Consider the following 139,578-nt stretch of genomic DNA (forward strand, 5'->3'; position numbering starts at 1 on the left):
TATGACATAGCACAGTGATGTTCAGCCTGGTTCTATAGATATCTACTCAGAAGTAATTTCAGCTAAGTAAGTGGAGTAATTTCATTACTCAGAAGTAATCTCAGATAAGAGACCGGATGTGGTGTAGTAATCAAGAAGTTAGACATACGACTTGGGAGCTCCAGGTTTAAATCTACCTTCAGTGATGGAAACTTACTGAAAGACTTCGAGACAGGCAGTATCTCACAGCCAGACCTACCTCACAAGAGAAAAAATGGGAGTATGGAGTGCTGCCATACAGAACAGACTTCCACATACTCCATAACCTTTGGGATGGCTCTAGATCTAAAGATACTCTGTATCTAAAGATGCTCAGAGGGGCATCTACAAGTAGTCTTCATTTACTGACCACAAGTGGGACTGGCAACTCAGTCATTAAGCAAAGTGGTTGTTAAGTGAAACTGCAACTGTGCTTATGATCTTACTTCAGCTTTCCTTTGCTTTACAGACCTGCGAAGGTTGTAAATGTGAGGATTGGTCGTAAAGTTACTTTTTCATCACCACTGTAACTGCAAAGTTGCTAAATGAAGCAGTTGTTAAATGAGGACTTCCTGTATATTCCTCCTGTCCTATTCCTAGCTAAGGTTTTGAACTTGAATGAGGAAGATGCAGGTTCAAATTTACCTTCAGCCATGGAAGCTCAGGATAACTTGGGGCCAGTCACTGTTAGTTCAACTTGTTGTGGGAGATAGAATATATGCTCCCTTGAACTGCTGGAGGGAAGGCAGGCTATAAATCTTGTTGTTTATTCATTTAGTCGCTTCCGACTCTTCGTGACTTCATGGACCAGCCCACGCCAGAGCTTCCTGTCAGTCGTCAACACCCCCAGCTCCCCCAGGGACAAGTCTGTCACCTCTAGAATATCATCCATACATCTTGCCCTTGGTTGGCCCCTCTTCCTTTTGCCCTCCACTCTCCCTAGCATCAGCATCTTCTCCAAGGTGTCCTGTCTTCTCATTGTGTGGCCAAAGTATTTCAGTTTTGCCTTTAATAACATTCTCTCAAGTGAGCAGTCTGGCTTTATTTCCTGGAGGATGGACTGGTTTGATCTTCTTGCAATCCAAGGCACTCTCAGAATTTTCCTCCAACACCACTAATACATAAAAAACAATCCTTATTATCAACCTTTTGAGGAATGTTGGGATGAAAAATAATAACAAGTGACAGATCTTATAGTGAGATGCAAGACTTAGTGAAGACTGAAATGTGGAACTCTCCAATCCTAGTTGAGATTCAGCATTCATTATTCCAGAAGTCCAGAATGCCATTTATGTAGGTTGGGTGATATACAGTAGGCTGGCTGGGAAGGCAGTGTAGCATCTCTCCCATTGTAATACCACTAGAGCAGAGCATGCAATGATGTCATGGGTCACCATGTTTCCACATTATAACTAGTAATACAACAGATACCTTATGATAAAATATGCAACAATCAGCTAGCGAAGAGATACAAGCTTCTGGCCAAAAGCATTAAGATTAAAGGTTACTCTGAATCAGTGACCAATTTGGAAATATTAGACTAAGACCATATCCTATTAATCTCTTCCCTCTCCTTCTTCTTTTCTCTCCCCCCCCCCCCTCCTTCCTGGACTACTTTTGCAAGAGAAAGGATGATGGACTCTATTTTACTGGCCTCTGGCAACTTTGCTATACCAGGCCTTGAGTTAAAAAGTGCCTGACAGTGGAAGATTAAAAACAATCCCAGGAATTTGTTGCAAACTTCCTGGATGATTCCCCACATGCAGTGGCGTTTTCTTGGCTGCCTGGCTTATAATCAGCAGAGTGGAATGTTGTAAATTAAATATTTTTAAACAACTTTGCTCTCTCCCTGGTTAAACATTGCAAAGATTGCTCTTTCTTGTCTGTTTCATGCTGGGTGGTCTTCCCCCCCCACATTTGCCCGTACGTCTTCCTCAAATACAATTAACCATTTAGATGTTGCACAAAGGATTAGCTTATGCATACAAGGCTAGCCACTAGTCCTTTTCGTTGGGGGGCTGAAAGAAGGGATGAGGGGCAAAGAACTGGGGGCAGATCTTTTACTTTCCACTAAAAAACAAAAGCCAGGAAAATCCACTAAATTCTTCAGTTTTCCTTGAATGATAAAGGCCCAACTGTAGGCTTCCCACATGCTTTCAAGTCTGAGCTTCACAAGCTGACCGCGTTCTTACCTTTCTGGTTAAAATGTACCACTTCTTATGACATTCCAGAAATTTTAATATCTTTTGAACCTGAGATTTATTTAAACAGTTTACAGTATTTTGCAAGATTCCCTGTCATGATTGCAGCTATTCACAACTCTATTCATTCATTGTATGGCTACCTTCTATTGCAGTATCTGTCTCAAGTAGCTAAGGTATTAGGGAAGAGGGAAATATGACATTTCCCAAGATATACTGCCCAAATGAATATCATATCATTCCCAAGATATACTGCCCAAATGAATGTTTACACATGTATATATTCTCCCTTAAATGGGAACAACAGCTCAAGCTTGGGAGTTCAGGCTAATCGTGAAGCTCTGCTTCATTCTCAACCTGAGTTACCAGCACTGAGGAACAAGAGACTTCATAGGACATTATAGAGGAAAGGTGTTTATTTTCTTGAGAATTTGACAATCGTTGATAAACTTTATCCTAACTTTAGTTTGGCCATAAGCTGCAGGCTATAAACTTCTAAGCTGACTGCATTTGCATAGTGGGTAAAATCTTTACCTAATACTCTATGCAGGGCAAGAAAATGAGAAATGGCTTGTTTAAAGCTAATTAAGTAAGTGTATGAATGGCTGAAGCCCAGGCTAGGCTTGCAGAAGTGCCTGGTAGAAGCACGTGGGAATGGAAATGTGAAAAGAAGCCTTGTTAACCTCCAGGGGTGTTTCTATAGGGAGTCACACTGAAGTCATGAAGGGCAGGGGGAGAGACAGTATGTCAGATGGCATTGGATAGGCTGCTGCAAGAGGAGGGCTTGTATACTGATGGAGCTCTGTTCTTCTAAGCCAGTTTATTTATTTATTTGATTGATTGATTGATTTCTATAGCCGCCCATCTCAACAAGTGACTCTGGGCGGCTTACAACATGTAAGTTGTCCCAGTTCTGGGACTAGGCAGCTAAATTATCAGGTGTCTTGGTCTCCATCTGCTGCTGCTACTAAATGCCAGGTCTATGAGTAATGCGATTGCTTCTGTCTATGACATGGTGGTTAGTAAGTGTACAAACCTGGTATCCATTACTGAGACCTGGCTGGCCAGAAATTCCTGAGGCTTTTAGTCTTGGGTGAGTTTAACATTCAAGTCTTGATGGAGGGGTCAGGTGCACATCATGAATTCATGGCTTCTATGTTGACCATGGGCTTGTCAAATTGCAGCCCCAGCATACATTGTGAGCATGCACTTAACCTGGTCTTCACTTTGGAGCAGACATGATCTGAGAATGGAAGACACTAACATTTTCCTTTTGTGCTAATTAGATCACTTCCTTGTCAACTGTAGGTCATGGATGTCCTGGACCTTCACAAGGGTGGTGGGCCTATTAGAAAGGTCTACCAAAGTGCCCAGTGGATTCAGAGGGTTTCTAAAGCACGCCTTGGCATTTCTCCAACAATTTGGTGGGCAATTCCATTATGTGTCTGGTTGATCTCTAGAATGTGAAGATGGCCAGGGTACTGGATCAAGTTGTACCTGCAAGACTTCTACCAATTTGCTGATCCCAAGCAGCTCCTTGTACCATAAGGGAAATGAAGCAATTGGAAAAATGTTAGAACAATATTGCACAAAGCCACAAGTAGACATGTCCAAGCCCTGCAGATACCTGCTGAACAGCTCAGTTTAGAGCAATCTGGACCCTTTTAAGAAATGATGGGCAGGACAAATGTGCACAGGCTCAGCAAATGGCTTTGAAGCTTTCTTGTAGTTAAAGTTGCTCATATTCTTTCTGGTTTGTATGCCAGCTGAGAAGAGTTGACTGTGATGAGTGAAGCATTGTCTGGTATGACCATTTGGGACTCTTTCAAGCTTGTGAAGTGTAGTTTGGACACTGCCATGTATGAGCTAGATCCTGACTTCTTTGGGCAGCCAAGTGAAATGTAAGTGACAAGACTCTGGAGAAAGGAAATACTTTTTGGAGGGAAAGTATAATGCCACCTGCTTTGAAGGAGGCAGTAGTGTATCTTTTCTTGAAAAAACAGTCTCTGGATGAAGGAATTGTTGACAACTTTTGCCTGGTCTCCAGACTTTTGGCATTATCAACCATGCCATTCTTTTGGACCACCTGCAAGGACTGGGAGTCCAGAGCATCATATTAGGATTGTTCGGCTCCTTCCTGAATGAGTGGTTCTAGTTAGTACTCTTGAGGGGAACCTTTTTTAAAAAATCAATAAATAGTAATTTTGTAAAATAAAAAAACGTAAGGAGAGAAGCAGTTGAGCCCTTATCTATTTCACTGTGTGTGTGCTTCTACAGGGCTTGGTGCTTTCTTCTATGTTATTTAACATTTAACTGAAACCTCTGTGTAGAGTACAGAGGATGGCCTTGACAGAGATAGAGAGAAGGCACCGAACAGATAAACTTGGCTTAAGCCTACATAAACATAGAGATTTATGAAAAGCTCTAAGACAGGTGCCCCCTTAATTCACATAAAGACAAAAGAGGGAGGATGAGAAGCACATTCAGACTGCAAGATACTGTTACTACAGTCATTCTAATAAAAGTAGTTTTAGGCCTATGTGGTGTCTGTTTCTTGATTTGGTCTACCTTGAAGGGCTGACACCCTGGAAGAGATTTTCTGTCAATTTAGGTTAAGGTATCATCACTGTATTGATGACACACAGTTATACCTTGACACACAGGCTGATCCAGAGATGTTCTAGTAGTTCTGAGTCCGGAGTCCAGGTGCCTGGAGATTGTTAGGGGCTGGATGGGGTGAAATAAGCTCAGATTAAATTCTATCAAGACAGGGTTGCTGTTCAGTGGTAAACATCTGGACAATCTGGTAACACAGGTCCTGGTAATTACTCTGAGGGTTTGTGCTCCCTCTGAAGGAGATTGTTTCTGACTTAGTAGTTTTCCTGGATTTGCAGCTCCTGCTTAAACAACAGGTGGAAACTGTAGCCAAAAGGGTCTTCACTCACCTCTGGCTGTTGCATCACTAACGATCCATCCTAGGTCTGCTTTTATATAGGTGACTTAGAATTTGCACTTGGTACAAATACAGTGGCAAGACTGTTGGGAGGACAACCCTGCCCCTGCAGAATCACAACAATTTTAAAGGCTCTGTACTAGGTGCCAGTAGGCGTTTGGGACCAATTCAAAGTGCTGGTCATTACCTGTGGCACCAGGATAGGTCAAGAACCATCTTACCAAAATCAAATCTACCCATCCAGTCCAAGCATTGAAAGAGGGCCTGCTGAGAATTCCTTTTGAGAGGTACAGTGTGTAGGCTAGGTAGCAGGCCATTTTAGTAGTGGCCCTGATACTTTTAAACTTTGCTTCCTCTGGAGGTACATTGGGCCCTAACTCTTATTATTATTCATTGTTTAATTTGAACAGTTGCTTTTATTCTTGCTTGGTTGTTCACCACCTAGAATCTCAACAGATTGGGGCATTCTAGAAATATTGTAAAAGTAAATAAAAAGTATATAGGCACATTTGTATATAGATACCTATATGAAGCTTCTATCCTCTAATACAAAGCATGTGAATTCTGTAACTTATGCTGCAAATTTATTTTAATATGTATACTGTAAACTGCATAACTCTAATTAGATTATGAGCAAAATAATGAGATTCTTGTGGGGGGGATGTAAGTCAAGCTATTGAGATTTCTAGACCTGCAGCTATAACTTAACAGTAATTAAAATTAAGAAAAGTACATCTCCCCAGTAATCAGTCTATTTAGAAAAAATGCTATTTAACCATACCAAAATTACAAGAGATAATTGGTAATACTTTGGCCACACACCTGCTTAGGCTAAAAACACATGAGTAGGATTTGTCTTTGATCAATTCTTAAAATTACATTAAAATGTTGCTTTGTATTCAGAACAATTTTTAAAATTAGCAACTAGCTTTTGGAGATGGAAAATGCACATCTCCATAGACAAACTGATATCCACACAACACACTAGCTGCCTGAAAGAAATAGAAATCTGTAAAAATAATACACAGCCAAGACCACTGACATAACATCAACTGTAATTTATTGGAACTCATAAGAATACAGCAATCCAGGCCAAGTTATTTTTTAATTTTCTGATTATTAAAGTATTAGACCAGTGTTTCTCAACCTTGGCAACTATATGACACATGGACTTCAACTCCCAGAATTCCCCAGCCAGCATTGCTGGCTGGGGAATTCTGGGAGTTGAAGTCCACACATCTTAAAGTTGCCAAGGATGAGAAATACTGTATTAGACCCTCTTTTCTACAAACCAACAAACATTATGATACAGGATGGGTCTTTAGGAAGAAAAGAAATGGACTGGAGGACAAAACAAAGTGAAATAGATGGGGTAGGTTATGTTTATTCAGTTCCCAATCTGTTGATCACATTTGGAGACATGTTTTAGGAAACTAGAGGGGATAGTACCATGCAGTTTTGACCTGATGAAAAGGAGATACTACAGGATTTGGTCATGTTGTTACATGGAAAATGCAGTCCCTTATAACCATGCAGAAGAGGATGAGAGGCAATGTGTTTATACAGAAGAAAAAGATATGCTTAAGAGATGTACTTGAAAGAAAAGCTGATTGGTTAAACCTATATGAAGAGGTGTAAGATAATGGCCAAGGACATATTTTGCAAGCAATGGATGCCATTTTCAGTCCTGGAATATCCAATTAAAAGAATCAAGTAGCAGGTAATGGAAAAGACATGAAGAGACCCAACCTATGAGAACAGATAATTTAATACTAAGCCACAACTTGATGAGGAAGAGGCAAGTTTGTTATTAAGCAAAGAAGTCCACCATACCTTGTTCAATGCAACACCAAATGAACTATGAAACCTGGACTTAGCTATATGTGAACATAGAATTAAGCTAGATGGACAAACTGACCTTGTATAAGGCAGTTCCCCACATCCCTAATAAGCTGACATCACCCCCCACATCTCCTGTAGGTGTAGCAGAAAAAGTACATGGGCCAGGAAGTTCCAAATTGCTTTTTATCAAGTGTACAATCCTAGATGATGCTTTACATTTCTTCCAGCCTGTTAGGAAGTAGCGGGTCTTTTTGCTACCTGCCAGCTGTACAGACTTCAGTAGAATTGGGATGTGTGAAAAGTATGTATTGAAGTTATTTGGAAACTGAAGGAAAAGATAGGTTTATGCTTGCACCCCAACTCCTTGCTATTGAAGAGGAAGCTTGGTGGGTCAATTTTAAATTTCAATTATTAGAATCCTTTGTGTGTAATAATTAATTGTAGATAAATATTTGTAGAGAGAGGTTGCCTGAAGCATATGGCTTCTGAAGTGCAGTAATTGTCTTTCTATCTGTAGTTAGTTGGCTTGGGGGTTCTAGTAAATAAGAGTAAGCCCAAGTCTGCTAGCTCCTATCCAGTAAATGGAACTCTCTGAAGACCAAGATAGCCTTTCTGATACCAACAGACATGTAGGAAGATGCTAGTTCAGAACAGGGTCCAGATTCTTACTGTCAGACTCTTTGAGGGTTAAATTCCTAGCAACTATTCTGTAATTCTGAGGGAAAACATTATTTGGAATTATTTTTCATAATTGCAGTACTGCCACACACGATGTCTACATCAAAGGTGAATATTTGCTTTGATAATCTACTTTTATCTTGCCCCAAACACCTGTGGGTTATAAAAGACAAAAATGAAAAGTTAGTACCATTTGCAAGCAGTAGAGAGCATGGATTAAGGGCCTTGGTTCTCATTTGCACACTTCATCTTCTAATGGCTTTTCATCATACTACAAAATAAGGGCACGAAGACAGGATGTTAATGTCTTCTCAGACGTGGGAAGTCACTGCAGAAAAAGTCCTTACAAAAACTATGCTAGCTTCCTTTGTGGAGGCAGAAGAGCCATCGTGCTCCACCCTCCTAATACATGGAGAATAGGGATTACATCAGGGCTGGCAGTTTCTCCTTGATAGTTCTATTCCAAGCATTCATCCAATGATGACAAACTAAATATAGCCTTTAGCCTGGATTCAGCCCCTGCACCTTCTTTAGGTTTACTACTCCATTTATATTTTCTCAGGCCCAGATACTTATAGGATAGACTCCTTGCATCATCTGTGGATGGCAGTTTTGTTGAAATCACATCTTTTCTTAGTAAAATTAATAGAAGTGTGTGTGTTTGCATTGTATGATGCAAATTTCAATCAATAAATTTGTATGATGTATTGTATGATGCTATTTCAACCAATAAGTGTTGAATCACCAAATATACGGAATTAGACATAGGTCATTTTGCCAGTGTGAAGTGGGATACAAGAGAATAAATTTTAAAAAGCATGAGTGAGGGCCTTAATTTTGTAAACTGAGATATGTAGGGCATCACCCAATATATTAGTCTGAATTTAAGACGGACCTCATGTTTTATAACAACATCCTGGTTATGAAAACATCAAGACCCCCATGTGACAATATTCTTTTTCAGTATGGTCATAAAGGTTTCCCTTGACGTAAAGTCCAGTCGAATCCGACTCTAGGGGGCGGTGCTCATCTCCGTTTCTAAGCCTTGGAGCCGGCGTTGTCATAGACACTTCCGGGTCATGTGGCCAGCATGACGACACGGAACGCCGTTACCTTCCCGCCGAAGCGGTACCTATTGATCTACTCACATTTGCATGTTTTCGAACTGCTAGGTGAGCAGGAGCTGGGATTAACAACGGGAGCTCACCCCGCCGCGTGGTTTCGAACCGCCGACCTTTCGATCGACAGCTCAGCAGTTTAACCCGCAGCGCCACCGCGTCCCCTTTATGAGAAGTCCAATATAAGAGTGCTTTGGAGTGCTGAATAAAAAAAGGGATGTAACTTAATTTGATGAACTTCTTTTCCTGGTAAGATTTGCAGATTTGTAATTTTACACACTTAACAAATGTCATGCAAATTAGGCACCAGAGAAGCTTGTGGGGTTAATTTGGGCCAGAATGTAGCACAAGTATGTGTTACATTTGAGTACATACACACATCTGAGACAGCTGCTGCATCACATTTTCCCATTCTAAGCCAGCTCTTTAATGTGGTTTATTTTTCATTTATGAAGGGCTGGGCAGGCAGGGCTGGTTTATAATTTTGACGCTCCTGTGCGAAACAAAGAAACAAAAAATTATCCCCTCTGGGAGGAAAAAGATGAGGAAGATGTTTATCACACTGACTAATGAAAATGAACCAGCATACCTCTGGGCCATAGCTGGAGGCCTTTACATGTGCAGGTATGTGTTTTAGATTCCTGCTTAACAGATTCCTGCAAGCCAAACATTTTAGGAAGAGGGAAAACTCTGTGTGTTTCCCAGAACCTTTAGTTCATCATGCTTCAGGCATATTTTAAATTGCTCGTTCTTGTTTTTCATTAATTTCTTCTAATCGGCCTATTACTGACATTTGACTAGAAAGATAGAATATAATTTTATTATAAATAAAATATTAAATCTAACTCACATATGATTAGAATTATTGTATTAGAATGCCTGTGTAAAATGTGCTCTAATATAATATTTTAAATCTAAACAATTACTCTGTATGTTTAATATTTGGCCAAAAATATTATAAATGTAATTTGGATCAAAGTCTGTCTCTCGCATTAGCCCCCAGCCCAAAAGATAAGGTCATGGATTCAATAACATCACTACCTAGTTTGTATTTGTATACAGTGGAGTTCAAGGTCGCAAGAACTACCAAACTGACCCAGTGATCTCAGAAAGGCTGTGCAAAAGCCAATGGTAAGCCACAAGTAATTGCCTTAGTGGTCAGGACACGCTTAATGGTGATCAGATAATGGCAATCTGTGCTGTTATGCGCTTGTCCCAAGCTGGAATGAACAGGCGTTCATTATATATTTTTGGCAAAAACTAAAACACTCACTGTTGGCTTACACATGCATATTGTCTACAGTATTTTCCTCTTTTTCAGACAGTTTTTTAAATATAATTGGGATAGTTTGTTCAATAATTTTTGGAACTACAGACCACAGAAGCTGGTAACTACTTCCATTCAAGAAAAAGATAAGCAGGCATTCACAGTCAAAACTGATGCAGTAGAGAGTATTCTTCTGACTCTTCATCACCTTTACTATGTCTCTTCCCCCCCCTCATCTAATGTTTTTTTAACTTCGTATACAAAGTTGAATCATCATGTATTACCTTCCTTTTCTAATTACTGGTACTCAGAGAGCTGGCACTTCCATTGAAGATGCTTCGGCTCAGCTGTTCTTTTGGCAGAACACAATCTGTGTGGTCCTTGCTCTTAGCTTGGCTGGCAACAAAGTGCATTCACTGGATTTAGAGGAACCAATACCACCCTCTGAAAAGCAGCCTGCGTGTCAGTGAGGAGAGGAGTGGGGAACTAGTTAAACGGAGGAGAAAGACAGATGCCATTGTAAATATTTCTTTATTAACGGGTAAAGAAGAAGTCGAAGCAGGAATGGCTGTCAGCATCAGTGATGCCAGGAGAAATTCATGTAGCAGAATCTCCAGCTGAGCCACTGGTTCAGGCTGCCAGAAATCCATTCTTCAGTTCTGCCAGACTCAGATTTCCATCAGCTGTTCAGTGCCCATAATAACTTCATTTACATGTTTAGCTGCAATACAGAGAGAAAGAAAAGGTAGCACTTCAGAGAGAGGAAAGTTTAAAAGTCATGCTTTGTCCAATGTGACCCAGAAGAGAATATGCGGTAAAGTGAGAGGCTTAAATAAGGTATTCCAATCTGAAACAAACACCTGATTACAAAGCTCTAATGAGAAAACTCACAACTCTGTATCAATGCAGTCAAGTAACACAGCTGGGGTGGGAGAAGCAGTTTTTACTGGCAGGTACAGAATCACACAAGCATAAAGGGAAGGTGGTGCTCTCCAGACTGAAGCGCTGTTCAACCTTCTTGGATTAGCCCTATGTGGAAGTGGGCCCAGAATTAGCTGAAAGAAAAGAACTTTTTAGGAGTTTCCAACCCCTGGTTGAGGGGCAACACTTTTTCAGCTAGCTTCATTCTGTTCTCAGAGCCAGATAGGCATTTACAAATTCTCCACCTCCTCAGAAACTTTCTGACCGGGCTGTCTTTTATTTGCCATTGGCAGGGCTACAGATGCATTCAAACCACAGAGAAAAGAGGGATTAAAGAAGGTACTTTCAAAACTGTCCCAGAATTTGTTGGCGTGACTGTTTCAGACCAAGAGCATCTGTGCCAAGCAGAGCAGAATGTCAGGGAGGCAGGATTGCCTGGCACATGGGTCCCAGGAGCTCCCACCTGAATGGCTTAGACAAGGTGCTACTTATTACAGGGAGTGCAGGAACAAGCAGACTCCTTGGAAAATGTAGGTGAGAACAGCTTATAAAAAATTTGAGCTCTCGCAGGCTATGGACTACAGCAGTGCTTCTCAACCTTGGCAACTTTGAGCTATGTGGACTTCAACTCCCAGAATTGCTGGCTGGGGATTCTACAGCATTGTAAATAACTGTGCAATTTGAGCAAACATGAGGAGAACAATGACTCCGTTCCAACAAACTCCAACGTGGTAATGGATATTAATGACAGCACTTCCCTCCAATGGGTAGCAGAAATCTTCTGGCAGCATCTTTCCTTGAGGAAACTGCCGGGGGGCAGGGGGAACATGAAAGCATCTCCTTGTTATTTGCCCAATTAACCCCAGACAGATTGCTGCTGGTGGTGGTAAAGTTAAGCTATAAAGGAGGAGGAGGAGGAGGAGGAAGAGAAGGAGTGTGTGGGAAGAGAAGAAGGGGCTGGGGCCAAAACCCAGGACCACCACGAAGTTCCAGCCCTGAGGGGCTCAAGAAAGCATTCAGTTTGCTCACTCAATTACATACACTGTTTCATAAATCCTTTAAAATAAAATAGAGTACAGTACCCGGCACTAAATTACTGTTCTGTTATATACCACTGCCAAAAGATTTGGCTATGCTGGCTGGAGAATTCTGGGAGTTGAAGTCCACACATCTTAAAGTTGCCAAGGTCGAGAGACACTGGTATGAACAGTGTTTAAAAGCTGGAGATACTTTTAATAATAACATTTGACAAGAAACAGAAGGTTGAACATGGGGACGAAGCTAAAGAAATGCAGACATGGGCATGATCATGTATGCACCTCCATAAATGTTGTGGCTTGAACCCACGCAAAGAGCAATTCTTCTGGTCCCTATTACCCTAATGGACATTAAGGTAATAGAAAGCACAAGAGCTCTGAAGACACCAAGAGCTGATGCAAGAAAAGTGTAAGGGAGAGAGTGGTTGGGAGAGAGAAAGGAAACAGGCTTGTCAACACAGACGGCAGGGACCTCTGGCAAGGAGGTGTTCCATTCATAGACTTTATCTTGACAGTGGATGGAACTCTGGGCATTTTCCTACTTGCACCAAATCAACAAGCAATGATGGTTTTATGGTGGGTACAATCTGACACGCTTCACCAACTATTCTGCTGGGCATGGGATCAACTCATCACTCTTCGGCCAGTTGAGGCTGGTGTGGACATAGCCCCACCCTGCTGGCCCCTGCCTTCCAGGCCAATAGGAAAGTTTAGTTTTCTTCAATCCACGCCAAACCCTTATACTGATGGGACCTGGATCAACCTCCTGAAGAGCAATTGACCCGCAATGATGGTGGTGGTGGTGCAGGGTTGTGTGGTGAGGCAGAAGAGAACCAACCTCTTCTCTGCTGTTTCATGGCACGATGCCACCCTCTCCCCTGCACATGCCTGCTGGCTTCCAGAACAGCACTAAACCCACATCCAAAAACAGCTTGACTATCAGCTGATAGTCAGGCTCCCTTTGAACACACCTGCATAAAACATTGTATAAAACCATAGTGAGTCCTGACTGATGCTTAAACCAGCCAGACCTAACTGTGTATTTTGGCACCAGGCAAAGCCTTTTTTTCATTCTCCCAAGCCTTTTAACAACGTGTTAGTGCTATCACAATTTTTAATTTTTCATTGCTGCTTTTGGTTTAAGTTTCTACTTATATGTTTATCTGGTTGATTTGATTTTCCATTTATACATTGTTTTATACAGTGGCTTACTGTATGTTTTTGTTAACTGTTTTAACCTATTGTTTTAACTTTAACTTTTAATTGTAAACCACTTTTCCTTTATTGGGAAGCAGTAAAGACATGATTTAAACAGATGAATAAGCTTCCATGGACATGAGGAATAAAATACCCATGTTTCTAACTAGAGCAGGAAACTGCTGGCTCTGCTCCAAAACCTGAACTTCGCAGCTTCCCCTACTTCTGACATGGTATCTATATGCTGTAAATCTCATGGAGGAAAGAATGGATACAGCAACCATTGGCTGCCCCAGACTGCCTCCCGTACCTGTCAAAGCTGAGAAAGGGAGAGAGGAAGAGCACTGCCTCTGTCTACTGAAGGGCTGATATGTCCCTTCTTTTGTTAGGAAGGGAACACTCAGTAGGTGCCAGGGTAAACTGGAGGCTTAATCCTCTCCAAGGATTACAAGTCAGGACAGAGGGAAAGGGAAGCAATTCTCTTAGGAGAACAACCAGAGTAGGGAGCTCGCTGGACATGCTAGAGAGGAGAGAGGAAAAAGAGTTTTGTTTCAAGGGGCACTTTCATACAGCCCACTGTGAGAGGGAAAATGCTTCTGTATTTAAGACACTTTCCCACAAGCTCTAACACCTTGGCCTGACTAGGCTATAGCTTACAGCACTCCAGATAGTTTGGACTACAACTTCCATAATCTTCACCCAGCAGGGATTCTAGGAGATGTAGTCTGTGATATCAGTTGCCTACATCTATCTAGGGGAAATGCTTCTCTCTGTATGGCCACTCAGGAATTAATATCTTCTGCAGAATTGCCCATGCTGATCAGCCATAAGTTTATCTTCAGAATAGGAGCAGGTAAACCTTAAGGCTCCAGGCTAGAAACCAGGAGGCTGTGGGTTCTAGTCCCTCCTTAGGCATGAAAGCCGGCTGGGTGACCTTGGGCCAGTCACTCTCTCTCAGCCCAACCCACCTCACAGGGTTGTTGTTGTGGGGAAAATAGGAGAAGGAACGAGTATTTAGGTATGTTCGCCGCCTTGAGTTATTTATAAAATTAATAAAGGCGGGATAACAAACAAAAAAAAAAAAGGATCACATAAAACGGATAATTTTTGGGTTTTTTAAACAGTCACTGAAACATTGCTGTTTACGACAAGTTTTTTTCTGGCTCCTGATTTTAATTGTTTGTATTCTATCACTTATAGTTTGTGTTTGTATTTGTAATTGTTTGAAGGCCGTCACTTTTATAAAGTATAATTAAATATTGTATTTTAATGTGGGGGGGTTTGTACTATTTTGTAATGTGGTAATCTCCTTTGAATGCTGCTTTGCAGATAAAAAGCATATGAACATCTGTGTGTGTATGTAGCTGAACATAAGGGGTACTTGTGCATAGATTTTAAAATAAACTGTAGTGGTAGCAAGGTAAAAAGAATGAACAGAAGATATTTGCACAAAAAAAATCTCCTTTACACCTTTTTTACAATTATAAAAGATTGAATAAGTAGATTGCTTGCTGAAGAGTCTTACTGAACTAGGAAGAATTCTTTACAGCCCAGAAGATAACTTACATTTTTTGTAATGTCTTTTCTTTGTCCTATGTTACATTGCCTTCTCACAGGTGTCTCTTGAACTACTAGAACAAAACCACTTCCATCTTGTCTGCCTAACCAGTTACATTTGCGAGGAACTTTCTAAGTTAAGTCATGGCAGAGAAAGGGAAGAGCAAGTTGTACAGCAAAGCTCTGCAGTCATTAAAAAGCATAAAAGCTGGTGGTTTGGGAAAACACTAATTGTTAGTACTTTCACATGCATATATGATACATGCATTTGAAGGGCTCCTGAGCCCATCTTGGAAGGGAAAGTAGGAAGCAATAACAGGAGATATATGGGACTGCAGATTCTTGGCAAGAGGGTTTTCTTATACAATCAGAGAGTCAGGTCATATACAGATGCCACTTCATGTACACAGCCAGTTCCCTAGAGTTAAATTTCTAAGACCTTCCAGATGCACAGTTGCTATTATACAAATGTCATATGATGATTTGGACAGCTAACAACAAGGTCTCTGACTCACATAGGCTGTTTACAAAGAATCTCAGGCCACACAGAACAGTTTCCTGTTATGGTGGATTCTAATCCAGGATAGACTTCTGCATTCAAAGTTGCTTTCTCTTGACCTCTTGACTAAAGGATAATCATTATTACAGAAGAATTATGAATTTTAAATCTCTAGGTGACAAGCAGCCTGGGTATGGTTTCTGTTGGAATTTAGATTAAGACTACTGACAGCTACTAACTAAAGAAAATCTGATTAAACATAATGTAACAGGTAACTATATATTTTATAGAAGCAGATAGCAGAACATATATAACTATGGATACCATCAATGTATCTTGATTATTATATCTTTTTTAAAACTTACAGTGCCATAATAAAGCAACTTATCAAATGAGCAACAAGAACAATATACAGCATTTCTTCTTTTTAAAAGACCCTAGATCTTCACTTTCAAAAATGATTATATAACAAAGGGTGTATTAACACTCACAGTTCTGGACACTTTTTTTTTAAGGAGGCAGTGTTTCAGCATCACAGAAAAGAAGGGTCAGAAATATGTATCAGAATATAAATGAGAGTTTGCAGTGAGAAGATGGTAAAATGGCAAACTGAACTGAATTTAATTAAACATAAAATGAATGAATAATAAAACATAATACTACAGTTTTGCGGTACTAGAAACTAGCTAAGTAGGAAGATTCTGAATTTTGGCTATATTTTAAACCAAAAAAAAAGAAAAAAAATCCAGTGGAAGCCTCAAAGGTAATTACATTTTGTTCCTGGCTTATATGAAGACAATCAAAACTGCTGATGCCTCACAATTTTAAGACATTGTACACCAGAGGGGAAAAAGATGAAGAAATAAGGGAAAAGAAGTCACCAAATATTTAATTAGGATGGAAAAATGTATGGGGTATATGATGGAGATACAATGAACAGAAGGAAAAACTAAGTACTTCTGTAGCAGAAGAAAGTGAAGGTAGAAAATAGTTCCTTCTAGCTCTAAAAATAGCTCAGCCACCAAACAAATTACTCTGTAATGCTAGGCTTATATTTTCCTGAATTAGCATCTTTCAGGTCTATATTAAATCTTAAGGATTAAAGAAGGTTAGATTATTTTTGAAAGCCAGTGTTTAAAGCAAAGGAAAGAGGAGTTGAAACAAGCTATACTTTGATGGGATGTGAAAAGACATCCAGGTGACAGAAGCAAGACACAGTGCATTTTACTATAGTGACTAGGACAATATCAAAGGAAATGATGAAGTCAGCTGGACTTCCTGGGGACTGTGTGTGTGTGTGTCTATCTTTCTCAGAATTTCAAAAAGATGTTATTGATTGCTTTCAACCTAAGATATTTCTTACATAAATTTGTTTAATAAAATAAATAATAAATTAATAAAAATTAATATCATTCATCTCTCTCTCTCTCTCCAGCATCAGGCTAGAAACCGGGAGACTGTGAGTTCTAGTCCCACCTTAGGCACGAAGCCAGCTGGGTGACCTTGGGCCAGTCACTTTCTCTCTATCCTAGGAAGGAGGCAATGGCAAACCATTTCTGGAAAAAAAAAAAACATTGCCAAGAAAACTGCAGGGGCTGGTCCAGGCAGTCTCAAAAGAATTGGACACGATTGAATGGAGATATCAAAAAAGATGTTATTGATTGCTTTAAAATATTACCCATCCCTTTCAGGCCCACAAGTTCAGGGATAAATTGGTTCTAACATCCAAATGAAGACACAAAAAAATCCTGTACAGAGTTTGTTCATACCCTGGAGAGTTAAATGCCTTAGTGTCCAAATTAAATGACAAAATGCAGTGTAAATACTTCTGCAATAAGAGTAAATACAGTGTATATACAAATCCAGCCAGTCTTTCCATTAAATTTTGAAGACCTTAGAAGCACATAGCTCGAGGGGAAAAAAAAACGTTAAGCAACTCCCCCCCAATGAACCACTTTCTGCAATAGTTTTCTCATAGGTCCACACCTAAGCAAAGGAGTACATCCAACCCCAGATATTCATTACAAAGCTCCCGGGTGAGAGCAGATAGTTTAGACAGCTGTCCTTTGTCAAACTGGGTTTCACCAATTCAGATGGGACAGTTGTCAACACTCCTTGAAATGTAATGAAGAAATGCACTTCATTCTTAAAATAAGTCTGTTGTGGGCAAGCTTTTATTTTGAATAACTCTGTTCCACCTTGATTCTAGCATGAGCTGTTTAGATCCAGACACAGGGCATCATGTTGATCAATGAAACTAGGCAGAAATTGCTAAGGCTGTGCTGTGTAATTTGGCAGGCTGCATACCATCTCTCCGCAAAGGATCGTTACCTTGTCGTGGTGCTGGAGCTTGAGCACCTCAATGATGCCATGAGCTAAACCGTGAAGGGCCACCCAAGACGGGAAGGTCATGACAGAGAGGTCAGACTAAATGCGATCCCTGGGGAAGGTAATGGCAACCCACCCCAGTATTCTTGCCGTGAAAACTAAATGGATCAGTACAACCAGAGATATGTCGGTATACCATCGGAAGATGAGACCCCCAGGTTGGAAGATGGTCAAAATGCTACTGGGGAGGAACAGAGGATGAGCTCAACTAGCCCCAGTCGTGATGACGCAGCTAGCTCAAAGCCGAAAGGACGGTTAGCGGCCGACGGTGCTGGTGGTGAACGGCGAATCCGATGTTCTAAGGATCAACACACCATTGGAACCTGGAATGTAAGATCTATGAGCCAGGGCAAATTGGATGTAGTTATTGGTGAGATGTCAAGATTAAAGATAGACATTCTGGGCGTCAGTGAACTGAAATGGACTGGAATGGGCCACTTCACATCAAATGACCACCAGATCTACTACTGTGGACAAGAGGACCACAGAAGAAATGGAGTAGCCTTCATAATTAATAGTAAAGTGGCTAAAGCAGTGCTTGGATACAACCCCAAAAACGACAGAATGATCTCAATTCGAATTCAGGGCAAGCCATCTAACATCACAGTGATCCAAATATACGCCCCAACCACAAATGCTGAAGAAGCTGAAGTAGAGCAGTTCTATGAGGATCTGCAGCACCTACTGGACAACACGCCTAAAAGAGATGTTATTTTCATCACAGGAGACTGGAATGCTAAGGTGGGCAGTCAAATGACACCTCGAATTACAGGTAAGTATGGCCTGGGAGAACAAAACGAAGCAGGACACAGGCTGATAGAATTTTGCCAAGACAATTCACTCTGCATAACAAACACTCTCTTCCAACAACCTAAGAGACGGCTTTATACATGGACTTCACCAGATGGACAACACCGAAATCAGATTGATTACATCCTTTGCAGCCAAAGGTGGCGGACATCTGTACAGTCGGTAAAAACTAGGCCTGGAGCTGACTGTAGTTCAGACCATGAACTTCTTCTTGCACAATTTAGGATCAGACTAAAGAGATTAGGGAAGACCCACAGATCAGCTAGATATGAGCTCACGAATATTCCTCAGGAATATGCAGTGGAGGTGAAGAATAGATTTAAGGGACTGGACTTAGTAGATAGGGTCCCGGAAGAACTCTGGACAGAAGTTGGCAGCATTGTTCAGGAGGCGGCAACAAAATACATCCCAAAGAAAGAGAAAACCAAGAAGGCAAAATGGCTGTCTGCTGAGACACTAGAAGTAGCCCAAGAAAGAAGGAAAGCAAAAGGCAACAGCGATAGGGGGAGATATGCCCAATTAAATGCAAAATTCCAGAGGTTAGCCAGAAGAGATAAGGAATTATTTTTAAACAAGCAATGCGCGGAAGTGGAAGAAGACAATAGAATAGGAAGGACAAGAGACCTCTTCCAGAAAATTAGAAACATTGGAGGTAAATTCCAGGCAAACATGGGTATGATCAAAAACAAAGATGGCAAGGACCTAACAGAAGAAGAAGAGATCAAGAAAAGGTGGCAAGAATATACAGAAGACCTGTATAGGAAGGATAACAATATCGGGGATAGCTTTGACGGTGTGGTCAGTGAGCTAGAGCCAGACATCCTGAAGAGTGAGGTTGAGTGGGCCTTAAGAAGCATTGCTAATAACAAGGCAGCAGGAGACGACGGCATCCCAGCTGAACTGTTCAAAATCTTGCAAGATGATGCTGTCAAGGTAATGCATGCTATATGCCAGCAAATTTGGAAAACACAAGAATGGCCATCAGATTGGAAAAAATCAACTTATATCCCCATACCAAAAAAGGGAAACATTAAAGAATGTTCAAACTATCGAACAGTGGCACTCATTTCACATGCCAGTAAGGTAATGCTCAAGATCCTGCAAGGTAGACTTCAGCAGTTCATGGAGCGAGAATTGCCAGATGTACAGGCTGGGTTTAGAAAAGGCAGAGGAACTAGAGACCAAATTGCCAATATCCGCTGGATAATGGAAAAAGCCAGGGAGTTTCAGAAAAACATCTATTTCTGTTTTATTGACTATTCTAAAGCCTTTGACTGTGTGGACCATAACAAATTGTGGCAGGTTCTTAGTGGTATGGGGATACCAAGTCATCTTGTATGCCTCCTGAAGAATCTGTATAACAACCAAGTAGCAACAGTAAGAACAGACCACGGAACAACGGACTGGTTTAAGATTGGGAAAGGAGTACGGCAGGGCTGTATACTCTCACCCTACCTATTCAACTTGTATGCAGAACACATCATGCGACAAGCTGGTCTTGAGGAATCCAAGGCTGGAGTTAAAATCTCTGGAAGAAACATTAACAATCTCAGATATGCAGATGATACCACTTTGATGGCTGAAAGTGAAGAGGAACTGAGGAGCCTTATGATGAAGGTGAAAGAAGAAAGTGCAAAAGCTGGCTTGCAGCTAAACCTCAAAAAAACCAAGATTATGGCAACCAGCTTGATTGATAACTGGCAAATAGAGGGAGAAAATGTAGAAGCAGTGAAAGACTTTGTATTCCTAGGTGCAAAGATTACTGCAGATGCTGACTGCAGTCAGGAAATCAGAAGACGCTTAATCCTTGGGAGAAGAGCAATGACAAATCTCGATAAAATAGTTAAGAGCAGAGACATCACACTGACAACAAAGGCCTGCATAGTTAAAGCAATGGTGTTCCCTGTAGTAACATATGGCTGCGAGAGCTGGACCATAAGGAAGGCTGAGCGAAGGAAGATCGATGCTTTTGAACTGTGGTGTTGGAGGAAAATTCTGAGAGTGCCTTGGACTGCAAGAAGATCCAACCAGTCCATCCTCCAGGAAATAAAGCCAGACTGCTCACTTGAGGGAATGATATTAAAGGCAAAACTGAAATACTTTGGCCACATCATGAGAAGACAGGACACCCTGGAGAAGATGCTGATGCTAGGGAGAGTGGAAGGCAAAAGGAAGAGGGGCCGACCAAGGGCAAGATGGATGGATGATATTCTAGAGGTGACGGACTCGTCCCTGGGGGAGCTGGGGATGTTGACGACCGACAGGAAGCTCTGGCGTGGGCTGGTCCATGAAGTCACGAAGAGTCGGAAGCGACTAAACGAATAAACAACAAAGCATACCATCTGGGCATAGGCTCACTTCATATACCCAGGCACCCATAGCATAGAATTAGGCAAAAAGTTGATTTACTAGTACATGTGTGATTTGACATAGATTGTCAAGGGGTTGTCTCCTAGTTTTCTAACAATAATACTTAAACCAGGTTGCTGAAAAAGAACACTGGTAGACATATATGCTTGAATTTGGCCCAACCATGTTCTCATTTGAGCTAAGTACAGGTACAGCAAGTGTACCTCTGGGTTTCAGTGAAAAGAACACAAACTAGATTCTGAAAGCCTGAATAGCATGTATCTTTTTATAAGGGATTGGTATAAACTATTGAAATTAGCTATAGAGATATGACCCTATATAAGACAAGGTGTTAACAGTTAAGCTCTCCTTAAAGATCTACCCCAACCTTATTTCCTGCATGCTTTCTGCAAATATTCAAATGTCACGTAAAAGAAGTTAGCTACCAATATTTTGCGTTTACTACTTTCTGCATGATCTAAGTTTTGTCATTTTGAAATTTAATTTTGGGAGAGCAAAAGTGCTTCAACTATCTTAATTTGGGGTGGACTTTTAAAACACTGCTTCTGGCAGTGCTTTCTACAATCGCTCTGTCTTATTAAATCTATTGAGTGGATTAAAAATGAAATACTTGTTCATTTGCATATCCTCAGAGGACAATTCCAGGAACACAGATGGATTAGAGCAGTGTTTCTCAACCTTAGCAAATTTAAGATGTGTGGACTTCAACTCCCAGAATTCCCCAGCCAGCATCTTTAAGTTGCTGATGTTGAAAAATACTAGATTAGAGTATCAGCCCTTTTAACAATCCCTGGTGAAATTCTACTTACAATTAGGTTCCAGGTGCTGGCTATTTCCAATCAAACAGTCCTTGAGGTCACTTCCTTTCTCTATCACTGCATGATGGCACACAACACAGTTCTGTAGGCTGCACCTGTAAAGTAAAGATAAATGAGGATTTAAAACAAACCTAGAAATTAAACCAACCATCGTCATTATAACCAAGTATGAGGAAGTGATGGGGAAGCAGAGGGTCTGCAGGGGTTCAGAAAATCAAGATGGCAGCTGTGACCTCGCAATTGAAGCCCTTCCCCTTTTACATGTATTGCACCCACAGTGCACATGCAAAAGGGGCAAGGCTTCAATCACATAGCTGCAGCTGCCCTTTTGACCTTTTTGACTGCCCTGACGGGAGCCATGTGGAGAAGGTATGGTTAAATACCTTGACCTAGTATAAGGTAGTTTTGTGTGAGCAATGTTAGGATAAAACCTACTTCCCCTCTCCCAATTTTATAGGCCTCTCCTGTCTCAGCCTATGACAGAGTTTCTACTATCAGGTGTCACAAAGGAAGCACACAAAAGGATAAGGATAAGAAAGCTGCTTTCACTCTCAAAACACTTTACTATTTGCAATTCCTGCCTTACAAAGTTTCCTCCTTTTTTCCCCTTTGGTAGTAGGATAAATATTGCTATTGATTTTGCATCCATGAAGAGATACAGTAAATAGTTAAACCAACAAGGAAATTAAGGCTGAGATGTTCTGGTTCAGGGATTCTAATGGGTGCAGGCTTGCCTGCTGTTTGCTAAATTAATAAAGACAGCCAAACCAGGGAAAGGGAGAGTCTCTTGTATGTAGACAAAAATATGCTTAATCTGCTGTTGGTTTAGTTTTGTTATGACGGTAATTCTCTTTGGGATACAGTCCTTCCTTAGATTGCTAGTTTACTTGAACCATCTTTTTTAATTTTTAAAATGGAGTTTTGAATTTGGCCTGCTGAATTGGACTGTCACTTGATTTTTCTTCCTTCCAGAAAAACCTGTTGCTTTTGCATGATATTGTAGTTCACAGCTAAGAATAATTAGGATAATACTGTAATTTCTGTTTCTTGGATGGAAGGAACTATCATAGGAGCTTTATATAGTGGGGAAGGTTTAAGGAAGTGCGGAAAACTGTTAGATGGATTTAGAAAACCTGGCATCGCTAATATTAAGGGAGCCATCAATGACCCGCAAACTGTGAACCTTGTTTATTTTTCTGCCTGAGAACAATGTAAACTACCTCCCAAGGAAATGCAATTTTCTATTTTTGCAGGAAAAAAGATGGAGATTCAGGCATTCCTCTGTATGCCCCCATATACAGGGTGAATGAAAGGTTTTAGATGAGAATCAGAAAGAGGAGACAAAGGGCAAGAAATAAGTGAGCGGAGCAGGACCACCGTATTTGGACTACAAAAATCCAAATGGCCACAAAATGACAACAAAGACATACCAAAAATTCTAGAATTCAAGAACATGATACATAGGGCCAAAAGAGTCAGGAGACATTCTCTGCCACTGGAATTATATTGTAGTACCTGGTTCTTCTTGTGGACCTGGACCACTGGCAAATAATAAATCAATACTGATACTCCAAGGAACACTAACGGAAACACTCAACCCCGTATAGAAAAACACAAGTGTGGTAGTCATGTCCCTATGTGAAAGGAACCAAGGCACAAATTGCAAACATATTCTCATGACTGGTGTTTGGCCTCCCTGGTGCCTATGTTCAAGATGTGAGCAATTCAAACAGCTGAATACTATCCTTTAGTGCTCATCCATATTGGAACAAAGAATGTGCCTATGAAGATTTCTAAAATTTATGAGGTTCTGGGTAGGAAAATAAAGGAATTAGAGGCACGAGCATGTTTTAATTACTTCTTCCTAGAACATTGATAAGGAAAGAATAATGAAAGGGGCAGCTGGCTGGCTACAAAGAGAGTATCATCAACAAAAAATACTTTGGTAGACCCTGATATCAAATATGAGGGGCTCCTTGAAAGTGATGGGGTATAAATGTAAAATATTGGAAAAATACTTTTAAATTAAAAATATCAATTCCTAGGAACCAACATGGGTTTGTCAAAAATAAGTCTTGCCAGATTAAACTCTATCATCTCTTACTGGCAATCAGTAATCTGATGGATACTGAAACATTAAGAACCCAAATATTTCCTACAATATCCTTATTGAACTAGACAGTAACCACAATTACTGAAGATTGGATCTTGGAAGACTGGTGCAATCGATTGAAACTAATGAGATTAAATTAAACAAATATGTAACACCTAACATTTAGATATAAAAAATCAAATGCAGTATACAAGTATAGACCTAGCAGCATATCTAAGAAGATTTAAGGTATTTTAGTGGATAACAATGTGAAATATTGTTATGTGAAAATGTGAAAATGAGCTAGCAGCACAATATGAAAATCAAATGTAATTTACCCCGAATAACACCAACTGACCGATTTGCTCTCGTTTCTGTTAGCCGCGTCACATCTGGAGAACTATGTTCATGACTAGATGTCCCTATTTTAAGAATACCATTGACACATCCAGAAAATAACAGCTTAGGATAGTGAGAGGTCTACAAATCCTATTAAAAACGGTCAAACGCTTGTGAATGTTTAACATGAGGAAAAGAATTAAGGAGAGGTATAATAGCAGCCTTCTAATACTTGGAAGTCTATTATGGGCAAAGCTGTTCTTGGTTGCTCTGAAGGCAAACTAGAACCAGTGAACAAGTCTGGCTGACAACCAGATTTTAACTAAATATTAGAAAAAAACTTCCCTATAATAGGAGCTGTTTAACAGTGAAACAGATTGTCTGTGTGGGCAGTGACTTCTCTTTTGCTGCAAATAAGAATTAATAGGACAGCTATCTTGAAATAGAAAATTAAAATCTCAGTCCTACAGTTATTCACACAGATCTGAGTTCATGATGTTTCATACTATCCGGATACAGTTTTGAGTTTCTAGTCCTCATGGAAATGGAGAAACCTTGTTCTTTAATCTGCGCACAGCATTTCAGAACTGTAAGGGGTTAATGGGTGGCTTCCAGTTGGCTGGACTACAAAATAATTTAGCAGACCTTCCACAGGGGTTTCATAATGATGAACCACAATGCTACTTATGTTAATACTCCACATTTTCCATCTGAAAGCTCCCAGAATAATTAAAAGCAGGCAGTCCTGTCTTCATGTTTGTAATCTAAAAAGACATGGCAGAGAAGGAAAAGACAATGGGGATGAAAAAGAAAAACAAGGGATTACTTTTTAACTTTTTATAATTACTAGAATGATGTTCTGTGAAAGTCCTCCTATTGGTTGCTATGGTTATTCTTCCACTGAAATACTGTTGATAAACCAGGAAGGTCATCCCTTATAAGTCTGAAATATCACAGCAGAAATCTTGATTTCATGAAACTTCAGAAATGCAACTGAATTTTGGTAAGGACATCAATCTTTGTTATACCACTAGAAACTGGTCTTCTATGGTCACAGCCAAACTGACATCTCCTACAGCTTAGGGAAGAGTAGGTCTATGGTATGAAGAGGGAAAAATATTCTGAACAGGAAGGACTTGCCTCAATCTTAGGCCAACAGCCTCTCCTTTCACGCAACAAGACAGAGTTATGCATGATGAAGTCATCTAGCTCAGGTTGCCTTGGCAAAGCCTCTTATTGAGATGTTAATTCTGGGGGAAAGTCTGAATATGCAGCTCTTTCCCTGGGCTTCTTATTCCTGCTGCACTGACAGCTGTTTCCTTTCCAACAGCTCCAGCAGCAATGGCGGGAAAATTAACCACCCCCTCACATGGGCAACAAGATAAAAAATGTCACTGATCCACCAGTTCATACATATTTTCTTATGTGTTCAATAAATGGGAAAACAAGTTGTGTTGAAGTCATCTCCTCTTACAATCAGATGATTAGTATTCTATTCAAAATATTGTATCTTTGGAATCATCCAACCAAAACACATTTAGTGCTGATGATAATTCAGGAGTCAAATACTGCTAATGCATCTGGAACAAACTGTGAAAGCCAAAAATGTTTGAATTAAATATATTGTAATCTGAGATTTTGGACAATCTGAATGCCTCTCACAATAAGTCTAATGGTTTAAAAACTTGGTCAGCTGATTAATATCTCTGTTAATGAATTAAAAAGATGCAGTTTTTAGATTCAGATTACCCAATGTGTAAATCTGTCATGTCAATAAGGGTCAAAGTTGTATTTCCATCCAACATTTTCCAAATATGCCTTATACCCTGAAGTAGAGTTTTGACTAAAAAACAGGAACCAAGCCTCGGCCATATCAGAGGCGCCCCATAGTAACTTTCATAATTGTGTCCATTAAGATTTTTGACTTTGATCACCTGGATTCCATAAAGAAATAGAAGTCAAAATGTATGTCCAGTAAGAAAGCTGAATATCAGGGAAGTTAAACCCTCATTATTATACAATAACTGTAAGTTAGATATAGAAAATCTTAGAGGTTGACCCCATAATAAGTTTCTTAGTAAACAATCAATCTATCTGAAATACCTTACAGGTATTACCATAGGAATCACACTACTGCATATATAAATATTGAAATAATATTAATTTTTACAACATTTATCCTTCTGCATAAACTCACTGAGATCCAATTATATAAATATTAATCTGTGATAAAAAGTTTGAAGTATGTACATCTACAAACAAAGAATTAGGGGGGATAATTATTCCAAGATATTTTAAAAATTAAAACACTAAATACAATTTTTACAAATTTCCATAGATACATTAGAGCTTTTAAGGAGTATTTGAAATTTACTCCAATGAATTCAGTAACCTGATAATTTACAAATGGTTGTACTGTGTCTATAAATCTTGATGTAGAACATTGATAATTATCACTAAAACGTAATATTTCATCAGCATATAATAGTGATATGTGCTCATCCCCACTTTTATACCCAGGATGTACTTCAAATCCTAATAAGACAGGCCCAGGTTAAATGAAATGAAATTTAATATAAGAGGAAATTAAAAAAAAAATCCTTGATGAGTTCCATCTTGATAACTCAGTTTGAAATAACTCTGGCCAAAGGAATAAAAGTTCACATTTTAAACCAATTAGTAGGAAGGAAATCCATTATTTAATAATTCACCATTATTATTATTATTATTTTCATTATTATTTTATTTTGTTGGTGATCTAACAAAATCACCACTACAAATTCTATAATGTATATCTTAAGTATCAATTAATAATATTATTCAAGATTTGTTACCCTTTTGTGATACCTGATAGCACAGGATAGATAATGAAACGTAATACATTCTATGCATAGTCTGAGTTCAGGATATCAGAGGACAGTTTGCACAATCAGCAAAATCTTTACCAACCTTCAAAATTGCAGCTGGAAAAAGATCATTTGAAAAAGCATAATTATAAACCTTCAGCAGTATAGGAGCAGAAACCATACAGTATAGGTCTTTTATCATTCAACAGGATAGCTATTAGGATTCAGCTCTTTTCTTGTTTTCATAAATTTAATAGTATCTGTTATTGCCCAATTTAGTGAATATCTATTCTTTCTGAGAAGGATATCTAAGCAATTTTACATTCAGCAAAACAACTATAGATGACATCATGAAAAAAGCTGCATATAAAATGCCAGTATTTCCATAGGTAAAAGGGAAAAAAAAGAATTTTCATTCAACTGAGATAATAATTTTAAACCACAAATAGAAAAAAACACTAAAAATAATAAATTGTTACAGGGACTTCTCAAAGACATGTACTGAAAATATGGTGCAAGAATTCCAATAAAATGGTATGGAAGTAAAACATTTCTCTTTTTCTCACTGGAGATTGGCCACAGCTGTCTCAAAAATCTGACAATTAAAAATATCTAAAGTTACTCCTGAATTACATATTTTTTGTGCATGAGTTTTTTATATCAACGTTTTGTTGTGATTGGCAAAACTAACCCTAATCAATCTGCAAATAAGTTTGAAATTGTCATGAAAGGGCTTGTAATATAATAACCTCTCCATTTTTTAAAAAACATTGAGTCTATGGAACTTTTAAAAAAATAAATCAAAAGCTACGTCAAAGTTGTGTGACTTTCAGTTTGTTTTATAAAAACATACAGATCATTCTTCTGTTAGGTACTGCTAGAATAAAAAAGCTACAACTGCACACATTTGTTGGAGTTGAAACAATCATTGAAAGCACAACCCTCATTTTGGAAGCTAGCAAAACTAAAGTAACATCCTCCCTGACTACAGGACAATGGAGGCATACCAGGGCTGGAAACAGTTTAGAGTTCAATCTCTGCATGCAGGATTTCAGGCACACATTGATAATTCTAGTTCCCACTATGGCCCTGCCACACAACAGAGCAATTTGGCTAGTATTTACCACAGGAGTAGAAAATGAATTGAAGAAATGAAGCACATTTTGTGGGTGTTCTTCCACTCATTGACAGCTGTAATACAGCCATTTGGAAATTACTTGCAAATGCCTTTTTGTGCACAGTTTGAAAATCAAACCATAAAGACTGCCAATAGAAGAATTGTATGTTTGTTGAATTTCAACCTCCTTTCTGTCCTTTCCTACTATCCAGGGTAGAGAGCTAGAAATAAACTTATATTCTTATACAACAAGCACTTTGTATTGTGGCCTCCTAATTTTCAATTTGAGCACTGCAACTCTATAAAATTACAAATATTAAATTTTATTAGTCCTTGTAACTACTTTGATAGCAGCCATCTATACAATAACATATTTGAGGAATGGTTTCTAAAGAGAAACAGATTAGTCAGAAAACATGATTTTAGAGTTTTCAGCACTGAAAACCTCATCACAAAGTTGCAAAAGCACACCTCATCACAAAGTTGCAAAAGATTTAAGAGTGTATGTTTTGGGCAATGTGCTAACCTCTGTGACATCATGTTAACTTTATAGACAGCATATTTTGCAAATAAAGTTTTGGGTGTGGCTAAGTTTCCCCCGAAAGTCCTGCTGTGTTCCCTCATTCCACTGCCCCTGGAGGGGATAAGCAGAGAATGCCAGGAGTGAATGCCAGGAGTATCTATTTGTAGCAGGGTGACCCAGGGTATGCAGGTCATCCCACTTGCCGAGCTAAAGCAAGTAGGTACCTATGCTGGGCAGCAGCAATATAGGAAGATGCTGGAGATGGATGATCACTTCAGTGACAAAGGCAAAAGAATCAATTCATACTGTGTAGGAGAAGGGAATGGTAAACCACTCTTGTATTTTTACCAAGAAAACAGGGCCACAGTGGCTCAGTGGTTAAGATGCTGAGTCAGAGGACCATTAAGGTTGGCAGCTCGGCAGTTCGAAACCCGAGAGCGCGAGTCATGTGACAGAGTGAGCTCCCGTCAACTTGTCCCAGCTCCTGCTAACCTAGCTGTTCAAAAGCATGCAAATGCAAGTAGATAAATAGGTACCACTTTGGTGGGAAAATAACAGGGACATGAAAGGAGCCCTCTCGGGTGTCCCCCAGACAACGGTGACGTCACTGGCAAATTCTTTCTATACAGAAGCACCTTGGTAGGTGATTCCGACACACACACACACACACAAACACAAACACACAAAAGAAAACTACATGGATATAAAAAATAAAATGACAATATAGTGCCAGATAATGGGTCCCTCAGGTCAGATGGCACTCAATATGCTATTGAGGGAGAGCTGAGGATCTTTCAGAGTACTAATGGTGTTTATGATGTGGCTAGATTAAAGCCTTCAGGATGTCTAGTTGCTGATGTTGCCATGAAGGAAAAGAAAATGCGAGGCTGCAAAGACAGTTTTAGAGCTGGAACTTGGAACATAAGGATCATGAACATGAGAAAGCTCAACACAGTGAAATATGAAATGAATCGACTACACATTGACATCTTAAGCATCAGCAAATTGAAATGGACTGGAATTGGGCACTTTTAGTCAGAAGATCATATTCAGGACATAAAAAATAAAGAAATGGTATTGCTTTGATAATCAGAAAGGCTATAGCAAAGGCAATACTTGAGCACATTTCAATCAATGATCGAATAGCAGCAATTAGATTTTGTGATAGCCCTTTAATATGACTATTATTCAAATTTATGCTCCAACCACTGATGCAGAAGAGAAAAGGTTGATGAGTTCTCTGATCAAGTTCAATCTAAAATTGATAGATCATACAAGCAAGATGTAGAGCTTGTGACTGGAGAATGGAATGCCGAAGTTAGAAATAGTTAGGAGGAAAACATACAATAGTTGGATTGTATGGCCTAGGAAACAGAAATGAAGCAGGAAGATGACTTATCAGTTTCTGCCAATTCAATGCTTTCTTCATTGCTAATACAGTCTTCAAACAACCAAAACGATGTCTATATACATGGGCATTACCTCATGGAGTACAGAGAAATCAAATTATTATTGGTACAAGGCAGTGGAACAGTTCAGTTATAACTGTGAAGTTGTGTCCAGGGGCTGACTGTGGAGCAGATTGCAAACTGTTCATGTATACGTTCCATCAAGCTAAATTGGAAGAACAAAGCCAACTGGTTTCCACAATATGATCTTGAGCACATACCCACATATAGCCAACATTTTCAAGGAAAACATCAGGAATCACTTTGAAGTCCTGAACCTCACTGATAGGGAACCAGAAGAATTGTGGAATGAAACCTCTTAAGTTAAGGATCAATGTGAAAAGATACTGCCAAAGGCCAGAAATGGAAGACTCCAAACTGGTTGTCAGAACTAGTGGTGGAAATTGGTGAGAAGAGAAGCATAGCCAAGAAAGACAATAATCTCAGGAAGGAACTTAAGAAAGAATTTCAGAGAGCTGTTTAGAAGAGACAAGAAGCAGTATTATAGTAGCATATGTAAAGACATTAAAAGATGAAAACAGACACAGAGAAACAAGGAAAGCCTTCCAAAGGTACTCCAAACTTAGAAGAAAGTCCCAACCTCAAACTGATAAGCTAAAAGACACCAATGGGCAGATAGTAACTGATTCAAAGAAGATCAAACAAAGATGGAAGGAGCATACTGAAATTCTGTACAGTACAGAAGCTGACACGCAAGATACCCTAGAAGATACTCTGTCTTTACAAAAACCTCTAATACTGGAAGATGAAGTTATATCAGTACTCTGGTCATTACCAAGTCAGAAGGTTACAGGAACTGATGGAATTTCTACAGAAATATCTCAAGCCACAGAAGAAGAATCAACAAGTGTTTTAACTAAACTATGCCAGCAAATCTGGAGAATGACACAGTGGCCAACAAATTTAAAGAGGTCAGTTTATATACCAGTACCAAAGAAAGGAAACTTAATTGTGTGTGCAAACTATCATACCATATCCTTAATTTTACATGCTTGCAAAGGATCATTCAGTACGAATTGGAGCCCTACGTGGAAAGGGAAATGCCATATGTTCAAGCTGGTTTTAGGAAAGGGCAATGAGCAAGAGACATTATTGCTGATGAATGCTGGATAATCGAGAAAGCAAAAAATACCACAAAAGAAATCAGTATGTGCTTCATTGATTGTAAAAAGGCCTTCAACTCCCTCAAGGTGTGGAATGTTTTTAGGAAAATGGGAATCCCAGGACATCTTATTGTCCTTAATGGAAACATGAAGCCACACTTTATGGAATCAAAAACTGGACTTCTGCCTTTGAGAACAACCATCAACAATAAAGAAATCAGCAGTCAAGAAACACACCACAGACTAGCACTTAGTAGGGTATCATTAAAGGTATTGGAAAATATATTCAGATTCTGTGACATGTCTATACCTACAGAGATCAAAATCATGTAGGCAATGGTTTTCCCTGAGACACTATGGAATTAAAAGTTGGACTTTCAAGCAGCAGGATAGAAAGAGAATTGACAAGTAATGGATCACAGAGCAAATTAATCCAGATTTCTCTGAAAGGCCAGGTGGGTGACAGATCTTCCTGGAGAAGGTCTATCTATGTGGTTGCTAAGAGTTGTCACAGACCTGATGGTACATAATCAATAAATAAAATTACAAAATTGAAAGAAGAAACAACAACATATAGGTTTCCACTTATACAAGGGAGCCTTTCCACCTCTTCTTTGTTTCAAACTTCCAAACCAGAAAGTTAAGTTACAGCATCATACGCGATGCAGTGAGAATTGGCAAAGTTTGAGAATATCCCCATCCCTTGCACGAACAAAAACATCTTCTCCTGTGGCAAGAGGCTCTTTATAGTTAGCATATACTTTTATTTTTTTACTAAGCTATTCTTCTACCATTAGAAGTTTGGAATATGATTAAGTATATTTTAATGAATTTATCTTTTGTTCATATTTTAATCAACTATTTAAAATGATACTTATATACCTTACACATAAGTAAAACAGGTTCTTCGATCTAGTACACTCTAGATACACTTGGGCATAACTCCATAATTCCCATCCAGTGTGGCTCCCTCAGAATTATAGTCCCAGTTTACATCCATATTGAAGTAAAATATGAATTCTAAAACTTCAGTATGAAAATTGATATATGAAAAAAAAAGAAGAGGGGAAAACATTCAACAATAATGTATTTGTATTTTCAACCCAGAGCTTCTCTCAGCTGAGAAATGGACCAATAATAAAAAAAAAGGAACTACTTAACCAATTATGAAAAACTAATTGTAATTATGAGGATTCCAAATATGTTTTATTTAAAATGCATTGTCAGTTGTTACTTGCCATTTACAAATATGGAATTAATTTTAAAATGAAATGGGAAAATGGCAAAACAAAGAATCTGACTGGGATGAAAGCCTTATTAAATGTCTGGATAATTTTATTAATATTAATAAGCTGTTTTACTTGATCTTTGATGCTTGATCTTTGATCTATTACAAGTGGAATACAATATATGATAATATTCATAATGCTAATAATATACATATCATACACATTATAGTATTCTCTTTTGGGGTAAGCAAAAGTATGCAAAGAGCAGAAAACAAATAAGAAATAGCAAGTAAAGGAAATTAAGGATATAAGAAAAAAAAAGAAAGGAAATATAGCTAAATATCATTTATACCAATACCATTGACTGTATTTCTCCATATTTTACCAATCTGCATTTTCCTCTTGACCCATTCACTCTTTCTTTGTATATTTATTCAGCAATTTGATCATTCATTCTCTCTATACGAGCAAGCTATTTCAACATACTTCTTACATATTGGTCACTCATGTTTGTACTCAGTCCACATTAATTCATTACCATTCATTCCTGGCTTGTGTCTTCTTGTTGTAGAGCTTCTTAAGTACTCTATTCCCACTGCATCCAATGATGATGCAAAATTCAACTTGTTTTAATTTTTTGCCATTTATGCACAACCTGGTAATCATTCAGTGTTTTCTTTGTCAAACTCAGCTTGACCTCTGATACATTAATTTTCAGATCCAAGCACTTTGCTGTAACATACAATTTAACATTCACTGCAAATCATTCAGGTTCTTAGCCAGCAACATGGCATTGCCTGCATACAGAGGTACATGCTTATTCATGTCCCAAACTACCATAACTCTAATGTCATAACAAGTGTTTCTTATACATTTATTCATAAATACATTAAACAAACAAGGGGACACCATACATCTTTGCCTTTCCCCCTTTTTAATGTTGAATCATTAGCTAAGCATTCAATTTATTCTCATGCATGCTTTGTTCCATCATATACTCAGGAACCAAACTTCAACTCCATATGCTCACTAAACATTCCTATTTACCCTAAGTCTTCTCTAAATCAACAAATATACAACAAACCATTTTCCTCACATTCATACATTTCTCAATTACCCGTTGAGAAATAAAAATCAGGTCTGCATATCCCCTGCCCAACATAAAGTTTCACTGAAGTTCACAAATATTTCTCTTTTTCGCTTGTATCTTTCAATCAGAATTCTGCCAAACATTTTCCCATATACACTTAACAGACTATTTCTTTTGCTACCTTTTCCTTTGTGTAGGCAATAACGGTATTCTTCCACTCATCAGGCATGGCTGCAGTCTTCACACACTTGTTAAACAAGTCATAGTCACTCCATAAGCAAATCACATCTATATTTTAACCTTTGTCCAGTTGCAGAGCCTACTCTTGCAATCTTGCTGTTTTCTAACATTCACATAGCACTGATATCTTCCTGTTCATCATTTTTTCCTTGGGCCCTAACATTTCTAGCATTTGTTTCCACTCCACTGTTTGACATATATCTATAATTCCCATACAAAAATATTCCTTCTAGCATTTTTCACTTCTGTTTCATCTCAAATCCTTCATTGCTTTTATTTTTAATTCTATCCATTCTGTTGGAGGCTCCTAGTTTAGCCCTTTTTATCCACTTCCAAAACAATTGTTTATTTCCATCAAAATTGCTTTATATTTTCTCTCTCTTAACTTAATCATTCCTTGCTCTCTTACATTTTTGCAACTCTTTCTCTATATACACATATTCAGTATCTTCCTCTCATCTGCATTTTTTTGCATTCATTCTCTTATATGCATATTTTTCTCATTCCCAACCTATTTCATCATTCCTTCAAATGGTGTTTTCCATACTTTCCACTAGCATAGCTCTACATACTTTTGAGGCATTCTGTAACACAATACTTTTCACTCTGTTCCAAGCAACAACACATTGTTCTTCCTTATGTCCAATTTCCACTAATTCTACCTTCTGATACATTTTCATATGGAACTCATACTTTCTCTTCCTGCAGTCTATTTCCATTCTTGTTTCTTTCACACCTCCTTTTTCTTCCTTGTCTGCATGTTCCCCAAGATCCATTCTTGGCATTGCCAAATAATCGTCTTTCCAATGTTCAGAACTCCTAATTTCTCTTGTATCCTTCACTAATTCTCTCAATCTTTCATTCAGAAACTATGGAATCATGATTTTTAATGCATTCCTTTTCCATGTACATGTGTGTGTAGGCTTAAGCTCTTAAATTATGTATTCAAAACGAATAAATTGTCTTTTTAAGCACATCCTCACCAGTTATCATTCTCATTCATTCTTTGGTATCTGAATGGTGCAAATGGTCCATTTGCTTTTCCTGTACTCTCTCATCTTGTTTCCAGCATCCATGCCAACTAACAGAATAAATTTTCCTTGGAATTTATTCATTGAGAGTGTTGTGCAACTTTTTCCAGAACTAATCTCTGGTTCTTCCAGATGTCACTTGTACTGTCATCTTTTGTATATGCAGTGGAAGTATTCTAACGTTAAAACATACTGGCTTGTATTCAACAGTGTCTACTGCTCTACACAACTGATAATGTCCTTGTACTACATTTCTTTTCTCCTGTGCAGTTCCTAAGTACCCTTCCAATGTGATCCTGAAAATGGGGACAATATAGACCTGATTTCAGAGTGTGTATAAATGAGCTACAAAGGAAGGAGAGGGAGAGGAAGTTCCATCCTGTGAGCCAAAGTATGATATGTGCAGTTCATTTGTTTTACTTTTGTTGAAGCATATCTACAAACAGAGGGTTGTGCAAAAACATGCTGTCATTTATCAAATAGTATGCTGCAGATGCCAAAAGAATCACTGCAATTTTGGGCTGCATCAAGAGAATTATAATGTCAAGATCACTGGAAGTGATACTACCGCTCTATGCTACACTGGTAAGACCACAGTTGGAATGCTGTATCCAGTTCTGGTCACCAGTTCTGGTCACCACAATATAAAAAGAATGCTGAAGAATTAGAAAGAGTCCAAAGTAGAGTGGCAAAGATGGTAGGGGGCTTGGAGACTAAATCCTACAAAAAGTGGTTAAAGGAACTAGGTATGTTTAACCTAAAGAAGAAAAAGCTAATAGGAGACATGATAGCAGTCTGCCAATATATGAAGGAACATCAGGACAGAAGGTGGATTTATTCTCCATAGCACCTGAGGGTAAAACAGGAACTAATCAATGGATGCTCTACAAAGAGAGAGATCCAAAATTGAAATGAGGGAGGAGTTTCCTGGCTGTGAGAGTTATTTAGCCTCTTGAAGTCATAGGTGCTCTGTCACTAGAAGTTTTCAAGAAAGGATTGGATGGCCATTTGCCCAGGACAGTATGAGGATTCCTGCACTGGCCAGGGGGTTGGACTAGAAGATCTCCAAGGTCTTTTCCTTCTATGAATTTTTTAACTCAAAATTTAGGCATAAACCTTAACATATATGTATATAATCTGTAAAGCATTTGTTCAATGGTTTTAATTTTTAAGAATGGAAAAGTTTACTTACTTAAATTTGCTTAAAGCAGAACAAAAAGTGGATCTCCTCTTACATTCATAAGAGAATTTAACCCAGTTTTGGGTTACTAGCAAAAGCACCTTTAGCGTATTGTTCAGATATTATAAAGAATAAAATGGCTTGGCTTCTCTTTAACAGAAGAGGGCACATGGAGAAATGAAGACCAAGAAGACATAAGGGAAAGCGGTAGATTTAAGTCTTTAAAGCACAGACCACCTAACAAGATAACTCTGAAATGCTTCTAATTTCAGTAAGGTCGCAACTTGCACCTCCCTTCCATTGTAAACAACTAATCCCAGCAGAAAACAACAGAGAGTAAAATGTATACTCATTCTGCAGCATTCCAGAACCCGCTTTATCTTTTATTTATTTTTCTAAGAGGTCAGAGATTGTTGGGGGGGGGGGAGCCAAAGACACAGGCCATTTCTTGTGTGGCCTTAAAGGAAGCTGTTTTAAAGGCAACGTCCAAGAACACACAATCTGGAGTTTTTATAGCAGAGCAATTCCAGGCTGCATTCTCTCTCCCACCCCACTTTTGTGGTAAAGCTACACAGCTTTAAACCAAAGGACAGGGTGGTCGATTGCTTCGGAAAGAAATGTAAAGAGTTGGGAAATAATTCCTTTTCCTGTTGAAACTATAAATAAGAAAAGCTGATTTACACAGTGCCAGGACTGCTGACTTTCAGAGCTTGCTATCTGTCTATAAATCAAGTGTGTTGAGCAAAGTTAACGAGAGAGAGAGAGAGAGAGAGAGAGAGAGAGAGAGAGAGAGAGAGAGAGAGAGAGAGAGAAGCCTCTTTAACCTAAAATACTGAGCGTACCAAGCAATTATAGTCTTGCATTCTCTTTAGTCCCAGAAAACAGAAATGCATGAAAACAAACACATTGGAAAAAAGTGCAGAATGATCAGGGAGGGAGGCTGAAATCTGCACTGTTCGCATATAGGAAACAGATTGCAGCAATCCAAAGACAGCCCATAATTAGGGGCTGTATACCAATTATTTAGGGCTCATTGATTAAAGTAATGAACAGCCATGCAAGCAAAGCCGCTTAGATGACTGAGGTGAAGACCTCCACCAGAGCCACAGCCCTAGACCTGTCTACAGAGAAAGATACGGGTGACAAATAGTTGCTTTGTAGCCAGTCTGTAGATATCAAGCAGCAGCACACATCTGCTACTCTACCTGCTACTCTACCTGGGCATCTGAATGCCAATTATCAACCAACTCTAGCTGCACTTTTCAGGGAGCATATTCTGGTCCAACTACTTGTAGCTGGCTGCATGGTAAAGCATTTGCCTGGGAAAGGCAAAGGGGAGTGGGGCTAACTATGATTTATAAAACTGAATCTTCCTGGTTGGTATCCTATGTGAAACTGTTGTCAGTTCCACATTTGGAATCTGAGACAGCCTAGAGATCTTGTATGAGATCTGGTGCTCGTAGATTTTTTGGTTGACCTGTCCCAGAGCTGCTGCTATTATCTTTGGTTTCTCTGACTTTATCACTGCTTATATTGGAAAGGAATGAACACTTCTTCCGTGCTACTCTATCTAAAACATATTATGCAAAATAAGGAATGGTTTTGGAGCAATGGGAGGGGTAATGAATAGAAATGACTCAATTTTTCAAGCTGGAATTTGGTCTTTTGGTAGGATAACATGAAGACATAGTATCACAAAGAGCAAACATTTCACTCATTGGGCATTTCCATGAGGTCACAGGGCACTATGCCATGGTTCTGGGTGGTCTGCTCACTTGGGTGTTCCATAATGGTGAAGGACACTTAAGGTGTCAGTGAGTGGCATTCTCTATTAGTATAATGCAGTGCAGAACTCATCCTGGAGCTCCAGAAGCATAGCTGTCGAGGCCCAATGCCAAAGCAAGCATCTTGCTGGCTGTTTTTTGTCGGTCTCTGGCAAGAGTTATTGGATTTAAATATAAATCTTACACAGAGAATATTTTCTGTATTTGGGCCCTTTTTAAATAGCAACCAACTTCCACAAAGCCTATGGAACACACCTCCACGTTCATGTGATTCCAGAACTGTTTCTCAGAGTGGCTGATTAGAGATTTGTAAGAATGAAGTTACCTTTGTTTCACAAAGATTCATATAATTCTTCTTCTTTATATTAATTCTGAAACATGTTGCTTAGCGCACATTGCCTAAATTATGGGAAACTGTTCTTTTATAGGATCTAGGGCTTATGGACCTATACACTGGGATAAATAGCTGCCCAGAGTCACTTGCTGAGATGGACAGCTATAGAAATTGAATGAACAAACAAACAGACAAACAAACGAACAAACAAATGTGGCATGCCCCAGCATGGCTAATATGAGAGATATTCAGCATCCCAAAAGTATAATATAAAGTATACGATCATCTCCACATGAGCGTCACATTATTTGCAGCTTTGCAAACTACGAAGTTGGAAGCAAGACTCTTTTCTCCTGAAGGAATGTCCTGTAAAATCTATGTTATGATGGTACAGTACACACATATCACCTTGGAGCAGGCTTGCTCTGTTGCATGCATTATATAAGATGAGAGAAAGGTTTTGTGCTATAGCACTATGAATCCCAATACCACCATGGGTTAAATTAGAATTTTCTTCAGCTCATTCCTAGCTTTATACATCAGGCACTATTGAGGAAACCAGCTAAAAACTTCATGATCAATCTTCAATTAGCAACTAGTTCTATTACTCTGCTCCTCTTTCTTCTTAATTTCCCCTTGTACATATTCTCACAAAAAATAGCATTAAATTGAAGACATGTGGTAGGTGGCAGCAGGGTTTAACTAGACACATGTGCTCTCCCTCTTTCATAATCTTACTGCCTGAACAAGAGTGAATGCCTTTATATCATTCGCTAAGGCAAGTTCACCTGGCATGTGCACAAGCTGCAAAATAGTAGATTATGTTTTAGGGCACAGATTTAACAGGTTCACCAATAAGTTCTGTATTTTTTTATATTTCTACTCCACATTTCTATACTACATGTGTTCCAAAATGGCTTACAAACTATAGGACAGCAACAGTGTTCTAAAACAATTCACAAGAATTTCAGCAGCAATAACATCTCTAGACAATATCAAAAAACTACTGAAATAACAACATTATTAACTCATATCTAAAGTTCATCAAAAAGTAAGCAGCAGGGAGACCAAGTGTACTGTTCTTAAGTGACTATAACTGATTCTGTAAGTCAGCTCAACTAAGTTGCATACAAATCTTGTAGTGATTCCTCCCCATTTCTTTCAAAACCCTCAATTATTATCCAAGATTGCCAAACCTTGTATGTAATATTTCTCATCTCACTAATCACTTGGTATTCATAGCAGCCCTTCCAAGATGGTAGGTGATGTGATAGCTTTAGTCCAAACCTGATTTAGGGCTGGAAAGTAACAGACATATATGATACTACTAGAAACAAATTGTAGTTGAAAACAGGCTGGTCACTCCTATTAGGATTATGACTCTTTCACTGCAGTTGACCTGGGAGAACTTTCTTATGGATTATGACATTAGGATCCTCTGATACTGATATTGAAATGTCTAATTATATTGGTCTTCCATCACCAAACTTATCTCCAAGAAACCTTGCACAAATCCTTGTATTCTCTGTGACTAAATGGGTCCAGTTGTGAACTTTACTTTGAGTTCACTTTAACACAGACCAAGGCTTAAAGCCATTTGAGTCCTCCCTGTCTTTGAACATGTTTATTTAATATATTTCAATATTACTTCCCATGTAATAATTTCAAAGCTGTTTACAAGATAAACACTTTTATTCTTGAATTGTTCGGCTAAATAGGCAATGGCAATTTACCAAATATCTAAAGCAGCACTGTTCAACCTGGTGTGAACTGGCAATGAACAGCGACAATTGCCATTATTCCCAATCAGTATGGCTTTCCAACACATCTGAATGGCACAAGTTGAAGGCCTGTCTAAATTATAAAAAGTGTCCTCTCATAAATGAATAACAGCCTCTAGCCCACTGTATATTATATCCTACTTGTGAAGCCCTGCCACAAACAATACCATGCATCAGGAAGAGCTTACTTATTTTCGTAGTGATTTAAACTGCTGCACTGCTCTCCTTCCAAATCAAGAAAATATAAGCCAGCTGTCCTCCTCAAAGACAGTGCAACAGTAATATCTTCCCTTATGTGGGTGGGGAAATTGAATTAAGGAGATCATGGAATACCTGGATCACACATTTAGTAAGGTGTTTTGTTTGTGTGTGTGTGTGTGTGTATCTTTGAGAGAGATATTTCTACACACCACAAATTGGAGTCCAATATGGATTCGCTGGGCTAGAGAGAAATCTATATTAGAGAGATTACCATAAAAGTTGGATCAGAAAGCATTTTGTTGATTTGATTTTATTTGTTTTTATATTTAACACAATGGACTATTCACATAGATTCAGCAGCAACATTTTCTATGCCACTTAAGTTTAAATCCATCACTTCTGGGAACAAAACTCAGTACATGCTCAAAATAAAGAAGAGCAACGAACTTGCCAAACATGTTTCTATTACCAATGACATCAGTTCTACTCTGATGACATCCATTGCTACTTTAAGCTTGTCATCTGGCCAGCTAACTTCCCAGACGTACTATGTATGCCACAAGATACACCAAGCCAACTCACTGCTGTGAGAAATCGGTTGACACTTCCAGTGAAAAGCTGTGTATTTCTACTCATGTTATAGTAGCAAACTGAATACATTAAAGTGAAGATTTTAAAAAGATAATATTATAAATAGAGCACCATGGCAAGTAGTAACACAATCTCTTTTCAGGGAGTTAACTCAGCATGCGATTAGACATCTAGACACTCATTAAACTACATACTGATGATCTGTCAATTGAGTATCCTGGAGGTGTTTTCCCTACATTCCATTTACATGTCAAATACTGGTAAGATCTTGATGTTTGTGTTACTGCTTCTTTTCACTCAAATGAAACATAAAACTGGGGACTACCTTAGTACATTTGAGAAAAATCACACATGAGCTAACCCATTAGTTACAGAATATATAATAACTACAATTTACCATTTAAGTTGAACAAGCTTGGGATAATATTTCACAACCAAAACCACACTGTCTTCCTTGACTTAGAATTATATCTTTATTCCTTCCCCATCCCACTTCGGAGGGAAAAATATATACTCAAAGCACTAGTACAGAGATTACATATATTTTCCATGGGAATTAGTGTACATATACTAAATCTCACTTATTCAGATAGATCATTAATTATAATTCATTATAGAAAAGCTGCCATTATGCCGTCGCAGCAACTGTTATGGAGAAAATTAGGAGCAAGAAACTCGCTCCTTTTGGTGTCTTAAGTGATAATGCTACTGAAGGGAGAATGGGCAAAATATTCAGTCTTTTTTTTTTCTGGAGCAGTTATTCAAAATTAATATGCTATCCTATTAGAGGTATAACACTTCTTTTTCAAGTATTTTATTTTAAAAAAGTTGCCAAAAATAATGCTACCAAAAATTGATGGTGTATTTCAACAGCACAATCTGGGGGAGCATTGAAGGCCACGAAAACAGGAGAAGCAGCACATGCTGCCCACCTACTGTACTATGGATTAGAGAGCAATAAAGCCCATTACAGTATATGATAGTCTCTCCTTATACCAGCATGAAGCAAGTTCTAGTAAGTGACAGAAATAAATGACACCCAATGTAGAAAAATGGTTAAGGTGTTGGACTAGGAATGGGGATACCAAAGTCCACGTCTACCTTAGTCATGGAAGCTCACAGGGTGGCTTTGGGCCAGTCACTCTTTCAGATCAACCTATCTCACATGGTTATTATTGTAAGGAAAAATGGGAGGAGCTATGAACACTGACCTGAGCTCCTAAGAAAAGGTAGGATATAAACTGAATGAATGAATGAATGAGATGATAGACAATACTACTCTCAAAATTAATAGTAGTAGAAACAAACTTTTACTGGTGGAAAGGAGGAAGAATCATCTATGTGTATTGAAGTCAACTTTAGTGCAGAAATTCTCATTATAAAAAAGCATCCTCTTCCTAAACAGGTCACAGGGGGACAACTTCCAGGATGGCTATTTGATGTAACTGATACCCTTTAATTTGTTACATATGAATCAAGAGGGAGCAAAAAGGAGCCAAATATAGGCAAGAGATACAAGTCACCATTCTCCCTTCAATGCTAGAGGCCATCGTTGTCTGCATGCTAAGCAGCTTAAGAACTGAAATTATATAACCCGTTTCTTGCTAAACTACTACTAAAATAACAAAGCCAGCACTCACTTCCTGCTAGAGTGAAGGAGTCCAGATAATACTGTGCAGCATGAACAGATACACCCAGATGACAATCAAACGGCCTCTGCAGGTCGTTAATATGGTGGTTTCTTCCTGACTATACAGGTTGATATGGCCATTTTTCATTGATCCTTGAAAGTTTAGTCATAGTAACAAAAGTTAAAAGCATAAGATAATAAACATAAATACAAAATGTAAAACATAAAATTAAAGTAAAAGTAGTAGAGGAGATCTCTCTGCTCTACTGCTCTACTGAGAGAGTAGATCTAATACAGGGATCTACAAACTCCAATATATTTTTAATCCTGAGACTAAAAAGTTGAGAAAATAAAGAATTAACAATATCAGTATCTGATAGGCCACTTCAGGAAGGCTTTAACTGGGCCACCACCAAATAAAGGTCTCTCTCACATTCTCTCTTAGCAGTAATTCCCCATGTCTCATCTGGCGTTAGGTGAAATTCCTTGGGATCTAGATAAATATATACTTGTGTGGCCAGTAGCTCTCAGCCTTTACAGTAGCCCTCGACTTACTACAGCAATTGGGACCGGAATTTCCATCGCTAAGCAATATGGTCGAAAAACTTGACTGTGTCGCTTAGTGACGGCAATCCCTGCAGTCCTGGTTGCTGTCATTAACTGAGTCCCATGGTTGTTAGGCGACGCAACTTCCTGCCAGCTACCCACAGCCAGTATCAGTGGGAAAGCTGGCAGGAAGTTGCAAGTCCCAGGCCAGCAGTCAGGTAAGTGGCTGCTGCCAGGTGGAGGAGGGAGCGAGGGGGTGCATGAGAGGCACGGGTTGGGGAGGGTATGTGGGGCTAAGTGGCTGACATGGCACAAGCGCATAGGGGTTGGGGGAGGGTGTTCAGGTGGGGGAAACTTACCCTAGTGATTTACAACCTTCCCTGCCAGCTTCCCAGCTGGCAACCAGCTGATTATGGCAACCAGCTTGATTGATAACTGGCAAATAGAGGGAGAAAATGTAGAAGCAGTGAAAGACTTTGTATTTCTAGGTGCGAAGATTACTGCAGATGCTGACTGCAGTCAGGAAATCAGAAGACACTTAATCCTTGGGAGAAGAGCAATGACAAATCTCAATAAAATAGTTAAGAGCAGAGACATCACACTGACAACAAAGGTCCGCATAGTTAAAGCAATGGTGTTCCCTGTAGTAACATATGGCTGCGAGAGCTGGACCATAAGGAAGGCTGAGAGAAGGAAGATAGATGCTTTTGAACTGTGGTGTTGGAGGAAAATTCTGAGAGTGTCTTGGACTGCCAGAAGATCAAACCAGTCCATCCTCCAGGAAATAAAGCCAGACTGCTCACTTGAGGGAATGATATTAAAGGCCAAACTGAAATACTTTGGCCACATAATGAGAAGACAGGACACCCTGGAGAAGATGCTGATGCTAGGGAGAGTGGAAGGCAAAAGGAAGAGGGGCCGACCAAGGGCAAGATGGATGGATGATATTCTAGAGGTGATGGATTCGTCCCTGGGGGAGCTGGCGACCGACAGGAAGCTCTGGTGTGGGCTGGTCCATGAAGTCACGAAGAGTCGGAAGCGACTAAACGAATAAACAACTCCCAATTCCACAATATTTCCTCATAGGGGAGTTGCTTTAGCCCTCTGACCATTTTGGTGACCCTTTTTTGACCTCTTTCTACTTCAGCAGATTTTTTTTTTCAGTGCTACAATAAGAATTAAACCAAGGTAGTGATGCCATAGTTCTGCAAAGTTCTAGAAAGTTACTGTGATATCAGCAATTGCATGTTTCCATAATACAAAATTTACTTTTTTCACAAGAGTCAAAATTTTCCTGATCAGTCAATTGTTAGCTAAGTCCCATAAGTACATTTATTTATTTATTTATCGATCCAATTTATATAGCCACCTATCTCACATAGTAACTCTGGGCGGTGCACACGCTAAAACAATCCAAATAGATAAAAATCAATCAAAAATACAACCAAAATAAATTTAAAAGATTTTTAAAAATGGCGAAAAGAAAAAACATACAGAGAGTCAATCATCATGTAACCATCTAGCATCCAGCAGGCTCTGCTCTATCATGGGAACCCCAGGACGGTTGACATATATATGGTTTTTTTTAATTGAATCTTTTTTTTTTGCTTCTATTCACATCTGTGTTAACTACTTTAATGTGCATTGTTCCACACCGATATGCATGTATCATTTGAAAATGTTTATCTTTGCTGTCCTTTTTTATTTTAATAATGTAAAATAATTTGATTTCATTAGGAAACATGGCTATTTCACCTTGTACACGTAATTCCAAAACATTGGTCCCAGTGCATATTCTTGGTGCATATTCCACTATGATTAATGTTCATTCTTTGCTTCCTATTCTTTAAATAGCTACCAATCGACAAGAGGACCTCCTTATTACTAAATTGCTGCATCTGGTCAGGAGCCTGATGAGGAACAAACATTTCATGAAAGGCCAAGTAAATAATTTTATCTAGATAACATACAATCAAAGAACTCCAGAGCATTTGTGGTAATTTGTAGAATTCATTTGGTATTTCTTCAGTATCTGAATATACATCTTTAAGTACTTTTTACTTTTATATATTATCTTCCCACCAATTTATCCAGAACAAAGCTATTCTGCTTGTAATTTCCAAAAAGTTATCTGAATCACATTTTAAAAACATGGCATTACTCTTGTTAGTTTCCCAATATTGTATGCCAATGGAAATCTTCTTAACATTAATTTTATTTACTTTGCATATCAGAGCATTTTAATATTTCTTATGTAGAGGTATCTGCAGGATTGAAGGCTTTCATCAAAACGATAAAAAGAAAATTGCACAGTCATGATAAAGTACATGTACAAAAGGGGTGGAGCTTGCATCACAATGGTACAATGCTGCTTTATAATTTGGCCTCCTTGGCACCCCTGTGGATGCCTCTATTCTCATTCATAATTCTGTTTTCTCTTCTGGAAATAAAGAAGTGGCATTCAACCAAAATAAGGTACACTTTGGATATTCTCACAATTAGTTGACTTTAATGCTCCAGTTCTCTATGCAAAATCACAAAAGATTTTTAGAAGACCACCTACCCTTCTTCAATTCTGACAGAGTTCATGATGATGCAGTTAGTAATTTTAACTTTGTCTTTGATCAAACATGAAGTACCAATGACAGAACGCTTTACTGATGTCTTTTCCCCTGTTTGAGAAGATGCACCTACAATGCTGTCAGATCCGACCTAGAGAGGAAGAGAAAAAAATTGAATCACCAAGTATTAAATAACCTTCCAGTATCCTCTCCTTTAATTGCTGATAGCTGCCAATTAAAGACAGAATAAACCCTAGTAAGCTTTAATGAAGCCTCAAGAATCTTTTTCTTTTTTCACATGAGCAAGATCTACTTTTTTCTGCTAAATAGTGGAGAATACACGACACTCTAAATGGATTACTAAAAGAAAATTGGACAATTTTTGAATATGTACCACAGCTACTAAATTGACATTCTAGTGAACAAGGTCTTTGGCCGCATCCCTGAAAGCTGTTCAAGAACATTAAAAAGAGATAATACTGTGATCTGGCACTTTCTCTGAAGTTGTTTCCAGTCTACTGGAATAAATAGTATACATTATATATATAAATGGTAGTCTATTGCACTGAGTCAGAGAACTCAAACTAGACAGATGTGAATGCTAATTTTGTAATTAACAAAAATCAGTGCACTTCAGCAATACCAACCCAGCAGATCAAGCATAGGTCCTGTTCCCATGATCTGCTTAACAAGTTCTAGGTGTCATGAGTAAGGATGGCGAGCAGGGGGCTCCCACCCAGACTGTCAAGCGCATGCGTAGCACTGAGGAACTGTTCAGCCATTCAAAGAGACACAGATAGGGACCGCCTTAACCTTTGGGGTTTATATGGCTGGGTTTTCCCACGCTTCCTCAGTTTGTTAGGATTCTTGTTAAGTACTACTAATAAATATTAGAGACCAAGTCATTGTCTCAGTGTGTTTCCTGGTAATCAGGACACTAGGAGGGTGAATTAAGCATATTCCACACAAACATGTAATCCACATACACAACCTATTTAATCCAGAGGGGTACAATTTAACTCCAAACATCCTCAGGTGGCTATGTGAATTAATTAACTTGGGACTTAGTTGAATCTCCTAATTCTGAAGACAAACACTCGCACATAGACACACATATGAGGAAAAGAGGCAGGAAATGGGGATCTTTGTGATAGCTGCAAGAATTAAAGAAATATTACATGACTGCCCCAGGGGAAGGGGACAGGAATTTTGTTTGTTCCATGCAACACAGTCACAGTCTGGGAGAAAAACTGACCTGACCAAATTGGAGTTCACACAACCATACCTGCCTTGTACCCATACACAGACCCATTCTCTTTCTCAGCAAGTCAGAATGCAATGCATAAATCTCCTATAGACCTTGAGGTTTCTGTGCAATTGCCCCTGCTTTATTCACAGAAGAGTGTCATCCTCTTCCACTTGCAATCTTCCTGTTTGCCCCCTCCCCAACAATTACCATTTTTCTTATGACCCACACACAAAAAAGTCACTAAGGAGAAAAATATGGAATAGTTGAACAATATCTTTAATGATTCATAACAATAGAAAGTTTACAGTTTGCAAGCATCTGCCCCTTCCTAGTTTGCCTAAGTCAAGAAACTATACTTACCTGCTCTAAAACTCAGAATTTTAACTAGTGTTTGACATTGGCATAAGATCCTGGTTTGTTCTAAAGCTGGAAATCATTGCTCTCTACTTTAGAAAATGAAACAAAACAAAACAAAACAAAACAGAAAGCAATGCTTATCTGTAGTGCATTCAGGTATGCAGAGAAATGGTTAAAATTCAAAGGTATGTTTGCCTGAATACAGCTTTAAAGAGCTTTCATCATAACAACTTTTACCAAGAAATAACAAGAAGATACCAGGAAAACAAAATGCTAAGACTGTCCAATATTTATTTACTTCTACCCGCCACCCCCATTTCCCCCCTCTTGCTACTCACCAAGCACTTATCAATAATTGATGCAGTACTATGAACCAGAGGTTCTTCTGGACAAAGTGAAGACAGCATTTTGGGAACCTGAAAGATAAATTTTGAAATTATACATTAATGGCCAAAAAACACACCCCTCTGTATAATATAAAATTGCCTCTAGTTTACCCAATTAAAAATTATCTGTCTTGCCCTGGCTTATCTAGTACTAACTTGGGGGCTGAGCCTTTTCTGTAACCTCCACTGAGCAACAGATTGAGCTGTATCCTGAAAAATGGGGTTTAGCAATACAGATTGACTATGTGCCAATAATCTGTTGACTCTTAGCAACCACATTAGGCAGACTTTCTCCAGAATGATCTGTCTTCAACCTGAAGATCTTCCAACAGTGTACCCAAAGCCACTGTAATCAAGTATATTCACCTTGCTGCTGGTTATTTCCTTCTTTTCTGCCTTTCCCAGCATTATAGATTTCACAAGAGCTAGGACTTTGCATAACATGTCCAAAATGTGATAATTTGAGCCTGGTTATATGTGCCTCAAGGGAGAAGTCTGGATTGATTTCTTCTATGATCTATTTGTTTGATTTCTTGGGTATCCATACAGTAGTATTCTCATGAGTCTTTCCAACAACAAACTTCAAAAGCATCAATACTCTTTCTATCCTGCTTTTGATTCCATAGACTGACACAAGGAAAACCAACACCTGCACGATTCTGATCTTAGCAGGTATAAACATGTCACAGCATCTGAATATCTTTTCCAAGACCGTCAGTGCTACCCTACCAAGTGCTAGTCTGTGGTGTGCTTCTTGACTGCTTTTACAGCTAATAGTTGGTTTTAACAAGCAGAGTCCAACTTTCGATTCCATAGAGTGTAGCTTCCTGTCCTACATATAGAGAAAGACAATTAGACATTCTGGGATTCCCATTTTCCTAAGAACATTCCACACATTGACATGGTCAACACAACTGAAGGCATTTTTATGATCAATGAAGCACATATTGATTTTGTTTTGGTATTATTTGGGTTTCTCATTTATCCAGCATGCATCAGCAATTATGTCTTTTATTTGTTGCCCTTTTCTGAAACCAGCTTGAACATATGGCATCTCCCTTTCCATGTAGGGTTCTAAGCTGCATTGGATGATTTTCAGCATTATTTGCTGGCATGTGAATCTAAGGATATTGTATGATACTTTATACACTCTGTTAAATTTCTTTTCTTTGATGTTGGTATATAAACTGACTGCTTCCAATCTTTTGGAATCTGTTGTTCTTCAGATTTGCTGGGATAGTTTGGTTAGAACATTTACTGATTCTTCTTTTACTGCTTGCCATATTTCTATAGATTTACTGATTCTTCTATAGTTCCTTGCCATATCAGCTCCTTTAGCCTTCTGACTGGGTAATGACCTGAATAGTGATCTAACTTCATCTTCCAATACTAGAAGTTCTTGTAAATAGGAAATAATCTTTTAAGAAATCTTGGATGTTGCCATCTTTACTGTACAAAATTTCAGTATACTCCTTCCAAAAGTTTGATCTTTTGAATCAGTACTATCTGTTCATTGATGTCCATTAGCATACCAAATTGAGATTGGAACCATCTTCTCAGTTCAGAGATCTTTTGGAAGACTTTCCTTGTTTTTCTGTGTCTGTTTCCATCTCCTTTACAAATGTCATTGTAATACTACTTTTTGTCTCTTCTAAACAACTCTCTGAAGTTCTTTGTTAAGTTCCTTCCTGAGATCTTTTTCTTAGGTAGGCTTGCCAATTTCCACAATTTCTTCTGACATCCAGTTGATTTCTTCCATTTCCTGGTCTACTAACAACTTCTTTGATTTCATTCCACAGTTTCTCTGGTTCCCTCCCAACGAGGTTCAGGTCCTTAAAAGTGATTCCTGATGTTCTCCTTGAAAATGGTGGATATACGCTCAAGATAATATTGTGGAAACTGCTTGGATTTGTTTTTCCACTTTAGCTTGATCTGGAACTTGCACATCAACTGTTGTGAACTTGCTTTTATGGTTGAAAAAAGGCTAGGAGGACACCTGTTCTTTATCAATTCTAAGACAGTCTGAAGAACTTACCTCTCTTTCCCTATCTGAGCAAGCCTTTTGCTATTGGAAATCCTATTTGGAGAATTATTTAAAAATTGTACTGCATATACTGCTTGTTCACCTCTTTTTATTGTTAACTGATTTAAATTGTTCTTTTAAGGGTAATACATGACATGAATTTATGTAAGATTATTTCTGTTTAGAACATAAAATATACATGCTTGAAGGCTTCTCTCTCTCTCCCTCCCCCTATCTCTGCATATAATAAAAAATATTTAAAATATACTGTTATATGGGAAGCAACTAGCGAGAATAGCAGTTGCCTAACAGAATTTTCAGGGAGTGCTAGGGCCAAGCGGAGGTTTAGTTTAGCTTTAGGGTGGTTTTCCCCCCTACTTCCTGTTCCTAAGAACTACTCCCTCCTGCTACCACCTGCCCACACAAAGGGAGCAGCAAACTGAAGAGGTCAACTGAAATAAGTGGAACATTTCCTGAGTACAAGAACAAGGAGCTGAAGTATTGTTCTGTTTCTGCTGCTTCACAGGGTATGGACAAAAATATATACTGTGCTCACACTGCCATATTTGCACACGCATCTGTTGGATGATATTTCTGCATATGATGGTGCTACAATCAGTCCCTTCTCCTTTCCATGTGTAGAAATGATGGGACACTTCAGACTAGGCAGAATGGACATACTCTCAATCTCTTAGATGTAAAGCAGGCTGCAGAAAATCATGCTACACATAAACTTCAATGAATGAATTTTCTGAATGAATCCCTCACTGGACATGCTTTCAATGGAACCCAGTTGCTTAAGCTAGCTCACAAACAACTAGGATAAATAAATTTGCACATGTTAAAAGAGCAAGGGAAGGGTGTGAAGGAAAATAAAATATTCACAAATCAAAATGCTATGAATATTTGGAAGCAGGAACAGCTGAAGCAAAACAAATAGCACAAGAATTTTAGAATTCTCTTTGAAATTTGAAAACTCTCTGAAGGATTTCTGACTGACTTCTGCAGTAATGCTTTAGCTTAGCATGGTTTGCTTCATAATGTTGCCATTCCAGAAACGTTACAAGAAAATTTGTCTCTGACCATTGAGTGCTTTGTACAAATGTATACATTAGTTGGAATTATCACACAGGGGTGTGGGGGGTGTAAAAATATTTGAACTCCAAATGAATAACATATTTAGATTTTTTTTAAAAAATGCAGGGAGACAGACAACACTAGTTTGTTCCACAGTTCACTCTTTTACCTTCTCAAGACTGTCAAAATGCACCAATCTTCTTTCCTTCTTTTAAACCCTTGAAGCTAAAATATAACCATGCTAGCGACTCCAAAATAGCCAAAATACATTTTTGATCTGTTCTTGATGTGTGCTAAAGTCATACAAAACGTCATCAAACATGTCATCATTCTTAGAAAATTGCCTAACTTTGACTTGATAAGGAATAAACCCAGACAAGAAATATACTGTATGATGTTAGTAAATAAATAAGCACTCTTGAGGACTTTGATTCAGTCTGTTTTGGATGAGGTTGCACTCCTGAAAGAGCAAGTCTGCAGTCCAGAAATACTCAACTGTTACTGGATTTACAGATGACAGCTATAGTGAAGAGTGTATTTGTGCAGTTATAATTAGTGAACCAACTACAACTGTCCCTGAGCAATCGGATCTGATAATTATCCATGCCTGGGTTGTCATTTAAAAGTGTCCAGAGGGTGAAACATATAGCAGCTAGGTAAGTAACTCGTGCAGGGTTCAGGGATCACTTGATCCTTAAATGAGTCAAGACTTGGACTTTTTTAGGTGATGCTTCTCCATTATGAGCCTGTCTGGCCATTAAGTTCTGCAGGAGAGGCCCTTATGAAGATGTCTCCAGTGTCAGAGGTTACCTATCTGACATGTAGTAGAGGATTTTCCCCTATATTGTTCCCAAGGTTTGGAGTATACTGTTAATTTTTTGTTCCTGTATTTTTTTAAAATTTTGTTAGTCGTCACGAATGCTTGTCTAAGCAGAAAGATGGGATACAAATACTATAAATATATGAAAAAATATATTTTGGTCATTCAATCTCTTTCCCCTTCATGATGTAATCAAGACACAGATATTTCAAGCTAATCTCCTCATTCTGTTCCTCCAACAAATTCCTTAAGTGTCCTAGTTGACAAATAAATATGCACAAATACCGGTCTTGGGTTAAATACTGCCTTTTTTCTGCCTTACCTGCCTGTTCGCTTCAATATATAGTCCAAGAGTGTTCACTCGGTAACACAGTCCATCTCTCATGATGTGAACATAGCAACGAATTTTCCCTCCATGGAATGCCTCTTTTACATCTCCTCTGCAATTGTTCCAACAGATTTTGTCTGTACCCAATTCAAACAAGCTATCACCCTTCATAAAGCTATAAATGTCTGTGAAATATAAATATATAAAACATTAACATATAAAAGTGGAATCAAAATGAACATTATATATGGCACATTCACATTTCCTTGTATTGCACAGAATGGATTGGTCCAAAAAGGTGGGTAAGGAGTGGCTGAAACTATCCACTTTACAATTGATGTTAGATCACATTGCTCAATATTCCAATCTTTGTTGCTGCCCAGAAGAACAATGGTCCCTGGGAGATTGCACTGATTGTCTCCTAGGTAAAATAACATGGCAAGAAGAAAACCAGTGTGGCCCCATCCACTGGCTAGAGAAAGAGCTGCTTCTGGAAGTAATCTCCTGCTTCAAAAGATCCCTGTTCTAACTGGAACTGAAGAAACAAAGGATAGAAGTACCAGCCAAAAGAATATGCTTCCCTTTTTTCTCCCAGGAAGAAAACTAATGTCTGCTTCAAGTGTAAGGGATTAACATACTTTTGTAATATATGAACAAGCCCCCATAAGCTCTAGTCTCTTATATGGCTGCCAAATGATAGGAGTTTCTTTCTTTCAGCAGACCAAAACTCCCCATTTCAGCCAAATTCAGGAACCCAATGTTTGTTTAAACTGATCTGTTAAACAAGCTGACTGGCTTATTATAACAAATGATAACTTCCCGAGTTTGGATATAATACAGAACTCTAACTTACTTCTGGCATTATCAAACTGATCTCCCTCATTATCTTTCCCTTTACTTTTCCCATGTTGTTTTTTATCTTTTTAAACCTTGGGGGCAGCAATGCCCTCATGTTCATTTCTGTATTGCTCCTGCTACCAACATTTTACTTATTTTTAACTGAGACAAGCTTTATTTGTCAAAAAGCAGGCTAAAAAATAGTTTATATATTGGAAGATGATTGTATTCCCTATATTGGAATAATATTCCCCAAGTGATATTCATTCTCTTCTGCTTCTGCTTCTGTTTTGTACTTGTTTTTCTTTTTGTGCTAACCTGATTTCTGGTCCTTTTTCTTTTGGTCCTGCTCTTTGTGGTTTTGATCCTGTTGCAACTGTGCAGGAGAGGAAAACTGCTTTCTAACCAAGTATGGGATCAACTCACTTCTGATTGAAGTAAATGTCCTAGGGAAATTAAAACAATAGCAATAAAATATACATATAGTAATTTCAAGTTCCTAAGAAAAACTGGTTTCTTCCTTCTATCTGATGTTCAAGTATCTGTTTGTACAGTCACGTAAGTGGATTTTGAACAAGAGCAGAACTTTTCAAGAATAGTCTAAAACATTAGATTGTAAACTTGTAACTAGAATATAATATTGGTCCTCTTTGCACCCCTCCAGGACCAACTCTGGAATTCTGTTTCCAAGCTGTAATTCACATTTGCATCTCAGCTGATTTATTTCTGGCTCAGCTGCAAGGTATCCAGCATGGCAAAAAAAAGCATTCTGCCTTTTTATAGCCCTGAAGCTGTGCAGAACCTGTGAGTGGTCCCTTTTCCCTTTGGTGGGAATTCTTGCCTCCCAGGTTCAGCTGCTGCAGCATTCTGTTCACAGTCCATTTAAGGGGAATGGTGGCTTGACAGGTTCTCAGCTCCCTCTTTACCACCAATCAAATGCACTCTAACCAGCTGACTTCACTACAAAATTGAGCTGTCATTGACCATGGCTATTTTGATTATTTGAAAATCCTTTTAAATGTTCTTGCATGCCCAGTAATGCAGGCAAAGGGAGCTGGGTAAAACTGACCAAACAGGAATGCACCGTACCAGGCTGTTTAAATGTTGTTGGCTTTTTTAGAGCAGCTGCCATATTGGGGGGAAGGGGTTTGCTAGCAATTTCTTTTCCATTTGGAGTGGATGAGGGGATTTTTTTGTTGCTCTTGGATGAGGGGACTTTCATTCTTTTCCTGCCTGACCTTACTAGCTTTCTTCAAGGCCCTGTCCTTAATGCCTATCTACAGGCATTCCTTAGAATAGATCTCCCTCTCCCATCCAGCAGCTACCCCCACAGCAACATTTATTTATTTATTTACAAGACTTTTATGGTCCTTCAATCTTAACTAACTCTAAGCAGTGTACAAGTCAATAAACATACATACTAACATTGAAGAGTAACCACGAAGCCAGTGTGGTACAATACTTAAGGTGCTGAAGTAGAATCTGGGAGACCAAGCGTCTTAGTCTTCCCTTAGGCATAGAAGCCAGCTGGGTGACTTTGGGCCAGTCACTCCAACAGGACTGCCGTTGAGGGGAAAACAGGAGGATGGAGCATGATGTATGCTGCCGTGAGTTGTAAAAAAATAATGGCTGGGTGTAACTCTTATCAATAAATAAACAATTAAAATATCTCATTATAGTAACTGCATCCTGCTACACGACATTCAAGGTGCTGCATCTTACACAGTACAGTTCTCACCTCCAAAAGCTTTATGAGATAACCAGATCATTTCTAGAAGATTCTGAGGGAAGGGCCTGCTCACACTGGGACCAGCTGTTCCACGGGAGGGGAACCGGCAAATGCTCACTTATGTGTCCTCTCCTGTTAAATATCCTGGTGACTTTCAGCAGGAACACTGGGTGGGCTGATTCTATCTGTCTGCCTGATGCATGGAGCAGAGCCCTGAACAATACTCCAGGCATCTGATAAAATAGACTATGATGCACAAAAATTAATGGCATTATAAATTAGTTAAACTTTAAGGTGCCACAGGACACTTCTTGCTGCGAAAGGTGATCACTGGAACTTGTTCAATGTGCAAAGTACTTGAAACACACACTACTATATTAATTCCTTGCTGGAAAAAAATAAAGCCTCCTTCGAGTCAAGCTCAATACCTGGTGACTTCATGAACACTTCCATATAGTTTTTTGGCAACCATATTGTACAGAAATAGTTCGTCACTATTTTTTTCCAGAATGTTTTTTCTCCATTCGAGCCTAGAGCTCTTTTATACATACGTCTCCACCAGGGGAGGGGAGCAAGTGATGAAATACATGTCACAACACCAACTCAGTAATTTACATACTTGTATCTGATGTCAGGATGCAAGTACGAAAAGGGGAGGTTTGTGTTCTGATGTAACCACGCAGGTATTCCTTTTTTGTCATTGCAACAAGCTGCATATGCCTATGCTGATATTCCCCTGGTCTTTCAAGTATTATCCAAACCCAACCTTGTTTCGCCTGAACAAAATGGCCAGGTGTTGCCATCTGAAGACAAAAACTGGGAAATATTATGAACAGATACTTCGTTCATAAGGTCCAAAGAATTACTTTAATAATTCAACAGAAGCCAATGGAATACATTAAAATCATTCTATTCTAATTTGACTTTGCCATGGACTACATCTTATTTTTTTAAACATGAAAACTGATTTCATAGTGGAAAAAATAGGCATATTTCAATACTGTACTAATGTGTGAAGTACAGTAAGAGTCTATATAAAATTCATTAATCAGGAGGTTATAATTTAACAATAATAATTTATTAAACTTGTATGCCTCCTGACTAGTATTAACTTTCTGATGTCTGTATACCACCTGCCATGTATAGGACACACTTTTTTTTCTATTCAGAGGTTACATTTCAAGAAGTTATATAAAAAATAGCCTTAAGATATAGACAGCTTGGAAAAATTTGAAAGCTAGAGTTGATTTTCCCCATTTTTGACTTCCACAGATATTTCATCCCCAGATCTGTGTTAAGATTATGCCCAGCATTTTTTCTGACATTGATTTTACTGAAGTTTTGAAATTTTATAACTCTACCCCATAAAAATTTAGAACCTGCATGTGAAGCAATCTGATTATCTTGAATATATTTTCTCACATTTTTACTTCCCTTTGTGCATTATACATTACAATTTATTTGTATCTGAAATAATTCCTATACTTAAATTAAGTATAATCAAGAGGCAATAAAAATTCTTCATTCTTGAATCACAAAAGTCTCTTCATTTATATTCTAAGAGTATCATGATTCCTCCCACACAATTTTGCTTCCTGCCATGCATGTGGGTGTGCAATTTAGTAGTTTCAAAATGTTGCATGCAGTTCTGCCATTCAGTAATGATTTCCTATTTGGGTTTAATGCTGTGTCCAAAACTGACAGTCCTGTTTCTCTCAAAGGCATCTCTCCAGGGCATTTAAGACATCTGTCATGTATAAAATTGCTGCATTTGGCAGAAGCCCATACCATTTAATGTAATGTATAATGTTAACAGTGAAAGAAAAAAAGTCGGCCTCAGGATAAGCGCCGAGAAATCGAAGATCATACATGTGAGCTCCATGGCCCCAGTACGAGGAATTGTAGTCAGACTGCAGCAGTTAGAGGAAGTAGAGAGGTTCACCTATCTAGGTAGTGTGATTGCCCGGAATGGAGATACAGAAGTGGATGTTAAGTGCTGCATTGGGAAGGCGATAGCTGTTTTTCGGAGGATGAGCAAGTTCTGGTCCTTGCCATCCATATTGCTGAAGATTAAACTCCATCTGTTCACTTCTATTGTGATCCTGACAGCTACTTATGCCAGTGAGACTTGGAAGGCATCAGCAAGTATCAACAAGAGGCCTGACGTCTTCCAACAGAGATGCCTCCACTGAATCTTAAAGATCCGATATTTCGACCACATCACCAACGAGGAGGTGCTCCAAAGGAGTGGTTCATGTAAACTTCATAACATTGTCACGCATAGAAGACTCTAACTGGCTGGTCACATTTTTTGCACGGAGAACAACCGGACCTAAAGTGGCAATGAGTTGGACCCCCCCGACGCTAAATGACAACAAGGACGCCCTCAAATAACATGGCGAAGAACACTGATACAAGACCTGAAGGCATTGAATATCACATGGAAGGATGCTGAAGCACTCGCCCAAGACCGAAAGAGTTGGAGAACCGTTACTGCCCGATATGCCATGTAGCATCAATCCGGGAGAGAGAGAGAGAGAGCGCAGTGAAATAAAAAGGTGGAAACGGCCAGATGGCAAACTACTTGGCTATGAAAGCTGCATTCACTTTTTTTTAACAAATATTTCACTGGGATGGACTGGTAGTAGTGGCTGATAATCTTCAGTATCATCTGTTAAATGGTGCTATCCAGTGACCACTGGCCACTTTTTAGAAAAAATTAATCACATCAGAAATCTAGTCATGCCATGCTCATAAAGCAGGGCTCATTAGGAGTACTCTAAGAATTATTGTTTTGAAAAAAAATGTAATATCTTAAAGACTAACCTACAGTATTTACTGTTGCATAAACTTTGGGTCACTGTTCATTTTATCAGACATACAGAATGCAGTCGTGAGAAAGAAAAGTGTGTTTGTGTGTACGTACACACACACACACACAGAGCTACTGTTGGGAAGAAGTAAAAGAAGCAGAGATGGGAAAAGTGACATTAAAAGGAAAGGGGAGATACAGTGAAAATTATTACAGTGACTGTATCTACACTGTATTGAAATAGCAGCTAGGTGTGACTCGGGAAGAACAAGTCTTTATCAAGACTGTGTTTGATGCACTTGATGAAACAGAATAAACTCCACAGAACCTCATGCAGTAATAAAAACAAGGTGTTACATGACTCTTTGATTTTCTGCAAAAGTCTGTTTACTTCTTTGGAAACTGTTTTTGAAAGGTATGGCTTTACTGCCAGAAGGGCAGTAGATGATAAAACCTTTGGAATGTTCTTTAAAGCTTTTACCAGCATCAAGGATGGTACAAGAATGCTGCAGTGGAACCTGCTTCCCAGCATGGCAAACAAATATGAAGCTGGAGACAGTTGGATTAACTTTGGTTACTCAGAAACAAAAATGAAAAGAAAAATTGCTGGCACCTAGATCCCCAGGCAAGAAAAGATATGCCAAATGTTTGTTTAATATGAAGAAGAGGTAAATATAGCATTTCCCCTATTCTTCTTGGTATCACAATAGCTGATCCACTTGATCTGTTAACATTTGATCAACATACTGAGAACTTGGTGAGGTTCCATGAGAGACTAAGAGCAAAAGAGAAAAAAAAGTTCACCTGAATGTTTCTAGTTCCATTTCTATCACCAGAGTTTTGCCTCTTAATCAGGAATACCAGGAATTTTTCCTTTAACTAACAGGTTCCACAGTCTGAAAGTTTGAAAATCCCTGTGCTAGACTGCTAACATTAGCAGTAACAACAGCTGTAGCTTGCAGAAAAAATACACAGGAGAAAATGGATGATCTCATGGCCATAATGCTTCCCCTAAACACAAACATCTTAATACTCTAAAAAGATGAGATAACAGATCTAAAGGGTTGTACTGGGCATCGATAGGAAGATTGAAATCCATTCAGAAGGATTTTATAGGGAATGGGAAGCATTAAAAAAAATGATCTGGTAAATTGTACTTTAGGTTTTAAACTCTGTCTCTCTCTCTCTCATACACACACACATACACACAGATGCTTCTAAATGAAGTATCCTGGAATCATAAGTCATAGTGATAATTCTTTGATGGTCTTCTCTGCTTCTGAATGTGTTATGGAAACCTGAAAGTATGGTGCTGTTTGGCCTAACTGTAAGCAGGGTTAATGGAGCAATATTTTATATTTCTTTCCATTGTTTCTTACTAAAGCTTTTTTCTTTCCTTCAATGTCACTCCCATCTTACTGGTTGCTATTCATTTTTTTTCTGTTTAAAGTAAAACAACATTAATGAACATTAATGTTATAATAACCTGCTTTTTCTGTCATGAACCATGGAAAGTTCTATTATTAGCAGGAGTTTCCACAGTGGGGATAAAAAGAAGTCAAGATGGCAACCTTGACTTGGTGATCAAAGCCCTTCCCCTTTTTTTAACATGTGTTGCAAATGCCTCCTGTGCCTTCCCCATGGATGTTCTTCAGTTCCACTACCTCATTCACCACTTTTACTCTCTGTAATAGTTAGCCGTAGCTCTTCAGTAAGCTGACACTAGAGTTCACTTGATGCTTTAGCAAGTTCAACTGATGTGATAGATGCACTGACATTTCTTGTATAGTGTATCTGGTAGTCTGTGGCTCTAAAATAGACAGATATTTGGTTAGACTCTCAGTACAGTCAAGGTATTCATATTAATTTCAATAGACTTTCTCCAAAAGAATATGGAATTCTAATAGAGAAGGAAATTCTTGTCAGTGACAAAAAGTATCTTACAGATTCAATTCTGTTGTATTTCAGAAAATCACACACAATAACAAAAATGTGATGTTGGTGGTATCAGGAAGAAGTGTAAAAAAAGAAATTTTAAAAAAGTAAAGGAAGAAAGAGGGGTGAAAGAGAAAAGTTAATTATGAACCCTATAGGTACATAGTTCATGGTTCTCATGTTTTAAGGTAAAGTAAAGGTAAAGGTTTCCCTTGACGTAAAGTCCAGTCGAATCCGACTCTAGGGGGCGGTGCTCATCTCCGTTTCTAAGCCTTGGAGCCGGCGTTGTCCATAGGACACTTCCGGGTCATGTGGCCAGCATGACTCACGGAACGCCGTTACCTTCCCGCCGAAGCGGTACCAATTAATCTACTCACATTTGCATGTTTTCGAACTGCTTGGTGTGCAGGAGCTGGGACTGGCAACGGGAGCTCACCCCGCCGCGCGGTTTCGAACCGCCGACCTTCCGATCAACAGCTCAGCGGTTTAACTTATCCTTAATGTTTTAAGGATAAAGCCAAATGCTTAAAAATGTCATGTAAGCCAGGCACACTCTTGTTGGATCTCAACATTATTTTCTCCTGAAGATTAAAAATTTCCATGTCAATACAAATAATGAAACAATTACTTGGAGATTTTTTCCCCAGCTCTCTAATGCTCCAAAGTGCAGCAAGTAGCTACCATTTCTTTCCTCCCCACTCCCACTGCTATACAGAAGAAAAGTCAACTCACTTTGAAGAATAAAGACAAAACAATGCCAAGAACAAGGGGATTAGGTAAATGATATTTATATTCCAGCCAACATTAAAATCTCAATGCAAAGGCAGGGGAATTTCTCCTACTATTTACCTACCCCCCCAGCTTGTCTCTTTAAGGAAATGGGAAAGGAAATGGGAAAAAGAATTGAAAAGAGTTAATGCAACCTCCAGTTAATATCATCTGCCTCAGACTCAACACTCCTCAAATCAAGGTTTGGGTTGATTTCTTGTAATATGGCTTTGGTAAGCACATTCTGCATTTGGAAACAAAAAACTCTGCTTGACAATTTACTCCTTTAAAATGTTTGGAATTTCTGAGATACAGAAGTAATTGGTACTAATGGAAAAGTTAAGCAGAAAAATCTGACTGGTTGCAGTCCACATCATTTTGCCTCTCCCAGCTCTTGTTTCTCTACTCCCTGAACCCTCCTTTTAAATTACAAGCTAAAAGAAACACTAAAGTTGTCAGGTAGACCAAGATATAAGTAGTTCCATGCGCATTACTCAATTTATGAACACTGTGATTCTAAGTTAACACAGCATGCCCGCCTTTGTGCCATTCAGCTGTGGAGTTTTATGGCGTAAGAGGAGCAAGTTTAAACTGCTGCCTGGGTACAAATCTCTTTGCAACTGTTTATTGTAGAGAGGGAAAAATACTAAGACAGAGCATTCATCATTGTTCTGCTAAGAGATACAAGTTTCCTGCTATGGTACTCCGCTTAAACCACTCACAGCTTAAGGCAAGGCTGTACTTCATTATTTCATCTTCTGAAACTTTTTGCCTTGTTTTAGAATTTTAAATTATAAACATCTTGAGCAGAATGGCAGAAATGCAGCATATGAACAGAGTAAATACATAAATAAAATATTGACAGTTGTTTGTTAAGTCAGAAAATGATTATAAGCAATCACTGGTGAGCTGGATAGTGTAGTAGTAAGAGACTTGTACAGGAACCAAATAAACACAGGTTTAATTTTCCTCTTGACCATAGGACTGACTGGTATCTTTGGACCAGTAACATTTTCTTCCAAGAGTAATTGTTGTGGGGATAAAAAGAGGTGTGAACCCATGTAGTCTACCTAGACCTCCTTAGAGAGAAGATGGGATATAAATTAAACAAGTGACTCAGTCTAGGTTCACACATCGCACAATATCATTAAATGGCTGGTTTGCGCTTTGCTCAACATATGTAATCATTGCTATTGTGAATTGCTTCAGTTTACAACTTGTGAGTTATTGCTTTGTCAATAAACTGTGGTTTAAAATCATTATTTAGCATAAGATGCTGACTGCAGTCAGGAAATCAGAAGACGGTTAATCCTTGGGAGAAGAGCAATGACAAATCTCGATAAAATAGTTAAGAGCAGAGACATCACACTGACAGCAAAGGCCCGCATAGTTAAAGCAATGGTAGTAACATATGGCTGCGAGAGCTGGACCATAAGGAAGGCTGAGAGAAGGAAGATCGATGCTTTGGAACTGTGGTGTTGGAGGAAAATTCCGAGAGTGCCTTGGACTGCAAGAAGATCAAACCAGTCCATCCTCCAGGAAATAAAGCCAGACTGCTCACTTGAGGGAATGATATTAAAGGCCAAACTGAAATACTTTGGCCACAGAATGAGAAGACAGGACACCCTGGAGAAGATGCTGATGCTAGGGAGAGTGGACGGCAAAAGGAAGAGGGGCCGACCAAGGGCAAGATGGATGGATTATATTCTAGAGGTGATGGACTCGTCCCTGGGGGAGCTGGGGGTGTTGACAACCGACAGGAAGCTCTGGCATGGGCTGGTCCATGAAGTCACGAAGAGTCGGAAGCGACTAAACAAATAAACAACAAAGTTTAAGATTATTTATGCCATCTAGCATTCATTTCAATGTATTTATTTTTCTCACATGCCCAATATCAGAAAAATTACTCAGTTTGCTTTTCTGTACCTAGTATGTGAGAAATGTGAGTCATGGGGAGTTGGGCCACATATACATTTAATAAATTATTAATATTAATTTACTTTCAGCTGTGCTTCTGCTCAATAGGTTTTATTTGCATGTAGAGTAAGACCATGTGTCATCCATCTTCATATTCTAAGCTAGGACTTTTATTTCTCCAGCTTTGTCATGATGAAAATTCTAGAGAAGGTCAATCAGGACATTTAAGGTCCTTTCGAGACTACTACCTTATTGCATATCAAAGACAGAGCTGCTAGCTGTTGCTGTAGATCAGTGTTTCTCAACCTTAGCAACTTTACGCTATGTGGTCTTCAAATCCCTGAATTCTTTAGCCAGCATGCTGGCTGGGGAACTGTGGGAGCTGAAGTCCATACATCTAGCATATCCAATGGGGGAATCAAAACTCACAGCACTGAAGTAACTGGTCACTGAGAAAGCTCTATTATTTTCCTCACCTAATCTTTCCACTGCCAAGGGGTTGTAACATGATTGGTGATCAGAGTTTAAATCTCTTCTTATATAACAATGCGCAAAAGTTGTTTTGGAGCTTGCAGGAACACAAACACTTGTCTGCAATATCTTAAAACAGCTACAGTTACAATGTGATCCCAGGAAAAGATGCAGCTACTTTAAAGTGGTGCAGATAGATAGTAGATAACATTTGCATTCCAAATCATCTTTTGAAAATCAAAACCATAGTGCTACAGAGCCCTACTATACACTTTAATTTATTGAAATTAGTCTAACTCAAAATTTAAAGGTGAAGGCTCCTTTGAGCTGAACTTAAGTTCTGGTGATTGCATGGACACATCCATTTAATTTCCTGGCAACAGTATGGAACTACCTTCTTTCAGGATCGTTTTTTCAACTTCCCAGTTAGCCTGGGATTTTCTGGCAGTTTTCCATCCATGTGCTATCCTGTTTAGCTTTTCTGGGATCATCCAAGGTTGTCTATGCACTGCTATATGCTATGATAAAAAACTTAGATCACCCAAAACACCACCACTATGCCTACGCAGAGGCACTATGGTACACCAAAACAAAGGGGGCTTAAGGAAAGTAGTCATGGCTTGGGAATGTTACAGTCTCATGCAGTCATGGCCTCAAACAGGAGCCACTGTAAATCTCAGTGGCTACTCAGGGAAATCGACAGACCTTGTGAACATTTTAGGACTTAATCTCACCTTTTGCGGATAGCAAGCAATCTTCCCATGTGGCAATTTCCCTCCCATTCCCCTGTATGGACAGAAGTTGGTTGCTTTCCTTCCAGACTGAACCAACCTGCACCTAACATGGCTCTCTATAGAAGCTTTCCTCCTGGTTTGATCATGTTTTAGCTCTAATCCTTCTGCAAAGTACATGCAGGGGCATGTCTGTTTTGCAAATTACTCAGAGATATTCTGGCTATCATGTGCATTGCATATCTTTGTCAAAACTGAAGTATTATATAAACACCCAAGCGCTCAGGTTTCAATAGATTAAAAATGCAAAAATGGAATTTTCTAATTCACAATACCTAGTCCTCTGCATCACTAAAAAATTATAGCAATCAGACTGATCATATCTGAAAGCATGCACTTCTGACAGCTGAATGTGCAGCTGAGATGAGAGAAAACAGGAGAAAGTCTGGACAAAAAAGCTCTCTACGGAACTTCCTATATGACTTCCATTCTGTTCATGGTTTATTCTCACAGAGCTACTTGCTGCAAAACAATTTCCAGTTTTAATTATTTCCCTCTCTGAAAGATTTCTCTTTGCATTTTGTACTGCAGTAATCTGTGGCCTTTTCTGAAGAGGGTTACGTACTTTCTCCTTAAAGGGCCAGATGAGTAGTCTTGGGTTCCTCGTAGATCCACATTGAAGCTGGTGGCCTCAGTGACTTAACCTTTTATCCACTTAGGCAAGACAGAGTTGCCTTGCATCAACTATTATGTTTAGATTAAAGAAACGTGTTGTACGTAGGCTTCTTTTAAAAACACAGCGGAAGCTTGTTTGCTGAAGAAAAGGCAGCTCATCTGCCAACTAGGATTCATGGATACATTCATATTATGCCAATGTTAAATAATTGGCACAGGTTCCCAGTCCATTCTTGAGCCCAGTACAAAATCTGGTTTTAATTTTTTATTCCCTAAATGGTTGGAGGCCAGATTACATGAAGAAACAGTTCCTCACATATCTATGCATCTGATTCTATGTTCATGTAGGGCTTTTCCGCAGATGCCCATACCAAATGAGTCAAGACAGGTGGCCACAAGAGAAAGAACTTTTTTAGTAGTATCCCTCCTGTTTGTGGAATGTCCTCTTCCAGAGAGGCTCACTTGAGCCTGTATTATGATTCTTTGGTACCAGGTGAACAAATTATTTTCCTATGACAATCAGAAATCATTTTAGAATATTGTTTGCTGCTAGTATTATTGTGACTGTAACTGCATATTAGTATTATTATTATTGCATTGGTTTTATTTTATTCTTCTGCTTTACAGGTAGTCCTCATTTAGCAACCACAGTTGGGACAGGGAATTTGATTGTTAAGCAAAGCGGACGCTAAGTGAAACAGCAACTGTGCTTATGATCTTACTTCAGCTTTCCTTTGCTTTACAGACCAGCAAAGGTTGTAAATGCGAGGATTGGTCATAAAATAACTTTTTCATCACTGTCATAACTGCGAACAGTCGCTAAATGAGGACTACCTGTATTTTAAATTCAGTTTGTTTTATATAATTTAATGCATATGTAGAACACCTAGTAAACTGTTGTTGCTTTGTGCTTTAAAAAAGAATCAGATAAAAGAATGCAAAAGTATTACTAAACTAGATAAGGAAACCTGCAAAAAACTTGGAACCAAGGAGCTAGGATATTCTGTTTTAACAATTCAATAGGCTAGAGTTCTAAAGAATACTAAATTTGTAGCTTATGTACTAAAGAAGTGATTAATTGAACAAAAGGTTATTTTTCACATTTTCAGTGTACTCCAAAGGATGTTTAGCAAGGGCAGATCTCAACTTCTATATGCTGTAAGTGTAATTTTATGGAAGGGACACTGACTCATGTTTTGGGCATATTCTACAGTTGTACTGATTTGGTTTAATATTCATAAGATTGTTAATAATGGTGTTGGAACAAGAAAAAATTACAGATGTGACTGTGCTGCTAAATTACATATGAAACATTTGGAAGTGAAGTATAAAGAATTTTGGATTTACAATGTGTGGTCTGTGGCTAGAAAGACTTTGATGGAAACACTCTAGTACACCTGCTTTAAAATCCTAGATTAAAGACATGTGTTCACTTTCCACATGCGAACTGGGTTCCTATCAACAGAGTGGGAAGGTCCAGTCAACATTACTTTGTGTGACCAAGGTTTACCTCACTGTTTGATAACTTCCTTTTGTTTGTTTTATATGTATTTCATAATTATATACTGCTTTTTTTCCTTTACGGTCCATTTCTGCTTGTGATTTTTAATTTTTATTTTATTTGGTTAATGTCTTTTTCTTTTATACATTAAAGCAATAAAAACTAGGGGGGAAATATTGCATTTATAAAGTACCTCTCTCTGAAGCAACCTAAAACTGGGTGTGCATGTGTATGTATGGGCTGGAATGAGGAAAAGCAAACACTTGACTGTCAGCATTGCAAAAGGTGATGCTAAAAATAGGGATGTTTTACTGTTACTATGGCCAATTGGTAATCAGGGATGCTCACCAATCTGTACATCCAATTCCTTATGGAACATGACAATTGTATACCAAATACAAACAAAAAGTTAACAGTTATATTTGTAGTTTATATTGCACACTAACACTAATCACAGGTGGCTGTGGCCACCAACAGTTAACTGTATAGGAAGAAAAGAACAGAAGTGGAGGGCACAGCAGGAAGACTAATTAGGGTATTTCAGGTTGTGGAAAAATCCTTCCAAATGGGCTCCTTTTTATGTCATAACAAGCTGGAATTTTCAAAGAACTCCAAACAACAGCTGTAGATGTAAATTGTTCTGCCAGCTGCAGATTAGACACAAGTAGCAATAGAAACATTCAGAGCAAATTCATGCAGATTACAGCAAAAATAACCAAAGGATTTGTTGCAGCTGCAAATTCCCACAGTGTGGGGCTAGGATTGGATGTGGCCACATGGAGAATGAACAACAGGTGAACATACAAATACAGGAGAGCAGCCCTGTTGGATCCACAGACCCATTTAGTTCTCATCCATTTTTATTAGTGATCCCTCAGCTGCCTATAGAAACCCACAAGGTAAAATTCTCTCTACCTTGATACCCAAATGCACACTGTAACTGTCCTAGCTGTATTATACAGTCATCATGACTAGTAACCACTGAGAACCTGAACCTCCATGAACTGATCTCATTTTCTTTTAAATCCGTATACTGTAGGTTAGGGTTGTGATAGCACATGTCACTGTTAACTATATGCTGTGTAATGAAAAAAAAAATCATTTTGTCTTGAAACTCCCATAACTTAGTTTTGTTAGACAACTCTGGAAGACAAGTTCACAGAGTACACAACATTTTGAACACACTGGCCAGGTTTGTGGATTTCTATTTTTATTTATTATGAAAGGTATACCTTTTTGTTTTGTATAAACACTCAAGACAGCTTACAACAATTTAAAAAATACAAAATATAAAATGTAACAGTAAAATGAATACAATTAAAATCAAGATCACTATCATTAAAATGTATGACACTACGCTGGACTAGCAAAAACACTGGGACAGCTCCTTTCAAAATGTATGTTTGCCCTCCATTAAAAACATACTTTTTGCTTATGTTCCTTTAGGTACAGCCTTCTTTCTATTTCTCCTTCCAGGGTGGCAGTCTTTTTCATGGACGTGGCACCATAACTCTAGAACAGTGTTTTTCAAACTTGGCAACTTGAAGATGTCTGGATTTCAACTCCCAGAATGGAAGTTGAATGGCTGGCTTAGGAATTGTGGGAGTTGAAGTCCATACATCTTAAAATTGCCAAGGTTGAAAAACACTGCTCTAGAATCAGTTCCCTCCTACCCTTCGCTCTTGAAAGTTTGTTGGATTTTAAAGGGGTTTTAAAGACATTTTTAATTGATTACTGGGGCCTAGTTATTTTACCCTATTCTCATTAACACTGGTAATTTTCAGGTATTAATTTTATATTATTTCTGGATATATGCGTGCTCTGCAATATTATAGGACACTCCTTTAAACATATATTGTTGTTGTATTGTAATTTTAAATATTGGTATTACTGGTTGTTAAGTTATAAAATAATTTTATTGAATGGAATTTTGTAACTATCATGTAACTTTTTTTTATCTACGCCACCCCTTGGTAAAAGTCAGTACAGTAATACATAAATCTTTTGGAGGGTTCTTTCTGCTACTGAAGGTTACTGAAGTAGATCTTAGCATTGCAGAAGCCATGCTGATTATTTTTAAATAAGACTTAGTAATTTTATTCTTAATAATCCAAATAAACTTGTACAGATATTTAACCATCAGGCCTGTAATTTCTTTGATCTCTTTTTTAAAACAGTTGTACCAATCTTCTGATACGGAAGCCAATCTCAGGAACAGGATACATACTTTTATTAGGAAATGAGCAATTTTACATTAGATTAAAAACAAAAAACAAAAACAGGTAGACAGCATCTGAATCCTAGGTTTTATTAATTTTATTTAATTTATTTTTTTTGAAATGCCCAGAATTTCACAGAAAGCCAGTTTGGTTTAGTGGTTGAGGCATCAGGCTAGAAACCAGGAGGCTGTGAGTTCTAGTTCTGCCTTAGGCATGAAAGACGGCTGGGTGACCTTGGGCCAGTCTCTCTCTCTCAGCCCAACTCACTCACAGGGTTGTTGTTGTGGGGAAAATAGGAGGAAGGAGTATTAGGTATGTTCGCCGCCTTGAGTTATTCATAAAAATAACTCAAAAATAAAGGTGGGATAGAAAAATAAATAAATAAATAAATATCTTGCCATTATTCTATGTTTCTGTTCTTCAAAGATCATTCCTGAAAGCATCAATTCAGATTTTTACCCTTCTTCCGTGATCATTACATTTTTTGCTCTGCCTCCTCTTCTTTATTAGGACATACAGTATTTAATTGACTGGTCAACAACCAACCATAACCAATTTCTTGCTGCTTCTTTACTGAAAGATCTGAATTGTTTGGAATTAATTTTTTCAGCAATACAGGTAGTCCTCACTTACTGATGGTAATTGGGACCTGGAACTCCATCACTAAGTGACATGGTCATAAGGTGAAACATCACGTGACTGCACTGACTTATGACATTAGCTCTGGCAGTCCCAGTTGCCAATGTTAGGTGAATCCCACGCAGCCGAGTATCCCACGGTCACGTGATTGCCGTTAGAGACCTCCTGCTGGCTTCTCTGTTGACTCTGCTTGTTGGAAGCTGGCAGTGAAGGTTGCAAATGGCAATCACGTGACCGCAGAAGACTGCGATGTTGTAATTGCAAGTGATCAGATTGAATGGTCACTGAACACATGGACAATACAGGAGGACCATCTGTATGACCTTCAAATCCATTTTTGCATTTTCTGCTTCTTTATGCATTTATGTGGCCAAAGTTTGCATTTGTTTTTGCTCTCCTATGTCTTAAGGAACACACATGTAATATCATGAAATGTGTTTTATGTTATATAGTTTCATACTCATCTGTCAATGTTTCTGTTTTCTAATTCACAGAATCAATTTTTAAAAATAATACTATAATCTTAATGAAAATGGATGATTGTGGGTATGTCCTAGTAGGAAAAAGAAGTTGCAACTTCTCAAGAACAATATAAATCATAGTTTCAATCCTGAAGATGAACTGGTAATTCATTCTCAAGAAGTTTATTTATGCATAATAATCATGTATTAGTTGTACAGGTAGTCCTCGAGTTATGACTGCAATTGGGACCAGAATTGCGAAGCAATGCAATAATAAAGCATGATGTCACGTGACTGCATCGCTTAGCGATGGCAATCTAGGCAGTCCTAGTTGTTGTCATAACCTCAGACATGTGGGTCGTTAAGCAGGAAGCAGAGGAAGTTCCAGGTAAAAACTGTGGGGGTGCCAGAAGGGGGTGGAGGCCCTGGGAGGCCCATCACAATTGGTGGAGGGGGTGCTGTGGTGCGGGGTGACCTCAGGAAGGCTGGGGAAAGAGGGCGTGGGGTGAAAGCACGTGAGCACAGTTTGACAAGGGAAAGAGGGCGTGGGTGTGTGGAAGCACAAGGAGGCCAGGGAAAGAGGGCGCGGGGTACGTGCAAGCAAAGGGGGGAAAGAGGGTGTGGTGCATGCAAGTGATGAAAGGCCAGAGGTGGGGGAGACTTACCTAAGCAACTTGCAGCCTTCCCTGCCAGCTTCCCCACTGACTTTGCTTGTGGGAAGCCAACAGGGAAGGTCACAAATGGCAATCATGTGATGTGGAACACTGCAACCGGTTGTAAAGGTGAGCTGATTATCAAGTGCTTGAGTTTTGTTCACTGTGGGGGCACTGCAACGGCTGGAACTTTGAGGACCAGTCTTAAGTCCCTTCATTCAGCGCTGTTGTAACTTCAAACAGTCGCTGCATGAATGGTCATAACTCGAGGACTACCTATAGTAAACTGATATTTGTACAAATGCTAATCATTCCTAAATTTTTCCATTTAAGTTTGACACTATTCAAATTTTCAGTAAATCTGCAGGAATTGCCTACCTATAAGAAATTCTAAAAAAATCTTTAGCTGCATCTTTCATATTTTTCATTTTATTTGGCCATATTCTCCACACGTCTGCATTTTAATTCCTATATTGTAATCTGTTCAATTTCTCCTTTCACATGGAAAATATTCATTATACAACCTGAACTTTATCAGGAAGAAAAATGCATTCCAGTCATAGAACTGATGTGTTCTCTCTTCAGTATCCACAGAGCAAGGTCTATTTTACAGACATTTTTCCAGCAGGCAAGAAGAAAGAGAGAGAGAGAGGGAAAGCATGCATTAAGCCAGAAGTCTGACTCTGCCAGACCTCCCTCACAGTCCATAGGCCTTGCCAGGAAACACAGGTGACAGTGTGAATGATAAAAAGGCATTGAGAGGGAGAAAGCAAAACTACAGACTGGTTTAGTCTGGGCAATATCTTAATGTAAACCTGCCAGGGGCCTCTGTGTACAACATACCACAAAGCAAATCAAGCAGAAGCTTGTGGACAAAATTCACTCTCATCAACCAAAACACAGCTCCCACCCTCTGGCAATCTTGGTACTGTTCATGGAAGGTACAGACTGTTTCAGATTTTTCTTCATAGCATTCATTTCAGACTGTAGCTCAGATGGGAAAAATTATCTTTTCTGGAACAGCTTTCCAGAAAAGGTCACTTAAAGATCTTGGGAGACTGGCTGAAGGAAGGAGAAAGGGAACTGCAGAGGAAGTGGCTTATCAATAGCCAACATTTTCAACCACCCATAGAGGCTTTTTTCTTCTTTCTAGAAACATATGTGATACTTTGCTTCTCTGAATACAGCCAAGCCAAGAGTTTCCGCTTGAACATTACAAGCTTTTTCTGAAAAGCAGATTAACTTTGCTTAGGGAACTGCTCCACGTATGGCTATTGAATCTGACAGTTATGGGCTCAAAAGCAACAAAATATGACAAAACTAATTATTTAACTTATAGTTCTTTAGAATATATCCACAAGTGTTGTTCGTAATCATCCTCACATCATTTCTTGTGCTGTGAGTGCCTCACAGTTCTATTTTTGTCCTCCTTCTTCCCATGTTCTACAGATGGGAGAGAGCCAAGCTCAAATCTATAGCCTTCAAGTTCACCATCTCTGTCTGACCTCTCTGATAAAGGTGTTGTGATAATAAACCAGAACAGGAAAAAAATGGACACTGATCTGAGTTTCTTAGGGGAAGGGGGAGGCATAAATGAAATAACAGATGAAAACTAACAAATGTGACTGGACTCTAAGTCTATGTTTAGATTTAGATATGGCTGTTGGGAGCAACAAGTGTTGGAACTAAAAGTTTTTTAATTTGTCTATTGTTTTTCCATATGACAAGTTGGTGGGGCTATAATTTCAGAAGATTTCTTCAGCCCTGAAGACTTCTGCTCAAAACAATCCACTGTCTCCTCCTGGAAAGTTTCTGAATCAGCCTACATGTATAACAGCAGCCTCAGTTAAGTTCTTTGCCCAGTATCCTTAATTGCCCAACTTCCAGATATTCCTAGATTCATTAATGTCTGCATTCTGAAGTTTGGAAAGTTTCCAGAGAGCCTTCCACCATTGACAGCAGACGAGGAAATCCTATAACCTGCACAGAGCAGGACTGAACTACAGTGGAAGATCTGCTCACGCATTCAAGCCTGGCATCAACATCCCTGTGCATCTTGCAGTTTACAAAAATTGTGTTCAATATGTAAGGAAACTAGGCACAGAAGGACACTGGGGGAGATCTGAATTCACATCTCCTATTATTTATTAGCCCAACCCATGTGCAGGAAAAGCCTGCAAAGAGTTTATAGATCAATATAATACCAGATTCTAACAGGGCATGCATGTATTAGATGTGATAGGTTGTGGCCCTTTGGCTTCTATGAGGGGGTCTTAAACTCCCCACCTACAATCTTACTGTACCCACCTGCAGTTCCTGGGAACATCATCATTGTCGTCGTCGTCATCATCTTCATCATCATCATCATCATCATCATTTTATCCCACCATTTTAAACAAATTTGGTCAACTCAAGGTGGTGAACATGGCTCTGCCTCCTATTTTCCCCACAACAACAACATTGTGAGGTGGGTTGGGCTGAGAGAGAGTGACTGGCCCAAAGTCACCCAACTGGCTTTCATGCCTAAAGGAAGCCTAGAACTCAGTCTCCTGGTTTCTAGGCCAGCACCTGAACCACTATACCAAACTGGCTTTCATAATGCTTCCATCAGTCACTTTACTCCAAAGAAAGCCTCCACTGCCCCTGATTTACTCAGAAGGAGACAAGTGACAATCCTCCTTTCTTCAGTAGCTTGACTAGATGAGAAGACATGTGATAAAGGCTGGCCCTTTTTCTGAATAAGCATCACCGATCCAATAAGAATTCAGAATCTTTACTATATATAACAAATAGAAGGAGAAGAAACAAAAGAAAAAAAATGAACTATTGCTTCTGAAGAGGCTGATCTGACCAAGGTACTCCCTCAGTGCAGGATCTCCCACAACACAATGCAGCTCAGATGACAATCTATAAAATAAACTTGAATTTATGCTATACCTTGCTCAACTGGTCCCTAGCTTGCTGTATGATTCCGTAAATTTTAATCTGGATAGCTGTAGGTTAGAGCTTCTTTTCTTAGTGGGCTTTCAGCCAGTCCTGACAAAGTGCTCTAAAAGTAATTGAATTTTTCATCTTTTGAGACTTCAGATGTCTCTGTGTACTCTTTCAATGCTAGCTCCTCTTGGAATGGTATTTACCCCTTTTACGACAAGGGAAGAATCCATTCTTATCATTTATGCTTTTGAAAGAGAATTATTTTATTATTTCAGCCCTAAATAAATAAAATCTCTGATCCCTACATGATTTCCGTCTCTGATCTACTGAAATGCATATGGCTTCCTCATCTGAAATGTTCCAAAGCTTCAACTGGTTTAAAACATAGATACCAATTGCCAAAAAAAGTAATAATAGAAGCGCCTCCTTAAAGACAACCTTATTTTGTGTAAGCACATATTCTAGAATGCTCTTACTTACACAAAAAATCTGATTATTGGGGAAAAATCCTAATAATATTTTGCATGTTATCTCTTCTAGCTTTGTGCAAAACATTATGAAGTTAAAGTGTTTCTAGTTCAAAACAGCAGTTTCAAGTTCAAAATGGATTGTTCTTATATTACTGGAAGCACTCCAATGCCATTCCAACCACTGGAAGTGTTCTGAAGTTGAAATGGGGCCATTTTGAGCTGGGAACATTTCTGGTATGATTGGAACTGTTTTGGAACATTTCTGTTAAGGTCAGAACAGGATGTTTCAAATTCAAAATGTTTTGCATATCACTAATTTCTTTCTGAGAGCCAGTTGGGTGTAGTGGTAAAGGCATCAGGCTAGAAACTGGGGGACTTTGAACTCTAGTCCCACCTTAGGTGCAAAACCAGTGGAGTGACCTTGAGCCAGTCACTTTCTCTCAGCCCTAGGAAGGAGGAAATGGCAAAACCCTTCCAAAAATCTTCCCAAGAAAACTGCAGGGACTTGTCCAGGCAGTCTGGAGTCAAGGCAGAGTCAAAGGTGCACACACAAACTTTCTTCCTGAAATACTTTAGTATTCTTAAAAATACTATTAAAGATGAAGGCATATTTGCATTGTGAATATTTACTTATTTTATTCAATTTGTATACTACCTGACTCCTAACGGCTCTGGACAGTTCACAATTCCAGAGACAATTCAAATATAAAAAACTATAAAACAGTAAAAACAATACTGCAAAAAAGAAGAAGCAAAGATGGCAAAACCAGGCAGCAACAAACATACATCCACTCTTCGAAAGGGGCTACAGGTAGTCCTCACTTAACCACAATAATTGGGACTGGGAACTCTGTTGCTAAGCAATGCTGTTGTAAGACACAATGTCACGTGACCACACCGACTTATGACTGCAGTTCTGGCAGTCCCAGTTACTGTCGCTAGGCAAGTCCCACACAGCCACAGTGTCCCACATGTTGGTATTATTTGTTTTTCTGCTTGGAAAGTAAGCTGCACAGAAACCCAGGTATCCATGGTAACAAATCGTTTACTTAAGTGTTTGCCAGGGTGAAAAGGTCAGGCCTCAATTGGTTAACAAGGTTTAAGTGTCCAAATGACCATATATGGGAAACTGAAACCATCCTCTGCTTCCTTGCTTAATTTGCATTTAAATAAGCCAGCTCTGCCAGCTCCTTGCCTCTTGAATCTTTGCAGCCTCTCTTTCTGCTCAGCACACTTGGGTGTGTGCGTGTACTTGTAAATATGCTTTTTTGTATTTAAGGACTTTGCCCATCCAGGGCTCTGGATGAGGAAACTGTTTATGTTCTATATTTTGTTTGAATACAATTATTTTTGTTGAAATGCCTGGTGTCTTCCTTCTGATCTCTCGGGCCAAACTCTTTCCAGCACTCTGCACAAACTCCAACACCACAGTCATGTGATCACCATTTGCAACCTTCTACTAGCTTCCCCATTCACTTTGCTTGTTAGAAGCCAGCAGTGAAGGTCACAAATGGAGATCACTTGACTGCTGGATGCTGTGATGTCATAATTGCGAGCTGGTTGCCAAGCACCTGAATTGCACTCACATGACCACAGGCATGCTGCAATGGCCAAAACTATGAGGACCCATTGTCAGTACCCCTCATTCAGCTCTGTCATAACTTCGAATGATCACTGAACAAGTGGATGTTAAACAAAGATTACCTGTACACCCATCCTAGCCAAAGGCTTGGGTGAAGAGCCAAGTTTTCAAGGCACTCTGAAACGCCAGTAGCGTGGGAGCCATCTGATTCTTGGGGGGAACCTCATTCCAGAGGGCAGGTGCTATGACAGGGAATGTGCCTTTCCGGGTATAGATGGCAATCTTTAATTGTAGGAATTTGGAGCATGCCAACCCTGCTGGATCAAAGTGGCCAGGAAGATACTAGGGGAGATAGGCGGTCCCTCAAGTAGTTGGGCCGTATGCCATTTAGTGGTCTATAGGTAATTACCAGCACCCAGAATCTCACCCAGAAGCAAACTGCCAAGCAGTGCAGCTTGTGGAGCAGAGGTGGTACATGGGCACACCAAGGAGTGCCCCTTACTGCCCATGCCACCGCATTATGTACCAGCTGAAGCTTCTGGTAGTCTTCAGTATTAATGATCTGACATATTTCAATAAAGAGACGCCAAGCTGATCAGGCCATCACATGAGAGCTAAGAGGTAAGCAGTGTCTCCTCTTCTGATTTATATCTCATGAACTAGTAACTTCTTTTCAAACTGCAGAAACCTAACTGCCTGTCTCATATTAACAGCAAAGGAGGTTGCAAATTAATCTTTGCCTTATATCCTGCACAGACCTACCTTTCTTGTAGCTATGGTTGGCATGTAGCCAATGGCCAGCCAGAAGGGCCAATTAAGTAGTAGCTGTTATAATAACTTAATCATGCATTTATTGCTAAGTGGAGTACAGATAGAATCAATCAACAATATCATAACATGCTATAATCTATTACAACATCATAATATAAAATAAGGAGCCTCTAAACTAAAAGGCTGATCAACATAAAAATGTCAGGTTTGTACATTCAAATTCAGATGTAAGAGTTGTTTTAAAAAAAACTATTTTGGAGCGGCCCATGAAAAGAAAGCATTTTTAGGACTATTTTTAAGACTTTACCCACCACCTGATCTGTCTCAGCTGTAATCTGCCAGGAAAGCAGCCTAACATATTTTAGGGGAAGAGGGAATAGAAATGGGTCTTCTTACCACTTAAGTCTATTTACTTGCAGGGACCTTTTTTACCAGATTGGTTATCCTTCACTTCCTTACCTGTCTCTAATGTACAGGTAAGACTGTCATCTTGACTATATCATTTAAATTCCATCCATATCACCTCATCTTTTTCTCTAATTCTCACCTGTGGCTTCTACAGGGGACAATTCTCCATTCTTTCAAGGGAGCAAAAATATTATGGAACACAGCTGTTTCAGCTCCAGCACCATCTGGAGCAGGTGGCACTGAAAGTTATTCCTGGGGTTCAGCTTTAAGCTACTCCTAGTTTGCGGTGAGTACACTGGCTCTTCATTACTGCTAAACCATTACACCCAGGATCATTCTCTTCTTCCATAAAAGGATGTCTTTCTTCCTCTCAGTAGGTGGTCTCAGTTACATATTAGGAACAACGCAAGGTACACAGGATGTATCAAAAAGAGCCAACACGGAGATTTATCCAGAGGAGGACTGGATTTACAAATAGACAAAATAATGTACAAAAAGAAGACACAACAGGAACAGAAATACTCATATTACTACTGAACAAGAAAACCCTAATAGATACAAATGAAGAGAAAGCAGGCATGTATTAGGTTTCGGTAAGAAATCAACAAGATTATTGGTTCAGTGTGGTAATCTTCCATTGTCTAATGCTACTGGATGGAAAGTTACCTTCATATACAAAAGGGGGGCAGGGGAGGTAAGGGGTTGGATTTAATTTCCAGTGTCCAAACAACTTGTTTTGGTCTTGTCAATTAGAGTTAATTGTCTGGCATTCATGTTGAATAAACTTGCCCCTCATTTGATGTATTCCAGAGAGCAGACATCCTGCAGATAACTCTCAGTTAAATGGAAGTTGTCACTGTCGCCTTCCTCTTTAAAGTGATTTCCCACTAAGAACCAACGAAGTTTGGGTGGCCTTCATAGCTAACAAAAAAATTGTTGTCACTTACACATGTCCTCTGAATGACAAATAGAAATGCTCTACAGCACCCCTCCAGCTAAGGGGCATGAAGAACTCGAGAACGCTGAGTGATTGGGCTTTCACTATGCAACAAGCACAGAGATAAACTTTTATTCCCCATTTCTCTTCTTCCAGATCAAAATGAGTGAGATGCAGTTGGGTTAATCTTTAGTAGCTATGTGGTTAGAGGAGGCGTGCGGGGGAGAATGTTGCCATGCATTTTTCGTAAGTGCTTGCCTTTTCAGTGCCACTGGCCTATATAATCTTCCCCCAACTCAGTTATTTTAAAAATGATACAATAAAACCTTACTCCACAGATGCTTCATTTGTATGTTCTGTAGCATAAACGAATGGTAGCCATGGGAATGGTGAGGAGCTTCTTTATTTAAGAAAGCTTCATCTTGCACTCTATTATTTGATTTTCTCAGGCACCCTGTTCATTGTTAATCTGATTTCAATACTAGAAGGGCAGTGGCATGGGCAATGGAAAAACTCAACCTTTTGTTTTTAAAGGGAATGTTGTGTTTGGGAACTGGAGTGGAATAGGAAAACGCATGTGTTCAAAACTGAAACATGGTACCTAAGAGGAGATAGGAAGATGAGGGGATCCTATCAGTATTTTCTGCTTCTCCCTCACTTCTTTCATACATGTGAGAGTCCATAAGCAGAAAATGGAGTAGAACTCCTGCAATGCACTGTACACAGTTAGAAGGTTGCATACCTTGTTAAAAGGATGCTCGTGGGATACCAAGGAATTGCATGCATACGGTCACAATCTGAAGAGGGTATACTTATATTTAAAGCGAGAAAAACACCAGTTGTATATTGTGACCCTGGGTCCTTAACTAAAGCCAAGGACATTTCCAGTGTGACACTCAAACATTTCTGAAGTACATTTGGGTTCTAGACCCTTTTCCCTACCTGTTCTCCATGAGGAAGTCTATTACACATTTCTTCAAACAGTACAGATGAGCATCCATCAAACCTGTCCTAATGCGAATTCGTGAATGCCTGGAGAGGAAATAAAAGAGAATGAAGTCACTTAGCTCTGCATTCCGCAGTTACTTTATGAGCTCCACTTTAAAATTTCTTGATGGTAAAATTTTACAAGGGCCATCTGTGTTCCCAAACCTTTGCTATGGGATTAGTGCAGAGGTGAATGGTGATGGCTCCCATGACTTTAATCTGTCATACAAACCCACACCTGCTTATCCAGTTTACCACTGATCCCATTCTGAAAGTATACCAGGCTCTAGTCCATGAAAACGTTACATTAGATGCTGATGTTACATTAAATCTATGCCACAAGTTCTTATTCAGGAGACTTCTGCTTTAGGTTTGGTATCAAAGGGAGAGACTGATATGAATTGGAGCGACATGTTAAATTAGGAATGCCAGTATTGCCCAATACTATTTCTACAAACTATTTGCATTGTTTTAAGATTTTGTTCTGCTCCCAAATACATTTTTTGGACAAATTTTACCAGTTTAATTTCTTTCTTTTTTTTGAGGAAATACAACAGAAAGTTACATTTACAGAGTACCATTTTGGTAGGAACAAATCTTTCTAACCATGGAAGGTAACAGGTTCCTAATGGTTCTTTCCACTGACTTATTCTCTAAAGTTAAATTTATGGATTTTAGAGAAAGCTTTAGGATTTGCGATATCCAAGTATTTTATATATCCTTTGCCCAGATAGATAAGTGTGCTCAACTTGTAGCTTATTTAGTAACAGGAAATGTAATTTATCAGACAGAGATTTTCAAAAAATAATCTCTCTCTATTCTTTTAATCAGTCTTACCCAACCCAATGTTATCACATCAGGAGAGCACTAAGTTGGAGAAAGCTATTTTCAGCCTCCTAAAAAAAGCAAATGAAAGGGAAAGAGAAAGCCAACCCTTTTTGGTGCACTTAAACAGATTTTTTGTGATGAGTGTTCTAAACTTTGTGGTGCTTATAGCACCTGTAAATAAATGTACAGGTAGTCCTCACTTAATGACCCTAATTGGGACCAGAACTTCCATTGCTAAGTGATCATGTGACCGCACAGCTTAGTGGCGGCAGTTTCAGTAATCCTGGTTGCAGTCGTTAGGCAAGGACTGTGCCATCATTAGGTGAGGACCTCACCCTTCTCCTGCCCTGCCACGCTCGCCTCCTCTTCAACTCCCCCCACCTGCCTTTCTCCCCCCATCTCTGCCCTTTTGGCTGCCCTGCACTGTCTTTTTCCTCCTGAGGTGGTGGTGAAGGCCAGCTGGGGCCAGCAGGGAGCGGCAAGGGTAGGCAGCGGCAGTGGAGTGCAGAGCGGCCAAAAGGGCAGAGTTGGGGGAGATAGGTGGGTGGGGGGAGTTGAAGTGCCCCTACAGTCGTAAATGAGGGCAGGCTGCCAAGTGCCTGAATTTTGATCACGTGACAGCAGGGTGTGTGTGTGCTGCAACAGCCGGAACTTTGAGGACAGGGCATAACCACCATTTGTTCAGCACGATCATAACTTCAAATGGTTGCTGAATGAAGGGTTGTTAAGCGAGGGCTACCTGTATTCATTTTTCAGATTAGAAAAAATCAAAATGGGAATTTCAAATTCATCAAAGACCTTGTAGGTATTTAGTTATAGTAGAGTAACTGGAGCTTTAGAAAGCAACTCTAACCTTTAGATTTATTGATTTGAAGGGATTAGAATGGAATGAGGAGTGCCTCTCCAAAACTGAAGGAACATTTTCTGACCAGGTAGCCTCTGTATTTTCTTTGAGTATAGACCTTATTTTTTCCATTAAAAAAACCCACTTTAATTACTATAATGTACAGAAAGAGAAATATGAAAATGAAAAACAAATGCACAAAAAAGAAATACAAAAAAAATAAAAAAAAACCATACTTGTAGTGGCATACATATACTCCTACCAGAAAACCACAAAGGGAGCATATCGGGGCCATTCTGAGCTAGAGTTGAAAGTGGCCCTAGATTCAAAAAGCCTATGCTCCACTGTGTATCATATATTTGGCCACAAAAAAGTTGCCTACCCTTCTCTGCTCAGAGAATGTAGAGTAATTTATAGGTCAGTATCCATATTATACCTATTGTTTAGCCAGGTGCAGTAGCTACTGACTTTGGAAAAGTCCTTGGAAAATTGAACTCTTTCTCTGCCCTGGTTAACTGGAGAAGACATGGTACAGATCCTGAAATTCTCATTTGTTGCTATCCAAATCCAGTGCAACAGCAAGTCACATTCAACAACAAAAGCCCCATATGCATTTCATGAACAGCATAAAGCAGGAAACACCTCCCTCATTCAGGGTTGTACACCACAAAAAATTACAGGGTTTTTGTTTATATCCGAGTTTTAGGAGAGCAATTCCAGAAACTGCAAGTTCTTACATGGTAATATTGATTTAATTATCCTGCACAGCACATTTTGTTTGTGTTAAAAAGACCTCCAACACATTTATTAAAATGGAGTCATAAATGTTAACTGCTTGCTCAACTACTTAAAGATGACCAAGCGAGGAGAAGATATTTCAAATCATTTGAAACCTTTTTACAAGCAAATGCAACATGTTTTAAGTGAGTTCAAACTGTATTTAATTAAAAAAATTACCCAGACAGTCAATCAGATCATACAAATATTGCAACCCTGCCAACATTCAAATACAAATTAAAGTCATGAAAGAATTCTGGAAGTACAAACCGTGCAGCACTGCAATTCTATCCCTGGCAATGAGGACAAACTTCCATGTTAAAACAAATCTAGGCAGTAACAGGATTTTAAAATAATGCCCCATTCAAGCAAAAATGGCTCCTCCAGGTTGGAGGCTAAATTAAGATTAGACATTGTAACTTAACAATAAATATTAATTGGACAACACTGAAGTCTTAATAATTATTCCCTAAATGTTTAGTTTCTTTCTTTAATTTGAATCATTTTATTTGCCTAGGTGATCCCCAGATCAATAATAATTACATTACCACAACGCATGAAATATAAGGCAACAAGATATCTAAACTAAATAGATTAATAGGGAATGCTTTCAGAAACAGTCACATTCACATGGCTATTAAGTCATGAATTATGATTTAATAAAACGTGAATGAGCAATATACTAATACAGGCAATCTGTTAATTCATCTTACTCCTCTCTTTCTACAAGGGACTAAGGGCTGATCTGCATGACTAGACTGTCACGTTAAGTGCTTCTTGAGGGCAGGAACATACAATGACATTCTTTATCCAACCTTGGCCCCCTGCTATGAATCAAAAGTGCAGGTAGTCCTCACTTAAAGACCATTCATTTAGAGATGGTTTGGACTTACAACAGTGCTGGAAAAACCAACATATGACTGGTCCTTGTACTTACAACTGTTGCAGTGCCCCCGCACTCATGTGATCATGATTTGGGCGCTTGGCAACCTGTTTGCATTTACGACCATTGCAGCATTCCACGGTCATGTGAACGCCATTTTGACCTTCCCAGCCAACTTCTGGCAAGCAAAATCAATGGGGAACCATGTGATTCACTTAACAACCACATGCTTCACTTAAAGACTACAGTGATTCATTTAACAGCCACTGCAAAAAAAAGGTGGTCAAATTGGGTTGGATTCGCTTAATGACCACTTTACTTAGCAACCAAAAATCCAGTCCCAGTTGTGGTAGTTAAGCGAGGACTACCTGTAGTGTTTTCCGATTTCTACCATCGCAAGCAGCAGCGTCCAGTTGGCATTCTGTGTTTAATTTCATTGTAGACGATTGCCTTTACCACAATTAGCTACTGTGTGCTGTGACAAATGCCTTTACTACAATTAGCTGCTGTGTGCTGTGATAGGAACGCCCCCTCCCATTTAGTTACTGGTTGGGCTACCTTCTAACCCAAGGGACAGAAAAAATGGTAAAAGGGTGGCACTTTCTTTTTTCTTTTCCCCAGTCCATGGATGGGTGCAAAGTATGAGGGGGAGCCAATACAGAGGAGCCCATCCAAAAGGTCTGTCAATGGAACCACATGTCCTCAAAGATTTACCCATGGAAAGCGAAGCCATTGGTGCTTCCTTTCCTGGTATGGGCCAGAGGAGTAAAAAAACAGGGAGGCCACTAATTGGAGAATACAATCCACAGTCCAGAGAGAATACCAGGCTATTACCATGGTCAAAGCAGAGGAAATACTTGAAATCTGGAATGGGATTTCTTAAGCCAACTTCATTTCCAGGAATCAAGCAGCTTCAGAATGCAGTGTGTGGAAAAGCCCTAAGCAAATAGGAAAAGGAGACTGGCTATGTCCTAACTGGAGGTTTATGGTGGATTGTGCTCAATTTCATACAATGTTTGTTGCTGCCTTGTTTGGGTGTAATAAGACACACTCCCAGATTTAACAGCCAAGGATTACACTTCCCTAATTGAATTATCCTGTTATACAAACCAAGAACAAATGAACCAATTCATTATCATATTGCTTGTTCAAATTCCAATTTACTAAGTTGAACTTCATGGCTTGAAATGACATGCAAATATCACAAAGTTTCCTTAATTCTTTTCTCTCATATACATTTTGCATTTCATAAACCGAGAGATTAAGTTCTAAGCTAAATGTCTAAGCTAAAAGTTCTAAACATTTATGTGTGTGCTTGTACAAAGCTTTTCTAAGAGACAGCCATGTGCCCAAATTATGGCTGCCAATTTCACTGAGCTACCAAGTAGAAAATTATTTCTGGGCATCATTCTGTGGCTGAAGAGAGAATATACAACAGAGAAGATGAGAAAATCACTGATAGAAAATGGTATTGTGAGTCTAATTCTATTTAGTGGTACATTATCTATCTACCTCCTACCTATCTACCTATCTACTGAAGCAAGGTAGAAAATGTTTAAATGCATCAATCTAGACTCATAAATGTTCAAAAAGTATGGAAGTTGTAGCAGGGGGCTACCTGTTTGTATTCCAAAATTCTGTAAGGCATGTTGCTGTTTTGTTGGAACAACACATTATAAATGGCAATCACTGAAATTGAAACAATGGCTTTTTCTTTATCAACGGGACTGTTGGTAACAGGAGCAATTTAGAACACAGTGGGGCTACAGAGTATGACATGAAGCCAAACAGGCCCACTGAAACTCTGCTATCCAAAGGATCTAGTGAAGAAGAGGTCTAGCACTGAGCTGGTCTGACTGCTTGCATTTACAGCTGAGGCTATCCTATTATAGACACCACTGAGTTAGTTACAGTACAGACAGTACCAGATAATTGCCCATTTTTATAAACATTATAATCTGTATATTGTACACTTTTGCATAAACATTAGTGCCTTCTTTCGATTGTTTCTGTTTTTAGAGTGCCCTTGAGGAAAGAATATACTTCCTAAACTCATTGGGCTCTAGTAAAACCAATTTTACTGGAACTTGGGATTTTTTTTCTCCTCTTTTTTCTACCCAGGGATCCACTTAATCATGGAGGCTGCCCTATATTGTTGTTTTTCATTCGGGCTCTGTAAAAATTTATTGAGAACATTTATAACATGCAAGAGTAATTCAAGAGGAGATTATACACACATTGTGCTAATTATACAATTTAGCATGAAACACAGTTGTGGATAATAAGCCAGTTAATAACATTTTGGAGGTATCAACATTTAGGAGGCACCAACAAACACATGATTAGTAAAACCAAACCTGAAGATACATGTTTTTAAGATGGATTAAAAATAAAAATAAAAGTGGAATAATGTAGCACAGCCTTCCCAAAGGTGGCATCATCCAGGTATACTGAGACTCAAACTCTCAGTGTTCTAACCTACCATAGTCTTCTACCCTGTTAGCTGAAAACTCCCTCAATGTATCAGAAAAGCATCAGCTTGGGAAAATCTAGTGTGATAATAGCTTCTCATTTTAGAATTTTAAAAAAATAATGTTTAGTTCTGTAGTAATAGCAATATTATAATATTTATGGTATTTTCTTTTCATATTTCATAAATCTCTGAAATGAATTATGGCTGTTATGTTGACAAAAAACTTAAAGAACAAAAGTGTATACCAGTCAGGAAAGAAGAGCTGTACCAAAAGGAACTTCTTATCTTTTAGGCCTAGATTTTGTGCAGAAGGTTTTCAAAGTTTCATAATTGGCCAGAGATTAAGATTTGGCAGATCAGTGAGGAAAATATCTTCAAGATCAAAAGCCACACTTAGATATTTCACATCAAAAAGCGGCAACATTTGCAAAGGGGAAACCTAACTTTTCTATAGACATACTATTGGCTCTCAGTAATCAAGGCACAAAACACAAGCCAGGACAAAAGAAGAGGTACTTCACCACTGAAAAGAAAGTGAAAACAGTTACTATGAAAAGATGAATAAGCAAAAGGAGAAATCTCTGCCTCCAACTACACATTGTTTCTTAGGGCAAATTCAGACATAAAGCACTAAACAGGATATGCTTTCTATCATTTCCAAGTTGCAACAAAAGAAAAAATGTACAAATGCCTCCAGCAAAATGTAGCTCATTTATTTTTCTCACAGCAAAAGACTAAGTTGCTACTTCAGATGTTTCCAAAAAAGAGAACCCAAGAATCACCTGCAAACTACTTTTTGGCGCTTTTGAACAACATCTGGAAATATCTCTGATATTGTTGAGAAGTGTCAGAAAGGAATGTGAAGTTGCGATTCTTTTCATTAGCTTTATTGGTACCACTCAAAGTGGCATTGTAGATTAAGGAATAAGACAGTAACGGAACATAAATTCACAAAACTCCTTTAACTGTAAGTCTCTATTCAGATACTTTGCAATATATACCCACAGTATCCATGTATATAGAGCCTTGTGTGGCACAGAGTTGTAGGCAGCAGTACTGCATCCGAAACTCTCCCCATGACCCGAGTTCAATCCCAGCGGAAGCTGGATTCTTGGGTAGCCGGCTCAGGTCGACTCAGCCTTCCATCCTTCTGAGGTTGGTAAAATGAGTACCCAGCTTGCTGGGGAAGGTGAGACTGGGGAAAGCAATGGCAAACCACCCCACTATAGTCTGCCAAGAAAAGTTCGTGAACGCAGCATCCCCCCAAAGGGTCAGACATGAGTTGGTGCTTACACAGGGGACCTTTCACCTTTCATCCATGTATAATAGTTAGCAATCAGAACAGAAGGAAGTCTTTCATTTGAGGATTAGACTATGCTATCTTCATCTCAGAAGGTCATAATGTATTTTAGTTGTGTGATGAGTGAAGATAGAAAACTGCCACAGGAAATAGGATTAAGAAGTAAAATTTCCTCTTTAAGCCTTTTGCCAGCTTTCTTCTCCATCTCTACTTCAGACATTCATTAATTACACAGAAATTTATTTTTAAAAAATAATAAATTAGTAAGTTGCAAATTAAAACTAGTTGATATTAGAATTATTATTTATGGATTAAAAGTACCTTAAAAAAGGATGAAATATTAACACTAACCTAGGATTTCCCTGATGTAGCAGAGCTTACTGCAGATGTGTGTCGTAATTGAACACATCTGGAAGACACCAGCTTGGAGAAAACAAGGATCCAATGTTTGTTGGAAGATCAACTATACTAGCCAATGCAAGACATACAGACATACAGACACATGCACACACACACAAGGCAATCGCCTATAGTAACTACAGGAAACCCAATCCTCTAGTGTGGAAAGAAATTAAATTGAGTGGCTTTTCAAAATGTGGATTATAGGCTGAATTTCTGAGTGAGAATTTTTACGATTACAAGACGATTTCACACAGGTATAGTTCTAAAAGAGTAAGGTTTTTTAAATTTATTTTTTAAAATCTAATCCTCTATTTTGTTTATGTTATATTATCTCTTTTTAATAAGAGGAGCCATGCAGCAGTAAGAATCATGCCCACCTTTCAAAAGGCCTATCTCATTTCCTACACCAATCTCATTTAAAAACTACTAACTTGGGACTTCATTATTAAGGAATAAGGTATATCAAAAAGAAGTTAGGATAGAAAACAAGAACAGAACATTAAGGAGTGCTATATTTTTCTGTGTAGATACTGTAAGATACAATTTCCCCTCCTGCAAGGATTGGTTGCAAAACTTTGCCCAAGACAGAAATCTATATTTCAATTATCCACATTTTCATTAAGAATACTTGGGATTAAAAAGGCGACCAAAAGTAATGTTAAAGCATAGAAATAAAATAATTTTGACATCACTGCAACTCAAGCGCTCTATTAGGATAAGAATATTGCTGAATGGAGGAACAATCCATTATTCTTTCAATAGAGTCTGGCACAGCTAAATATGCGCTCACAGATTCTCCTTCCTGAAAAGCTTTAAAAAATTCAATAGCTGCTTGGCCTGGGAAAGAGATGTTCACTGAAATGCTAACACATGGATCAAGCATGGAACACTATATTACCTGAGGAACAATATTTTCAAGTGCTCTTAAAAACAAAGGCTATAGGAAGAAAGGAGTCTGAAGAGGCCCTGTTCTCAGGGTTGTTAGAATGGCTTAAGCAAATTATATCTCATGGCTGCTCTTAGGTACAATTCTTCAGCCATAGCCCAAACCCCTACATTGCAAAAATGGAAAAATTATATCCTTAAAAAAATAAGAAAGCTTGCCAAAAGGCCTTTTTTCACAAATGGCTTTAATAATAGTACAAACAAAAATTGGCATGTCACCTAGATTCTAGATGAAAATTACCAATTAATACTACTTAATACTATTCTATTTTGGTTTCAAATGGGGAACTCATTTTCAAATGGGAAACTCATTGTCAACAACTTCCCATTTATTTGGCCATCCTGAAAGCAGCTACACTTAGACACCTAGAGCAAAAGCTAAGCAAATCAATGGGTGGTCTTTAAGCTTCTGCCTTAACAATTTCTAAAGCACCATAGATGGTTTTGCCATCCTTATCCTGTTCATTTTCATAAATGTCAGTTGTAAGCAAATTGTATACAATATTTATCCCTCTGCATTGTTGCAGCAATTCATATAGATTAGCCATCCCCCCACTCCAAATCTAGAGGCTATCAAATTGAAGAAAATGGATGCAGAACATCTTGGATATGTTGCATGACAAAATATAACACAGGAAGTCCTGCAAGGTTTCCAGCTTATCTACCATGTTATTAAACAGCTACATGAAGCCACAGGGAAGGATTATGTGTGGGTTCTAAGCTAATAGCTACCAGTATCCTGATACTATTCGGTTGTATTTCGCCTTTCCTGCAAGATCAGATATATTCACAGTCTAATAATTCAACACTGACTAACTAGTAATTGCTCAAACAGCTCCACTTAGTTACTTACCCAGAATCAATTCATCATACCACTTGTGTAATGATTGCCTTATCCCAACGAAGTCAGTCTCACCAGAGTTTAGTGAATAAAACTGATTTATTGAAAGGATAGTATGCAAATACGAAGAAAGCTGAGAATAAGCAAAAGCGCACCAAATACAAACTAAAAACCCTCGCCTCCAAGCCGATCCCGCCCCCGCACCCCACCATCGCAACCACCCCCCCCCAGGCCTGGCAAGCGTCACACATCTGCCTGGGAAAGTAACCTTGAATACATGTCATAACCCAAACACACATTCCTTCAGGGCAACAGAAAGATAACAGCCTGACCGAGCTGAAATTCCCCACCCCGCAGGTGATAGACACGGATCAGAAACATGACATGCGAAACGTTACGATGTATGCAAACCATTGGAACGATGAACATGACAACTTGGGTCTGGTTGGTTTATATCAATACAGTTTGCCCTTCACTTAGATCTTCAATGGACACATTTTGCAGGTACCACTGCAAAAGCTAATTCTGCTTTTTCCATGGCAGAATCTAATCTATGCAATAGTTTGCTGCTAGAACCATCACCCCCTTTTATTTGTCATTCAGGAGAGGCCTTAATTTTTTTTTTTTTACCTAAGCCTTTTTGTTTTTAGCACATTTTAATTATTTCTATTATATATGAATATTTGTAAGCTGCCTAGAGTTACAAATGGGAGTGGGTGGGATCTAAGTGTTTACTAAATGCATTTCTTTCTTTCTTTTTTAGCATTAGTTTAAGATGTAGACTTTCCGCAATGTGCATTAGCAATGAACATAACACACTTTTTATAGTCCCAATAGTTTATAGTAAATAACCTGAAGTTATTGAAGTAATCTCATATTCTTCCTACAATTATCCTTGCCTTTTTCTTCTGTTAGATTATAAATTCCAGGAATATAGAATTTATTGTACCGTATTATTTATAAAGCATCCTGCTTAAAGATGGTGCTACCTACAAACACATTCATACTTTTTTTTACACATAGGTTTATTTGAAGGGCAGGTAAACATTGCAACCGGGAGCTGCAGTGTCATGGCAGTGATCCAATAACATCACTAGAAGGAATGGAGCCAAAATTCCTTCCCTCTGCCCCCTCCCCGCTTTCTTCTGAACTTTTTGAAGTTGATTAACAAAATAAGTACACTGAAAATCTGCTCACTGGGGGCTTTATGTCTATTTTATTTATTCTTACACCAAACTCAAAATATGCTTTTATCAGTTGGCAAATTGCTATATGCAGCCTATGTTGACAGCTTCTTTCTTTTCCCATTCTCAATTATCTAATTTAAAAGTTGTTGTTAGGTTGAACTGATGTTACATTATATACCAGCATGCAACTGTTTCTTTGTCCACTTTTTGCTATCAAAATGTGCAGTACCAATCCAGACTGGGACCACCATGCACAGAGCAAGAAGAAATACAATATACGATTCTTCCTCTCCCCCTCCCCCCTCTCCCCCCTTGACTGATGGCTTTCTGAAATATTTTACTTTATTATTTTATTTTATTTTATTTTATCTTAAACAATATCAGAGTGGCTGTGGGTTGGGGGCTCCCAAGTATCCCGGAATTTGCCATCTTTGGCTCTGGATGGGGTTGCACTGCCCCAGACAGATCCAGTGTGGAACCTGGGGGTCCTCTTGGACTCACAACTCCTGCTCAAAGAGCAGGTGGTAGTTGTGGCCAGGGGAGCCTTTGCACAACTTCGTGTTGTGCACCAGCTACGCCCTTTCCTGGATCGAGAATCCCTCTGAACGGTCACTCATGCCCTGGTCATCTCCCGCATAGACTACTGCAATGTGGTCTACATGGGGCTACCCTTGAAGAGTGTCTGGAAGCTATAGCTGGTGCAAAATGCGGCCATGCGAGCAGTCTTAGGATCTCCTAGAAGGGCACATATAACACCGTTGCTGTGCAAGCTGCATTGGGTGCCGGTTTGCTTCCAGGTCCAATTCAAGGTGTTGGTTATTACCTATAAAGCCCTACATGGCATGGGTCTAGGTTACCTGAGGAACCGCCTCACCCCTGCTACATCGACCTTTCCCACCCAGTCAGGCAGAGAGGGAATGTTACGGACCCTGTCCATGAGGGATTGCCGATTGGCAGGGTCTAGGAGGAGGGCCTTCTCTGCTGTGGTACCCACCTTCTGGAACAAGCTACCCCCAGGGTAAGACAGGCCCCCCCTCTCCCGGCCTTTTGAAAGGGAGTAAAAACTTGGCTATGCCACCTGGCCTGGGATAGTAGGAGTGACAGCTCTTCATGGGGGTGGTTGGCCCCATGAGGGTGCCAAGGTAAGATCTCATTGTCCATTCTGAATTTTATATTTATATTGTATTTATATGTTTTTATATTATTTTTATTCTTTGCAAGCCACCCAGAGTCATTGTATACAAGAGGGGTGGCAGAGATTTTAATAATAAATAAATACATTAATAAATAACACAGGGGAAGGTGAATTTCAGAAAGCAGCAAGGTGAGAGTAGGGAAATATTTAGCTCATAATGAATGATCCTTATCTGGATCTGGGAACACATGTCACTTAAAAAGGTAGAGCCTACTGCATGCTGTACAATAGAGGTCTCCATCTTTATGGTTGTATTTAAAACTTTATGGGTGCTGTCACAAAATTACTGCCATGAGGGAGGAGAATTAGATTAAGTTAGATTCATTCATAAAATAGTTGCCAGTTGGTAGCAGTCACAAAATACATTTAGGAAAAACCAAATTGGGGAGGAACCCCCTGCCATTTTTCCGACCCTCTTAATATGTTCCCAGCTACCCTTAGCTTACTACAGTTGTAATCAAAATTATTCAACCCCCATTGCAAATCAGGTTGTCAAAATGTACAGACTTTCAGCTGTTTGCAGTGATCAAATCAAACAAAAGCAACTGAAATAGCTCAATACAACGACTGCTTCAAATGCAACTTATAATGACTTCTCCAGTCTCAGAATTATTCAACCCCTTCATGGCAAGCATCTTCAGTACTTAGTAGAGCACCCTTTTGCTGTTATGACCTGCTGCAAACAAGATGCACAGCCAGACACCAGCTTCTGGCAGTATTCCTGAGGAATCTTAGCCCATTCCTCATGAGCAATGGCCTCCAGTTCAGTAATATTCTTGGGTTTGCGTGCTGCAACCGCCTTCTTCAAATCCCACCAGAGATTTTCTATGGGGTTCAAGTCAGGTGACTGTGATGGCCACTGTAGAATCTTCCAGGACTTCTTCTGCATCCAAGCCTTAGTGGAACTTGAGGTATGCTTGGGATCATTGTCCTGTTGGAAGGTCCAATGACGCCCAAGCTTCAGCTTCCTTACAGACGGCATGACGTTTTCTTCTATGATTTCCTGATCCTTCAATGAATCCATCTTGCCGTCCACACGCTGCAGGTTTCCAGTGCCAGAGGATGCAAAGCAGCCCCAGAGCATCACTGAGCCACCACCATGCTTAACAGTAGGCAGCGTGTTCTTTTCAGCGTATGCTTCATTCTTCTTTCTCCAGACATACTGCTGATCCATCAGGCCAAAAAGTTCCAGTTTTGTTTCATCACTCCACAGAACAGAATCCCAAAACTTCTGTGGCTTATTGATATGAGTTTGAGCAAATTGGAGCTTACTTTTCTTGTGCTTTTTCTTGTGTGTCAGTAGTGGTGTATGTCTTGGAGTTCTGGCATGGGAACCTTGTGTGTTTAGTATGCGCCTTACTGTGCTCACTGAAACCTCAGTGCCTGTTGCCATCAAGTCTTGCTAAAGGTCTTTTGCAGTCACTCGAGGGTTTCTCTCCACCTGCCTTCTCAGAAATCTGGTTGCAGCCACTGACAGCTTCCTTTTTCTGTCCCATCCAGGTAGTGTAATCACTGTTCCTTTAACTTTGAACTTGCGATCTATGTTTCCAAGATAGTGCCTTTGCTATCTTTTTGTATCCTGTTCCTTGTTTGTGAAGGGTGATGATCTCTTCTCTTACCTTTTTGGACCATTCTTTTGACTCAGCCATATTGTATTTCTAACATGCAGTCAAATGTGACACTCAACAAACCCCTAGCCAGTTCAGGTATTTCATGTGTTCCAGCTCAAGCACACCTGGTGCAACTAATGAAGCCCTTGATTAGTTGCATCAGGTGTACTTGAGACAACACCTGTTTTGCATACTGTATGTGTGCTGTTGTGACGGATTCTATTCAGGGGGCTGAATAACTTTGAGACAGGCGAAGTCATTATAAGTTGCATTTTCAGTTGAATTTGGGGACATCACTTGAAGCATCCGTTGTGTTGAGCTATTTCAATTGCTTTTGTTTGATTTGTTCATTGCAAACAGCTGAAAGTGTACATTTTGACAATCAACCTGATTTGCAATGGGTGTTGAATAATTTCGATTACAACTGTATGTTCTGGGCAGGTGAGCATATTTCCAAATAAAGCACTGAGCTGCAATCACTCACCATTTTTATATTCTAAGGACACCTATGGGGCCTATGTGGTGTCTGAGACATTCTTACAAATAAAGATTACACTGATGCTTTGCAGCATGGCTGATAACCACTTCACTGTCCCCCCAAAATGAAAACATTTTTCAAAAAATTAAGTCAGGTGATCAAAGTGCTTTGAGTTTTAATTTTGTCCTCTGATTTCTTAGAAATAAAGAACAAAATAAATATTTCTGGTCTCCTCTGCTGCGGATCAGTAATTGCTAGAGCAATTCTCTTTGCCTACAAACTCAAAAAATACAGATCAGAAGACCATTCAACCTTAGATGACTCCCCAATTAGTCCATTACTTGTACAGTATGATTCCTGACGGTATTTGGTTTTTTCAGCCTCCTCAGCCAAATTGCATCACTGTGAATGTGCTGGTTAAACATTAACTCAGCAGCCAATGCAGTAAGTGTAGCAAATTGTCATTATGTAACTTCATTTAGTTCGATCAGTACCAAATGTAACTAATTCTGAAAACAAGTTCACTTGTATGAGTTTTTAGAAAGTGTATTACTTTGAACTAAAAGATAGGATTGAGATAAGAGCTCTTTCAGGCCAGCATTTCTTGGAATACGACAAATCAATTAAACAAGTAATTCACATAGGTATTTCCCCGTAACCAGTGAGAAAATCCTCTTATAACACCCAGTGTTAAAGATTGACTAGACAGTTTAAAATAAAAAGCTACAGAAACTGCTTAGGCTTTGGTACCACAGATCTCAAGTCTCTTAATGACTGGGGATATTTAATATTTTAGAGAGGAAAAGACAAATGCCTCATGCTATTCCTGCAGCACTTTATGTAATATTTTGTCTCTCTTCTGCTTCCTTACATTTGCTAATATATTTACAGCCCGGTCAGGGGTGTTAACTAACTGCTGCATTCCAGTCTGCTCTGCGTCATGGAGTTCCACAGCTATTGATGAGTAACATATGTCTAACATGTGGCCAAGAAGACTCGGACTGTGTTCAAATAGGCATGGATAACTCTACTGACCTATGACTCAGTCTTCTATGCCATCTGAACAGCACAGTAAAATGATTCTATGAAGCTAAACAATTTAGGAACTGTCCACTGAGAAAGATTCTGCAAACATTCAAAAGACCAGGACATGGTCTCTTTTATGTTCTGGTAGCCTCTAAATGTGTTGGATTACATTCTCCTGGCCTATTGTCACGCTGGCTGGGGAAGATGGGAGTTGAATTTAAATCTAGCTAGACGGTACAAGGTGGGGGAAGGTTAATTTATATAATATACACACACATATTGAGCTTTGAAAAAGTAATTCAAAAAGGACAATTAGATTTTCACCAACTGCCCTACACTGAGTCAGGACTCTTTACCTCTTAAATTTTAAACCATACAGTTTCCCTAAGAGCTCCGTAAGAGGAAAAAATCAAAATCTCATTGCCAGGATGTTGTAAAACGAAGTAAATTTAGCATGTCTCTCAGATCATCCAAAAAGCAGCTAAGCAAAAACAGAAAAGGTGAATGTTCAAATTCAGTGACTAGTCTGGCTTGGAGGATTGCCTTATTGAATGTATGTATATACATCCTATATACACACCCACACAAAAATAATTAAGGCATGCAGAACATAATTGTAGGCTCCGAAGCACATGACTACTATGAAGAATGCTTAGAATGTATGTGGTACTGCATGTCACATTTTTCCTCAGAAGGACCGACCCAACAACTTCTTTCAGCTTTGGCTGATGACATGTTCCACTAACCCTTCAATTTCTTAAAGGATATATGGCTAATTTAAACTTTAAATTGCTTTTATATACAGTAGTTTAATTTATTGGAGTGAGTTTCCAGCTTATTCCAGAATCTGTTGAGGTTTTCCACCAGTGCAAACATAGAAATCTGCATCAAGGGAAATTACTGTAGCATTTATTATTAACTACTCTATTCTCTGTGTTAGAGCATTAATTAAAAAGAATCATTATGGGATTCAGCGAACACTCTGCTTCAGGTTCTTCAGTTATATATGGGTTTTAGAAAGGTATGTACATAAACAGCAATCATTTCAATATGATAGCCAGCGTCCTGCAGTTCACACATGCTGAAGACAAGAGCTCTTTGGACTCTACTGTGACTCTTTTACAGGCATACTTATATATTGCTGAATTCAGGTATAAACCTATACAATAATTTTCCATTATTTTTATCCGTATCTAGGAACTCTCTCTTTTTCTCTCTCTTCTATTCCACCTCAACCTAAAGACTCTCATCAGTGCACAACAGTTTGCAACTATTTCCTTAGCAATTAGTAATGTATAATTAAAATGCAACATGTTGAAAAAACATTGGATTTCCAAGTGCAGTATTTCTCTAATTCTGAGCTCCAGCTACTCCTCTCTGCTTATTCTATCATCTGCCAACCCCAACAACCCTGCATTATGCATATACCAGCGATAGTGTAATTAGAGTTTGAGTATAAGACTCAAAAGACTTTGATTCAAATCCTCCCTCAGCCCAGATGTTCCTTGGGCAACTTTGGTTGGTCAGTCATTATCTTTCAGCCTAACATTATGCAGAAGTTTAGAGGTAATGAATTATATTATCACACGCTCCTTGACAAGCTACTATTTAAAGACAAATATTTAACAAGGAAGGACAAAGCAATTAAAACTGCACTAATGTTCATTCTCTTCCATTTACAATCACAAGATTTCAGTCATCTAAGCTGGGGATGTGCAACTGTTGTCTGGATGAGAACTGCACTGGGCCCTTGAACGGCATGTCAGGCTCTATATTCTACATAGTAGGAAAGGCCAGAAGACATCAGTGGGACCAGGACACAAACTGAAGTTGATTTCATTTCATTTACATTTATTGAAATTAATTTAATTACAGTTAATATGATCGTGTATTTAATCCCCCACCACCACATTAAAAAGCACACTTGGCTGAACAATTTGGGAAGGGCTCTAAGGATCACATTCAAGGCTTTCAGGAGTGCATACGGCCTTTGGACCTCAAATTCTAAATCTCTGTTCTGAGGCCTAGTCCATAGCATAAATCCACAAATAAGAGTTTTCTTCCTGGGTTTCCTTCTTCTTCCAGCCAGCTTCCTGCCTGAGTACCTTATTTTTCTGCCTAGCTTAGGAGAGTAAGCTAGAGACAAGGCAGTTAGACACCGCATATTGCTTGGCTCACTTCAAAGTTTCTAGCCACCCTATTGCAAACACATAAAGCACATTATGTTACATCAACCCCATATTTTCGGGTTCAGCGAAATGCAACTGAGTGTACAATTCAAAGATTAATTAATTGTAAAAAGAAAGTTTAAAGTCCTCCCCATGCATGGCTTTTTCATGGCAGTTTCCTCGGTGCATCATCATGGCTATCTGAAGCCAAGAAGCCAAGAGTATGTAAAGACACGTGCATGCAGACATACACACATTCATTCCTGTATAGGCAGCAGCCAGTTTGACTCAGAGGAGTTCCCTCCTCATACTATTTTGGGAGAACAGCTAAACTTTACTTACAACAGTAGAAAAAAATCAATTCACTCTTACAAAAAGCAAATTCTCTTAGCTACTTAACATGCTGTTCTCGCTAGGTAGCCCTTTTCTAATCATGATGATTTACAATGCCTTGGAGGTAACTGTAAAAACCTCAACATTGACATACAATCCCTAATTAACCTGAAATATTCACTAACTTTAGAGGAGGTATGCTATGTTAAGGAATTATGCTGTAAAAGGTATAAGAGAAGTTCACAGGAACAATTTCATGAGAACACTATAGTAACAAAGATTGTTGTATTTTATATAGGATCCACTTGTTACTACTTAAAGAAACCTCCACTCCAAATAACTAAAATAACATAACTAACATAGTATTCTCTTAGTATTTCAGAGTTGCCTGACTAATAAATTTCTGTGCCTGAACAATTCTTTAAATGATTCATCTCCACACTTAAATATGCTTTTCCCTCACAAAAGGAATTTTGAAGAGGAATAAATAAAACCACAACATCCTTTTCATACATAAATGGGTTAGGTCTTTTGAATTGAGATTACATTGCCACTTCAAAGCCATTCTTGCCATTACACCATACATTCATATAGGAGGTATTCCTTTTTGTATGAGGTAATGAGTAGTCCGGATTGTGACTGTGATTTATTAGCACATCCTCTTGGAGCAGCACTGCACCTGCATTTACAGAGATGGAACACCCACGAAGGCAGATGGTTTATTAGGGACAGCTCATCCTCAAACAACCCGTAGCATTTTAAAAGGAAATGATCCAAATTTAGACCTGCTCTAACAGGTGTCTTTTACTATACTTTTTTTTTCCAACCATAAATGTCTAAGGTGGGGCAAACAATTCTTTGCCTGTAGTAATCACTCTATGAAAACAGCCTCCCCCACTCTGAGGGTGAGAGGTAAAGAAAGGCCAATGGAATTCCCATTATTTCTCAATACTATGGCTTGCCAAATGCTTAGAAAGAGCTTAATGAAGTGAGACTTCAAAGTACATACCAAATGCCCACATCCAAACTTCTATCTGATGTCTATCCTCAGGGTAAAGCAAAGGTGGCAAATCTATGCCTCTCCAGGAGCAGTGCCTATAGTGAGTGATGCTGTGAGTTCAGCAAAATTTGAGAGGCCACGGTTTCCCACCCTGATTTAACATAAAGGTAATTTAACATTTCTTCATTTGACAAAAATTATGACTTAATGTTTGGGTTATCTCAGCTAACATCTAAAATCTGGCAAGTAACAATGGAAATGAACAAATCCTATGTAAATACAAAATCCACTTTTCTTATAGCAGTCTTCCCCAGCAGCCTTCCACAACCTGGCTTACTGCACATATATTTTGCACGCTCCGCATATATTTCCTATTCCCAGAACTCCCATGGCTACTGCTGAGAATTATGGGAGCTAAAATCCACATATCTAGAGGATATACAAGTTGGGAAAAGCTAGCCCCAAAACTGAATAGTCATTTGACTCTTGTAGATGCATTAAATGCATTAAAATTGGTCTTTGGTCACCATAATACTAATAGCCTTATTGGTCAGTGAAAGACTGATTATATCATCATAGGCATTTTAACTATGAGTTTAAGAAACGATGTGCATTTTTTTTCAGAACCAGAAGTAAAAAAGTTAAGAATTCCCTGAATCAAGCTCAGCTCCTGATGTTTGTACATTCATGTGGTTTGCAGCAGTACAAAACTGTTACATGAAGGCAACTCAACTTAGGTTCAGAAGTTAAGCATTTTTCAGATTCTATTGATAAAAATATTTTAAATTGAGTTAAGAATATTATCTAGTATGGACCAATATCCTAGTAATTACTTTAACTATTTAATTTTCTGAAATTTCCGAAATATTGTTACTATTTGAACATACAGACACTTTTCTTCCCTGTGTAATATAAGATCTATTTCAATGTAAGATATGACTCCCTGCCGAGAGTCTACTAGGAACGGGAAGGCTATAAATATTGTGAAAGGAAGGAAAGAATTTGACATTACCCAAACTCCTACACTTTAAAATATAATTATCCTAATCTCTTCTCTCTAAATGATTTCTAGGAATCATTTAGATTTTTTTTTTATGAATCAACCCCTACAGTAAAATAATTTTGAAAAGTCTGGCTCCATACTCCTGCTCTACCAAAATTTAAAATAACATAAAGCAGGGTGGGTTTTTTCTCCAGTAGTGATGCCTAACTTATACATTTCTTCCACAGGGAAGCTCAGTTTGATCTGCTCTGTTTGCTAAATATTAATATGCTACTTTTCCAATAAGTGATTTTGTAAGTTTTAATAAGCAGCACAAAGAAACATTCAACATGTTTTATTCATTTTATCTGCTTTTATCTATATAGCCTCTTTCTACCATTCCTTTTAGTGGTTTTATTGTTTTGTTTGTTGAAACAAAGTAGAATGCAAAATGTCTGAGGTATAATTAGAATTACAGTACTAGAAAGACACATATTTATTTTTGAAACCTAAGCTAAACCAACTAGTTGGCTGTGTTGCTTGCTATACTTTTAATTTAAATTCCTGTAATCAAGTGGCAAGTTAATGACATCACAGTGACCCAAATCTATATTCTAAACCCCAGAGTAAGCTTAGAGTTGGGTGGCACCTAAATTGAATGAAATACATACATACTCTAGCAACGTATGCAGAGGAAGTGAAAGTTGAGTATTTCTATGCTGACTTTGATACAACACCAAAAAAACAAAACAAAACCATAGGCAACTGGGATGCTAAAATTGGACATAAAATAGCATGTAGAATAGCAGGAAAATTTGTCTTCAGTGTACAAAATGAAGCAGTTCTGCCTAAAATTATAGTAAAAATCTTCTAGCAGCCTAAAAGAGGATTCTTCACATGGACATGGCCAGATGGACAACAGCAAAATCACATTGGCTATATACTCTACACTTTAAAAAAGGAGGATAGGAAGAGTATTGATGTCTTTGAACCTTGGTGTTGGAGAAGACTCCTGAGTATACTGTGTACAGCCAAGAAAACAAACCAATGGATCATCAAACAAATCAACCCAGAGTTCTTAGTTGAGGCACAAATGACGAGCCTCAAATTATCCTACTTCGGGAAGATGACCAGCAGCAAGGTGGATGGACACAGTTACAGTGGCAATCAGTATACCATTGGGAGTCTTGATAGAACAGGTTAGGGATAGATTGTTATGGAGAAAATGTGGTTGCAAAGAGTCGAAAATGATGTGATGGCACATAATCAATCAATATACTCTGCAAGTAATGATACAGAAGCTCTATTCAGTCAGCAAAAAAAAAAAGGTGCTAACTGTAGTTCAGACTGCAAACCTCTTGCACAATTACCACCTAAACAAAAGGGGAAAAAATCACAATCTCAGCAATATTCCGTATGATTATGTAGTGAATGTAAAGAATAGCTTTCATGGATTTGCTTTGATAAATAAAGCACTTGAAGAATTTATGACATCATTAAAGATAAAACAAACAAAAATAGGTACAGGTGGTCCTTGTTTAGCAACCACAATTGGACTAGCAATTTGGTTGTTAAGCGAAGCAGTCACTAAGTGAAACATCATGCGTTTACAATCCTACTTCAGCTTTCCTTTACTTTACAGATCTGCGAAGGTCATAAATGTGAGGACTGGTCACAAAGTTACTTTTTCATCATCGCTGTAACTATGAACAGTTGCTAAATGAGGCAGTTGCTAAACAAGGACTACTTGCTTAAATGCAAAATGCAAAAAGTAAAAGAAAACAAAATGGCTGTCTGCTATGCTGAAAACAGCAGAGCAAAGTGTGGAGCACCAAAGACAAAACTTAGACAAATTTGCCCAACTAATTGCAGAGTTCCAGAGATGAGCAAGAGAAAAGGAGAATTGTATCAATAAATTATGAAAAAAAAGAGAGGATAACACTCAAATGGGAAAGACTTTAAGAAAAATACAGAAATCAATGGAAACTTTCATGCAAATAAAGGAAACAACAAAAGAGAAAAATATCTACTGGAAAAAGAAGATTAATTAAGAGATGAAAGGGTGGGATTTGCATGAATGTAGTCATTTTGATATAATCTCAGTTTGCTGCAGGCAACTATGAGTTAGAATAGAATATGGAACAACCAAATGATTCAAAATTGGTAAAGGAGTATGCCACAGTTGTACCCTGACTTCTTAACTTCTTTAAATAAGTTAAATGCAGACTATATTATGAGACATACTAAACAAGAAGAAATTAAATAGAAATTAAAACTGCTGGGAGAAACATCAACAACCTCAGGTGGTACAAGTTTGATGGTTGGAAGTGAGAAAAGCTTAAACAATCTCTTGTTGAAGGTAAAAGAACAGAGGACAAAATCTGGTCTGCTACTCAATCTTAAAACTATGATTATACAAATAGGTGGAAAAAAGGTGAAGTAATGATGCACTTTATACTTCTAGACTCAAAAATTCACATGGATAGTGATTGCAGCTGTGAAACAAAACGATGTTTGTTACTGAGAGGAAAGACTGTGACAAATCTAGATAAAACGCAGAACTGCAGAGCACACTGACCACAAGAGTACATATTGTCAACACTATGGTTTTCTCACTTGTGAAATGTTGCTGGAAGAGTTGAATAATAAAAAAGGTTGAACAAATTAAAACTGATGTATTTTTGATGGTGATGTTGCAGAAAATAATTGGATACCTTGAAAGAGCAAAACACTGAATATTAGATGAAGTATAGTCTGCCAAGAAAATGTCACGAAAGCGGTGTCCCCCCAAAGGGTCAGACATGACTTGGCACTTGCACAGGGGAACTTTCACCTCACAAAGTCAGACTGCTCTCTGAAACGCTAAAACTAAAAGTGAAAATTAAATATTTGGATGCATAATGTGAAAGATCCTGATACTTGAAAAAATTGAAAGCAATTAAAAGAAGAGACTAATGGAAGACAAGCTGATTAAATACTATTACTGATGACACAAGCATGCACCCACAAGAAATCAGAGAAGCAGTTACTGACGAACAATCATGAAGTAGTAGATTTATTAAGTCATAATTAACTTAAGTCAGATATATTTTAATGAATTTACCCTAAGTATAATTTGCTTAACCCCTCTGAGATTTGGTTTATCAACTAGCCTTGAACCAATGAGCCCACTAAAATTATAATAACCAGAAAAGGAAATATGTTCAGATAAGTTGAAATCTAAAAAGAAAAGAATGTAACTTTATTCCTAATGGTTTTTTTATTTAAAAGTCCTTTTATGTACCCCTTTTATTTATTTTAATCATACTGGTCTAGCCTATAAATCTGTATTTGCTTCCTGATTTGCTCTGTGCTGTTTAATGACCGCAATAGAGATTGATGACAAAGATAATTCAGCAATTCTACCTTGTTGGGTAAGAAAGGGTTAGGAAAGGCTCTTATTATTCCAATTAAAGTTGTCAGACAAAATGAATTTGGAGCTTCAACATCTATGTTGCAGAGAATCTCACTACAAGATTAATATTCAATGTTAGTTTTCAACTATACAGTCTAACAACACAACCTTGAAAAGCAGCAACATGAAATGCCTTCTTCATAAACCCTCCTGGGGCTCAGATTTTCCATACTGTCCTTTATAGCATTTTAGAAAAGAAGAATGGTAGATAACCATAGTGAATACAATAAATTAATCAATGGCATATTTATTCATCTGGAAATTTCAGAAAAAGAGTATTATTCTTATATTCACATAATGAGATATCTGAGTTTGCACAATCTGATTTCTGATGGAGTTTTTAAATGTTAATAAAAGAACTCCAAGCAGCTAATAGCAATCTTGCAGAGTAGAAGCGTGAACCAAAAAAGGAACTTGCACATTAAGTTTAATTACGTTCAGAAATAAATTCAGTCTTCACACTGTAGTTAGATGAAGAAAAAAGAGAGAGAGCTAACTTTATTCAGCAGATCTGGATACAGATAGATTCATAGTAGGAAGCATTTAGTCATCACTGGTTCTTTATAGACACTTTCTATATGGAATAGAAAGTCTGCGTGCAAGCAAGATGATAGAGGGGGGGGGGGCTGCAAGCCTGCAGCCCTCCTGTTTGCATGTCTGCTCACGAGGTAATGGAGACTGTTTGCAGCCAGAAGATCACAAACAGAGTTCGTGTTCGACTGGTAAGAGCTAGTCGGGAGGCTGGGACGTCACCATTTCCAAGCCGCACTGTAGCCTTAAAGGGACACTAAGACCGGTCACCCCATTTCTAAATCACCCAATTTATATTTAAGTATGCGTACCTTAAGAGAGGCTTTCTACAGCAAGGAGAAGTGGGCTCTCTTGGTGCTTATCGTTATTTTTGGGATCAATTTTTTCAAAACATTCTTTTCATTTATTTATTTATTTATCAAATTTTTATCACTGCCCATCTCCCCCAACAAGGAGGGACTCTGGTTGGTTAAAGTTTTGGACTTTTTTTCCCATCCAAATATTAAGGAGGATTGAGGGTAAACAAGTGTCTCCCTGTTATTATTTTTGTACTAAATTTGAAGTTATTAGCATTTTCCTACATGTTGAATCCGCTGTTTTGAACTTTCAGTTTCCTGCTTCTACTTTCCCTGGGGAACTGTCTGCATATCTCACTTTCACTTATGTAAACATATTTCGCTGGTTAAGCTCCTAGGGGGTGCCATAATCTACTGCTTGAGACATGGAGGATTTTAAACAGACTTTCTCTGACTACTAACAAGATTTTAAACAGATTCTTTCTGATTCCTACCAAGTTTTTATGCAAGGCATTCAGGACATTGTGGAAAGTATGAGGTCTAAAATGTGTCATCTGGTTGGGGATGTCATGGTTGAAACTGAGGAATTTAACAGCGACCAGTTTCAGTTTATAGTTAACTATGAGTAAGAGTTCAAAAATATTAAGAAACGAAAAAAATTGATTCTACTGGAGTATGGTTTCCATGTTGGTTCTAGTGGTAAAATGATGAAACAACGGAAAGCAAAAATAAAGAAATTGATGTAGTAGAAGGAACAAGTGGTGTAATAGCTTATCTTTTGTGGGAGAAAGTTAGAGGCAGTAACATCAACCAAATTTTCTCCTGGACTAACAATAAGCTGTGAACTAGCTATAGGAAAGAAATTATTAAATTGGCTCAATTTCCCAGTACTGCATTTTGTTTTAGTAATATATTAAAAATTATTTTATTTCATATTACAATTTTATGTTGCATATTATTATGCTATCTAATATTTTACCTTGTAAACATACTTGAGAGTAGTCTTGAAAAATGTATAATTATAAATACTTTTGCATCATTGATATACAAAAATTTAGATTATATACATAGCAGCTAGCTTTCATCTCCATAATTTTTTTAGCATCCTTACTTGTTTTCAGTATATTTCATCAAATTGGAACTTATTAATTTGGAATGCAACGAAGTCCAAAACTTACTTTTGAAGGATAGATCTCTTAATGACAATTTCTTCATCCAGATCTGCTTCATTGGCCATGAAGACCAACCTCTTCTCTGAGTCATCTACTCCAATGAAGTCACGCTGTTCCACTGAAATAGAAAATCATAACGTAACTACTTCACAATCCTGTTAATCTGTAACCTAATGAGAGTATGGCTAGACACCTGAAACAAAGCATATATAAATGTCAACAAAGTTTGCTCATTAAAGCTGAAAGCATTCCTGAAAATTCTGGCATGGATGTTCCAATCAGGGAGGAACCAGAGAAAGATAAAGAAGCTCTATGAGAGGCCCTTTAGCCACTTGTAGCTATAATTTGAAAGATACATATAAGGAACACACTGCTCTGAAAACTAGGTAGATTTCAAACAAAGGACATGTTTCTGCCCTGTACATGTTTTGCCACTTCACTGCTTTACAGTTTGTATTACTGAATCAACCTAGAGGACATCTAGGGATAGCTGTTTTGTTCTTCTCACCAAAAATCTTACTATTTTTGGCATAGCTAGCAACTATTGAGAGACATATTGTTTCATATAATAATATTAATTAATAGCTAGAATCTTGGGCTTATGTAGAAATACAGGGTGAACTTTCCAGAAGAAATTCCAGAATCAAGTAATCTGTTCTAAAAGAGTCATTGCCAAAGTTAATGAATACAAACAGAAGGACATAAACAGCAGTGTAGCAGCAATTTCATTTAAGAAAATTACGCTTATTCTACCTAATGATGGAGTGCCACAATCAACAAATATTTTATTTGAGTATTATAAGGTTCATAAAGAAAGTCACCATATTGGATATTATGTTAGTCTATGGTAGCCAAAATCAGAAGGAATCTGGCAGATTCTTTTCAGACTAACAAATTGTATTAAAGGGCTTATAATCTTTTAAATCATGTACAGTTCATTTTGGAGTTCTGATTGTGCATTTTACCTGATGGTGTAAATCAGGCTGATTCAACATTAATGCTAAATAACTCAGTGTTTTATGATTAGGAATAAAACTGCTATTAGAATATAACAGAAAAATGATGGACTCTTATATTGCATGGGAACAATACAGCAATCATTATAATAATTATAATTTTCTTTTATGTGAGATGGGCAGCTATATAAATATGATAAATAAATAAAAATTGTATGGTTAAAAAGGAATTAGAAGAGATACCACTTCAGCTTGCAGATTCTGCCACTTGTGAAAACTGTCATATTCTGCAAAAGCTACCAAACCTTGTAAAACTACAAGTGGTTCAAATTCCAGAATAAGGCACACCCAATTACCTAGTTTTTTCTTCCCTTTTTGTCCAGGTCCAAGTTCTGTGGGTTCATAAACTTTCTTCATTAACATGGAGAGTGTGGCATCATGGGTTCGGAATAAATCTACTACTTCATGAAGAGCAACATCTGTAATTAGATCACAACTCAGCACCAACACATCTGTCTGTCAAAACATAAAAGGAAAATGTTGTTTCCTTATAAACATGTATATACATTGTTCTGAAATATGAAGAAGGGTACATGGGAGGGCTTCTCAGGGAATACTGCTAAAGCTGTTACCATTCTATATCAATCTTATAACAGCTTTGTTTAATAAAGACATTTTTATTTGCCAGACATATTATTATATTATATAAAACTTAAACAGTGTATCAATTTAATAGTTCCTTTATTAACATTAAAGGGCCAGTTTTACTTCATTTTAGTCATTTCCTTGCCATATAATTCTGGATTGCAGAATACTAAAAATGTGCACAAGTTCATTGTTTCCAATGACAGTCCTAACATTTCTCTAACCAATGGCACTAAGTGCAGCACTTGGAAAAGATACTCAGATGCAGTGATGTGTCTATACCTATGAAGATCAAAACAGTGCAAGCCATGGTATTTCCTGTGACACTCTATAGAAGCAGATGTGGGACTTTGAAGAAGTAGGATAGGAAGAGTAATGATGCTTTTGAATTTTAGTGTTAGAAAGGACCCCTGAGAATACTGCGGATAGTCAAGAAAACAAATGGATCTTTGAACAAACAAATGGATCATTGAACAAATCAACCCAGAGTTCTCATTCAAGGCACAAAACACTAGGCTCAAATTATCCTATTTCAGACGCATTATGCGAAGACCTAGTTCTCTGGAGAAGGCCCTAATGCTGGGAAAGGTGAAAGGAAAGAGAAGAAGAGGATGACCAGCAGCAAGTTGGATGGACTCAGTTACAGTGGTGATGGAGGATCTGAAAGATCAAGTCAGGGACAGATTGTCAAGGGAAAAAATCTATGTGGTTGCTAAGAGTCGACATCGACTTGATGACACATTATCAAAAGTGCAGCAGGTCAGCCATATTGAATTAAAGTAGTTTATATTTTTTATCCTCTTGCAGTTTAATTTCATTCTATGGCTTCTAAGATCTGCCTCAGGAATTCCCAACAGGAACAGTATTATATTTATAAATATCCCAAAACTCTCTTATGCCAATTTACTTTATTTAAATTTCACTGACACAAAATTTAAGAATACATCTACTTAGAGAGATAAGATTAATTCAATAAACATTATCAGTGTGTTACTAAATTAAAGATTTTTAGTAATTCTTAAAGATTTCTTATTAAAAGAAAATGGCATAGGCAAATATCTTGAGTTTTCAAGAACATTTCAACAAGCAAGGTGGTGAAAACAACACAGAAGATGATGGGGAAAAAAACCAAAACACCACACATGGTCTTTGTTAGATGCCTTCACCTCCTGACTTTTCTTTTCTTTTCTATTCTATTCTACACACACACACACACACACAAATAAAAAAACTGGAATACTATAAAGCAAAGTTCAGCTTCCATTCCTGTCTTTATTTCCAAGAATGCTACTGGGTCTCATAAACTTTCTTAGAAAATAAAAATGGAGGGCTGCTTCAGCCCAGTGCTATCTTTGGAACTATGCCCACCTATCCAGAAAAAGTGGGGAGGGGAGGTGAGCAGTAGTGACAGAGAACATCTTATGGAAGAAGGAGGAGGATGACGCAATTGTATTTTAAGAATGTCTACAAAGCAGGATGTAGCCATCTTGTGAATGGGTCAGCCTGCCCAGGCAAATATTTTCTGAAGACATCTATGACATGCTTTAAAAAGTCCAAATGTGCAAACAGTTCAAAAATCTGGGCTTTCTGCTCCAACAAACTGAAGTTTAAAAACACATATTTCCAACATATAATCTTTGACATTTTTTGCACTGTTATACCAGGAAAACATCTGCAAGGTCTGGGATGATATCTCCCTGTTGATATCAACATCTTGGTTTTCTTTTCTAGGAAATATGTTTCTTAAACATATTAATTGTTAAAAAAGGGGGGGAGGGAAAGGACACGTGTTGCTGGAGGATTCTAAAGCACCCGAGGTTAAGACCACTCAGGATTTCTGGGAGTCAGGTGGCATATAAATTTAATAAATAATAATTACTGAATACAGTTTTAAATAAGTAAAAGTGAAATTGATGTTGGGGCAGCGTTTCTCACCTATTCCTCTACCCTGCATAATAAGATGTATACTCTGAAGGGAAGGCAGAAATGAAGCATACTAACCAATAAGCTCAAGACACTCAAGTGACATTTTAGAATTTTATTTTCTGGTATTTTCATTTTAGAATTTTATTATAAATGAATACAATAAGAAAATAAGGAAAACAACTTTCATTTTTCATTATTTTATCCTGTTTGCATGTACTGCCTTGAGCCTGGAGGGATAGGATAGGACTTCAGCTAAATGATGCATTAGATTCCTTCCTGCTCTATAATTCTGCATTTTATATAGGGAAAGTTCCTTTTTACAGAGAACTACTGTATATTTCTATGAAACTCTGGAATGCCTCTGAAAGATAAAACACAAGAAAGAAACCTAGATAGATAGTTGGTTTGTGAACTGTTTTTTCAATTCTACTTCAAAACCATTTTTTTTCTTTTTTAAAAGACTGAAATGAATTACCATAGATACTGTACTAAAAGATGTACAAATAAGTATTGCTGGGAACAATTTTACAAGGTGATTTGCATCATTTAAAAAAAAATCCTCCAGATCGAATTTTCACAGAGACACAGCACAGCATATTATTAACAGAAATGATCAATGTTTGCCAAAAATCATTCCATCATTATTACCTTTCAAAGCCTTTTTAAACAGGTGACTTCACACTAATTTTTTGTAGTGTGAAGTCACTATAAATAAAATACAAACAATTTATTTCTTGTTAAGTTATTACAGAAATTCTGTACTATTCACAATATTTCTTAAATGGAAGCCATTTCAATTCCACTCTCTTTAGCTTCAGGCAAAATGACTAACCTATATTCTTTTAATAGAAGGATATGAATGCTGCTGCTTTTGAAAAGAATAACATCAGCCTGGAAGGACAGAGTCGCCGTTTTCCTCCGTTGCCGCCGCCTCACCACCACCACCACTACTCACCATAAAATCTTCAAGGAATAATATAACAGATTCACTAACAACTGAGTAATAGTTTAATACTAGTACAGGGTTAACAAAAGAGACTAAGACATGTCCAGCAGTAGTTAAGGTATAAAACTTAAAATAAACTACAAAGGTTATCATTTTTTAACCAATTCATCTGCATACAAAGCTGCTTTTCAAAGACAGTATTTCAGATTATTTTATAGAAAAATGACAACAAATAAAAATTTATCTGCCTACTCTAGAGTAGTGATTACTCTAGAGTAGGCAGATGAACCAAACAGGGGCAAAGCAAAAATAAAATTCCACACCAACCAATAATTAAAGTAAATATTCAAATTAGTTTTGGTCAAGCACAATGAACCCTTAAAAATTTTGAACTTATCTGCCAAATTTATTGTGACAACACAACATTTTGTTGACAAGGTTACAGTTTAGATGCTTTTAAAGACTAGATTGTTTTTTTTTCCATATGATACCTCCTTCTTCTTGTCAATGATGAAAGCCACTTCGGGCCCACAAGCATGCCTTCATTTTGGACTTGTTAACTCAATCTTGTAATTACTTAGCTACAGTATTTTAATCTGTCATCCTCATAAACTGCCAACAAGGCTTTCATAACTGCAAACAGGCTTCTCGTTTTTAGGATGAACTCTGGCAAAGGCTGAATACAAGACCCCTGAGGAGTGTAAGGGAACAGAACCACCAAATGTCTGGTTGCCATCTGTTCTACCCATTTACTCTTCAATATGTAAATAAACGTCAGAGAGCACAGGGACCAGTGAAACACACGGTTGCTAAGTGAAGCCCAAATTTCTGCCTCTCCTCCTGATGAGCAGAGCAGTGGCCTCAGATACATGCTGAGAGTACACCATGAAAGGCTCTTTTGGGATTCAACAGCCTCCCCTTTGAAACACCAACACCCTCATAAATAAAGTTCTTACTGTCTGATGGATGCCCTTTCTCCAGTATGGAACCCCTGAAAGAATAAACTAATGGATGAATGAAAAATAAACTAGGCAAGCACCCTAGTAGACGCTTCTATTTTCCTTTACTTTCAATGGTTGATGCAGCAGAAAGAGGAAAAAAATATGGTCTGTGTTTTTTTAACTATATAGTAAGAAGATCAGTTTACCCTCATTATGACCCAGTGATTGAAAGGAAACTATCCTATTCACATCCATTTGCTAAAAGGGCATGGTTGTCTTAGTTAATTTCATGCAAAAGTGATTTTATGCAAATGCAAAAATTCAGCAGTAAAACAAATATGGAATATATAGCACATCCAAATTAATAGTTAAGGCTTTCTGATTTAAGGTATGGTATGTTAATTATGTACATACTGCAGGTTCAATTAAAGTAAGCAGAGATTAAAATCAAAGCAACTATAGATTTTGAATATTCATTGCAAAGCTGACAATTGGATTTAACCCCAAATATTGAAAATATAATAACTGATTTAGATATCCCAGAGAAAATCCCTGAAGACATATGATCTAGGATCACTCAGAACATATAAATAGGTATAATGTTATCCTTATTTCAAATTAGTACAGTCAAGCCAACATTTTTTAAAGATTCCTAAAAAACTTGCACTGCAATCCTATGTGCACTTACCTAGGACACCTTGCTGAACTCAATGAGACATTTTGGGGGTAGGCATCTATAGGATCGCAACATTAAATTGCTGAATGCAGAAGAAATAGCGTATGATGAAAATAAACTGAGATCATAATTATAAAGGCTTTGTGGGGTAAAATCTGGCCACATAAGATTCTGTTACATTGCAACAAAAATATGTTTAATAATACATACAACAGTCCCTACAGTTCAGAAAACAATACGCTGACAGTAGATCCTTGTAATAATATATATTAATCACTATAATAGTTTTCTAACACATATTTAATGTTATAAAGTTAAGCAGGGCCATAGCTGCTCTCCTAGGGAACCATTTTCTTAAGTGGATAAGAGCAATCCCAAAGAGGACATTAAAGAAGTTTATTAAATTAGAAATTATTAATGCTTGAATAATTTTTTTCTTTCATAGTATCAGAACTATCTGGGGCTATCCAATTAAGATGGATATCAGAACAAATCAAAGGTAATATTTCTTTATGTAACATAAAAACTACATGGCTTGTTTCAAAAAATGGTAACAAACCAAGGGTACTTGGAGGTGTGATTTTTATTGTATAAAGATAGTCTGATTCATGGCTTTTACAAGGGGTTCAGGCATCTTTTCCATTTACAGTCCTCCTGTGTTTTTCCTAGCATTCCAGCTTCTGCTTGAAGACCTCCAGCAAAGCAGAACTTCTTCCCAATTACTTGCTTCTATTGTTACCGACTGATCTATTTCATACAGTAGTTCTTCCTATTGTTAAACTAGTTCAGTAAATCCCATCCACCCCATCTCTCTGGAAAATATCTATATAATCAAGATATCTACTACCCCAAGTCAGGTCAGATCAATAGATCCCTAAGGCTAAATACCTGAAACATGCAGTTCCCACACCCAGTATCTGTTTTACCCCAGACATTAGCATGTAGCATTCATTCCAGTTTTTCAGTGGTTAAGGCAAGACATAAAACATTCAGTTGCACTGTAGTTGGTTTATTTATCTGTTCACTCTCTGCTTTTAAACTGCACCAGAAACTTTGGTTATACTGTATAAATCCAGCAGACTATATATTGGTTTGAACTAGGAAACCAAAAATATATAGCTCTTGTGCCCACCATCAATTTCAAAGTTTAGCAGTGGGGGGGAGGGGTGCGCACCTTCGAGTCAGTTTTGATTTCGGGCAATTGCCTGGGCAAGTCCCTTGAAGTTTTCTTGGCAAGTCCCTTGTAGTTTTCAGAAGTGGTTTGCCATTGCCTCCTTCTTAGGGCTGGGAAAGAGAGACTGGCCCAAGGTCACCCAGCTGGCTTTATGCCTGAGGCAGGATTAGAGCTCTTGGTCTCCCAGTTTCTAGCCTGGTGCTTTAACCACTACACCAAACTGGTTCTCTTAACACTTTCATTTACAGATATATTATTATATAGAGACATAATTTCCTCCCTCCCTCCCTCCCTTCTCCTTCTATTTGAATAAAACATCCAAGATTGTTGGCATCATAATTCAAAAGTCTGAGACTGAGTTTAAAAATGGTTAGTTATTCATTTTTATCTCACCTTACCAACAACTGGATGGGACACAGCTCACTATCACCAGAGTATCTTTCCCCTAATCAATAAATTATAGATGGAGAAGAGTGAAAGAGTGCCAAGTTAGTTTTGAAAGATGTTCAGAACTTCTACAAGTTGAGTAAGCATTCAAATTAAGCTTCCCTTTTCATGAACTATATCATTCAACAAAAATGCCAGTACTTCGAAGTTACATAACTACATTAATAATGTAATGAACAGATTACAGGTGGGAATCTAGATCTACAGAATGTACACATTCTAAAGTTGTGGACAGAACAAAAATATAGCAATTTCATTTCTTCTGTGAGAACCTTGATAAATAATTTCAGTTATTACATGCTATTAAATCACAGCACAGGAATAAAGGCTCAAGGTTTTATATAAAGAAGATTGATAAGAACTAAAACTGGATATGAAAAAACTAGCTAATTCAAGAGTTTTCTCAGCTACCATCCTCATTAACAATTGTATATTTAATTTTGTAAGCTGCCTGGAATCACTGTATGTGAGTTGGGCAGCCATGTAACTTTAATAAATAATAAATAAATATTAACTTCATATATACTCTATACTCATATACTGATACTGATATCAGTAGATATACTGATATATACTGTGTCGCACGATTCCCATACAGAATTAGGGAAGCTGTAGTCCAAATTATTTAGAAGTCATCACTGCTGGTGAAGGTTTGTCTAAATTCACATGAAAATGTTTAAATAATTTCAATATGGTCTCAATGAATTGGTAAGACTTATTCAGCTTATTATATTACTCAAAATGATCAGCGCCAAGACACATTTTTTTCTGGAGCTCAACTTCAATCAAATGCCTTACTTTATCAGTTTCGGCTACTCAGGAGACTCAAAGTCCCACTTTCATTATTTTTTAAAAGAAAAAAATAGCCTCCATTTCTCTCCAAAACCCTAATGGCTTACATACACCAATAAAATATCCATTCTACAGAAAGAATAGTAGCAACCTAATTCTCATAGTTAAGTATCATGATATGTGCCAATTCTAAGGAGAGCTTTGAAGAGCACACCCACAGGAGAGGCAACCCTTCTTCCCTTCTACAGCAGATACAAAAGTGATAACTGCAAGACTAATTTGGTTTTAAGAAGCACAATCAGTGCTTAGATGACTCTATAAGCCATTCCACTCCAAAGTCTTCATAGGGCATATGGCACTGTTTTATAAGACGAGCTTTACAGATGAGTTAGCTCCTCTACATGTTTTCCATCCTCTTCCACAACTGAAATAAGGGAACAGAAAATATACATAGTGACCCACAGCAAAATGAGCAACTAAGTACTTCCCTACCACATATGTGCTTTTATTGCTTTGAACAGCCTGTAGAGGAAAACTGTCTTATGCAAGAAAACTGGATTAACATAACCTTAACTGAACTTGACTTCCATATTCCCTACAGTGGTCCTTCCTGTAACCATCCCTTTTTTCTAATAGGGTCCAGCTTTACAAGAGAACTTCAGAAAGAATTCATATCAAGGATGAGCAAAATAATATTATATCTGCTTGGTTTTGCTTCTGGATACAAACTGTATATTGTTACCTAAGGATTTTCGCATACATTCCACCATGAGACACAGACCTTACCAAAACTCCCATGATTTTGTGTTATTTATTCCACTGCCAATCCCTTGAACTCTATTATTATTTTTGTTGTACAATGTGTTAATATCATATATAAAGTACAGAAGTCTCTGTGGTGTTGTTAAGAGAGGTGAGTGAGGCAAAGCACTTGTTATTTTCATTTTAGAAATACACACTGCGCTTCAAAGTATAGAGAGCATCAGTTCAGCCACAGTTGGTAAAATGCTTTAAGGAATGAAATGCTCTGTTTATTTATTTCAAAATTAACTCATAAGCAAAGAAGTAAAATGTCCCATTTGTCTCTCGGCACATATTTCATGGTTGTTGTTTTTAAATTCACCAACAGTCCAAAAACATCTCTATTACAAGTTAGATTTTTTCCATGATCACCAAACTGTTCTCGACTGTACCAGAAGCTCAGATTCCACCTCCCAGCCATTAGAGTGAGCTTTCTTATGTCATGTATTTGGAAAGGAGGTTTTTCAGCAGAGGAAGTGAAGCGCTAAACTTGTCTGTCCAAAACTACATGGATCACTGACCCTCAGCAGCATACAGACCACTGCTGTGACATCACACTTTCCACAATATGGCTCCAAAAGATGTACCCAGCACGCAAGTCTGGATTGCTTAGCTGTTCCAAGAAATCACTGCTTTTTTCATTGTTTGTGGAAGGATTGTGAGTACATTTTTTGTAACTTTCATTCTGAAAGAATTAGGAAACTCCAGGTAGACCACCATAGACAAAGTCCTACTAACAACTGTATCTAACTGCACTGTTTAGTCAGGGATTCCATTAAAACCAGTAAACATTCATCAGTGCATGAAAATATACATTTTTCCACTCTGTTATACTGCTGGAACACTATATTTTAATAGCTGGTTAGAATATAGTTACTGACATACATTGGAGAAGAGCTTAACGGACGAGAAAAAAAACTGTCAGCTCTCATCTTCATATTCCAAACCAACATAACATTATCTATTTACATGCCAGCAAAAATGGTTGGTCTTCTTACCAAAGCAGTACAGTTTTGGGCCATATCTGTGGTTCTACTTTTCTCTGGCTCATACTGCATAGAGCAAGAGCCCTTCCCATCATTACTCTTAATTGCATAGGGCTTTTCCTTGTAATCTTATAAAGAAGTGAGAGTGTGTAGGAAGTGCTGACGGTGGGTTTCCTTCTCATGCCAAAATTGCTTCTACTCCCAGGAGGAGCAATAATAGCATGGGAAGCAGCTATGCCATGGGCTATTCCCGCATAACCTGAGTCTACCCATGCTGCTGCCAAACCCCAGGAAACAGATGAAACTTTGCCCAAGTTCACACACTGCTTTCTGCCAGGAAACAAAATATTGCAATAAGCGGGATGCAAGGCCACCAAAACAGAAACGAAGACATTTTCCCACTTATTAAAGAACTCCACAGATTTATACATAATGAAAAGTCAAATATCACTGTGTTAATTTTATGAAACTAGTTCTGTCCACAGTAGCAGTGGTAATAAGGTGCAGTAGTTCCACACTGAAAATGGATACACGGCTCAGATTCAAAACTTACTGCTTGTGTATCCAACACAACAATGGGATCATTTCATGACCTAAGATGATGACTGATTTCTCGATTTTATTTCATTGCTGTTTGATGTTAGTTATGTAGATTTCAAATTATCAAATTATTGATATGCTTTATAAATCCTTAAACTAAATTTTATATTAAGAAGTGATTAAATTAATATTTTAATTCACTATCCAAATGGATATCCAAATATTGGATCAAGGCATCTCAGAAAATACTGAATATTAAGTATTAATATGACAAACATGTAATCATAAGAAAAGTGAAAAAACCTAGACCTGAAACATTCTAATGAAATTTTATTTACATGCACTTTAGTGTACCTGTAAACACAATAGTTTCATTGGAACCCTATATAATGAAAAACTGTGTGGATAAGATTTAGAATATATAAAAAGCCAATTTTTTCGTTCCTGTTCTTCAGTCCTATATTAGGAGTCAGATCTCACTGAATGTGTAGAGATATGTAGTATTCTATAACCTAGGTCTCTTAGAGGAAACTTAGGATCTACAGTATAGTGAATTTATAGTACTATGTTTTAGATTAATATTAACTTCTAAATAGAGACATTAATCTGTTTTTTAAATTATTTAGCTAATGGATTTCTCTCTCATGCTTTCTCAAAGGTATGGCACACATGCTGTTATTGTTCATTGGTTGGCTTAATTTGTAAATCTTGTCCCTAAAACTGAATTGGAAACAGCAGCATTTTACCTGATAGTAGTATGTGCAAAAGCTGGCTTGCAGCTAAACCTCAAAAAAACCAAGATTATGGCAACCAGCTTGATTGATAACTGGCAAATAGAGGGAGAAAATGTAGAAGCAGTGAAAAACTTTGTATTCCTAGGTGCAAAGATTACTGCGGATGCTGACTGCAGTCAGGAAATCAGAAGACGCTTAATCCTTGGGAGAAGAGCAATGACAAATCTCGATAAAATAGTTAAGAGCAGAGACATCACACTGACAACAAAGGCCCGCATAGTTAAAGCAATGGTGTTCCCTGTAGTAACATATGGCTGCGAGAGCTGGACCATAAGGAAGGCTGAGAGAAGGAAGATAGATCCTTTTGAACTGTGGTGTTGGAGGAAAATTCTGAGAGTGCCTTGGACTGCAAGAAGATCAAACCAGTCCATCCTCCAGGAAATTAAGCCAGACTGCTCACTTGAGGGAACGATATTAAAGGCCAAACTGAAATACTTTGGCCACATAATGAGAAGACAGGACACCCTGGAGAAGATGTTGATGCCAGGGAGAGTGGAAGGCAAAAGGAAGAGGGGCTGACCAAGGGCAAGGCGGATGGATGATATACTAGAGGTGACGGACTTGTCCCTGGGGGAGCTGGGGGTGTTGACAACCGACAGAAAGCTCTGGCGTGGGCTGGTCCATGAAGTCACGAAGAGTCGGAAGCGACTAAACGAATAAACAACAACAGTATGTGTAGGTAAACCCTGGGTAAGTTCAGTTTGTGAGCAGTCAGTGGAAATGACAATGGAAATCTATAAATAATGCTGATACGTGTATACATTTATTTTTTTAACACAATGATGCTTTAAAAATGATTTTTAAAATATTTAGCATTACCTTTATTTTCTCATGAATATGCCGTAATGAGTCTGCAGTTCCCATATCTGCATCATCAGCAATACATACAATATCCAGCTTCAGTTTTGTCTCCAAGTTTAGCACTTTCTGAACGTCTTTTGTTGTAACCACAATGACTTCTAAAGAAGAGGAGGGAGCTTCTATTAATCTTATATGTCTATTAAATCTTAGAACAAATAATTCGTAACAATTTATATAATTTGTAGCAATTTACATCATTTGTGTAGTAGTATCAATACACAACTGATATACACTTATGAAAATAACATAAATTTAAGTACCTGATCTAGTATTTTGGATGCAACCAATTTGTCCTTTATTTCAGGAGATCGTCTAGATGGAAATTTTGTCTGCTGAATTTGAATTCCATTAAATCAGGGTTTGTAAAGCACATACAAACCTTCCCATGTAACATTCTGAAGAGTATGAAATACTAAATCATCTGATTTAGATGGTTTTAATCCAAGAGTTCTAAAAAAAACCTCACAAGTAAAACTACATATCCCTAAAATCAGCAATTGTTGGATGGATGGATGGATGGATGGCCAATGTAACACCAACTTTTAAAAGGATCTAGGAGGAACTTAGGAAATTACAGGCTTTTCAGGATAACATTTGTTCCTGGTATACTTGCGGGTAGAGAATTCTGGGAGTTGGACCACACATCTTAAAATTGCCAAGTTGAGAAACACTGTTTTAGAGAGTTCCAACGTGGATAGTAGTAAATTCATACGCACTGTTTATTTGGACTCTCAAAACTTGATGGACTTGGTAAGTCCAAGTTTATTTGGACTTGATAAGTCCCTCAACATTTTTCTGAATAAACTAATGGTAATGGGATAAGAGTAGAGATCTCTCTATTCGTTTGTAATTGTTTGATGAGCAGAGACCTTAGATTAGGTATTAATGGTCAACTTTCACAATAGCTGAAACTAAACAATGGGATACTCAGGGAACTGCATTAAGACCACTGCTGTTTAAATTTGTGTTATAAATGATCTAGAACAAAGACTGGCACAGTAATCTCCAGATGTTTGAACTCTCCCAGTCCCTGCCATTAATCATGGTGTATAGGCCTAATCAGAACATCTGATCTGCACTGGAATTATATCCAAAAGGAGTTTTGGATCAACAAGAAAACAGCTAGGCAAATTAATTCATAATGGAAATATCTCAAAATTAGGCTTCCGTTGGGGAACGGACGACTGAACAGCTGTACCCGCAGGCTAAGCAGGCGGAGCTGAAAATGAAGCAACTTTTTTCAGGCTCAGGCAGGTTTTCCTGAAGCCCAGAAATGTTCTCTGGATAAAGGAGAATGCCTGGAATCATCCCATTTGTCCTCTGGATGGCTGCTTGTAGCCAGAAGATTGCAAACAGCATTTCACATTCGACTGGTAAGAGCTTTAGCTGGGAAGTGGGGCTGTCATCATTTTCCAAGCCACCCTATGCCCTTAAAGGGACACTAAGACCGGCCACCCCATTTCTAAATCACCAATTTTTATATGTATGTATGTATGTATGTATGTATGTATGTATATATTTAAAGTATGTGTACCCTAAGAGAGGCTCTATACAGTGAGGAGAAGCTGATTTTCTTGGTGCTTAGTGTTATTTTTGGGATTACTTTTTAAAAATTCCTTTTTAAGTTTTAGACTTTGTTTTTCTTCCAAATATAAAGGAAGATTGAGAGTAACAATTGTCTTCCTGTTATTATTTTTGTATTGTGGAATCCTTGGTGCTCTCTGAGCCTTGTTGTTTTCTTGCAGACATTTCATTGCCATTATCACCCAGTCGGCTTTCATGCCTAAGGCAGGACTAGAACTCTCAGTCTCCTGGTTTCTAGCCCACAACAGTGAAAATTCTGGATGAAAAATGTATCAGTGAGTGGAGTGTTTGGAGAAAATTAGTAAACTCCTCCAGATCGTGATGTTATTCTCACATAAAGCCTGTGGAAGGAAAGGGTGATTTACATTGCCTTTACAAATAAATAAGGCATCAATGCACATTCTCACACATGCACGTTCTCTCTCTCTCACACAGACACAAATATACATATACATACACACAAACACACACACACAATTTTCTTCTTGGAAGTTCCCCACAGAACTTCTAAAACTACTTTTATATTCTTCTGGCTAAAAAAAGAATTTGGGGATTTAGCCCCACAGCTTTTAAAATGAAAAATGTGCTATTCCCTTAATATTCAAACCAAATTCCCAGAAAAAAAAGATTTTAAAAAATTACAGGGCATACATTCTTTATATAGAATGGTTATATACAAATGTTTACTTAAATATAGAGATGATCACAATAATATAATCTCCTTCTTCTAAGTCAAGTTAAAAGTCAAATGTGACATTCTGAATTAACTGGACTTCCAGCTATGGTGCCAATTTCCCTAGATTTATTGACATGGCTCATTCTCAGTACTGCTGCAAACAATGTACTATGTACTATGACTTTTCTCTGTGTCATTTTTCTACAGTGCATAATGTCATATTCAAAGCTGCTCACCTTCAAAACCAACTTGTTCCAGCAGGTTGAGTGGGTACCATATCAAGGGTTTGTTACCAATAGGAAGAAGAGCTTTCGGGATATTTGAGGTCAGATCCATCATGCGGGATCCACCACCTACAGCCATCACCACAGCTTGGAACTCCATACCAAAATCTGAAAAAAATGAAATAATCCAAAAATTCAACCAATAAGCAAAGCACCCATGTGCCTTACAAGAGGAAAAAGTACAGAACTAGTAACTTCCCATAATCCATAGTTAGACTCTAACAACCCTCAGAAACCAGCATCCTCTGCCTTCTGTTTTGCCATGTAACAGCCTGTTGCTGTATTACAGCCCAAGCCAGTGTACCCAATGTTGGAAAATGAAGAAAACTGTAGACCAACCTCTGAAAGATTATACATTCCCCATCCTTGTCTTAAACGTTTGTTTTCTGAGTTAGGGTAAGGCAGTTCAATTCTAAACTGGTGATGCTATGGCACAGGATGCCAAACTCAACTATTGCATTTTAATGTTGAAACATTTTTGTTAAGCAGCAGGAGACCTGGTCACTTTGAGCTGAGAAGACATACCCTTCTCGTACTCATAGACTTTATTACCTCATCTTTCTTTCAGTTTATTCTAGACCATTCTATTATGTTCTTAAGCCTTAGGACTGACAAGCCTAAAACCGCGGCAAGCAGACAAAATATGATCCACATGAATGAACTCCCATATTAAAAATTCTGTTGGAAGAGCCGGGAGACTTCAATTTTATACCTAACCAGCAAACAGGCTGGTCTTTTGGATCCTGTAGCAACTTTAACCTCCTCCCCTCATTACGATGCGAATCTAAAGATGCTCTTTATCCTCCAGTCGCAACGAAAATAAATAATAACTGGCAGGCTACGCGGGAGGAGGGTGGGCTTCGCTTCCTAATGTCCCACCAGCGCTTTGGTACCTGAAGCCTAAAGGCTGTTGTTTCCCCGTGACAAGGAGGAACCAATGGCAATAGCTTCGCTTCCCCTCCGGTGCACTTCCACGTCTGCGCCGCCAACAAAGCGTGCACACTCTTACCGGACCATGTTTACTCGTGGAGCGAATCGATGAACAGCCCTAACGAAGAACACCGAACAACCAATCCCTTGTCACTGGTAGGGAAAACAAGCAAGATTAAAGAATACCGAGCTATCGATTCCCGCAGAACAGGAGCCTTAAAAAGAGCTCAGAGATATCGATCTCCCCATTGCTTTTGGAAGCGTATTTAGATAAGCGGGCGCACGTGGCAGGTTGCTGATTTCCTATTTTTCTGAAAGGCAGCATCCTTTCACGGTGAAAAAGTATCCTGTAATTTCCAAAGTATTATGTCAATGATCAGGTTGCTTTCAGGGTTAAGAAACAAAAATGGTGATATGCAATGAGAAAATTAATACATCGTTGCATAGTACAGTAATGTAAAATTTTACATTTAAATATTGTCAGATTTGGGCTGATTTAGAAGTTATTGTGGAGTGCACACTATGGGCTTTTTCCCCCTGTTGAGTTGAGGCGCGGACCTATCTAGTGGAAAACTACTGCAGCTTGAAATGTGTTATACCCAGTGGAAGTCCCATACGGCCTCTATTACCTCTGTTTCAAGTCAGTGTAGTCACCTCACTGGTGTCCAGAGTAACGGGTGACAAATCCTAATGGATTTTATATACCTTGAGGCTGCCCTGGGACTGGGTCGGAATGAGGGAAATAATAAGTAGCAAAGGATAAGCTGTGTGTCTTATTCACGGGCTGGAGATGTGATGAAGTCAGCACCATGGGGACATGGTAGAAACAAAAAGGTGTGACAGACTTGTAGGTTAGTGCCAGTGGAGAAAAAAAGTAAAAAAAAGGCAAATTCTATGCTTGTAATCATTGGGAAACAGAATCACCAACATAATACTGTTACAAAGATCTATAGTGAAATCACATTTGCAATGTTAAACTTTGTATAGTTCTAATCACTGTGCCTTAAAAAACTAGAAAAGATGCAAAAAGAGAAAATTACGTGGGGGATATAGCATTTCCCCTATAAGGAAAAACTATAGCAATTGGGCTTTTTAGTCTGGAATGGAAGGTAAAGGGAGATGTGACAGAAGTTATAAAATCATGCATGGCAAAGATACTGTTGGAACTTGAGGTTTGAAACTAATTGCAGACAGGCCCAAGTGCACCAACCTGAATTTGGGGCAGTGTGCATGGCATGTTGCCAGAAAGAAAAGAGGACTATTGATACAGTTAGCAATGCAAGATGCTTAATTCTGTATTACCTAAGCTAGCTGGGGAAGGTAAGAGACTGACCTCCCCAGTTTTGGGCAATCAGTGTCAATTGCCCAGTGTTACATTTCTTGCCCACCAACAGCATCCTGATTGATAGGTTGCTGTTTTCTAGGGTAGGCAATTGATGACATTCTCTCATTCACACCTGAATGATGACTTGGTGAAGCGACCCATCATCCCTGAGATAAATTTATTTTTGATAGAATTCCCCAAATGGCTGAGGGCTAGCCATTTACCATACTTTCCAGATTGCTGGCAGCAATCTGCCTAATGCCTAGGTGTGTCCAACAGTGAAGGGCAGCTGCTGCCTAAGACATCAACTCACCTGTGTCATGCTGTGAGCCAGTCATTTGGTCAGTGGAGCAAGTCACACTGGGATGAGTCCCTGGCTCAGGTCACCTGAGAAAGGCACACTGGGTAAGAACCATATGGTTCACCTGACTATCCCTTTCAGTCTCTCTGAGCAACCACTGAGCAAGGGCCATATTAGAAGAAGCTCCACATGGATTTATCTAGTCCTTGCACCATCTGAATTACAGTAAGATTCATCTTCATCCCTCCTATGGCTCCTTAACTTTCCTCAGTCTGATTCCCATGACTCATCTATTTTCAAGAATGACCAATGATGAAGTTGCTGAGCCTCAATACCTGATCCTACTGGATCAAAGGCAAGCATGGAGGTGATGTCCAGCAGCAGACCATCCACTCAGGTAGAAATTACCATCGGTATTATTATCTTTTCTTTCCCCTGAAGTTCTGTGCTGATGGTTTGCGTTGGTTCAGTTGGCTCTACTGGAGTTTTTAATTTTGGTGACATGGATTCATTTTGCATTCCGTGCATTGCATTTTCTTATCCCTATAGTTTGTACAGATTTAACAGTGCATTTCAAATCCAGAAAAGTCAAGGCTGGTTAGCCTGCAGAGGGTAGACAGGTGGGGAGTGTGCACACTGTTCACAATGCTGCAGTTCTCCTGTCCTTTTAATACTTCAAGTGTAAAAAGAAGAGTTGTTTGCTGAGCAAGGATGTGTGCATCCCTCATGATCGCCCTTTTTTTTCCTATGTGCTATTGAAGACTGTTGATGTAAATGCAGTTTACATTTAGGATATAAAAGCTGGCAACCAGGCAGAGAGTATTTGTGTGGCGTGGGGCTTCCCTTCTGGGGAGTAGCACTTCCTGTCACTAATGCTCATGCTACCAGATAGAAACCACAAAATACCTTATTTTGTTTTTTGGCAGCCAACTGGGAAAAAAAATGAGTACATTTCAGGTAAACCTTTAAATACAAGAATGAACAGAGTTATTCCTGGTTGTCTGCAAGATTAAGTTTAGGCATACATTTAGAAGAAAAGGTTTATTTTAAAGTAATCCCTTTTTAAAGTAATCCCTTAAATGGGACCAACTAGAAATAATTTAATTTTTTCTGTCAGGACATCCTCCTGCCCTAAAGAGTTAGTTTAATAAAAGGTTTGTGTCTTGTGTGAGTGATGAAACACCCAGCCAGCGTCTTTCTGCTTACATTCCTTGCACTGAAAATACCTCCACCCCAGGGGCAAATGGTTGCTCTAGATTCAAGGAAGGTTACCAGATCTGAGCTGCAAAAATATAGATGACCACTAGATGGCAGCAGAGCGCTTTCTGTAATATTCTAATGCTGTCTAGTGGTTGTCCAGTTTTTTGCAGCCCTTCCGGATCCCAATTTCCCATGACTGAAACATCTGAAACTGCTCTAGGTTTTGTTTCTGCTGAAAGTGGAGCCACTACATTAATTCAGATTTTTTTCTGCCCGGGGGTGCCCATGGGGTGTTGTCAAAAAAGCTGATATGGTGCTAATGATGGTGCCTGTTTTCTATGTGTTGCAAGCTTCATTTGCAATGTTGTGGCCGCCATCTTGACTTTTTGACCCAAATTTGCAGACACCTCTGTTTCTACGAAACCAGGACTGGCTTGAAATGAGGCAATTGACTTCTGGAATGTAATGCTTTGTTTCAGGTTACAGACAGAACTCATTTTCTGTTTCATGCACACCCATGATGATGAGAGGACATTTGAGAGTGCAAAGGAAAAGAGCCAAAAACAGAGAAACAGGAATACTGTTCAGAATTTATTTGGCAGGGTTAAGTATGGCAGTTGGAATTAATTCAGTGTTACTTATTTTTTGCACTTTAGTGTTCTTGCCAGGAGAGGCTAAAGATACTGTGCAATATTTTAAGATTGTAATTTGAAGGTGAAACTAATTTTGAGGGGTAACATCACATTCTGGAAAACTGTGGTTTATAAAATGTATAGTTTTGCAGGGGTTAATATAGCCCATTGCAGTACTATAAATCAGGGCGCTCTATATTCAACATTAGTATAAACCAAGACTTCTTACTGCTGATTAGTTTCCATATAATAATGCTGAATGCCAATATATAATCTGTTATAATTTAGATTATACAAAATTCATAGTAAAAAAGGAAAATCTAATTATATTAAATGACCACAAAAATGAGAGAGCCGTTTTGTTTTACTTCTGTTGAACATGTTGAAAGTTTCAAACAAAAAATCCACATGCCTGCAGATGTGCTTTCCCGTATCATAAAGCCTGTATTTACTGTTGCCTTGCCAACTTTAAAAATCTCCGTCTTTTATTATTTGGGAAGAAATCAGGATTAAGGAACATTTCAGGCAGCAGTTGCACAACAGTGATGCGTTTGTTAAGCATAGCAGCTATTCTCTAATATTTCTCCTGAGCGAACTCTTAACTTACTGTTCAATACTATATTTCTTCAATGCTTTTTCTACAATCCCACATCTGGAAGCTTTCTTAACGATATAAGTCTCCTGAGCATGCCTGGACTAAGTACAGCCAAAAATGGAATCTCCATTCTCACATGGCAGTCTGGTGTTTCAAAATTAACTTTGAATTTGGATGGAAAAACATTGAAACCTTCCCCTATTAAAAAAAAACAAAACAGAAATCTTGAAGTATACAGGTAGTCCTCATTTAGTAACCACAATTGGGACCGGCAACTCGGTCGTTAAGCGAAGTGATCGCTAAGTGAAACTTCACAACCTGCAAAGGTTGTAAATGCGAGGATTGGTCATAAAGGTACTTTTTCATCACCACTGTAACTGCGAATGGTTGCTGTACAAGGCAGTCGCTAAACAAGGACTACCTGTAATACCAAAAGCTGCCTCTTCAAATTCTACAATTTTAGCACACCACTCTTTTGTCAGACTTCACTGGCTAAGATAGCATAAAGTTAGTTATGTTGATAGTACATCACATACTGTGGTTGTGATTGATTCTCTAGCAGTTGCTTCTCAGATATTTCCCTCTGGTGAGGGAACCACAGAGAAAAGGCACTGTACAAAGAGAGTCCTTCGCATATGGATCCTGTTCCCAAAATACTGCTATGAACGCAAGCACCTTGCTATCATCTCCTTACCTGGAATATTAATAGATGCCTGTCTCCGAACTCTAGACATGAGTGTCCAACCCTAGAGACTACTCCACTCTGTTCTTGAAAGGACAGTGCATAACATATAAATAAGCATTGCTACCAAGAGTGTCTGAATTGTGACTTTCTCCCATGTGTCTCACATCCAGTTCTTTTCCCATGTGTGAAAGCTTTCTCTTGCTTGAACAGCATTATTGTAAAATTCCCCTGGGTCTTCCACGTAGAGGCCAGTACATCCATATGGCTGGGCTATCATGAGAACTCTGCCTTGAAACATTACAGGTTGGATGCACAGAACAGAATATGCTGCCCTGCACACACACTGTTAACTAGAAGTACCAGAAGAAACTAGTTGTTTTCATTCACTGTCACTGAAATCTTCCCTCCCTTCAGATCTGAACATTTGGGTGGTACTTTTCCCTCTTTTCAGACACAGTGTTGTGCAACTGCCAGTTACAGCTTGTTCTTTGCTGTCTCTTTGTTCCCCTTCACTTTTGTTCTCTGTAGGTTGCTAATAGGTACAGCCAATGAAGCTAACAAACCCACTTGTTGAGATGGGCAGCTATAGAGATCAAATAAACAAACAAACAAACCACCTTACAGATCATGAGAGAGGTTCATGACATCTCTACCAGCTATGGCCAGGATGCAGTCAGCTCCTCCCAGGGGAGAACAAAATGACTGTGTTCTTATCCAAGCCTTGAGAAACACATTTCAGAATGTGGTGTGGACTTCGGATGGTCAGTGGGTACAGCTTGAGAAAAAACTAGGTTCAAACCCTCCCTCAGCCATAAAATTCATGTAATGTCTTTAAATTAGTTTCTTTCTTTCATCAAGGTCACACATTGTGCTAAGCCATAGCGTGGTTTGTGTATTTTACTTTCACTTAGCACATTATGGGAATCCATCTAGTATGCTTTCTAAACTAAATGTTATGACTTAACTTGGTGTCAACCTAGCCAATTGTGACTTATCAAACAAACCATAATTAATCAAATCACAGTTTATATTAACTCGGTCATACATTCAGACTGGTGGAGTTCTGTGAAATTAAAACAGGAGCTGTGCAAACCTGTATGATGTCCTGTGCCCTTTGGAGAAATGAGGAGGAGGAGGAGGAGGAGGAGGAGGAGAAGCAGCAGCAGCAGCTATTGCAGTAAGAAGAGAAGCGAAGCTGGGTAAGATGGCAGATGATGTGTCACAATGCTAGCCTAATCCCTTTTGCACTATGTCAACATCACATGCATGTTCAAAAGATGCAGGGCCTGTACCATGACAACCTGATTTTGATCACCTCCCACAGCCACTGCTGCAACTAGGAATCGACAAGCAAGAGCAATGCAGTTTACTTATCCAGAGTTACTGCACTAGGTGCAAGTAGCAGCTTATTATGTTTCACGGTTCTGATGAGAATAACCTATTTGGCTGATCATGTGAAAACTTACTACTACAAATGAATATTGGCCGGTTCTCTAAAGAGTTAGTATGCAATAGCAGCATCACTGACCATAGTATTAATTTGATTATTTGTTGTTTATTCGTTTAGTCGCTTCCGACTCTTCGTGACTTCATGGACCAGCCCACGCCAGAGCTTCCTGTCGGTCGTCAACACCCCCAGCTCCCCCAGGGATGAGTCCGTCACCTCTAGAATATCATCCATCCATCTTGCCCTTGGTCGGCCCCTCTTCCTTTTGCCTTCCACTCTCCCTAGCATCAGCATCTTCTCCAGGGTGTCCTGTCTTCTCATGATGTGGCCAAAGTATTTCAGTTTTGCCTTTAATATCATTCCCTCAAGTGAGCAGTCTGGCTTTATTTCCTGGAGGATGGACTGGTTGGATCTTCTTGCAGTCCAAGGCACTCTCAGAATTTTCCTCCAACACCACAGTTCAAAAGCATCGATCTTCCTTCGCTCAGCCTTCCTTATGGTCCAGCTCTCGCAGCCATATGTCACTATGGGGAACACCATTGCTTTAACTATGCGGGCCTTTGTTGTCAGTGTGATGTCTCTGCTCTTAACTATTTTATCGAGATTTGTCATTGCTCTTCTTCCAAGGATTAAGCGTCTTCTGATTTCCTGACTGCAGTCAGCATCTGCAGTAATCTTTGCACCTAGGAATACAAAGTCTTTCACTGCTTCTACGTTTTCTCCCTCTATTTGCCAGTTATCAATCAAGCTGGTTGCCATAATCTTGGTTTTTTTGAGGTTTAGCTGCAAACCAGCTTTTGCACTTTCTTCTTTCACCTTCATCATAAGGCTCCTCAGTTCCTCTTCACTTTCAGCCATCAAAGTGGTATCATCTGCATATCTGAGATTGTTAATGTTTCTTCCAGAGATTTTAACTCCAGCCTTGGATTCCTCAAGGCCAGCTTGTCGCATGATGTGTTCTGCATACAAGTTGAATAGGTAGGGTGAGAGTATACAGCCCTGCCGTACTCCTTTCCCAATCTTAAACCAGTCTGTTGTTCCGTGGTCTGTTCTTACTGTTGCTACTTGGTCGTTATACAGATTCTTCAGGAGGCATACAAGATGACTTGGTATCCCCATACCACTAAGAACTTGCCACAATTTGTTATGGTCCACACAGTCAAAGGCTTTAGAATAGTCAATAAAACAGAAATAGATGTTTATCTGAAACATGATGAATAATGATTAGCTCATACGGCTGTGTCTCCTGTCTGGTCTGCCTCGCAAGGCTGACATAAATCTTCCAAGTTTGACAGTATCTCTCTCCCCCCATCACCTTTACAGCCCAAGAAACTAGGGAGGGTCTCTTCTGAGGCTCTTGCCCCATCCATATTCCTGCTGCAGGCTAAGTTGCCTTTTATCTGACCATTCCCAATGTCTCATTGATCTGCAGAAATTTAAAACAGCCTGGAATAATCTCAAAGGAACTTTAATATGGGTTGAGTAGGACTGGGAGATGGAAAGATTTGTTGCCTAATTAGAAGTGATTTATGAAGAAAAAGAAATCAAATTCTTAAAATGGCAGCTAAAAAGCTTTTTTCTTTGTTTCAGAATTTACACAGAAAGATTATAGCAGTTATTTAAAATTACTCTTATGGTATTTCAATTAAATTATTGATATCTAGATCTAATTATCTAGACCCAGATGAAACATTATGTTCTGAAAGATAATTTGTTATGAAATGATGCCACCACAAAGATTATAGTGAATCTGTGTTTATTGCGTCACTGCCCAGGCCCAACAGAGCCCTCAAAAAACACAGCAGGATTACCAACAGAGGATGATAACATGAAGAAATCCCATAAAAAGTTTATGAACAAAAAATGGTGATGCCACTGTAAACACATAGTACAGAAACAACCTCAGCCTTAATCCCTCCATTCATAAATTTCATACATTTCTATTCAGATGAGAAAAGATGTCCTTGGGTTGAGGTCTGTTCCTGGGGTCTACGTGTATATATCCATGCAGTTTTCTTGGCCAACCCTACAAGAGTGCTTTGCCATTGCTTTCTTCCAAGATGTTTGATCAGTTTCCCAATCTAGCCTACTGCCTTGGAATTCCCTGGTGGTCTCCCATCTGAATACTCATCAGGTCCAATCCTGATTACCCTCCAAGCAAAGCAAGACTGACCAGATGCTGCCATCTGCTGATCCCTGACAGATCAGACCATCAAAGCAATGAGCAAGTGAAGGCAACCAAGGCTGTGGACTTGTCTGTCCAAGACTTCCAAGTTTACTGATGGCTGGTTATTGCTCTGCTGGATCCAGGCAGTATTGCCTGCTCAGCTAATCCCCATTGCTAAATGAGGCCATCCTCTCTTGAGCTGATAATGGGCAGGAGGGGCAGTTGAACGGCTTCAGTGAGAGAGACGATAGCCTCCCACGCAGACTCTCTCCCTTCCCTGAAAGCCCTTTCTTTCTATTAACCCAGGGATCTATACACATGTCAGAGAGAGAAAGAAGCCTCCTTTTCACTATTCTAATCCCCTTCCTCCTAATTAGAGCCTTCAGCCCCCTCCTCAAGTATGTTTTTCTTTCTATTAGGGAAACAGTTACCAACCGAGGCAGGAAAACACCCGCCTACCGCTTTATCTCCCAGCTTGTTTGCTTCCAATTCATTCCTGGGGCCTCGCTGGCTGGGGAAACATTTCTAGTTCACTCCTTCTAAAGAAAAGTAGCTGCTAATCAGGGGCATGAGTAGCTTTGGGCCCTTCCAGACTTTACTCACCTGCTTAGCAGGCATCTGGATCCAAGACATTATAACCCTAATAATAATTAAAATGCTAGCCAAAAAAGTATATTAGAAATGAATGTAACCACAATACCAATATAAATACTCTCTTGGGCATCCATATACTCAGAGAAGGAATTGGAAGCTGTGCTGCATAGTTCTGATACCTTCCAACCAGTGCCTCATTATTGTGAAAGTTACTTTAGCTCTCCTAACGTCTTAAATAGGGTAAAATCAAAAAGGATAGAAGATGAAAGAGAAAAGCTAGGATGTTGTAATCAAAGACGAGGACAAGGCAAAACACATTATCACTATTATTATTTCTCTTGATTGTGAACATTATAATTACCCATTGTAACCTCCAGAGGGAACAACTCAAATTTGTTCTGGGTGTGTGCATGCTTCCTAGAGGCTGAAGACATATGTACCTTTGAGGGCGTGCACAAACGTGCAGACATGTTTTTGGGATCACACGGTGGGTGGCTTTCTAATGGAAGAGGAAGACCACATCATCCTCCCCTCCCCTCTCACCCAGCATTTGACTTCAGAGTTGCTTATTCCCTGCCTGAACAGAATTGGAAGCCTTAGCAAAGCCAGACTCACTAGGGTGCCTCACCCACAAACCAGCTGACTTCCTCCACAGTGCTCCAGTCTGCCAGATGGTTATCATGGGAATGCCTCATGCTGCCCACGTGTGTATGTGTTTGCGGCGGGGGGCGGTGGTGGAGTTTAAGGAGGAAGAATCAAATCCAAAGATGATCATAATTATCATTTTTCTCAGAACAGCTGAATGATGGCACAGGCAGCAGGGTGGGGAGTAAAAAAAAATACATCTTGAACATGGTGACTCATTCAGCGGGTGGGTACCCACCCTTGCTTTAGCAGCCCTATTGAGGCCTTCAGTCAATCATTGATTATCAGCTGACATGCCTGATTGTGCCAAATAGCACAGTGAGATACTGGGCTTCTATCTTGTCTGGAGATAGAAGAACAATAGTTTTCTCACTACTGTTGAGTGAGATTTCATGCTGAATGTGTGTGTGTGAGAGAGAGAGAGGGAGGGAGGGAGGGAGAAGGGAAGGTGTTCACTGTGCCACATTTCTCAGCCAGATCCAGAATAGAATGCTGTCCCAACATGAAGAAATCATAATCATGGTTTGTATAAATCTTGCCAGTCTTGGCAAGGTCTGTGGATCATTTAATGGGTAGATCCCACCCCTACCTCACTGCTTGCCAAAAAGATTATTGGATTTACTTGAAAAACATAATTAACACCAAACATGGCTTGAGGAGAAAGGGAAAAGCATGCAGGAATTTCAAGCATACTTATTTAGAAGTAAATTCTAATGAGCTATGTGGGTTGCAATTCCAAGATTTAGTATCGAAAAGAAAGAGAAAGATTGAAATAAAGATAAAAACAAGAAATGACCTTTTCTAAGTTCCATTTGTGTGAAAAGTTACCAAGAAGACAGTCCTTTCTATCAAAACAGCCAGGGATTACCGCTTATCTGTCCTGAAGAGATAGATACTAAGTTCCAAATGACCTAAAGTAGGTTTCACATTAAGACTAATGTCCTTTGGAATTCCCTTCTCCACAATATGAACAAAAGTGGAAGTTAATGGCCAAAGTTAAAGATAAACATTCTTGGGGTTCAGGGAATAAGGGAGAGACTCTTCCATTACATATTTATCCACTTCTTAGAACCATGCAACTTTTTTAACAATTCACAAAATATAAAAGAAGGTACCAGCCCTCACAAATTTAGTTGATTATCTTTTCCATGTGCCATGATATTTAGGTAATATACCAATACAAGTTGGGATGTATCCCTTGTTTAACAAACCCCTCTCTCATAGCTTAGCCTGCTTTCAGTAGACAGAACTAAAGCAGCTTTCCCCAACTGACTGCCAATATGACCAATAACTAGGACTTCTACTCCAATAGATCTGAAGGCATCATGTGGGAGGAAGATGAACTTGGGACTAGCACAAGTCACAGAATCAAAAAAATGGAGGAAATATTAAAGCTCTTCTGGTCAGACAGACAAGATACTGAATTTGGAGTAGTTGAGGTGAGACTGAGGCAGATACTGTTCACTCTGCCTCTAAGCATAATTTGGCTGTTCCTGCCAGTCATGAAACAAGGCTGTGTGAACAAGGAATCAGCGCCTTACAATACCAGTGATTCTGTGATAAGGGATTCCAAGACTTAACATTAAATGTGGATGGGAGGGAGAGGAGCAGAAATATGTATCCTGTTTTTATGATCTTAGTTATTTAAGATATATATATAGGAAAGGAAGGATGAATGTGACCATGGGTGTAAGTACTCTAATTCAGATGCTCACAATAATGAGTACAGGACTTCAGATCTTTAGGGCATTTCCAGAGACTTTTATGGGGGGTCCAGGTATTGTCATCTTTCATCTTTTTTTTTTTTAACTGCTGTAAAGCTGTTGAAGAGGGAAAGCAATATGCACAACGATTGGCAGTAGGAGCTGTCCATCTAGAACAGTGTTTCTCAACCCTGGCAACTTGAAAATGTGTGGACATCTTCCAAGCATAGTTTCCAAGCATGGCTGGCTGGGGAATTCTGGGAGTTTAAGTCCACACATCTTCAAGTTGCCAAGGTTGAGAAACACTGCTCTAGAAGCTCCTGAGCCCTCTTGCAAAAAGGGATCTAACTCTAGTCTCTTTTTCTGGGTGAATACAGATCCACCATTCAGTAAATAGAGAAAACAGAATGCACCTACTCCTGGGATTTCCCCTACACTTGCATTGGTGTGCTATAGTTGAGCAAGATCATAAACAACATTCCTGGCCCAGTCCTGAAGGAAGACCTCCTTGATGTTACCCTGCTGGGTCTTCCTGCTTCTTGAGGATAGCCTCTCCCTTACTCACTTCACATCTTTCCAAGCAATCCTTAAACTCAGCCATCTGCTTCATCTCTATAGGGGATGGGAATGGCTGCTGCCTCCTTGTATGGCCCTAGCACAGGAAAAATTACTTTAAGATGGCTACAAAATCAATTGACAATTTGTTCTTTGGAAATTGTAGTTAACCAGTCACAACCATCTGGGAAGGCTGCACTAAGTGAGGCTGGGCCAGTGGCTTATCATAGACCCCTCTTTGCCCAGATGGTTCATTTACCTAGAACAAAAGAGCAACAATCGCAACTGCAAAACTAGAAAGCATCAGTACATTTGCCAAAATGTAAATAGGTCTGGCATTTGACTACTGATTAGATCTGCACAAAAGAATATGTTTACAAATAATGTTTTAAAAAAATTACTGGATGTGTACAAGATGCCGGCAGCTGTCACTTTCCCAAGCTATTCTGAGAATGTAAATATTTATAACTGCACTATAAATATAAATAAGAGCAAGCCAGTACAGAAAACAAAATAAGATAAATTACCATAAGGAAAACTCAGAATGAGGTGATATTCCAAAAAAGCCACAATGACAAAAATAGGGCTGGGGTGTTTCTTCTATCTCCTGTCTCCAATCAGGGAACAGTAAACATGTGCTTAGTTCTATTTTGCCTTCTTCAGAGGCAAAATATTTTTCCTATTCTTATAGTACAAATATGGAATATTAGAAAGTAGTATGCATTTACTGAATTATCAAGATCAGTGAAACAAAGAATATCCCTGAATAAGGCAAAATAACCTTGAAAATGTGTTGGGCAGATTATATTTCCCAATGACACTTTCCCTGTTTTAACCCCACTAGGTACTTTCTTTTGCTTTTGCCTTTTACAGTGTATAATCCCTCTCTCTAACCTTGGGTTAACTATTGTGACTCTTTCCATAAGTCCTAGAAAAATAGTCTTCCCCAGGGCCATGCTGATTGGAATTCTGCATGTTGTAGTCCTGATACATGCAGTCTCAAATTAAATTAAATCACACTATCACACTGAGGATGATGGCTTTAGAGATATTTCTGTTCATGAAAAAGATTAAGAAATCACGCAGCATTCCCAAAGTGAGGAACAGTCACCTATATAGTTATTGTTGTTGTTATTTAGTATTCCCCAACTTTATCTGTGGAGTTTCAGCAGCAAAATGTCACAGAAAAAGAGGCTCGATTCATCCAGCTTGTTTGTAGTACGGATTGGAGTGGGTGCCATCTTCGCCTCGGGTAGCAAAGGGTTTTGGGCCTTGCCCTTTTGGCAAGCCGGTCTTTCTGCTGGGTAGATAAGGTGAGGGGAAAGAAGCATGCATGGTGGCTTAAGATTGTGGGGGAAGAGTAGGACAAATATTTAGCCATGGGAAAGCAGCAGCCAGCCAGGGTGCTTTCCCCGACTTATAGCAGCCAGGTGCACTTGCAAAACACATGCACAGAGATTGAGGGCAATGTTCTCCCCTGCATCTGCTCCCTTCCTTCCTCTGGAGATCAGTAAGCTTGTGTAACGAGGTTAGGAACACATTTGGTTGACCACAAAACCTCCAGAGGACCAGAAGGCCTGCACAATCAGGGTTTCCAGTTGTGTAATGACAGCAGCTCATTCCCTGTTAACACAGAGAGGTGGAGGGTGGAAGGGGAAGGCAGGAGCAGGCATCTCCATCATCCCCCATGCATTTCTGTCACATATCCCAGAAGAGGGCTAATGTCATACCCCCAATGAGGCTAAAAGAAAAATACGCAGCCTTGATTATAAAGCCCTCAGTACAGCTCAGAGGGGTCAGAAACTATTCTGTGTGGCTTTTGCCAGGGCTGATCAGTGACTATGTTCCATTTAAAATATGGCCAGGCAGCACCACCTGCAGGTGACTGTGTTTTTCATGCTTGCACATACAGCTGCAATATTTAGTCTTAGATTACATAGTGAGAGTGCAACTATGAAAGTAAAGTGTTCACATTTATGAAGAATTAGTGCCTTAAACACCCTGGTTTCTTTTCCTTTCCTCTCTTCTTTCCTTTATTGTATCATGTGTTCACTGTAAGTCTGTATTTTGAGATCTGTCAGATGCCCACAAACTTTAGGTGTTCTATAAAATACATGCATACATACACATGCATTATAATAACAAAGACCAGCACAGCTGCAGGGCAAATGATTTTTCTAAGGCTTTTGGTTTAACTTTTCATTATGGAAAATATAACTAACCCCACATACATTCGTATCTGAAAAATGGAGAAATACAGCTAGGAGTAATGATACTATAACTCTTGTACCTAGATGATTTTCTTCCAGTAATTACATGAGGATGTTGACAAGCATCCCAAATTAACCACCATCTACCCTCTGATCCATTAACTTGATTACTGCATTTCCAACTATGATGAGAAGGCTTCCTGAGCTTGTTTGTTAGGAAAAGTCACCTACAAAGAATTGCATCAATGTTGGAGGGCAGTTTCATATTTTGGAATCAACCAGGACATCTACAGGGCAACTTATCAAATAGCCAGGAATTTATTTGGAACCCCTGCAGAGATTCTAAACTGGTTGCTGTTAATGCCGATATACAGTTGCAGTCAGGAAGAAGTGTTCAAGAGAGACAAATCTGCATTTTTCCTTACTCTTTCCACCGAACGCTTCTTTTCACCTTGATCCAACCAGTCTGCAGGCAGAAAATAATTAAAGAGCTGAGGAAAATCATCTCCACCAGCACTTATAGTCACTCTGGAGTTCCTGTTTGCTTCCTTGTCGTTGTACTGTAGGAAGGATATTGATGAGCACCATTTTATGTGGTATGAAACCCAAGGGAAGTTTGCCACCTTGATCTGGCAATAGAAAACAGGAAAGCAGGTGGCATAAGAATGCACAATTGTAAGGTACAAGAAGATTGAACAAAAAAAAACAAACTTGAAGATCATGATGGAGCTAGGAAGAACTCTGTAATCTTTAGGGACAACTACCTCTATGGAAGCATGAAATCATCTGCCTTCAGCCTTCAACCATCTTTCTCTGAAATTTTGACAGGTTGGATCCCAAATTTTATGTTAATGACAGCATGAATTATCTCAATTTTTAAATGAACACAATGTCTGTGACTAAGAAAATATGCAACACAATTTAAATACAGAATTGTACACAATATAGGACATGATTACCCCAAGGAAGTTCATGCATAGGTTTAAAAAGGCATGTGATCTCAATTTCATGTACTCCCACGTTCTAATACATCCTTGCCTATGTCCTCAAAGACCTGAAGGACCAGGGTAGGGACAGATCATCATGGAGAAAATCTATCTATGTGGTCACTAATAGTTGACATCAACTTGATGGCACACAATCAATCTATCTATGTTCTCACCATAGTTGAATATTTATACCCAGATAGCTCCTAAAAAGTAACAGCTTAAGCCTATATTGAAGTCTACAGCAGGAGCTCTGATTTCCTGCCTTAACTGTTTTGCTACAACTTGACCCTGATAATTGTTGTCCTTTCCTCAATAGTCAAAGCAGTACATGAAATTCCTTTCAACATTAAAAATTGCTTTTATCTTCCTTCTTTGTAAATACTTATTTTCCATACATTTACAGTTCAGTCTTTCTCCTCATATTTGGCATATTCTAAAAAACCTAGAAATTTAACTCAGTTTGAGCTATGGAATTCTTCTGAAGAAAATTATTATTATACATCTAGTCAACCTCAAACTGAGTATCAGAGGGGAAGGAGGTCATCTGTCCTTGTTATTTATTTATAATTTTCTCATGTTTTCTCACCATTACTCCTTCTCTATACCACAAAAATCCTTGGAGTGCCAGGGAATGGAATAACTGGGAAATATCTTTGAAGGGTATGACTACTGTAATTTGTTTCTCCTTGCTGATCCATCCTAGCAGGATGATTCTAATAGATATTTGACATCAGTATTTGCTTCCACCACTGAAGGGCAGAACAAACAAAACAAAAAAATAAAGCAAACTGTATTGGCTAAATGCAGCATCTATTTTAATGCAAAACCGAGTCATAAGAATATGAAAACTTTCCAGATCTTCAGCAAAGGTTAAAAAATAGAGGCTTGGGCAGAGGGAAGAAAAAGGAGGGAGAACGACTTGATGCTGAAGTCATGACATTTGGTGAAAGTTTGGATTTAATACAAGAGGAAATAATTAGCAATCAAATTAGATTCCAGTCAGAGTTGTGATATCAACCAAACTCCTAGGATGGTTGGGATGAAGAAGCAAACAATGAAATGATTGTTCTCCCAATTAAAATGTAAAATGTTTCCCCAAAATGGACACCAGAGGGCAGTCAACAACTGAGAGATCCAGTTCATATCTAGCAAAGAGATCTGTGGTTTGACAGATGTCTTGCCATTCACAACTTTCATATTGACCTCAACTCCCTTATTTCTGTCTCCCTAGATCTCACCCCACCTTACCCTTCTACAAGTGAGACCACTGTCATGAAACTCAGTGGGTAATCTTGAACCAACCACTATTCCTCAGCTGATCTTGCTCTCTTTTAGTCTGGTTCTGAGTTCCTGATTTCTTCAAAGAAAAGGAATATGCATGGAGTAGGATGAAATTAGAAAAGTTATTCTCTAATCAAATTTTTGATATCATATCCTTTAAAAGTCTGGTGTTAATTAAGGTTCCCTAATCTAGTAATGGGAACTGTACATACAGTTATATGGGAATGAGTAAAAAGTTGTCATCAAGAATATAAAATTTGCTCAGTCTGCAGGTAACTGAAAATTATTTATCTGGTCTACCTTATTAATAATTCTGGATAACAAAAAAATGTACATGCCCCATAGAATTTCATTCAGTAAAAAAATAGAGCCCTTTTAACTTCATTTGTTGCTCCAATATACATACAACTGGTACAGCTGAAAATGCTATTCCCATCATATGTATATCAGGAAACCAACTATATAGACTAGACTGGTATCGAGCTGACCTACACTGGGCAGTTTCTGTTTATGTCACAGCCCCCATTAGCCTTGTGGACAGAATAGAGGCCACAATGGACAACTCTAGGAGATGTGGCTGTTATTTAAGCATGATTGCCTGAGGGACTGCCTCATCCCAGTTGTATCGACCCGTCCCAACCTGTCAGGCAGAGATGGCATGTTATGGACCCTGTCCATGAGGGATTGCTGATTGGCAGGGTCCAGGAAGAGGGCCTTCTCTGCCATAGTGCCTGCCCTTTGGAACAAGCTACTCCCGGGGGTAAGACAGACCCCCACTCTCCCGGCCTTTCGGAGGGAAGTAAAAACATGGCTATGACATCTGGTCTGGGGTGGGAGAGGGGACAGCTACTCATGGGGGTGGTTGGCTCTGTGAGGGTGCCAAGGTTAAGATCTTCCCATCTTGAATTTTATATTTTGTATTTTGTACTTGTATTTGTAATTTTATGTATTTATATTGAATTGCTATCATTTTTATTATTCGTAAGCCGCCCAGAGAAGTTGTGCACAAGATGGGTGGCAGAGAAATTTAATAAATGAATAATGAATGATACAAGGACTCTGTGAACATCACCTTATTTACCAGAACCAAGAGAACATCTTTAACATTTACACACTATATATCCAGTTCCTTGCACCTCTCAGTCTCAGTGAGGCCAAAACAAGACCAGTCCAATTTCTGCTTTCAGATTTAAAAAAAATGTGCCACATAACAATTTTACTGCCTGTCTGCTTGGTAGACACCCTTCCCTACTGCATGATCTAGGCAGCAAACCAGCAAAAATGCACTACAAAACCTTAAAAATTCCACTTCCTTACCACCTCTTGAAAACTAAAATTTCAGTTTCTTCCTCTACATCTCCTATGAAACTCCAGTGAGGTCATTCTGTGCTTGTGGGATGTTCTTTCTGACTGGAGAAACTGCCTGTCACTACACCACTGGTCCTTCTCCCTGATTCATGTCCAGTCTGGGGAAATGTCTTCAATGCAGCTTTGCTGTGCTATCAGGATTTAGGGGACTAATGCGTTTCATGAGCTTGGTAGGACAGGGCAAGAATGATCAAAGTGTGTTTTTTTGCTTCTCCTCTTGTTTCATGGAGCAATGGAAACTCTGGGGGAGAAGAAATAAAAGTCAGGTTTAAAGCAGAGAGGGTGAGCACTGATAAACTGGGGTTCTCAGAAGTCAGCTATTGATTTGTTCTGGCTGGATATGCTTCCTGTGAGTAAACCTACACTGAACTATGGATGGTAAATCTATACCACTATGGAGGGTGAAGACAAAGTGGTTGAATCAAAAGTTGGGTTTAAAGCTCACTGGGAATGATTTGTATATGGAGTGAGTGGATGGTGTTGTGGCAGAGTTCAAAGATGCAGCACCAGGAATAAATTGCTCTCTGTGTTGCCATAGGGAGTAGCAGCAAGTCAGGATGTGTATTGTTTGATGTGGCTAAGTATGAGAATTTCCTAAGGAATTTATATTCTCAGATATAATTGCATACACGCACATACACACTGGGTATGAATTGTGTATGCATAAGACAGACATTTTCACATAACAGCTGTATGCATGAGAAACAGAACAAAGAATGCTGTAATTGGCAACCATGCAAAACTAAACAGCCTTAAAGCCACACAAAGCAAATGGCAAGTGTGTGTGTGTGTGTGTGAGCTTAGATCCATCTTCCACAACCTGGTTCCTTCCAGATGTTTTAGACTATACCTCCAATCATCCCCACTCAGTACGGCCAACATGGATAATGGCCATGCTGGTTAAGAAGGATGTGTGTTGTAAGCCAACTAATCTGAGGGTGCAAGGTTGGGGAAGGCTGATTTTGATTCAAGAAATAGTCCAGTGAGTGGGAGAAGTAATCAGCTCTCCTACCAATGGAATTGCCTAATGCAATATGCCTTCCTAGATAGCTTTAACTAAAAATAGAAAACTTAGGAAAACTAAATGCAAATGTACTACGACTTGCATATTTGACATAAGAAAAAAACAATACTGCACTTTCTTAGGAACACATTTTATTAATTCAGTGGAATTTCCACTTAAATAAATGGAAGACTTCAGCTGTACAACACAGTTGGGTAGCCAGAGAATATTTTGCTAGAACAGACATGACCTAATAACAGAAGGAAGTTATTTTGAATAGCTATATGAAGCTATTCTATAGTTTTACTATAATTTCAAATAGTTAAAGTGTTTGAAAGGTCTTACTTGTTCCTAGCTTTTTAAATAATGCATTTGTAGTTAAGCTTTGTTTTGAACATTAAGTACATATTTCTTTGGAAATCTTACTGCATCACACAAGGCCATAAAATACCACAGCATAATAGGAATCTCCTACCCATTTCCAAAATGGCAAACCCAGCCAAGGAGACAGGGCCGTTGGAATTGGGATCATGGTAAGAGGTAACAGGTATTCTATAACCCCATAAGGCAATAGCAGCTTCAACCTGGAAATGGGAAGGGGGGGTATCACATCTCCCTTAATGCCTCCAGTCTGTTCTAAATCCCTCTCTGTCTCACAAACAGTTACATTTACCATTTTTGGAAGTCACACAGTTCTCAAGTGTGGATCTTAGTTTACTTGTTTGCAAAATATTTGCTATTTTAGATCATAGCTCCATTTCCACACACTGTTGGCTAATCGTACGCCCACTCTCATTTTCACACACAGGAGAAGCTGGCATTAGCAATGCCTGAACCAGGTGATTCAACATATTGCAACAGGGTGAAGGAGAGGTTTCTTCTGTATCCTCCAAGTCATTTACCTACCTAGCAACCAGGTATTCAAACAAACAAATCTAGGCAGGGCCTGGATCTGGATCTAAAGCAGCCTGGGTACGACATTGACTTGACTGGAACAACAGACAAATTATGTTAATGGCTACAGTACAGTCAGATCCATCTGATTCATGTTGAATTCTTATTACACATTGGTGGGGCAAGTCATTTACTTGACCTAGGTTACCTGACCCACCAATATGCACACCTCTACAAAACTGTTCATAAGAGACAGAGTAACAAGGAAGTTGCTTCTAAGCTATTTTTTAAATGAATCTGGCACGTTAAAACAAAACAAAAAAACCCTTGGTCTTTAAAAAGAAATCTCACACACAAAGATGAATCAATGGATTGCTATCAGTAGTGCGTATCTGAACCATTAGATGCTCCAAACTGAAGGGTCCCTTTTTATATAGTCCATTCCATGAATGCTGAATAGCAGCAACAACATTGGAAGAGAGGAGGAGGAGGATTCCATGAAGGCTAAAATAAAATTTTGGGATTCTCTCTCCATGACTCTGCCTCTGGACAAACAATGGAGGAAAATGGATGATATTAACATCATATTTGTTTTTTGGTGTTTTACATCTCCCAAACTGGCAAGCATTAAAGGAGAGGAAAACAATCACCTTAATTTTGTGTGTGTTAATTTATTATTTTTGGTCTTATTGCTATGAGTAATTTAAAGTATAAAAGACATTATTTCTATGAAGGGTAAGTGCAGTAGTCTTATCAAGAGATCAGGCATTTTCACCTTGGGTTCAGGCTCTTACGAAACCACCCTCCTCAATGTAATCATTCTAAAACCTTTGGCATCTGTTTGAAAAAGGATTGTACACTGTTCTTCAGACAGGAAGAAATATTTAATAGATACAACAAAGAACTGGTTGGATGAGCCCTATGACTGAAATATAGCTATTTGTTCAAAGGAACAGAAGAAATAGTAAGGAAGAAGAGGCAGTGCTCTTAAGTTACCCAGAAATAGAAGCAAATGGGTTAAAATAAGTGGAGGAATTAATACAAGGAATACTATTGTTGGTGTTTACTAACATCTGAAATTTTAGTTAACCCAGCATTTACTAGAAGACAAACTCCAGCAAATATGATCATTCTTGGTAACTCCTGATTTGTCTTGCTGACAACTTTATCTTTCAGTGGGTTGGAAGGTACAAGAGGATCTTTGATGTGATCTTGATCAAGAGTTCTTGACTTTGTGGAAAACGACAGTTAAATATAGCCGAACACACATCTGGACAGGGAAAAAAAGTTACTTTTAATGGACACAGAGCAGTGATGAATCAGATTCAATGGCAAGAGAAACCAGTGGGAAGAATGAGCTCAAGATAGATTACAAGTTCCTACAAAAAAAGCACACCACCAAAAGACATACAATTCCAATATCTTTTTTAAGGAAGGCAGCAGAAGAAGCCAATGTGGCTACACAACAAGCTTAATGAAAATCTGAAAAAAAATGAGAAATAGCTTATATAAGCTAGAAGTGTAAGAGATATGACAGTTGAAACAAGAAGAGGGTTATGCCCACATGATCTGGCACTGTGTGAGTTTATGAGAGGTTTGCAAGTGTTCGAAATTCTTGTAGTCAGTTCAGACTTCAACACTTGTTCAAGGAGATGGCACCAAAGCTGAAAGGCTTCCTTGATGACTAAAAGCTCCTTTTTAAAAACCAAATTGTTCCTTTGGGCTGGAAGGAGCTGCCTGGAAAATAATGCAAAGGGGAGGAGATCACCCTCAAATTCTGAACCAGGTTATATAATCACAGCATCCAAGGGAAAACCAGAAGCAGCAACCCATACCAAAGAGGGGTGGGTGGAGGATAGAGGATGAGCAGAGAAGTGAATGCCTCTCTGAATATAAGACAGGCTTGTCAGGCATCAGTATCCCATTTAAAGAGATAAGGCAAGTTAGTGGTATTGTCAGTGCAACAAAATTAGAATCAAGTAGCCCAGAATATGTACATCTCTGGTAATTTGTGTGTAGGGCAACCAAACCAAGTGTGTTCTACCATAAGTAGATCCATACGAATTCAAGGAAATAGGGTACTTGAGCAAGGCAGATCAAAGGCACTGATACTTCAAAATCACCCGTGCATACTCATGTAGGATGGCTGAAGGGGGCTGTAGGTGGCATGTGGCTGTATTTCTAACATAATTGTCCTAAGCCTTCTGCTCAAGCATCTAATCTCAATCACACATAAGCATAAAATACAGTAGGCCTGGAGAGC

General features: G+C 38.7%; 1 protein-coding gene across 2 annotated transcripts; it reads right to left on the reverse strand.

The window, feature by feature from the left end:
• Positions 1-10,589: 10,589 nt before the first annotated feature.
• On the reverse strand, positions 10,590-117,819 carry EIF2B3 (eukaryotic translation initiation factor 2B subunit gamma). Of its 2 annotated transcripts, XM_063297835.1 has the most exons (12): positions 117,686-117,818; positions 116,745-116,900; positions 114,207-114,346; positions 103,076-103,235; positions 101,770-101,881; positions 76,994-77,083; positions 52,757-52,884; positions 51,596-51,786; positions 47,306-47,383; positions 45,364-45,512; positions 21,666-21,769; positions 10,590-10,798 (listed from the first exon to the last, which is right to left on the reverse strand). In XM_063297835.1, the coding sequence occupies exons 2-12, from the start codon at positions 116,890-116,892 to the stop codon at positions 10,746-10,748; spliced, it is 1,353 nt and encodes a 450-aa protein (XP_063153905.1). In that variant the 5' UTR covers positions 116,893-116,900; positions 117,686-117,818; the 3' UTR covers positions 10,590-10,745. The 2 variants fall into 2 exon arrangements, with proteins under 2 accessions (XP_063153905.1, XP_063153906.1); XM_063297836.1 differs by lacking the exon at positions 76,994-77,083 and having other exon boundaries at positions 117,686-117,819.
• Between the last annotated feature and the right edge of the window lie 21,759 nt (positions 117,820-139,578).

This window comes from Candoia aspera, chromosome 3 (assembly GCF_035149785.1).
Source record: "Candoia aspera isolate rCanAsp1 chromosome 3, rCanAsp1.hap2, whole genome shotgun sequence".
Classification (NCBI taxonomy): domain Eukaryota; kingdom Metazoa; phylum Chordata; class Lepidosauria; order Squamata; family Boidae; genus Candoia; species Candoia aspera.

Excerpts from the sequence above, each read along its gene's own strand:
- EIF2B3 (XM_063297835.1), bottom strand. The coding sequence starts at position 116,892 with ATGGAGTTCCAAGCTGTGGTGATGGCTGTAGGTGGTGGATCCCGCATG. Across the intron at positions 47,384-51,595 it reads ATATTGAAGCGAACAGGCAG|GTTCCCAAAATGCTGTCTTC; the intron begins GTAAGGCAGAAA and ends TTTATCTTTCAG. Across the intron at positions 21,770-45,363 it reads TCTGTCAGAATTGAAGAAGG|GTGCAGCCTACAGAACTGTG; the intron begins GTAGGTGGTCTT and ends TTTACTTTACAG.